This window comes from Varroa jacobsoni, unplaced genomic scaffold, assembly GCF_002532875.2.
Source record: "Varroa jacobsoni isolate VJ856 unplaced genomic scaffold, vjacob_1.0 scaffold_321, whole genome shotgun sequence".
NCBI lineage: Eukaryota > Metazoa > Arthropoda > Arachnida > Mesostigmata > Varroidae > Varroa > Varroa jacobsoni.
In genome coordinates, this window is record NW_019213223.1 from 50,368 (window position 1) to 194,546 (window position 144,179).

General features: G+C 39.5%; 4 protein-coding genes and 4 long non-coding RNA genes across 17 annotated transcripts; 5 read left to right on the forward strand and 3 right to left on the reverse strand.

Moving 5' to 3' along the window:
• Window positions 1–13,846: 13,846 nt before the first annotated feature.
• On the forward strand, window positions 13,847–34,693 carry LOC111259328 (uncharacterized). 3 transcript variants are annotated; one of them, XM_022831268.2, is made up of 27 exons: window positions 13,853–14,194; window positions 15,331–15,506; window positions 16,811–17,044; window positions 17,661–17,731; window positions 18,024–18,068; window positions 18,434–18,559; window positions 18,961–19,394; window positions 19,661–19,811; window positions 20,399–20,454; window positions 22,032–22,264; window positions 22,655–22,897; window positions 23,057–23,269; window positions 23,582–23,699; window positions 24,964–25,067; window positions 26,933–27,111; window positions 27,347–27,419; window positions 27,716–27,820; window positions 28,405–28,575; window positions 28,900–29,122; window positions 29,405–29,493; window positions 29,866–30,087; window positions 30,373–30,473; window positions 30,675–30,902; window positions 31,155–31,233; window positions 33,212–33,337; window positions 33,566–33,730; window positions 34,065–34,693. In XM_022831268.2, the coding sequence occupies exons 1-27, from the start codon at window positions 14,089–14,091 to the stop codon at window positions 34,191–34,193; spliced, it is 4,200 nt and encodes a 1,399-aa protein (XP_022687003.1). In that variant the 5' UTR covers window positions 13,853–14,088; the 3' UTR covers window positions 34,194–34,693. The 3 variants fall into 3 exon arrangements, with proteins under 3 accessions (XP_022687006.1, XP_022687003.1, XP_022687005.1); XM_022831270.2 differs by lacking the exon at window positions 23,057–23,269; XM_022831271.2 differs by lacking the exons at window positions 33,566–33,730; window positions 34,065–34,693 and having other exon boundaries at window positions 13,847–14,194; window positions 30,675–30,867; window positions 33,212–33,341.
• A 1,163-nt stretch (window positions 34,694–35,856) lies between these two features.
• Window positions 35,857–37,139, reverse strand: LOC147753651 (uncharacterized). Its single transcript, XR_015310539.1, has 2 exons — window positions 36,648–37,139; window positions 35,857–36,476 (listed from the first exon to the last, which is right to left on the reverse strand). It is a non-coding gene; the product is annotated as an uncharacterized LOC147753651 (long non-coding RNA).
• A 145-nt stretch (window positions 37,140–37,284) lies between these two features.
• Window positions 37,285–50,026, forward strand: LOC111259331 (14-3-3 protein zeta). Of its 2 annotated transcripts, none has more exons than XM_022831275.2 (4): window positions 37,285–38,065; window positions 44,432–44,666; window positions 45,032–45,243; window positions 45,932–50,026. In XM_022831275.2, the coding sequence occupies exons 1-4, from the start codon at window positions 38,010–38,012 to the stop codon at window positions 46,158–46,160; spliced, it is 732 nt and encodes a 243-aa protein (XP_022687010.1). In that variant the 5' UTR covers window positions 37,285–38,009; the 3' UTR covers window positions 46,161–50,026. The 2 variants fall into 2 exon arrangements, with proteins under 2 accessions (XP_022687010.1, XP_022687011.1); XM_022831276.2 differs by lacking the exon at window positions 37,285–38,065 and adding an exon at window positions 41,795–42,691.
• Window positions 50,027–50,150: 124 nt separating this feature from the next.
• On the forward strand, window positions 50,151–56,002 carry LOC111259330 (uncharacterized). 2 transcript variants are annotated; one of them, XM_022831274.2, is made up of 2 exons: window positions 50,151–53,538; window positions 53,755–56,002. In XM_022831274.2, exons 1-2 carry the CDS (start codon window positions 53,232–53,234, stop codon window positions 54,066–54,068), a joined length of 621 nt encoding a protein of 206 aa, XP_022687009.2. In that variant the 5' UTR covers window positions 50,151–53,231; the 3' UTR covers window positions 54,069–56,002. The 2 variants fall into 2 exon arrangements, with proteins under 2 accessions (XP_022687009.2, XP_086823983.1); XM_086967857.1 differs by having other exon boundaries at window positions 53,805–56,002.
• A 91-nt stretch (window positions 56,003–56,093) lies between these two features.
• Window positions 56,094–58,141, reverse strand: LOC111259329 (uncharacterized). Of its 2 annotated transcripts, none has more exons than XM_086967855.1 (2): window positions 56,424–58,141; window positions 56,094–56,277 (listed from the first exon to the last, which is right to left on the reverse strand). In XM_086967855.1, the coding sequence occupies exon 1, from the start codon at window positions 57,750–57,752 to the stop codon at window positions 56,628–56,630; it is 1,125 nt and encodes a 374-aa protein (XP_086823981.1). In that variant the 5' UTR covers window positions 57,753–58,141; the 3' UTR covers window positions 56,094–56,277; window positions 56,424–56,627. The 2 variants fall into 2 exon arrangements, with proteins under 2 accessions (XP_086823981.1, XP_022687008.1); XM_022831273.2 differs by having other exon boundaries at window positions 56,706–58,131.
• Window positions 58,142–59,386: 1,245 nt separating this feature from the next.
• LOC111259332 (uncharacterized) lies at window positions 59,387–65,127 on the forward strand. Its single transcript, XR_002679582.2, has 3 exons — window positions 59,387–62,107; window positions 62,575–62,684; window positions 63,247–65,127. It is a non-coding gene; the product is annotated as an uncharacterized LOC111259332 (long non-coding RNA).
• LOC147753652 (uncharacterized) lies at window positions 63,027–66,590 on the reverse strand. The gene is made up of 2 exons (XR_015310538.1): window positions 65,134–66,590; window positions 63,027–63,236 (listed from the first exon to the last, which is right to left on the reverse strand). It is a non-coding gene; the product is annotated as an uncharacterized LOC147753652 (long non-coding RNA).
• Window positions 66,591–81,179: 14,589 nt separating this feature from the next.
• Window positions 81,180–116,311, forward strand: LOC111259337 (uncharacterized). Of its 5 annotated transcripts, XR_015310540.1 has the most exons (4): window positions 111,187–111,336; window positions 113,407–113,496; window positions 114,442–114,622; window positions 115,772–116,311. It is a non-coding gene; the product is annotated as an uncharacterized LOC111259337 (long non-coding RNA). The 5 variants fall into 5 exon arrangements; XR_002679585.2 differs by lacking the exons at window positions 111,187–111,336; window positions 114,442–114,622; window positions 115,772–116,311 and adding exons at window positions 81,180–81,390; window positions 104,121–104,282 and having other exon boundaries at window positions 113,407–114,410; XR_015310543.1 differs by lacking the exon at window positions 111,187–111,336 and having other exon boundaries at window positions 111,919–113,496; window positions 115,785–116,311.
• The last annotated feature ends 27,868 nt before the right edge of the window (window positions 116,312–144,179 follow it).

The following is a 144,179-nucleotide window of genomic DNA, read 5'->3' on the forward strand; positions in this document are numbered from 1 at the left end:
AGGTGTAATACCTTCATATGATTTATGCATGTCTTTGACGGCTAGAAGCTAACGACAAAATGTACGCCAATAATTTTAAAATCGATGCAGAAGTTCGGACCCTGTCAATGAAGTTTTTAAATTCATTTAGTTTGAGTGAAGATGCGCGATTGAACCGCAGCAGACAATAATTTGACTGTTATAAAAATACCCACTTAAAAGGTCTTATCCACATAGCGGGTGTATATAAGTATTCTTCGAAATGCTCGAAACAAGTCGAGCTATATTTGCCTATACGAGTCGTTACTTAATAATGGATTACGCGCAGATACTCTTCTATCAATTAAGAAAGTTTTAATAGATAGAGTTTGCAGAGTGGAACGCAAATCTTAATATCTCTGTTTTCAACAATTACCCAACGTGATGGGAGTATACTTAACATACAACATTACGACGGCAATTCATCTACCATGTAATTATAGCTGCCCAAGTACTCAAAATCTTCATTTCGTTTTAGGCTCAAAGTTGCTGGCGAGATTTAAATGATAAGGCCCACAAATCGGACTGTGAATCTGCTTTTATCAGTTTTAAGAGCCATTAGATACTGTAATAAATTTTATCATGGCTTTCCAATGGTTAAATATAATAGCCCTACTAATAACATTTACGTTCGACGATAAAATCCGTGAAGCATTGTGCGTCTTCTGCTCTATCATCCTACTCTTCTGCAATTTATTAGAAAGGCAGAAGTAATATTTTCAAAGACTTAATGTTGGCTCATGATCATATCTCTTACGCATAACCACTTTCAAATTTATCCGAAATCATTTATTTATAATGAATCTCCAATATGCACCCTTTTATAGCCAAGAACTTCTTGGAGCGATTTTTCTATTCAGACTTTCAAGGTGATGTTGAAAAAGGCTCCTGCGTTCGGCATCTTGTCGGGTGTACCTGCAATTAAGGCCATCAGAATTATGCAACATTACTCCCCAAAAAATATAGCGCATATTTGTATTTTATGTGAAACCTTGAACATGCTGTTGAGAGGCAGGTAAATCGAAGAACTTATATCCTGTAAGAAGTACTAAAATAAGTGGAGCCTTTGCAAAGTGCACCAAATTTGACGCAGTCATCAAAAGGCCTCTCCAGAGAAAAGGACTGCCAGCCACCTTAAGGTCAGGGCATCTTATATTTCAAACGGCTCGAAATCCGACGGCACCATCACACTTTTGTGACCACAAAAGGAATATTTAGTACCAATGGCCGCTGTGCAATTCCCTTATATTTTTATCATAAACCAATAGTTTTAGGACACTCGATGAAAAGTGTGGATGTCGAAAGGGTGTTTCTGTGCTAGCTAATGCTATTTCGTCCCAGTTGCCATTGAGGCACTGCGTTTGCCCCGCAAAAAATTGTTTCGAATCGAAGCGGTTATTGCACCTGCCATAGCTGATGACGTTAAAAATCTAACTGTTGTTGTACATTGTTAATACAAGGACGAAGCCTAGGGACACGATACACATCTGTGCCAGTCAGTCAGCCAGTCAGTCGAATTAGGCTTCCAGCAGCTGAAAAAGAGTCGTTCACAGGCGACCAAGTGTTTGCGGAGCCTATTTGCTTTAGTCGTTGCCGTGTTAAAAGTTTGGGGGACCAACTCAATTACAAACGATTAGGGGGTACGTACGGGTCTGTCACGAGGGATCAATGCCTTCGCGCATGTGTCTACCTCCGTTGAAATACTTCTCCCTTTGCTTTGTCTCTAAAAATGGATTGAGTCAATGTAGCTATCATTGTAGGAAACAGTAAACAGTAGGACGAAGCAAAAGGGCATGCTTAGGCTGAGCGTACAGCTAACTGCGATTCGATAACACAATTAACGTAACTTTTGACTGCAATGGACACATTGAAAATAATAAATGCTACCCGAATCAAGCGTGACTTGTTCGAGATCAGCCACTGGTTCATTCATACATTAAAAATATAGGATTTAGCGCTGTTTCGGTAAAGCCTTTACCAGGACGTCGTGACGTGCTTTGAACTTTCATCGTGAAGCAATCTCTCTTTAGTTTATACGCCTCGATGCCTATAGATGTACCACAGTGGCTCATTTTTATTTGTACAATAATAATTCAATTTTTAGACAGTACATTTGCACTTTAGACTGTCACATATATGGCCGCCTTCTTTTGAGTCTACCTGACAAGGAAAGTAGGTCTGCGTGTCTTATCTTTTGCACCATTTATAGTTCTAATATTCGAAAGTCGTGTTTCTCCAATTGGGAGGCGCCTATTCGGTGTTGGGTCGAAATACGCTATCCCCAAAAAAACCCCATTTTAGTTTAATCGATGCTCTAGCAAAGAATAATAAGTTACCCGTCTATCGTAAACGATTGTACTCTTTAAGACCCCCGCCAGAAACTAATTTAACGACATAAACTGAAGCCGATTTCAGATGCATAAATGCCTCAAAGACGTTTTGCTTTTCCTGCAAGATCGACCACCGCTGCACGATTCGTAATGTTATTCTTTGTTGTTTAAGTTTCGCAGAAAGCGTTCCAGTATCCGTTTTTAACAATGGTAGAAAACTGCTGTAGAAAACAATAATTTAATTGGGCCTCTATAGCAATTGTTGCTCTAGCAGCAAGTGCATACTCTTAATATCTTATCCTAACATTGGTTCTCTGCTTCGTTATGCTAATGCGGGCCCCTAAGTATACCAAAAAAAGTAGGCGCAGTATTATTCTAAAGAAAAATATACATGATTAGTAGCTTATCTTTTGCCGGAATACGAGAGGGCCTAACTAATTTAAAATAATGTACGCAGCTGTTATTTAGACAGCGCATTTACTGCGAACTCATTTTACGACACCACAGTTTTAAGGTCATCAGACATAGGCTAGGTTAAACTGGCACGACGGCGCGAGAGCCATGTCGCCGGATTCACTAGCGGGTCTCGAGGTCCCGTACTCTATCTCTAGCTGTCAATGTTATTATAATCTGTCCTCATCATTTTGAAAATTGACGCTCTACATCGTAGGCTATATATCTCCAGTTGCAGGTCTGGTGCTGAAATGTTTTTTCTAATTAGCTTATTAAGAGATCTAATATCATTGTTGACATAAGCTAGTGTAGAATTATCTATAAACATAGTATATCTGCGTTTGGAATTTTTTCAGATGTGTTCTATTATTCTTTTTTTCTATTTTATTAAACGGCTCTATTATTATTAAAAATTAAAACTAAAAAACTAAAAAAAAAAAAATACCTATGGACAACTGTATTTAAGATACGGGACGACAAACAAAATTCACTCAGGCGAATCGAGCTGATGCACTTGTGTACTTTTGATAAACCTAGTTGCGATGTAAGTTGTAACAATCGGTTTGCATTTAAGCCTACGTAACTACTCAGCCTCTAAACTCAAATATTGTTATACATATTAAGCAGAACACTTGGCTAATTAATTACCCTAATATAATATTAACAGTAATATTAACAAATTAGTGTTACCCCAATATATATTGTGGGATGCAATGTGTGACCGTGCATTTGTCCGGACTGCCAATACCAGCACTGTGAATGATAAATTTATCGATCACAACAGAAATATGCCATTTTTTATATTCTCATCTCAATCTGGAAATGGGTTATGTAGGATATATGCTCGTATCGAAATGTTTTTGGGAATCTTAAAATGAAGCAAAATATTCAAAGTTAACGCAAATGGAGTAGTCCTTTCACTGATCACTTGATTGAAGTAGCCTAAATACCATTTTGCCAAACGACAACCAATTTTTTACTAAAACATTAATTGAAAGTTTTAATTTTGTTGGCGATAAACGTTTGTAGAAGATGGAGACGGTATATTATAAGCGTTTTAAGAACTGGGCTAGCTGGTTTGGGCCCTGTAGCTTTCATTAGCCGTTGGTTAATTCGTTGAAAATTTCTTAACTATTCTACATACTGCTATTGTTGTCATACATCTCTTTATTGATGTGACTTTGAACTGTGACTGTTTTCAACCGGTTAATTCAACTCGGTGCCATTCGATACGCGTATGTGTTCGTTCTATTGTAGAGGACTCACTCTCAGGACTAGCGTCGAGGCCTGGCTGCCTTCAGTTCTTACAGTGATTTCATTTTCAAGACCTACGCAAAAGACAGACGAGACTATTCGCTAGGTAGGACTCACTATAGCTAGACCATAGAACAATTAACTATGCCGTAAAAACAGCACTTACAGAGCCTTCTTCAAGATTGTACCTTGGGTGTCTCATGAAGTGCTGACAATTTGGCGGTGAATCAGTTTACAAATTTCGCACGGCTAAAACTTGTCTATCTTACTAATCTCTCTGCCCCCTTATGCCTTATCTGAAAACGGACCCGTACGCAGAGACAAGGTACGCGCAATAGCGCTGTTCATTGAAGCAAGATTACGTTTATTAAGCAGCATATCATTAGTTCATCGATAAGTACTAGAATAAGATGAGCAAAGTAGGTCTAGTTTCGAGGCAATAGGAAGCCTTGCATGGAGGCGTTGTCGACGGCCTCGTACGACATACAGTGCACGATTGCCGATGTCTTAACTGTACACGATACGAGAAACAAATATCATGCCGTGCATAACTTATCAATAATTGCCACTTGCACTCTTTTTTTATTCTTCGTTTATCTTCGTTTTATTGTAGCTGATAAGTCATGCTTAGCAGACCTTTGATAGATTATTCTTATGCGTTAGCTTGTATTGCATATACGGCATAGACGGTAGATTCTAATCACTAGATAGTGCCTATTACTATAACCAAATCTCGTACAAGGTATTGTCCATTTTGACACTTTGAAGTATGAAAATTTGTTTCTAAAGTGAGGGCTTTTTTTTCAATGAAGACGACATGTGTGGCAAAAATCGATCCTATTAACGTAAACTAGAATAATATGTTATTGAGCATCGGGTAGGCCAACAACGCTGATAATTTATATTTTGAATACTCAAATGTAGAAACAATTTGTTTTTCCGAGCACTAGCTAGAATCGAATACAGCATTTTTCAACGAAGGCGGTCAAGGAACTCTGAAAGTATCGGATCGTCGGAAAAGCTTTCACCACATAACCTAGGTACTATAGGCCGCGTTGGGTCGCCGTTGGCGCCATTTGAAAACCTAAGTTTAGCAATCGTAGGCGTACTCCTATTGTTGGGATATCTTTATTCAGACTTAAGGTAGAGCACTTTAAAGAGGAATGGAGTTTCTATAAATATTTGCTATATCTTACAATGTTTTTTCGTTATAATAGAGATACAATTGCTGTTTAGGACCGTTAAAAAACATATGCTGATTAAGATTATGTTGCACTACTGAAAAATAAAACGGCTTAATTATAGATCTATTACTTTTTTGTGGAAATTACGATGTGTAAATGGCTAATAGAGAAAGTCGGTGAATTATTGCTACAGGTAAGCAAGATCGCCAACATCGCCAAGGAATTATAAATTCACTATCAAGTAATTTTAAACCATCTGAAGAACGCTGTATAAAAAACAAAAAAAGCTTGATTTTTAGGTACTACGCGAAAGATTTAACCCGATTATAGTCCTATCTAGGAAACTCTACGGCAACGCAATGAAATCGAATGGTTTCTAAGCGGTCGACGACGGATGATGAAAAATCGTACTATACAACCATCATTTGAAAATAAAAATCAAAAAAGGTGATCCGCAATCTGTGGCTAATACTAGGCTTATCACCGATAACGGTGATATTGTGTGTCTGGTCGGATTGGAAAGGAATCGTCACGAGGAAAGGCCACCTGGCGAAACGACTGATTCAGACCTGTACTGTCATTAACTAATAGCACTGAAGAAAGTCGGCCGGACCGCTAAACACAAAAGGCGCAAATGTTCCGCACACATTTTTTCGGATGGGAAATTTCCACCCATCCGCCGTATAGTCTGCGTCCTGCAAAGCTTCTTCCATGGCGTTAAACGGGCTTCAATGGAGGGACCTAAAAATAATTTGTTATAATTTTTTGTCAAGATATTTTACAGTGATGGCATTATAGTGTTATCGGAAAAAATAGCAAAAGCTCATTCAATAAAATTTTTTCAAAAAAAGAAAGACCTTTAATTTGGTAATAAATTATTTTAAAATACATACTTTACATAAAATTGTTTTAAAATACATACTCGCTTTAATTTTGGTTTTACAATAGTTAACGGTTAATAGTAATCAGTTTGTCTTGTTTACGTCCTCAAGCGGCCTAATATTTACCTAAAATCTTAAAACTTACCACGAATTCCGTTTTGAGAGCGCCAAATAGGCACGAGAAAATAACAACAACAACTTTATTTGAATGTAAACACGGGTAACTGGCACAACGGAACCTATCGATTGGTACAGCGCCACCAAAACACGACAGTCGAATGTCAAACCAGCGTGACCAAAAAAATCGAAGAAAAGTTATTTGGACAATGTGATCGAGCCACTAAAACAGAGTGGTAAGATGAAAAATACCTTCGTTTAATCGCACAGATTGGGGACATCGTGTCGTCGGCGGAAACTGAAGTAGCAAGATAACGTGGAAAATAGAAGACAATAATTTGAATAATGCGGTAGCCTCACTGAAACCGAACGGCGGCAAAAGTGCAATGAGGTTCGAGCGACGTTTGTAGCCGAAGTTGTGTTTCTGTTCGTTTTCATACAGATCGAGTGACAAACGTAATTCAGTTCCAATAGTTTTCTTAAGCTGCCCAAATTATGGCATCTTTTATATGCCTAGTGAGATTTATTATTTCCGTAAAAAGAAAGATAAATTTTCAATAGAGGAGACGAATTTTCCGCTTGCAATAAGCGGTGACAAATGTTGCCTAGGAAGTGTCAGTGGGCCCCTGCCTTGTGAGTACGATGAAGAATCAATTGATTAATTAACAGGTATAAAATTAGGTAAGCTATTATTTTTTCAATTTATCGTGGGTTTACGTGCTGTTTTACATCTATGGCCATTGCGTATATATATTAGTGACGGATAATCATTCTTTCTTAGCATTTAGAAAAACAGCAAAGTTCTAAAGCTGCCAACTTACTATATATAATTTGGCTAGTCTTTCTAGTATTTTTTTTTTCGCCAAATATTTATATTTGTTTCTGAGTTGTAAATATTTATGTTGATATAATTGAAACAATTGCATATTAGATACTGTATAATAATGTGGATGTCGTTATGAAGAACATATTAGTCACGTCGCTGACTGCTAACGAAAAATTTGACTTGATATGTTTCTTCATTTGGACTCTAAATAAAAACTAATTCATGATTTTACTGATCGCGTAAGAGCCACAGAAGTAGAAACATTGTTTATAGAACCTGAAGTTGAAGTAGCCCCCGATCTTAAGGAGAGTCAAGTGAGCTTCATTTTGGGTTGCACCTTCGGTTTCTTCCCTCTGCTAATCTCCCATCTTGATTGACGATACCAAGCAATACCTACATCGTTCAGCGGAACCTGTCATTCCTTACATGAAATGGATCACCTCTAAAAGTATCACTGAAAACCATAAACTAATTTATTGGAAAATTAAACTAAAGTAGTTCAATAGGTATATCGGTACATAAGTTCTTTTATGTAACATCAATCATACAATATTGGCTGCTATGGCATTTTGATTTTTCTCTAGAACGCTAAATTTAACATAGGTGCTCATGCAAGAGTAAGTTTACTAAAGCAGAGATATTTACGGCAGTAAGTAATTTGGGCTCTATGACAACACGTCTTAGTGTCTGTTCTCAAAAAAATGAAGAGGAAGTGGAATTAAATGAGCCGCTACGCTATTTTATAGTAACGGAAGGCTGACTTAAAATGTTCAAACTTTGACAATGTTAGGACCCACATGGGTCACCAAGCCACTACTATTAATGTTGATGGATTTTTTCTTTGACTAAATCTCAAAGGGTAAGGTAGCTTATATAGGCAGCTGAGATTTTTCGGATTTATACTCTTTTCATTGAACAACAAGGAAGCAAGATGACTAACTCGTATCTTTACAACGGTTTCGCTTGTTCTAAAATTATATTTTCAAAGGCAAGCTGGAAGGATACTAGGTTTTATAAAAATTTGCGTAACTATATTACATGAGCGCCCCGATGGCCCGTTGTGTCAAGCTTACATGAAACCCCATACCATCAATGCCATATTTACAAAAACAGATTACAACTCAACTTATTAAAAAAACACGTACGTACATAGTTGCTCGATAAAACTAAAATTTCGTATTTTTGTACTTACTGGACCACACGTCGCGGTTGTCAACAGCGTGTCGCATGCGGTTGCCTCTAGAAGATGCTTAAACAACTTTGTTAGCATGGCGTGTCGCCCTGTCTGCTGCTATATCGCTAGGGAGGCACAAAATGATTTTCTACTGTAAACCCGACAGGATTATCAAATGTATATCCCGGCGATTCCTTCGGCGTCATAAAACTCTACGTTTGAAGACGAATGGCCCGTGTACGTTTTTCCGACGGCCAAACACCACAACAGCTTGGCGTTACGGTCGACCATCCCACCCTATGCCACACTGATGAACGGTCATCTTCTGGCAAAATAGCGGCGAATTGGTTCTGTTATTTTAACTCAGTACCATATTTAAGGAGCAGACCATGCGCCATCCCCTTGAGCCCCTGTCGGTTCTATAAATATGGTTAAAACTTAAGCCCGGTTAGGCCAATTTTTAGATTGGAATCATTCTTGTTTCGAGATCGATTTTCTTCGAAATTCAGCTTAATTCCAATCATGCATAGAGAAATACTCTTAGTTAACTGTATGCAGAAGCTGTTATCAATTCACCACGATGGCGTTACAACACGTTAACCTTCATTCGAATGGACAGGGTCTTAACTAGGGCTGCAATCCGCTATCGTGCTACTAAATAGTCTGTTGATGTTAACGATTTCTTCACATGCCTTAAAAACGAATAGAGAGTGATTGACGTCATTATTGCAAACGTTCTAATAACTATAGGCTGCATACTTTCTTTGCATATAAATACCTACTACACTTACCTATTTCCGGATCCACACCAACTGTAAAAACTGCGCTTTTTTGTACCAGCCAGACGTACGCTATATCCATAGATATATCTTTACCCACATATCGCTGGTTCAAGTCCCGCCAACGACAGGGTGGCCCGTCTAAATTGAGAGTCTTTCTTAGACATCTTTTCCCAAGGCTGCATCTAAACAAAAACAAAGGTTTCAACGAAATCGATTGGGACAGAAGTGTCATTCCTGACAGACATTTCATTCAGTATCGCTACCATCGACTGCGATTACAGATTCAAATCAAAACCTAAACCGCTAATTCGTCATTTTCGAAATCTTCTTTCTTTAATCTGCAATTAATTTTTTTTGTAGCAACCATGCGTCAAGTACCATTGGTTAATGGACTCGCTAAAGTCTCACTTACATACATTACATAAACAAAAATCCAGCAAAACTCACGGCAGGACTGAGAGGAGGCCAGAAGTGCCAAAAATGTAAAAGCTAAAAGGTGTCCTGAAATTTGGAGGGTGCGTAAAGCTTCAAAAGGACTAATCGTTCTACCGAATGACTTAGTTGGCCGTTGGTGTTGTCCTTAACAAACGTGAAAATTTAGGTATGTCGAAAATAGCTTTTCGAACCGCTTTTTTAGCCTTTCAAATATGAACATTATTTAAGATCTTTCAGGTTGCTTCGTGAAAGTCTTTCTCAAACAAGGATTTTTCAGAAACCGCATGAAAACAGGCCATAATGTAAATCGTCAAGTTCTTTTAATTTTTAACTTTTAATTTTTCTGGGAGTTCGTCTAGCTCAAAGTGTTTCGACAATCGCTGAAATTATGGAAATGACATATTGTTGTCCGTCGTAACAAATTTGCTGCTTCGATCCAAGAAAAACGACAGAAAACCAATTTCGATGAACAATCTGTCACAGTTTTCCTCATTTTAAACACTACTTTGTATACTGCATGGCAAATGTGATAACGATGAAATACTTGCATGTTTTGTAGAATCTTATTTGACTAGGCCAAGAAATACACCGACCTACATGGTCTATCGAACACGAAAAAAAAAACGAAAAAAAAGGACAATCCTCAGTTTCTCCTTCGAACAACTCTTCACAAAGTATTATTTTGTAGTTAAAACTATTGGATGATTTTGCAGAATTTACTTCATCTACAAGGAAGCCTTATATTTTGTTGCAATATTCTGAGATTTTCTATTATTTATGTAATTTTACTATTTAGAAATTAGAAGGGAACATAATAAAGAACGTTAATAAACTTTCAATTTTAAATTCAACAAACAAAAACTACCAAGCAAATCAATTACAATTTATTAATCACTCACTTAAGCTACTAAAAGTTCTAAGGTAGTTCTTATCAGACTGATTTACGGACTACAAACCTTGTAAAACGTAAGCCTAACGAAAATTTTTAGCTACGTATTTAGTTTATTTTTATTAGTTCTCTATCAACGCTAGCGTATTTTGCAAATAGAAAACAACTTCCACCGGCGTACTCCTACATTCAAATGATCTAACTAAAAAAAAGTAACGAGGACTGCCGCCTCGTACGTTTTACAACGTTCGGAAAGCGTTTCACATAAAGATACACGAATCAGGAATTGATCAAGGGTGTATTGGTTTAGGCCGTCAAAACGTCATGGATGTCGGTACTGAGTAATACTGAATTCATAAGATATGAGCAATCCATATATATTGGGATAATCGAAATCCCCATATGGAACGCGATGGTCTCGCGTAAACGTTAGGATCAATTAGAACTATTCTTGCTCAGTGGACATCGCTTGAAGGAGATTCTGAACTATAAAATAAACGTTCGTGTTTAGATCAACAGGAAGCACCGTTCAGTTGCTGACAATGCGTGGATTGATGAATCAGCAATGGCCGAGGTGCGTATCATGCCACAGTCTACTAGTATGTGTTTTGTCCAATGTCTAGAACAGTAATTAAATACATTATAGGTAGCTTCAATAGCTGTCCGAACATAAGGAAGGCGGTGGCCCGTTCGCAAGGTCTATTTATCTTCATCTCAGGTTCTGAATACTACCAAGCCCAATAGAACACTTGACAAGAGCTAGCACTATAAGTGTTTCAAGGACTTGTGCTTCGGATCAATCATGCACGACTATGCCAAGGTACAGCATACCTTCGAAATGTCTTCGGAACCTATCATGCGAGCGATCAACTTCGAAATGTCAAGCTCGTTGAAAATATAAATCTGCAGCGATAAAAAAATGCGCTCAATAAAAGCGATTATACTGGTTTTGATACAAGTAAGCAGCACACGAATAGGCTAAGTATACACCAAGTTTGATACTAATAAATAAAATGATAGAACAATAAATACGTTCTACATTATTGCCCGTATTGTAAGACGACCGAAAGCATGTACATGTAGAACATCAATGTCTAGCAACGAATACACTGGGACCTACTAAGTTTACAACAAACTACGTACATTATTACTAGTATTAAAAAAATTGCCTTTGTGAGACTGCTTTCTGTCGTCTGTGTGCATATTAAATTAGTCAGTATAAAATGCTAGAACGTTAATCTTTTGCGAAGCGGGACTATTTTATAATGGTGCAACATATTGCCTTCTATCGTCTTCTAGATACGTCTGTACCTTTTGGACCGAAGAATATACACTTGAATATCGTCACTCCGGCTTTTAGCAGACGAAATGCAGTACATTATAGAGGGTCAAAAAATTCGAGTGGTTTACAGATGAGTGAGGCCCATTTTGAAACTACATCAGCAAAGATAGCCTGCCGTATAAATCCTCTATTCGGTAAATGATGCTCTACTTAAAGTAGAGTCTGTAGAGTGGTGGTTGAAAAAATACCAGGAAGAGCCTTTTAAGCTCAAATACGAAGGCTGTGAAGGGTCCCCTGCGAACAAGAGTGACAAAGTGTCGAAAAATTGGTACAGCAGTCAGGTTTCGTGCATTTTTTTTTTTGTATTATTTTGAATGGGTTCATTTTAGTATATGCGTCTTTTAATAATCGTTCATGGCAGGGCGAAACCAGGACGCAGGTACAAATATAGGGCTTAACAGTTTAATGCACTGCATAATGTAACAGTCCCTTGACAAATATTAAACCCCGTATGTGGTTATTTTTTTAAATATCACTTGTGTATTTTCAGCATGAAACGTGACACGTTGAATTTTAACTTTTTTACTAACGTTTTTTTTGCAGTGTTATATTGCGCAATAGGAGGGGTTTCTATTGTATACCGATATTTTCTGCTAAATGCATAGCGTGTCCATCACTTCTCTAATTGTTGACAGTACATATCAGCTGTAGTCATCATAATCGATTATATAGAACTATAGCAGGACAAACCGTAAAAACGTTTAAAGCTGTACGTTACTCTAGTGGGACCTGCCGCCGATTCGACTGTTCATCGATGTAACGGTGTGCGATCACTGTAGCAAATCAATTTTTTACTACAAGTCACGATTTGAGATAAAGATGGGTCACTGTTGTAGCACGAGAGCAAAGAGAAGCAAACGTATCTACATTTGTTTTTAACTATTCAAGATATTTACTACTTATTTGTTCTCTGGTGGAAATATCATCTTTAAAGGACGGTAGAAAACACAAATTTTAGAAGTATAATTATATGAATGATATCATCATTCGCAGTTAGGGAGAACACTTTCAGAAGTTTCCAACGAGCAGTGATCAAGACGTCTCACTCACTGATTGCCATGGAAGAAATTAATCACAAAAGCAGCTTACTGCAACTTTCCAAAAAGGATATATTGATATATTTATAATGTAGGAAAATGCATAGGCTAAGGCTGTAAAATTTCTTAACAAGAAACTGACAGAAGCTAAAAACTTATGGGTTTTCAGCCCAAGTTTGCTGGATCCCGCAAGATAATTATGAGAAGGTACTTATAGGAGCAAAATAGTTCCTTAGTGGCTAATTTGCGAAACGATTTCCTTAAAACAGATGTGGCTACTCTACAAACATAAACATTTACCCTGCGTGACTTCTATTTATTCTGTTTTCGATGAAAGGCCATGGCGCATGTATGCCTGTGCCTAATTCTATTTGTTGTAAAACTTATCAGGTGTAATTACCAGTATCTTCAGCTGCTGTTGCAGAGTGTGCCGATATTCAGTGTCATCGTTCTATAGTCCGCTGTAAAAGGTGAAAGTTCTTTGATGAGTGACCATTGTCTTTATGGGTACGTTCTCAAAGTTGGCCGATTGTTGAAACAATGAGTACCTGCGGTTACACGGAAGATCATCAGCTTGATACTAACCCATGTAGGCCAGACTAAAAAAAAGATTCATTTTTCTGTACCTAAAAGCAATTTAGCATATTTCGTGACTAAATCCTTGTTTCCATCGTGTAAATATATATATATATATATATATAGAGCTACACAGAATTGGAAAAGTTGTGTCTACTTAATGAGTTTGCTATAATAAATACATTGCCAGTAATTTGGTCGCTGTATTATCGCGGGGTACAATTAATGATCGTTAGCACTATTCGGACAAAAGGACACGGGTGAACGATGCGTCCAGTGTGGAACACTATCTGAATAATAGAAGCAAATCTTATGCTGTAAATAGTTAGCTCAAGGTTACGCGAGTTTCTAGCTAATGGCAAAAAAAAAAAAAAAAAAAAAGGGTAACAGCAACGAAATTACTAAATGAGGAAGTCACTTTTGTATCGTCTAGATAGAAACTACTGGCCTTCATCTTTGCGCCCCTTCTATTCGATCAAGCCTCCTTGCAGCAGGCGTGAATGCTCGATATGTTTCGCTTTCGCCCAAAAGGAAACCGCTATTAAAGGAGGGCTTGCGATTGTCCGCGTGATCTCCATTGGTGTTTCCATAGTGACAAGAGAAAACACTTCTTCTGTTATAAGTGCATCTCTTCTACCCTTGAAAATATCAACGGCATTCTATATTATCTAACGACTTTTCAGCAATTTTACTTCAGTTTTTAACAGCAAACGTTTATCAACGTCAAAGAAGATAGGTCTTATTGACGGATAATACCATTCGCGCTACAGATACCGTCGATTTGCTCAAAATGAATGCACTCAAGATCCGAGACGTTCTAGCGAGACTCATATGTTATCTACTATTGAAGTTACTGAAACTTTTACACTGTGACTATCTCATAAAGGATGATATCCGTAAGTGTTACATTTTTGACCGCCTACCTAAGCAGCAAATTCGTCTTTTCACAATTTTCACAAAGCTTATTTCTTTCGGTCAGTAATATTAGCTACAGAGTCTATACAAACAGCGCTTAATAAAAGGAGACAAGTTATGTTCCTTCACTGTAGCCGGCAATATTGAGGTGCCGCACCAACTAGCTTTTGCAGCAAATGGACATCAAGTCTTACTGAACCTCTAAACCAATATATTGTAAGCAATAGCAATAAGATAATCTTCATTGGTTTTGGTCTTATTTATCGAGAGTACTTTATCTAACGAACGCACGAGTCACCTGTTTGCAAATGGCGTACAGGGACCGAATTTTATGGATACTCGCGAAGATACACTCGTAACTGTACGATGATATTCCGTATGTTTGCGTACTTTCGACTTTAAAGCCACTTCTTTGTTTTTGGCCAGAGAAAAATTACTCAGACTCGTTACGGGCGGTTACGTACGTTCCTTCGTTAGCCTTATCCATGTATAGTATTAATCTTAATCTGTATAGTTTTTTCCGTTAGGATAGGACGTTTTTCCGTTATTGCATTGAATGAGCCCGCCATTAGGGGAAGAGCAAACAGAATGCTTTTTTTATTGCGGCAGTTAGTCTTGCTAAAACGATAGCTTAATCAGCTGAAAACTGTTAAAGGCTATGGTCTAATCGTAAACGACATCGAACCTGCGGGTAATCATTTTTTCTTATGGATCATATTTGGCTATGGCAGTTCGTGTAATGCTAAGGAAGCATTCAAATAACATATTAGAAAGTAAGTGAGCGTAAATGTTTGCGTTCCGTCAAGCTCAGGCGACGATCAAACTACTGACTTTGGCCAAGAATACCTACTCAGAAAACCCTATATACTTGATAAACGCCGTGCAGTTAATTTGAACTTAACACGTAAACGGCCCCAGCCCCTGAAGATCAGAATAAATGAGTCATATCGACTGAAAACCCAAGAATTTTCCTTTCCAGTTCACGTCTCGCTGCAAACTGATGATCACATCTAAAAAACAATAAACAAAAAACAATATTAACATTTATTAACGTTACACTATACGGTATGCATCGACTATCACCACTGATTACCTCTTTTGCTTATTTAATAAACAGACGTATTCGAGCTCGTGCGGATCCTGCTATGCTATATATACTTCCGGTATGGCAGACAATCAGTATTCCCCACTTACAATTTCTGCTCGCCTGATCCCGTTCGCCGAGGATATGTTATGCGGGCAGAGGAACAAAAGCTCGAATATCCCGTTTCCCACAAGGATTTTGAAAATGAGGTATGAATGATAGTTGTAGAAATATCATTTTGCTAAGTTAATCGCGTGTAACATTCTATTCCGCCGCAAGACCGAACAGCTTCCAACATATTGCATGCGACCCCTAGAAATTTGACTTCGTTTTCTATTCAGTAAGGACTTCAGTATTTTATAAGCAGTGTTTTTAATAATAAAAAGTGGGGTGCAAATGAAATTAACACGTGGATCGCTTTCTAAGCAGTTAGAAGTCTATCTATCTATCTATCTATCTAGGAGGAATTCTCTATGCAGGTTGAACGTGTTTCTTGACTAAATAAGTATCCCTTTGTTTGATAGTTCCATTTATAGACGATTAGCCTTTCTGGAAGCGTAGAAATTATTGTTGTTGTACTCTTCAAATTATGAGAAATTAAATACGTCGTCAAACGTCTGTAAATATTAGCACTTTCTCGTCATCACCCCCTCAAGGCTCTGCAGTAGATGACAGTTCAAACTTAAAACAAACTGCAAGTTCCCGAGTAGCACAAGCAACTATGAGTTCTCAAGGTATGTAAGTTGGCTTATCATATGCATATTTTAAGCTGGAATACCTGTTCCATAAGTTGTCTATAAAGAATAGAAGTCGCAGTAGGCGCAACTAAGTGTCCTTGGTGATTAGCGCGGTAAGAATTGATGCAACAAAATGTCCCAGCAGCAGATTCTTCCAGTAAAATGATTTCTTCATCTAGAAGCTTTAGCCAACAGTCTCAAAGATATCTTCTAGCATTGCTATGAACACGCACTCATAAAGGTAAACGTGGTAAACCCATATTGTGATCCATATGTAATGGAAACGACCAGCTAGCTCTATTGCACCATTTTTGTTTCGTTAGTACTACCTCTGGCAGAGCATTATGTATTAGCAACGTCGACAAAATCCATCGAACCGTCGCGGTGGCCGCTGCCATGACTGGATACTTACATCGTTACCCTTAGAAGTTTTTCTCTTGAATTTTTTTCGTATTTTAATCAGTGATTTTGATCAGTTACCGGAATGAGAGCTTTTTATAGCCCATAGAAATTGTTCAGCTAGCAAAACGCCCTCTTTTTTTTTTTCATATCTCGTTGAGAGATGAACAGTTATAAACAACATTTGTGTGCGAACCTCGCTGTAAACAATTCGAAATGGCCAACCTAAATAATAAGTAAATCACTAGAGAGAAGAATATGACTAGAAGGAACGCCTGACGAAATATATCGCACGTTGAATGTGACCCAGACTGAAATGTGCTTGTAAAAAAATCAAATAATACCACCTGTGGCTGTACGCCCTGCTGCCATTTCAGGGTCCCCAAGAGCTGCTCTTAACTGGCACACAAACCTCAGGAGAGCTTCTGGTAATTCGTATGATCCGCGCAGGACAGCGACAAGCAGAGATACAAATTGTTCTAAGGGACTCCAAAGGTCGCGTATTCGTTTCGCCACATGGAGCCGCTCTGCATAGCAGCGAAAGTAGCAAAACTAGCATCAATGCTTATCAAGCTTTGCGTCTCGATATCAGCCAGGGCAACAAATATCAGGTATTATTACAGGACAATGCACGCTAACGCTTAGTCAGAGTACATGTACTCAACGTAACATTGCTATGTACGTTTTTAATGTAACGATGGTCTTGCTCCACCACACGATTACCTCGCTGAATGCTAGGCCAAGGCTAGTTCAGAATACGCTGACGACTGGCAAACTAAAATTGAAGATGACGTTCGCCTACATTTAGAAATTTGACATCCTTTTGGTTAGAAAGAAGTAGGTTTATATCGGGCGTCGCGATTCTATAAACTGTAAGCTTCTAACTAAGAATATCTTTTCGTTAATCTACAGGTCTATTTTCCCGCTATGTGCGACCAATATTTGATTACATATGGAAAATCAACGCCTTTATTATTATGCAATTGTAAAAGGTTATCTTATGTGTCGGGCAACACCTAACTTAAGGGTTACATGTGGCAAATATGCTTCCCATCGCGTAAAAATTTATTAGAGCTAATAATTGACAAAAATTTTTTAATTTTAAAAAAAAAAGCTTTTCTTACTTTTTATTTTTGCCAAACCTACACAACTACATGATACTCGTTAGCATTTAATTATCTTCCCAGTGAATCCATAACATCAGTTAGTATGATTTATCATTCACAGGCTGGCGGATTGCGTCTGATGTGTATGGAGCCAATGCGAAAATGGAGAATAGCTTACAACGGGATGATGATGTTAGTACTGTCGAAAAATGGCAACGACTACTAGCAAAAGTGCATAACAGCCATTATTATCAAAAAGGGTGGTTTTTTACTTTTACGAAAATTTAATATAAAAATGGTTATAAGCTATAAATCATTGATCGCATCTAGAAATTGGAGAGATCTCACACTGGGCTATGACCATGTACGTGATATTTTTTTTTTTTTTAATAGAAATAGCCTAAGCGATAAAACGGGACAGATTTAATAAATTTCTTATTCCGGCATGGCAAAGCCTATAAGGATAACTTTGCATTGTTTACAGCCAAGCGGAAACGGGATGTGCTGTTTACGTTAGCTTCGTGCTCCTGTAAGTACAAATAATCGACGCTAATTTAGGGATCTTAAGGCCATTTTGGAAGTGAATGGTACATAAACGGAGTTTTCCATATGCTATATGCTCTTTGTACAATTCTAGTAAATTGATGACAGTAAATAAATAATCACTACAGAGAAATGTTACTATTTACTATAAATACATAAAATAAAATGATTTTTATTTTAAGTGAGCTTTTGTTTGTAGGCATATTGACGATTTATCGTAAAGGACACAGCAGGTTGACTTAATTTTTTTCCATTGGGACTAGTAACCAAGCCTAGAACACACCCTTCAAAAACCAACATGTTCTTCGTTTGGCACAGAGGGTTTGATGTATCTATTGTTAATTATTTCAGCTGGTTTAACTTCACTCATGTAATGGACTGGACGAGCATGGTGTCAATAAACCGTTTGATGAAGTTTTGCCTTCAGAATGGAGGCCCAGATGATCGCTTGTCTGATGCCATCGCATCTATTGAACTGTAGGAACAGATCCTAATAGCAAACCTCATTCGATAGTTTCTTTTCAAGCTTGTCTCTTATTTTATTATTGTCATTATCTTTTCTTTTGAGTGAGCCTATAACACGGTATATGGAACAGGTTCCGATTTACTAAGCCCGTTTCGAATAAACACGCCTCCCTCTGTACTTATGCCCAACTGTCTTAGCCGCAGAGTTGGATGTTTGTGGAAGTGGAAACTTGTTGAGGCATAAAAAATTAAAAATCTCTGAACTTTTCAAGGCAAAGAATTTATTTCAAAGTAAGATTGTCAAAATAAGAATTTCAAGATAATTCAAAATGAGATCTATTTGTGTTCTATTGAGCTAAAAAATTTTATACAACATCAACACCAACTGCTAATTATTACCCTACGACTGACAGCTGTCGAAAGCACCTAAAAGGATATGAGCAAAGCGGCTATTATGTGGGAACGATTAAGATAAATGAAAATAGCAGTTTTCACGGTGGATCCGCGGCGACCACAGGTCAGTTCGAAGCGGGCGGCGAAAACGCGTCCTTCTGGGAAGAAAAGCTTCATCTGCGAGGCAATTTCATTCGAATACGTCACCCGCAAGGATTAGGAGTGGATCGATCTGGTCTGAAGGAAATTTCACACCAGATAGCTGTCAGTGCCAGAGGACACATTGTGCAAATCAGCACTCTAAACTTCTCTCACATCAGCCGTAATCTGGCGTTTGGAAGTTTTGTAGGAACCTCTGGATTCAAAGACTCGCTTGAACATGTGCTGAATCAGCAGAATGCGGAGGCCAAACTCGAGGACGTTCTCACATCACCAGTTCTTCAACTTCAAACGTGTGAGTGTTCATTCATTTTTTCAAAATAGAAGTTCCTAAACTAGTTACTAGTAGCCACACGAATAGCGTAGATCACGGCACTAGCGCTCATCCATTTAGGCAGTTTTTCGGCTGTATGATTTTCGGCTATCCATTATTTTCTGATACTAAGCAAGCGTCTAGCAGAACTTTGCATAATAACGTTTGCATAAAATTTTTTTCAAAATAACTTATGATAGCAAACCGCATCAGAATTAAGTTGCCTTTGACGCTTATGACATTTACAGTCGAGTTATCACACGAGTTTCTGCGTTCTGAAGGTGCATCCCTACAGTCTTTTAAGTCTGTTTTGGGATGGAATAACAATCTGGATGTGTCGGCTTTCGATGCCATGATTGACGGCATTAACGCTGTCGGCATAACGATCCGAAGCATCACGTAAGTAGTGTTACTATAGAGAACTTATGGTCATCATCTCATATCGGTGACATCTGGACATTTTGTTGACTAAATTGAGTGCACAGGTGGCCCGACCAGCACACTTTGGACGTTGTACCAGAAATGGTATTTATACTGTTCTAACGTAAAAGCTGCTATTTACCAATAATTGACTTATTATCATAGTTTTCCTTTCAGATCGAACATATTTGAGATTTTATTTGTTGTTCTACTTTGTCTTGTTTTCGAATGTGCTTTATAATCACCATATAACTATTGTTTTAGTAAATGCTTTGTGTGAAGTGTGGGAACACGAAGGCCCGTTTTCATAAAACTCACTACACGATTAACAACGATACAGATGATTTACTAACATCCGCAACAGAGAACGAAACGTCGAAAAACTTAAGCAGTTCGTAAAAAATGAAACTTTACGTTATAATATTATCCCTACTTCTCATAGGTTGCCCGAATATTTCGTAGTTATATTTTTGTGTTAAGAAATATCATTATGGGTAGAGGTGTACACATATGGCTATAAGGATACGACCAATATAAAGGCACAACCCGAACAAATTTGATTACAGAACTGGAGTTAGCAGCGTCAACCTTTCACAACCGCCACTCAATATACTCGATTTCGGTAAGTAGTACCATTAAATAGGTTAGGGTGGCATTTTTCTTAAAAGGGTTTGGGTAGTATAGTTTACGTATGACTTTTATACATTTTCGCTCCGAATCAGCCCTTCAGCTTCATTTAACAAGAGTGCAGACTGATAAAGGAGAGTGGCACCAAATCACCAGGCAGGAATCGATTTGGTCATGTTTCTTACGTCGCCAGGCGAACGGATTCTCTGCTCAACAGCATGTCCCCCTCATGTAGCTTCTGACCCTGATTCCAACACATCCGGTGAGAAATCCTTCATGTACTTTAGATGCCTCCTGACCAAGCAATTTCTTTAGGACCTCCGAGTCGAAACCTCACTCTACCGCCCGTGCGATTAAATTCTGTAAAACACGAAGCGTTTCATTCCGTCATGAGTGTGCGTCGTGCATGCCATTAACGTGTAAAAAAGACCATCCCTGTCCTATGCCAATATACCTTGGGAGACTCTATGACCTGTAAGCATCTGCGTGAGGCAGTAGGCAAGTTTCGCTCCATATCGTGTGATTCAGATCTCAACGTTAAAGATAATGTTCCTATGTGCCGCGCGCGAAGCGAATCTAGGTATAGCATCCCATTGGTCTAATCAAATGTTTATAATTCTTCTTTCGGCATCTTCTGACAGTTCGTTTCATAATACATATCTTCCTGTTAGCTTTAAGTAAGATGTGTATTATGAGACTTAAGACAGCAGATCCATGGGAGTCTTAAACAGCTTACTTGATTTTGCATCAGCCATTGAGAGGTTCTTGTTTCTCTATATTTAGCAGAATTCTTGCTACTTCCACAGGCATCTGATCACTGGCAAAGTTGACCAAGTGGAAGTCCTTTGTAGTACTGCAAAGACGCTACATATATATATATATATATATAATATTTGTATAGAATCCCCAGTGTTTACTTAAAACTTACTCTATTTTGATAGACTATACTAAAATTATACAAGTACAGTTAGATGAACAATATCTTATTGATTTTTGAAATAGACTTAAGAAAATAGTATGAGAGATGTCAATAGCTGATCTTAAAATAACTTTATGAGTAAGTATTAACAAACAGAAACATTAAGTAACAACTAAATTTGACCCTTAGTTAACAAGAGTTACTTTCTTTGAATTATATATATGCTTTTCATAGAGTACTGCCCACAGCTACTTGGTAAATTTTTATCATTTTTCACAAAATGTCGAATAAAGTTTGGCCTGACAAACTGTTATGAGAGCATTTTTTTTGTTTAATAACACTCCTACTTCCGGAAGTGTTATGCTGATTTTTTCTACCAAGTTTAAATGATATATGCTTTCCGTTTAGCTGAGCATAATCCATCGTGCTGAGCACATACATAGCTTTTAGCCTAAGGCTATCTATTGACGCTGGAAATTAATGTTTTCGTCCACAGACAACAGGGTCCGAAAATTAGGTCTTACAAAATTTTAAGGAAAATATTACAGTCTTATTACAAATACTACAAGGGTGATCAATTTATTGATGTGGTGCACTTTAATTGGTACGCGCACGGCTCTTATGATTCGTTTGTATATGTGCGTGCTCTGTAGAAACGCCATCGGCCGAAGTCCCGTACGTAGTGTCGCTCTTCGATTCAAAATGCAAAAACCGCGATCTTACCGGAGGAAAGGGGTCGTCTTTGGCGGTTTTATCCGAACTTTCACATTTAACAAGCAATGAAGCCAAATTTGTTGTACCCAATGGTGTGGTCGTCACCACCGAGGCTTTCCGCAGGTTTTTATTGTCCCCAAAGGTGTCAGCTCTTGAGAAAGACCTTCATAAGGTAATTTTGAAACTGTTCAATTCTGAACCGCTATTAGGTGTTTAAACGGTTTACTGGCGTCGGTCGGCCAAGGTGTTTCGAAAACTAAGCATAAGCTCTAATAAATCGAAATCGGGCAGAGAAGCCCAACCTTAGGTAAAAACGCCTTAGACCTTTGATGGCCGCGTCGTCGCGTTTTCAGTTATGTGAAAAGTTGCTATCGAACCTTTGCGCATTCATAGTATAGCTGTTTTTGGTTTTCAGTTGTTACCTGTCACCAATTTGATTTAGCCAATGCGAGTCTATGTCTATGTCTATGATTAACTCGTTTATTATTTGAAATTCTATTGAGCCTCCTCGAGTCGAATTCATTAATACGTTCTAAAGACAAATAAGAACTGAAATCTACAGGTGTTATCAACCTCAACGGTGGAGGAAGTCAAGCTTATCACCGATCAATGCAAACAACGGGTGCAAAACGAGCCTGTACCTTCTTGCATCTCAAAACAAATCATCGATCGCCTTAAAGAAATTTTCCCTGATCTCCCATCAAAGCGCTTTGCCATACGCAGTTCGTGCGCTGGAGAAGATTCCGAGGATATGTCAGCAGCGGGGCAAATGGATACGTTCCTTGGCGTGAGAGGCGAAAAAGAGGTGAGAACAGCCGGAGAACCTCGGGCTCTAGTACAAGCCCCACACTGATTTATTATTCTTGTTATACGAGGTTAACTTCTGAGTCGGTACTTCGTACGCTGTTTCACCACTTTTGCTTTTATAAAATGTTCTCCAACCCTATGTTTCCTGTATATTTAGATTATCGCTGCTATAGTGAAATGCTGGTCATCACAGTTCAGTCACATTGCTATAGAGTATAAACGCCGCTATGGTCAAGAGCTTTTGAGCGAAATGGCAGTGGTTGTAATGGAAATGGTAGCCGCGGATAGCGCAGGAGTGATGCTCACCTGCGATCCTCTCACCGGCGACCCGTCCACGATTTACATCACCTCGAACTTCGGACTTGGAGAGGTCAGATCTATGATGACGGAGTGTCCTAGAGAAGTCATTATTGAAAAAATAGAAAATTAAATGATGTGGTCGCGTAGTCGAGCGTACCAGTTAAGTGTTTCCTATTTAAAGGTTATTCCAAGCAGTAAGTTGAATTAAACGCAAAAGTATCACTAATGCGGGCAACCCTTTTCCTTGACATTTTCTTCAATAATAAATAAACTCATTTAAATGAATCAAACAGATAAAATGTTCCGACAGTTTTAAACTAATATGCCAATTAAAGTAGATGTTCATAACGAATTCGTGTGAGATTTGGTGCTGTTATTACAGAGTGTTGTATCGGCTCTGGCTGATCCGGATACGGTGCGCGTGCACCGCGACATTAGCGGAAAGATCACAGTGAATCAGGTCGATATCGGCAAAAAAAACGTCAAGATTATTATGGATGGTAGGCTATCAAGTATTATTTCAATTAGATAGATTGAAAATTGTTGTTATTAACAATAATTGCTACTGCAATGGAAAAGTTATACACAAAGGAACAAAAGACTTCTTAGTTGGATGCAAGATTTTTTTTTTTTTTTCATACTAAAACTGACGCTACTACGACTGCAAAAGTGGTAAACATATTTCTTATTGTTTGTTCATATGTATATGTATTAGCTCGCATTACGGCATATGTTAAGTGACCTAGGGACAGTTATTAAATGACCACTGTTTCGCACAGACTGTTTTTTTCTCGATTTGTGTTTTATAAAAGTGCAATAAGTGACTACAATTCAACATGAGCACATCTTTTTTGTTCACGGAAACCGAAGAATCTCCCATAATAACCGTAACGATACAAGAAAGTAGAAACAAATAATCACCTTTAAATTTCGGGCTGATTCGGGTTATTTTTAACGGCTTCCTGCTCACAAAATCACCTGAAACTACTGTAGTCGCAGGGTGTATTTTTCTTCTATTGTACCTCAAAGTGGTTCCCTGCATATAATGCATCCATTTTTCAAAGGGCTTACCTACGACCGGACACAACTCTATCTTATGAGGCCGAGTAAAGGGCTCAGTTTTAACGGTTGGATTTGGTTTCTCCGGGACTACTGCTCACCAATTGTCAATTTCGTTCACGGAGTTCAGTCAGAATTAGCCCAATATCGAATTTTTTAACACTACAGACTGATAGGGAAGAATGGCTAGCGCCATCGGATCAGATGGTGCGCCCATTTGACCAACAAAAAACACCAAGGACCAAGATTGCTTTAATGCGTCCTTTGACATGCACCCATACTTCAGCTTCAGGTTTTGATTGTCAGAAAATGATAATTAATAACTGACGACTATTTTAGTGCATACGACACAATTTCAGAGCGTAAGTTTGATAACTAAGCTATCTAGCAATGCATATCTAGAAAAATCCAAACAAGAAACTGCTACTTAATAAAAACTACAGCGAGTATGCTGCATAAATGTAGGACAAAGACAGCTTGGCTAATTTCCGTGTCTCATACATTAGTCTCAGACAATATCAACGAAAACTGTCAGTAAGCACTAATATGATTTCTTGCGATGCTATTGATCATATGTAACTGATGTAGTAACAACCTGTTCTGTTTATAGCTTGAATATTTGTCTCGAAATAGTTAAATTTCACGTGTTTATAACTATAAACACAGATCGTTTTTATGATTTATATCAATTCTGTCGCTGTGCAGAAGTCGGCGGAACTCGCGAAGAAAAGCTTGCGTCCTCAGAAGAAGCCACTGATGCATCTATTAGCGTCCACCAGGCTGTAGAATTAGCTCGTGTTGGTACTGAGGTGAGTTTTTTTTTCAATTTGAAATCCATTTCGCGGCTTACATTATGCCAAATGGCGCATTTAAATCTAGATAAACAAACAATTCGTATTAAGTGGCGGCTATAGGATTATCAGGACATTTAATTCAGCCACAAGGTCAAGAATAAACATCTAATGTATTTCATAAGGAAACATAGATATAAAAACTAGGCTTTTCCTAATCGAACCGGTAGCAACCGGCTGGCTAGCATAGTAGGTGTTCTTATATGATGCATTTAAGTTATATGATCTAGTTTTATAAAGTCAACCAACTAACGGTACAGTTACAATTGTATCTGCATAGATCAAGGCTTATACGAACGCGGTATACTAATTCCATGACGTTATCTAATAAACTGTTTCAAAATGTTTATCCATTCTAATTTTTTTAACCGGTAGATCTGGTTACGCGCTTTGCCCTTAACTTATGGCTCGACCGTACGTGGGTCGGTAAATACCTTTGCGGTCCACACAACTCACAGCTATTTACGCTCAAAATTAGAGAATTTTTTACCTATATTTAATTTTTTCGCTAACTTTTCCGTGAGTCGTTTTCATACTGTAACAACAAGTATAGTGATATTTTTTCCTAAAATCAACGCTTGAGTACAACATGTAGTCCCCTTTGGTCGTGCCCTACTTTATCTCTAGCGTCAACACACATGTACACAACCGGTGTACAAAATTTTAAACTTATTATAAGGCCTTTCTCATGACTGCCTTGATCCAGGTAATAAAACTAAGCGTTGTCTTCATTATTAAATTAAGCATCACGTTCATACTGAACTTTTCAGTTTTTACCGAGCCTTTCTCTATTCGGTTCTAGTCAGGCAACCTATAGTAAGCCCAACTTATAAAGTCAAAAAATTAAAACTAACTTTAGACAGTTTCTTCATGAATGAATCCGTACAACCTATGGATTAAGTTTTTGGGCCGAATATTGACCAGAAATAGCGCGATGGCCTATTCTAGGCGATGTAGTAGTGTCTCACTTGTAGTAAACAGTGATGCTGCAATAAACATTGTTCTCACGTTAGCAACAAATCCTGAAGTCCTCATCGATACTTTACCTTACATGGACGCTATGAACAATTATTGTCTATGCCTTTGCAGCTGTTTGATGAAATGAAAATCAAAATTCTCATGGTACGTAATCAAATGCCAGTTTTTCTAACCCTTTCCTTGTGACATCAGTACACCGACGAAAACCGTAACCACTCGGTCCTCTTCCACCTAACGAGTCTATGCCAGTACTAGTCAATATCTACTAACCGTTCAAGTTGTATCAAAGGTTATTTCTTTTCGAGCGAAACATTTGATTCGTCGATTCGTTCAGTGTTGGTCTTATATTGCGCAAAGGATTATTGCAGAACCCCTGCATCAATAAATTTGTCCCCAAGCATCCGAGGTAGTTTGCGCGCCGTCGAGATTTTGACCTAGTAGTACCTATTTGCCTACTACAGTACTTTCGGTTTATAAAACCTATTTTAACTATTAAGCTTGCACTGTCTGGCTGCCTAAATTTTTCTGCTTTCAACGGCCCAATCGGATTTCTCCAGGTCCTGCAAAATGGTCCACTCAAGGCGACGGTTGGCTTGATGAAAAATCGAAAATCCATGCGCTTCCGATTTTCCGTTTATAACACTATCTACGTAGTACATTAGAAAACTCAGAAGGCTTGATTACAGCTCTGGGTTTGCGTAATTGTGTAAAACGTGCCATAGCAATCATAGCAAGCAGAAGGTGAAATTTAGGCCAAACATTTTGTGATTAATACTTTGTAACATAGTTATATATGCTATATAACGCATATGACTTACCATGTTCATTGTGAGAAACAATTCTAGGTCGAGAAGTGTTACGGTGATTGGCGGGACGTAGAGTGGGCTTTTCAGGGCCATACATTATTCCTGCTTCAGGCACGCCCGATTACATTCATGGACAAGCCATCCGATGAAGAGATTTCACTGGACATGGAAATCCCCGCTCGTAACGAGAATACCACAATTTCTACGGCAAACGTCGGGTTGGTTTTTTGCTTTCATTTTCAAGTTTAATTTTGCCGTAATCATATGTTACGAAAAAATATTCTAGAGAAGTTGTCTATTAGATAGAGCTGATCATATAATTATTCATAGATTTTACCCGATTTTAGGCAATCATCGAATAGGATGATGGGCAAAGCAAGCGATGTAAAATTATCTGTCTGAGCATTATCAGAATCGAAAGACTACTTGAATACGAATTGCTTCCTTTTGCAGTGAAGTATTAAATCGAGCTATTACTCCGTTGGGTATTGATCTGGTCTGTAAGCAGTGCAGTATCTCAATGAAGGTTAGTTAGTACATGATAAATCCCATCTGAGTTCAGCTGAGGCAGTATGTGCTATATATTATATTGGAAAACTATTGGTGGGCGGTGGTGGGCTAAATTACGTTTAAAGCTTTTCTGACCAACTAGGCCATTTGTCAATTTATTTTTAACACATTTTATGCGAGTAATAGCTAATTTTTAGGACTATAGTACCAAGATTTCAACTAACCAAATAAACAACTGTTAATTAACTGTCATAAACTACGTTTGTCACGATCTGCATCTTAATATTCGCCAACTTTTCATGTCCACTTTAGCAATATAAGGCCAAGTCTAGCCGAATGCGAAGAGCTCCCTTGAGTCCGTATTTTGAGTCGATACTGAAGGTTTCGCATCATCACTACTTCATTGATTTGATTGAGGTATGTCCTAATCTGCATAATAATAATAATGATAATAATATTTTGAGCTTTTGTATCGCGTTTCCGACGAAGCGTTTGCTTTCAGCAGACACAGAGAAGAACTGACATCAACCTTGATCATTTTTTGACAATACGTTGAAATACGTTTTTCTACGATACTAAAACGCAACCCTGCCGCAAAACAGTTCGCCACAGCTAACGTGCCTTTACTAACCGTAAGCATCTAGAACTAGTAGTTCCCGCTCTGGATAACAAACAAATTTCGAATGCGATGCTGCAGGCTGCGTCCGACCTTGTGTAGTTGTGTGCTAGTACGAACATGAAGACAACCTATCGGACGCAGGCAAAATCTTCTTCATCTGCAACGATCGAAACTAGCCTATTTCATATATCAGTTGCTAAAACGAATATTGTGAGGTTTACCTATATATTACTGAAATAAACTTATACAAGGATGTCGGCGAGCTTCATTTAATACTAGTACCTATATGGGCCTACGAGTTGGTGAGTCAGTAGCTCTCTACCACTTACTACCAACTACGATTTATGAATTTAGGTAAAATAAATATCTCATTGTATTTTAGTGGATTCGCGCGTTTGCAACGAACGCCAAAGACATACAAATTATGGAGGCCCTAATGCTTAATGTGCGTGGCAGAGTCCCTGACGACCCTTTATTTTACGAAAATATAGATGACCCAAGTGACCTCCAACCTTATGTACCCTACTGGGAAAGAACAGCCGACACCATTCATGTAAGTGTAATCCTTTTTAGAAGTTATTGTTCTAAACATAATCACTAAACCTAATCTAAAATAAACACTTCATCTGGAAGAGACGCGAGGAGGAGCGAGTAAGGTCTACCTTAAAAAAAGTGGTTTTCATATGCTTCCTTAGAATACGGTTTGCTGAGGTCGGTTTATTTGTTCTAGCGAAGCATCAGACCTGCGATGAGGCTTTACGCAAAAATGAATAGTGTAAAAAATGTCAAAAACCAGTATTCCATACAGCGAGCACGAGCAGTATGACTGTTTGTTGGATAAATGTTTCTTCTTGATGCTTGGCTTTGTGATCTGTAGATGAAGTATATCGCAAAGCTTAATTGGCGCTATAACTACTATTTATGCCACAAGAGGGCCCGCTTTCCAATGGACAACATGTCCGTTGAGGAACTCCTAGACGGACTTATTATAGCCTTAACTACGTCGATTGACTGCGCAGTTCGACCGCATGTCAACGCTAGCAATGGATCATTGCTGTGGAGCAATGATATCGTGAACTACATAAAATCCATTAACGATGGTATGTGTTATACTACGCCGTACGCTCCCGTAAACTTGCTAGGAACTCCCCTTTTTAGAACTACCTTTTGCGGGTTTCTCATTAGGGGGTGCTGCTGCTGCTGCTTGACTTCACTAATGCGACACTGAAACATGCTATATATCCTTGCGGTACCCTTAAAAAACACCTTCTTTCGCGTCTGAACGCTCAGTCTATATGTAGCTATAGAATTTGTATCAAGAGTAAAGACTAGAATATCTAATATGGTCCCGTTTCATAACCCTGTTGTCTTACATTTTGCAGAATCGACCGTAACAGTCTATGGCTATCTATCTAGACTTCTCGGTTCGGCGCACGACGTTGTCAGCTGCGAAGTTCCAAAAGTACTTGAGGTAAATTTCTCTGTGAGTTAACTACAACCGTTAGAAATTGCTTTGGTTTGGATACAATGAGTAAAGATCGCGTTTACCGTAGAACTATCTAAAGCATCATTACAATCAAGCTAAGATTAGTTACAATTAGAAAAATGTCGCAAGCAGAACAAACTAACCCTAGACATCCTCCCTTCCCGAATACATAGTCATTAATAATATAATACTATATGTCTATAATAATACAATATTGTAATAACATAATATTATATTTAGGCTGCGGTAGGAATAACACAGTATCTGATAACGATAAATAGCTCGCCATTTATTGATATACCCGTGTGTTCGTAACTAACAAAAGTGTTTGCTTGTGTGCAATGATACTCGCCGAAGAAAATGTCCCAGGTGATCCAGTCGGAAATTGGCAGGGACAACTTTCTGAACGCCTCGAACGAAGAGGCTTTGACCTTGCTAAAGAATGAAATGAGCTATCCGCTTTCCAGTAAGGCCTTGAAAAAATTCCTTGAGGATCATGGACATCGAGGGTACAATGAGTTTGATCCGTATCGAAAACCATGGGCCTTAAATGCGGTACCTGTTGTCGCAACCCTGCAAGTATGACTGCTGCTTATCTAGCCAGATTTTCACAACATAAAGTGAACCATCCAAAGCCCCTTCTATAGCTAGCAGGTTACTAACTGCAAAAAATCCTTGATAGATCGTTTATAAATGGGGCTTTGCAATTAATCTGTTTTACTGCTATCCATATCTATTTAGCAGTCAGTGTAATTGCTTTGTTTTAAGCACAATTTCGAATCCAGTGTCGATATGTCAATAAGTATTTTTTTAGGGCCAATATGCGAAAAGATGATTACGTCAGACACTGATTTCATCCCACAGGCAATGTTAAAGAGTGAGTCGGTAGGCCTAAGGAACAAAAAAATAGATAGTGTGTGGGCGTCCATAAAGAATATACCCTGTAAGCTGACTTTTTGGCACAAGTAAGTATGGTTGGTTATTTTCGAACTTATGCATGGTATCACTCATTACGGTTTCATCTTTTCATTTACTTTAGTACAAATCGATTGGCTCAATGATTCGAAATGTACTCAACATATCTATATATATGTAACTGTCAGAAATGCGAATTTTTCGTAATACTCATGTTTGCTGCGCGTTCACGTTCTGACTGTTTACCTAAGGCTCCGGTTAAGCGTGCTAGTGTATTTTGCACGAAAAGGTGTTGGTATTCGCGAGAATACCAAATCCCTCTGGATATGGGCTCAGCATGTGATACGTCTATGGTGTTGGGCACTAGGGCGAAAGCTGAAAGCTGAGGGACGCTTGCCAGATGAGGAACTTTTATTTTTCTGCACACTAAGCGAATTACATAAGGTGATCAAAACTCGTGATTCTGCTATTATCTCCAGGTACAACTATAGTGACTTCCAATATCATATACAACCAATATTTTGAAGAATATTTCAATAGAGAAACGCTAGCTTACAAAACAAAATCCCAGTAAAGGGGTGGTTATTCTTTAGAGGAAAACTTCAAAGTCCTTCATGCTTCGATTTAGAAAAGGGGTCCACTGATGACCGACATTATTTTGTGGCGCACTGTTCCAATAAACGCAGTGAATTTAAACAAAATATGTTAGCGTGGTGCTATCTTTCTTTCAGGGCCTATCATCGCAAACGCCTATTCCCCGAACTTGTCAAATTGCAGTTCCCAGAGTACTTCCGCGGTGACCCAAAACCGGTAAAGTGTTCTATATTATATAATAAACTTGGAACATATTTTTTTGTGGCAATCGAGCAAATGGTGTACTAGCCAGCGACGACCGCATCACTGGAAAATGTGTCAAGGTTAGCGTTTAACAATAATCTAAATCAACATCTGACGTCTTAGCTTCACAGTTCAGTATCTGCTGGCCTCAGCCTAAATTAGTATAGGAGGTTTTCGATGAAGGAACGTGCATTGGCGCTTAGGGAAACAAGCCCGGTAGCTTAACCATCATGAAGTCCTAAACAGTTTCTCTGCAGATAGCCTTAAGCCTAATTAGGCTTATTAGAACTTCTTCCTATGAGAGACTTAGAAATTAGCTCAGTGACATAGCTGGCTATCAATTAGATATCTAGATCAAAGTGAAAGAATTGAATAGCTCTGGTAAGTAAAAAGCCGTACGTATTTTCCATTGGTTAGATTGCAATCAAAGCTTTTCTTATCGATTTTTACCTTATTTTATCTTATCGATTTGTGAAAAGCTTATGCGTTAAGTAAGCAGAATGTCTTACATAGTCGACGGTTTCACTTTGGAGAATGAACTTGCCTAAAGTGACGCAATGGCTGCCCGTCTTTACCTTTATTTTATTAAGCTTGCCAGCAATGGGTCGTATGCGATTTGTCAAAAACTAAGCGCTTAAGGAAAGCGATACGAGAGCGAAAATGGAAGGGGGTTATTGGGTACACCACAGCGTTCTCAGTATGCTACACGAATTCAATAAGGGAAACCTTGCTTGTATTGTACTTAGTCGGCTTGGCGCTAGCAGGCAAAATAGACGGAAACATAGAGGGCTTCATTGGACGACATTTGTTGTTTGTTTGAGCTATGGACGTTCCACAATTGTACCGTAGAAATGACGTAGTTATCCGATGAAAGGGATGCTTACATTTTTCGAACACGCAGCAGTACGTCGAATTGAGTCTATTTCGAAAAGGCTTTATTTCATAGGTCAAATCTAGCTTTAAAGTTTACTAGGCAAAAGGCCGCGCTGAGTTTCTTTCAGTGTTGCCCCGTCTGCTTCTTTTTGTCCAGATCCATAAAGTTATTAGAAGGATTTCTCCGTTATTATTGAGCCAACACGGTAGAGGTTTTAACATCGACCTTTATAGGAACGTCTGACCACAACAAGCAGCTACGCTGGTCGACCATCGAATAATCTTCTCGTTCAAACCCACCATTTGGCCAGAACGGTTAGACTTCGAAAGGATCTACACACAGTTCTAAATGACAATATCGGTTTATAACCTATCCGTCATATTAGCTTCAATGTACCTATTGATCAAGAACGCCTCATACCCCTTTTGTAAACACTAGCGAAGTCGTCCTGTAAGCACTGGCATTTGTCGCTATGTAGTTCCAGCTGTGGCGCAAAGATTGCTTAATTGCTGCTCATACCAACGCCGTTAAGTAGGTTATGCAAATAAAAGTATAATTTTCCTCTGAGGATTGGTCTCAGATATGTACGTACATGTATTAAGTCAACGATACATCGTAATTACATCGAACGCTTGCACAATAGAGTCGTCCTATGACAATCTCATTTGCAGATAGCTATGCCCGTCGCTGTAACACCCAGCCAGTCTACTATAACTACTTTATATAAAGTCTGTCCCTAAATAGGACAGTAAACTTAAGTTACTTTTGGTTTTATGATACAATGAGAGTCCGACTCATATTAAAAAGAATACAGATTTCAATTCGGTACGTGTTTCGATGGGGCCGAAAATCTCAGTATCGATTTAAGCCAGCTGTTTCCAATTGATGATGAGTACAATACAGTATAAGTAATACTTAGAATAAATAAAGTCTTGAAGCCTTGTCCATAGATATTCGTTGTGAGAGTGGGTTTGGTTAATGGATGTTAAAAATAATAGTTATTGTCACTAACGCTCCAATCGACTGTTTCCGTTTCACGTTTTTGTTAACGCGTATGTCCATCTTTTTACGATGTAGATTGCGCAGGAGGTTCCGACGTTCGACGGCGACGTAGTACAAATGAAGGGCTTTCCCATCAGTGTGGGCAGAGTTGAGGCCAGAGCACGCGTGATCAACAAAATTGAAGAAGCGCACACCATTCAGGTTTCTAATAGCAATTTCCATAAACATTTTGAAGCATCTATTGAGAACATTCTGCTGGCATTAAAATAGCTTAGTAATTATTCGTAAGGGCATTACGCTTGGAGCTCAGGAATGCTTCAGGGAGGAACTTCTTCACTAATAACTGACCTCCGCATAGTTGTGTCTAGTAGTAGTGAACCAAGTAGAAGTAATCCCAATATGTGTTTGGATCATGGTATATTTGAGCAGCGTGGCGAAATATTGATCACGTACGCGACAGACATCGCTTGGAGTCCCTATTTTCCGCTACTCGGAGGTATCGTGACCGAGCTCGGCGGACTCATGTCTCACGCAGCTGTGATAGCTCGTGAATACGGCTTACCTTGCGTAGTGGGGCTTTTTAATGTTACCCAGGTAAATAGGAACTGGGTTATTTCTAACGATTTTCTTGCGGTGACAAACTTTATCAAGTCTCCTTCGAGTCAACTGTTCTTAGGTTTTAATATGAGACTCAAATCTCTATGGCTCTATTATGTATTGGTGTTTCAACTTTGAATGACTAATATAGTAAGCATACCATAGGTGACCTTCTTTACCATACCATAGGTGAATTTTTGGTCGACCGTGAATACGTATTTCATGTATTGTGCTATAATGGAAAGCAGTCACTGGAACCTATATAATTATCATGCTTTGCAAATCGACTTTAGCAAGGTGTGATGTTTTTTGCATCATTGACATGTCGCAGGTTTTCCGCACGGGAGACCTTGTTCTCTTGGATGGGGCAAATGGACTTCTAGTTCGTATTGAGGAAGCTAAGGACCAACAGAACTATGCTGTGCCAGAGCCGAGCACCACAGCTACAAGGTTCCGTTAGATCATCGATAAGCTCTCTTTGGAAACGCGCTGTCTGCGGTCGTCTAAGCGGATAACTCTTTCAAAAATGGATCGTTCGCCTATTGAATATAAAAACTTGCTAAACACGTTTTGACATGTACCATATACATATATTCCACTGAAAATAGAGTGCAATACAGGCTACTTCTTCTCAATGCAAAGGAGCGCCTGATGTATCGCAGAAAAATTAAGTTTCTCCCGACGCTCTCGATAAACGTAAGAAACAATTATGGACTGGTAAACATGCATCCACGTAATCGAATGACACCGTTCATTGGTAAACATCAAAGAGCGGGCTTCTACTCGAAGATTTACTCATGCCGTTCTACTGTACCAAAGCCTCTGAGAGCGATACGTACGGAAATAGCAAAAGAAATATATTCATAACATTATAAACATATTGTATTTTCCTCAGTAGTAAAAAAAATCGTCTTTATTGCCTTATGAATAAAGCAAGCAGTTTAGTATTCGGATACAGTATACGTAATAGCCGTAGTAGCCCAGTATGGTTTTAATTTTAAACATGTATTTTTTGGCCCACACACTTCCTCTAGGCATGCTCGCCCTAGCGCAGTGGGCATTGATTGTATTTGCCATACTGATCTTAAGGACACATTGTGATCCAGGTACGAGCCCGGGCATGGACTTGGTTTTTTTGGTATTAGAAGCATACTGTCTGTTGGCCTACCTAACGGCGATACCGGACGTCAAATTACATAGAAGCATGCTAATCCAAACCCGAAACTATGAGAAATTTTCATTCCAAGTATTTAGTTACTTCCAACATGTTACATTCGAGCCTTCTCTCTAAGATACGAATTCTGGATAATTAGAAACGAGTTTCGTTAATATTGTACAGCACCGTTATATAAAAACGAAAATTGTATGCAGTAAACGTGAATGCACTTCTCTACGAACCTATGCGATGGCTTCTGTTGCCAGTTAGATCCAACAATCGTTAGTAAGAAGTTAACCATCCGGAGGATAAAACGAAGAGTTTCTTGTTTAGTCGAACTTCCCCAGAAGATGGCAGACCGTTGAAGTAATGGCTGTTAGGCAAGCTATAATACTGTTTGATTCGATGCGTTAGTTGGGGTTGATTCCGTGTCCATCGGTCTCAGCAAGTCAAAAGTAGCCTCTACGAAAAGCAACAGAGGGGAAACCTGGTGGCTGGGACGTTGTAGTAAGAGGCTTTCTTAACTAGACCTTCTGTTGTAATTTATATAAACCCTAAGATGGTAGAGCAGGATAAAGAGAGTAAAAGCACTTGATAGGAAAGGATCCGTTTCAGTGTACGTCTCTAAGGGGTACCCATAGTAACGAGTAACGGTTTCCTGGTAAAGGATTTACGATCGTGATCTATAGATGTTTCAAGTACAATTAATACTCTACAAATGCTTTCTAAAGCGAATGGCTTTTACCGACACTGGTTTAAATAACGTAAACGTAACTGAGTCAAGCAAAAGTCAGATGAAAATCCTACATATTTCGTAGTGGCTCTTTTTTTCTTAATGTAAATACGTGAATTTCAACCACAAGATGACTAAACAAACTCTAATCACCATCGAGAAGCCACCAACTACATCAGTTATTTGTATTTCTTGAAGAGTCCTTTCGTATTTACACACAATTTTACCGAACAATTAGTAATAGTGTGATTAACCCTTTTATTTATCTAACCTTGTCACGAATGCACGAATCCAACTTGACATCTCCAGGTAGACAATACACGTTTTTAAATTTGGCCTCATAAAGACGCACCTCGATTAATAGACATAATTGGTCTCTCTATCAGGCAGTGAAACGCACGTACGTGCTCTTTTCGATAGCCGAGTAATTTGTTCACATTACCGAGCGTGTTTGAGCACGCGGAAAATGGTCGTTGGCTGTGCGATGGGGGCCTTGGGGGCTGAAATCGTTTGGTTTTCTGATAGTTCCAACTGCACGTGCGCCCAAAGATCTGCACGTCCATTAATAGACGGTTAAAAGGCATCCGTTAATACACTAGTAGACACACAAAGAATTACACCTTTATGCACAGCACCCAGTATTGCTGCTAGAACTTAGTACCACAGGTCGTTCCACGTTGGTAGCGTTTCAGTGGAGGTAACCGCTAGCTGTCACATTCGCTGCCGGCCGCCACGCCGGAAAGAGCCGCCGTAACGCTGTCAGTTAGATTCTGTGACAAAATCCGCTAGTCGATAAGGAAAAATATTCGGATCCGTTGGATGGTGCTTTTAGACCGCTTTTTCGTTGTTCATCTCTTTAATAAGGGTTTGGCACGAACCCCAAACACCGAAAATAACAAAAGGTTCATTAATACTAACTATTAGAAAAGCTTGAATGACAAAAAGTGTACAGCGTTTACATAATACGATCAGTTTTGACGAATGTCGGAGCGCCATCTAGCTGAGTCTGTCGAGTCGTTCCTCACCTTACTCCTACTGCTCCAGATGAAAAACCCGCACCAAGTCTCTGGTCTCGGTTCTAGGTCGGTTGCTTCTTAGTAGCCCACCTTTAGATGCTTATGTCGCTGGTCATGCTCGTGATGGCCGCGTCATTCTTACCACGCCGTTGTAGCAACTCACGCCGTGTCTATGAATGTGTGTCTATGTGTGTGCGTGTGTATGTCTACACCTGAGATGCAGATTCTAAGAGAGGTGTCAGCATTGCATTGGAATCGAGTTTGCCTGGCCCTTTACATTCCTTCCCGGTACGGCCCTTCCGCCCTCTCGTGCTTTGGCGGTGCGAGGGCCCTAAGCGGAGCCGGTTCTGCGTTTGTCTGCACGGCCCGGCCAGTCAAACCCAGAGGGCCAAACGCTCGGGTTCTGAGCGCAGGGCACCGGTTTGCACTGGTCCTGAGCGGGGTCCTGTCTAGCGGTCGGCCGGCCTCTGGCCTAGCGGTGGCTGCAAGACGATCTGGCGTCCATTCAACACTGGGTTGCTTCTCTGCTCGCGTACGCCATCCTGTCGTCCTTTACACTCCCTCGTCAGCCTGCTACTACCATCAGCGCCGCCACAGCCACTGCCCCAGCCAGCTCTCTATCTCCAGTGGCCCCAACGAGTGACCTGCCTCGTTGGTGCTCGCCTGCCTGACTCTGGCCGACTGCATGCGTAAGCCACCGTCGCCGCTGCTGCTCTACCCTGGTCCGCTTTGGTCTGGTCGACTGGTCCTGAAGCAACAGCAGCAGCAAACTGAAACGACGAGATAGTGGTAAATTGCGAAGAACGGCAGCCGACTCAAAGAACCGAGCAGCGAGCAGCCTCATCGACGAATTATCACCCACCGACAACTGAACCGGCCAAGTCATCCCTCTCGAGCTGTGAGAGTTTTGAGAATTGCGTTATAACGATCAACTATCGCCTGCAGCAGCAGCAGCAGCAGCAGCAGCAGTGACGCTTTGTGAGGGTGAAGAAGAATTGCTGGTTGACCGAGACACGTTGCGTTGTGTGCTTTGAGCGGTGGCAGCGGCTGCGCGACGGCAGCGCAGGTGGCGGAGGCGATTCCGTCGAGAGAACAAAACCTAAAAGGATTTCCGAGCCGCTGCTGCTACGATTACTCCCTACAGGACGATCGTGAAGTTGCGTGTACAGGAGTTGCGTCGTGAGTGACCGATAAATCGGGCGGAGCACACACGGCCGTGAACAGAGGCGTAAAGTGTGGGGCGACGTTTGCGTCAGTGAGGTCGTCGTAATAGTGGAAGTTGGTACGCAAAGACTACGTTAAAACGCACAACGTTCATTCATCAGCCGTCGTTGTCGTACAGCCGACGAGTTCCAACGGCAGGAAGAAGCCATGGCCGATCGCGAGAAGCTCGTTCAGCTGGCGAAGCTAGCCGAACATGCCGAAAGGTGAGAAAAAACCCGTTCTCCTTTCACCTGTTATTGCTGTTTCGACGAAATAAAGAAGCGTTTAAACAAGATCAAAAATAATAATAATGGATAATTATTATTAATAAGCTTCATGATAGTCTTATATACGTGTGGCACTATCGGACCTATCTACCTACTTTGTAATTGATGTACGCCCTACGCAGATGCATAGACCTTGTATACGACATAGCAAGAGCTTGTTTGTAGCTAGATAATATATAAGGGTGAATTCGGAGGGAGTGACAAAAAATAGCCCCGTTAAGTTTGGATAGCGTCTGATTAAAGAGCAGGGTATGAGCCCGATGATATATAGATATCACTCGTTCACACACACATGTGTTTGCATGTGTGTAGGGAATATGTGTCATCGTTTTTTGTTAAATGTGGCAGAACAGAAGGCCGACTTGCTCGCTGAAGACAGCCACTGGTAACAATAACGAGATTACAAATTATCCTGGCTTAGGGGACCTGGTTTTTTTACGCTACTCTTTTGTTCGTTGTTTTCGCGCTAAGTAAAAGTGATTCTGCGTCGTGAGTGTGTCTGTGTGCGATACAGTCTATTATGCCCACCTCGCCCCCGCCCTTGTGAAAGATTCTTTTCCGATCTCATAACTGTTTATGCAGATTAAAGCGTTGCCGTTGGGCTAGAGTTAGCCGCAGGTCGACGTCATTCTTCGACCTACCCAGCTAGCTTGAAGCTGAAAAATAAACGTTTCTAATATTTGCCTTGTATAATATTTTTCTAGCTTTCTCTAGATCGGTATGGTTCTAGGCGGCTGGTTAGAGCTATTCACTAAGTTGCACAATTTAACAGATGCAAATACGTACCTAGCTGAGTGCACCTTACAAACTATTACCACTTTGCAATACTAAACTTCGTAAGGGTTTTGTATAAATCATATACTCAGAAAACAGTATACATATTCAGTGATACCGCAGTAATGGGAACCGGAAGCGGAAAGGCACACGAAGGCGACTTAGCGGCGTGTCTAGAACGCGATGGCAGAGTTGCTCATGTGTGATAGTAAGGGGTTGATGGTCACTGTCTGTAGATTCACGATCTACCATTGGGGCCTCTACTGCTCTTCTAAGTCAGATGGCTGCAGTTAGCCTCCGCTAGAGCCATTACCCTATTTCTCCATGAGCTCAATTTCCCCTTCTCCAGACTCCCAATACAGCCTTTACGCGGAGCAAATCGTGAAGTTGCTTTGAGACACTATAGACCAATGAACCGGCTGGCGCCGCGGTGCTCGATCTCCACTTGAGTGTAACGTAAAACTAAAACCCGGAATAACATACAGGCACAGATAACGACGTGTGCACAGATATCAAACTACACTTACAGCAGAATCAGCTGCACGAAGCAGGATAAGTGGTCAGGACGTATTTGCTGCTGCCGATGGTAGTGTTGAAATCATGCTTCTGCTCTCCCCGCCAAATCGTACCCCATACCCTTTTACTACGCCATTAAAATTTAGGTAGCCTCGACCTGTTGTTACTAGGCGACGACTCTGGCCGGCATTACGATTGAGGGTAGTTGTATCCTGCACGTAGCATCATGCCTGCAGTAAATAAGCTGCTATTTACAGTGTTCCGCTCGCAAATCATTAGAGACATACGTAAAAGAACTTGCAAGAGATTCCAAAATAGCGAAACACAGCATGCCACCTTCTCTTGCTGTTCATAGAATGATCGAACATGAAAAAAATGGATAAATGCATATAGATTAGTAGGAATATAAATGAATCTCTCGCGTAACTTTACATTTTTCGTATAAGTACGATTTTTCTAAGTAGCTATTGCGGATTGAATAAAACATTGGATTAATAGACGTCTTGAAGTTCGTATACATTGAGATGTATGAGGCAACTGCACCATTATTTGACATGAATACATATAAATATCTAAAGAAGCTAAAAGTTTTGTAATACTAGTTTTGTTACATAGTGACTAAATAGTATAGCTTTTGGGTGCACCAGTTGCCGGACGATTAAGCCATGATGCCTCTAGTCTGATGTGGTTCATCGCCAACTGACTGGTCATACAATGATCGCCGATCGCACTCACTATTTCTCCCCGTCCCGAGGGTTCCGCTTTGGTGACCTGTCGATGGCCCTTTGCACGAAGGCCACTAAATAGCGTCATTCGTTTGGTGCCTGCGACAAGAACGGGCCTGGACACATCACGCACACATACGTACCCACAGACCGACAAACATACTGTGTTTCCCGCTCGCAACAGAACTACGGTGGCTCTATGACGCCGCGTGCCGACTGCGAAATTCGTGGTAGTAACGCAAGCGAATGGACGAAGACGCACTCAACATTCGGCGGAGGACTGACCGATGCCAACGACACACATAGTCAGTCAGCACGAAAGTTCCGAAAATTTCGATACACGCTATGTAAATCCACTAACATGTCTTAGAAACGACATTTTTGTGTTTGGGGATATTTGAGGATTGTGTGAGCCTTCACAACAGATATGTACGCTCTATGGCGACGATGGGTAACTCAACATCGAACGGAGTGTGTCGGCTACCCGAAGAAAATACGCCGCGTTCAAAATATAATAGGGCAATGTGATTTTTTTTGGCAGATAACATTGCATTGTCTCAAGGGTCGGACGAGACGAACTGCCTATCAATCAGCTAGAATTTAATTCATTGGCGGATTAGCAGGTCAAGCTTTTACTGTGCTACACTTGGCAGTTTACACACAACGTTTATCACAACGTCATAGCACAATTTAAATAGGGCACTTTCTTTCAGCTATACTGCGCCTTCGAAGTCCACTCTTTTTCTTCATACAACCATCGTTGAGCTTCTTGGCCCTCTAATGTTTCAAACTTCAATTTTGCACCACATTGAACCGAACGTAGTTTGATGTGCCCTATTAATTAATAGTGACTGAATATTTCAAGATGGCGTATCTTACAAATCTTACAACTCGATTGGCATCCGTTCGCTTCTACATACAGGTATAATTTCGTATTTTTACTAACTTCATAAAGACAGTTCAATTACATTCTTCTGTATTGGATGGCAAATTTCGTAAAGTTAGCATAATGAACTTCCCTAACAGATCAGCATTCTGCAGCGGGCTGAGATGTTTCCCCGTTTAACTTCTTATCACAAGCGTGATAGGAAGCGATGCCCACACCGAAATACAGTGACGCATATTACGGATATGAGGAAAGTAGCATTTGTCTCCAAACCTCAATCTCCTCAGTTCTTCTAAATAGGTCATTTGACCGACAATCTCTATTTGACTAACCCGCTGCTCCATTCATTGTATTGCCCCAGAAGTGGCAATAGCGGTGATCGCCGCCTTGTCCATGCGCCTCCTGACCGCCTATATAGCATTGGAAGCTCGGCAGTATGCAAGACGAATCCAGGGGGGCCTCGACGTTTATAGAAATTCGAGGCACGTCGCTTCTGACGCACAGAATACCGGTCGGAGACCCGTACAATGGATTCGCTACCGAACAATCCCCTCGTGTATTAGAGGTCTATGCTAGCCAAGTTCAACCTTCTGTACCGACGTCGCAATAAAAATTAGAGATGGGTATAAGGGACGAAAGATACTTGATTTCCCTCCTTTGAAGAGCACGCCATTTCGAGCATGCACTGAGAGACACTGAGTTAAAAAAGCTTGATTGAAGACGAGGGTCGATGTTTGATTATGGCAATAGAACATTTCATATCTTTATTCGTTCTTGATTGGATATGGTATTCGCCCACTTTTCTCACGTTTTGAAACAATGGGTTCTGCTTCGGCCTGCACGAGCTCCTTACGTTTTACATTTCTATTAAAACGGATCCGCTCAAATCTTTTCAAAAACTCTCTGACCTATTTCCGCCATAGTTAAGCTGGTTGAACGCTGTACAGAGTGTACACTCTGTATTCCCATTTTCCGTGCGCATTTTCACCGAACGGCCCCACTATTACTTCCGGTCTGGCTATATTTGTGTTTTCCAGCTCCTAGGCCACGAACGAATCAGTTTTTGCGATTATCAAACCCTGCAACATGTTTGACAGCGACTACATACATGCACTCATGCTCACATGCTTAAATATGCCATTCCAGAGCTACAAGGAGGAAAACCGACTCCAAGATCTATTGACGTCAGCAGCTATTAAGTCCGTGAACACTACTCATCGAATACAAGCGCAGATGACGAGTCGGCGATCGTAAATGTTGCTTTTGTTGCTACTGTCGCTGGTGATTTAGTCCATCGAATCCGCGGGACAAATCTATATTTTGTTTATAAGAGTTTTTATGTAACAAGTACGACTTCATCGAGTTCATCTAACGACCACAGCACTTTGTTGCCAAGCGAGGATGAATAAACATGAATAGAATGAAGAAGCTTTTACAAAACTCTACCTTATGTAGTTCCAAGTAGACACTTAGTTAGAGGTGAAGTATAGGATTTTTTTGGCGAGTCATACCGTCGAACATCGAGCACTTCTAAACGTGCATCATGTACAAGTGAAAATCTCTTCAGTAACCTTCGGTGTAGTGAAGGGCTCTTTCTGAGAAGAAAGAAAAACGGCTGCTAGATATTATTCCTCATCGGAAATCTACTTATATAGCCATCACGTGAGTTGTGTTGTATACTAATGTTTATTCGTGCATTGGCATAAATGTTTTAGTAGGTTGCAGTTCATTTTGAATTTGTACAGTAAGCCTAACCTTGTACTACCCTTAACCTAAGTGGGCGAACTTGGGGTAGGGTGAATATTCAAATGTATCATTGTAACACCCGGGAATACTATGTAACTTTAAAACACGCGGTTCTTTAGACCCGAAGAGGGTCGAATCACTGGTTGACATTTACCTAGTCGCTGACAGGACGTCCACCCGCAGAACAACGTATAAAGCATGTGACATTACACATCTATTATTGTTATTATTATTATTATTATATTGACAGTCTTGTGCAAAAATGCGTCCTTTTTTATATTTTAACTCTCTTGCTCAACGTATAACGCTATCAATTTCAAATAATTGCCCGAAGCCAAATAAATATGTGGTTCTAAATAGAAATACCGTCAAAAATTTACAAGGATGTTAGACGATTATTGTTGCGCTCGGAGCTGCTGAACGTATACTTGTACATCTTTTGGAGTATTTGCAATATCTCACTCATTTAATTTGTAGCGAAAACTTGAAGCAATGAACGGACCCGCAGACAGTCCGGCACAATGAAAAAAAAAAAAGGTTGCAAAGCGTGTGAATAAGAGGTCGTGATTTTGCTTAAACTCTAACAAACGCAATCATACTTTCAGTGACGAGCGTCGCTGATAAAAAAAAAAAGGGAGGCCTATACAACTTATTTCGTTAGAAGTTAGCTGATATTACCGGCATATTTCGTCGAACCACTGCGGTGACCCTTCTTTCTAGCGTTTTGACGAAGACTTGATCATTACCAAGTTCGCTGTGTCCGTACAGGAACTCATTGCTTCCGTACTCCATTGTTATTATTCCAGCGGCTACCTTGTCTCCTAACTTCCACACTTAAGCCAATGGCAGTGAAGACGCATTCCCTTTGAAGGGAGCAGCACATTTACCTCACGTTATTTCATCGAAGGTTCCACCAACTATTTTTTTTTTGTGTCTTTATCAAGTTAGTGCGACCGGTCCGTGGCATGATATCGTAATTTAGCCTTGGAAGTTTATTAATTCGGGTGGTGGTGCTCTTAAGCTAAGGATGCAGCCAAATTAAACAATTATGTGGTTTTTAGTAAGATACATAAGATTTTCCGAAGATACATAATATATTGAATACGACTTTTTAAGCTTCGTTTTTTTTTTTTTTTTTTTTTTTTTTTGAAGCACAAAGCACAGGCCCTCGCCAGTGAAAATCTTTTATTGCAATTCGGAACGCGCGGTAACTGAGGGCTGTAGCGGAATAGCCTCCACGTAATATATAGCACAAGCTACAAACTAACTGTTCTCTCTGTATATACTGACTCTTATATATTACTATAAATATTATAATAATAATAATGGCTGATGTGTTCCCTTTAACAGACTTTTAAGATAATACTATCACATGAGGTCAGATTATCCTCATTCTAACTGATTTCTATGCTTTTCATGGATTCACATACGTTATTCAATAATATACAGGTAGTGTGCCATACTAGGCGTTAACTTAAATAAGGAACCAACTAAGTAAGGACTTCTTTATCAACGATACAATTATATCATCGTATGGTCCATATTTTCATTTTACCCCGCACGCCCTTATAGGGGATACTTAGTGTTAAATAATATATATTAAATGTATGTCGATAAAATATTTTGCTTCTTTTTGTTTAATTTATCTTTAAATAGATACGATGATATGGCTAGCGCAATGAAGGAGTTAACCGAAGGCAGTGCTACGGAGCTGTCTAATGAAGAGCGGAATCTTCTTTCGGTGGCCTATAAGAACGTAGTAGGAGCTCGACGATCCGCCTGGCGCGTAATTTCCTCGATTGAGGCAAAGACCTCACAGGCCAACCAGCAACAGATCGCCGGAGAATACAAACTCAAAGTCGAACAGGAACTGAAGGATATCTGCAATCAGGTAGTAAAGCTAAACCGTGTATTGAAGAATTGTAAACATGCCTTTCTCTACTCCTTAACCTCTACAGAAGTATATAATATATTTCCCAAAAGCTATGTATTTTGGCATATCGGCGTGCGGCCCAAGCGTTTCGCTAGCATTAGAAACTTCGTTATCGGAATACAGATGTAGGCAGCTTTCAAAAACAATAACAGATACTGTCGTACAGCATGCCAGTACAAATTATTTATTAACACAAAGGGTGTGTGTGCGTATTTTAATATGGATCACTAATAGAACAGTAGTACCCTATATGGCTTATATTTTCGTGTTCACCATATACGTGAATTCAACGTACGTCAATTTCTGTTTAATACTCTTCGCAGGTCCTTGCCCTTTTGGACGGTTTCCTCATCCCAAAGTCTAGCTCGGCTGAGTCCAAGGTCTTCTACCTAAAAATGAAAGGCGATTATTTCCGCTACCTTAGTGAGGTAGCACAACCTGCAAGCCGGGAGGAGGTGGTCAACAACTCGCAGACGGCGTATCAGGAGGCCTTCGAAATGGCCAAGAGTAAGATGCAGCCGACCCACCCAATAAGGTTTGTCCGAACATTTCAAGTATTAATGGCCTGACTGAGCCTGTTTCCAGCCGAACCCTTCAAGTACTTCTATATCAATAAAAAAAATCAACATATTTGTATAATGTAGTCGAGTAGCTCGGTAAATTGTAGTAATTAGTTTGAATGCTCCACGGTGTTAAGCGGCATCGCTCATAATAATACTCCCTGATCCACCTTTCTGATGCAGTAAAGTATTATCTGATGCTTGTGTGAAGTCAGTGAAAGCAAAATTTCAGTGAAGTTTTCCTTTACAATTATATTATTGCCTATATTTATGACCTGTTGATATTTAGCTAGTGTTCGTACCTTTGAAATTTTCCATACGGGTCAACTCAGTCATATACATATTTCAATAAAACGAATAAACTCTTGTAAATACACTGTGATCAAAACTTCAAATAACTATTGATATTAGACGCTGGATGTTACCTAGAATATGATAGACTGTGATCTAAACGCTTCGATCAAAGGAGGCTACCTCTGGGTAACAACGATTGGTCAGAGAGGCAAACGATTTCCAATGTTAACTCTTGCTAACCCTTTAGCCAAGGAAGTAGAATACGCATAGGTTAAAAAAGACTGATCATCATCATTTCATTATATAAGAACATTTATTTACACTATCACTTACTATCAGAACTTTGCATTTATTATTTTTTCACCACAGATTGGGTTTGGCGTTGAACTTCTCTGTATTCTACTATGAAATCCTGAACGCGCCGGATCGGGCTTGCCACCTGGCGAAACAGGCGTTTGATGACGCCATCGCGGAGCTGGATACGCTCAACGAGGAATCGTATAAAGACTCTACGCTTATCATGCAACTGCTTCGCGATAACCTCACGCTGTGGACCTCTGATACGCAGCAAGAAGAGGAGGCGCCTCCCGCCCAGTAGAGTACCTCAAGCACCTATTCGACTTAAGGGATAGCCAGACAGAACGACGTTACCTATACAGAGCCGAACTGATCCGTAACTTACTCCTCCTTCGATCCAAAATCTCGTCATACTGTATCAATAGAATTTTTTTTCAGATTCAGATAGAGTGTATGAAATCATCACAGCTATTCCTTCGAAAAGTTAAACTTCAACGGGTCGTCTGTTTATTTTGTTAACAGCTGTCTTGGCATTGGCGTCGTTCGCTTGCCGGGTAAGGGCCAAAAAAAAAATAATCTCTAAAACAATAACTATTTTCTATACTTAATTGTATTCAAAAACGCTGCCCATTTGAAACATTATAGGTCTCTATTTAGATAGGGCTTGTTATCTCTTTGTTTTGTTCTTTATTATCATATGTGCGCCCACTGTTTGATAACGGCATTGGAACGGTTAGAGCGAAAGGTTAATTTCTTTCAGCTCCATGTCTCGGTACTAAATATTCTAAAAAAATATTGAAGTAATGCGCTGGAGTCCAGCTGTGACTGTAAGCGGCACGGATACAAAAGCAGTCTTCTCATAGGTTGATAAAAAAAATGGCGCATAGTACGCGACCACGTACCTTTCATTACCCTATTTCTTCTTAATTTGCTCCATTTCATTCACAGTACCTAGTCCCGTTATCGTATATTAAGCACGCGCTATAGGTCCAAGGTTGTTCCAACATGTCGAAGAAGACGACGACGACGACGATGACAACAATTCAATATTTCAAAACGTAGCCACATAGAAGCCCCTGGTGAGGAATACCGTACACAACAGCTGCACCGCAATGCTCTTAGCAGATACTTACGCGCACATCAGAGTAACAATATGTGAGCATACACCATGCAGAGTGACTTGTTATTGTCTGATTTGCATTCACAACACAGTCCATTGAACCCGGTCCTGAGCATACGTGTACCCAAGCCGGAGTGGTCTTCCGCCTACAGGGTTGACGCTGATAGCACGAGTTTCCGCCCCGAATGTCAACAACGGCTATTCAACTCACTGGGTGACTCAATCGGCATGTTTTGATTGTCACAGTAATCGAGATGATGACGAGTAATTATGATATTGTACTGTAGCATACGACGACACGTAGGCCCAAAAAAAACAGCCCAATGGGCTTTTTTCAGCGGTCACTGGTTGCGTCGAGCTCATTTCCAGGCTACCGAAGTCCTATACGGACAAGCGATCTACAGGCAAAGATCATCGAAAACGACCTAGCTAAAGTAACCGGTGAAGATCAACAGCCGATAGAAAAATTCGGACATGATCTAGATCACTTTTAAAAGTGTCGCTCTATTGTAGGCATAAGTAAAAAGATTTAAATAGCTGCTACTTGTTAATAGTAGTTGAAAAAGATACATGTATGTATTTGGCTAACCAATCCTTGATCAGGGCGCAGTGATGATGTCTGTTATTCAGTTGACGATGGAGAACGTACGTACGGTCCAATTTCAGTCACTAATTTATTATTGAAATAAAAATTAACGGTTTTATTATAGTCCTGTACGTTCATAAACATGTAATTTTCACCGTTAGTAAAAACCTCTGGTGTGCCCCCAAAAATATCACCTGTTTTGAAAAAAACCCGTGATTTTATTCCGCTTTTACACACACAAACACACAGCATTTTTTAAACGACACCAATTATGAGGATGACAATGAGGGATACAATCGAAATATGCGAAACCATCTTGAACCTCTTCCATACCAGGATACATTGACAGTATACATCATTGCATGCTGCTATTATTATTATATTTAGAGAGAGAAACTAAGACATGATGCATATATTCATATGCGCATATATATTATAATGAGTATAGAGAGTTTGTTTAAGCGGGAGGCCGAACCTCTATTGAGCTCGTTTATAATAGTAATAACAGTACGAAGTAATAGCTGAGCAGAGGAATAGGATAAAAAAACGAACGGAAGAGATTACGAGCTGACTCTAGTCGCCGATCTACCAGCAAGCAATGTCTGCTTAAGCACGCTATTTAATACTTACTTTGATTACTGGTACCTAACGCTGAGATCTATGATTCACAGCATCTCTCATAAGAGCTATCACAAAACACAGCAACCAAGCGACTTAGTGATTACAAACCCCCGTACGGAATTTCGCGTTGACTTAAGCACAGGACGTTTTCCTGGCAGGCAATCCAATACCGGTTTCATAGATCGCGTGAAAAAAACTAAGCAAAGAAAAACAACGATCTTTATCGTCATGAACTACTACCGTCATTCTTCCGCAAACTAAAGCCTCCAACGTCAACTAGTACCACTATTACTACAATTTACAACCATTGATATTATTATTATTATTATTATTATAGTATAAATTAGCAGCTAGTTAGAGCGAGAGGGCGAAAGCGGGAGCGAAAGAGTGCGCGTGACAGGACGCAAGAAAGATATTCGTTCAAAAATAACGACGTCGGCTAAAGACATAAAGGTAAACAGGCAGAACGAACATGTAAACAGATTCACGGGCTAACAAGAACAGCACTGATTGATACCAATCAAGTCGAAACTAGCATGAAAAGTAACTATAGGCATATTGAAGAAGCGGTGACGAACACAAGATACAAAACTCACCGCGATCAACAATTACGGACCCCGATTTTTCTAAACAAACGGATCACCCTAACCAAGACTAATGCAATGGGCCGTTAATACACTTCAAAAGAAAAAAGAAATAGGCCAAATTTCTCAAAACACTGATATTTCAATGTAAGCCATAATCGTCTACTACCGCTGATGCGCAGGGGACAAGGAAATGTCCAAAGGATAATAAATACAAGGCCAAGATAATAGATCAGGAGCGAGATGAATAAGAATGCGGCGATCACGATCGAACGTGGGTTGCGATAATAGGCCATTTTTTTTATTCCTTTGTTGCGGTGTAAACAGTTATTGGGAAGCCACGATAGATAGTCGTCGTCGTGGTAATTACGCTTGGGACTATTAACGGTATCACCAGTCAACAATAAGCACTCCGTCAGGCTTCGAATGGCTTCTATTCCTCTATTTTCATAGTGAAAATTTTCCTATTAGCAAGGTTTCAAGATGAGCTTCAATGAGCCAACTGAACTGAATCAAGGGCCATACCCTGCCTCAATGCGCGCGTAGGGCACACGTCTAGATGAAGGAAATGATGAATAAGTAACGATGAAATGATGATTATTATTATTATAGATAATTTAGAATAGTAAAGAAAAGGCATGACCACGATAAAGGGAAAAACACAATATTTAAGGTAATTATAACGGTAACAAATGTAACACAATACATTACAGACAAGCGGTGAAAAATCACTGTTATAATACTACAAATAAGTTATAATACTACAGGTAATCATCAAACGAGAAAAACGCCAAAACGCAGTACTTTATTAAATTATTAAAAATTCGACCGGAGAAGCCATCATCTGTATACCAGCGTATGCGACGTCGAGCCGCGTGTCTTAAGCAAAATAATGTAGCCTTTATGAAGCTATTTGAGGTCCCTTCCCATGTCGAATCTTTGACGTTTCTGGGAAGTAATTATCGCGTAACGAGTTAACCGGAAAGTGCGCAAGTTCTAACAAATCGAGAAACGATGCAAAGAAAGAAATAGGCCGAATTACGTTATATTGAAAAATTAAGCTGTTTTAGACGCGCGGCCCGTCCGGCAAGACTGCCATCTTTTGCAAGACTATAAAGTAATGCATACCAGCAGATATGAGTAATAGTAATTATCATTATATACGAATAGAAATTTTGTTAATTGATCACAGACAACAGATAACAACAACAAACAACGGCAGAAATAATAAAGTATTGAAAAATTCTTAAAAAGTTTGCAGATCGTCATCGTTCTAATCAACTAGATGATTGATCTATATAATCATTTAAGCGCTTTCTTTCTTGGCGGCTTTCCCGCCAAATTTCGAATGCGTTTTCATCGATATGGGTCTCTATTGTCCGTTTTGCATTTGGCAATATTTTAAATTAGACGAGCGGCTTGCTTTATTGTTAGATGGGGTATTTGTTTTGCCCAACAGCATTCGACCTATTCAATGCTTTTTGTTTAATCAGCTCTTAATTTAGCAATGTCGTATATATATATCTAGATAGTTTCATTACGATACTATCCAGCTTATAATAGATGCGTCTAGCAGACGACGAGTTACCCCAAAGACCCTCATTACATTTACGTTCATAGTTCGAATGTCATAATAGCACTAGCGACCCTGGCTTCAAAATGTAACAAAATCGAGTAACCAAGTGTCTTAGTAATTCCTACCTATCTCACAACTGCTCGTTCGGTAAATAAATACGAATGTTTTATCGTAAAAAAACATTATTACATGTTCACAGGGCTTGAAATGATAAGTTCGTGCATCAAACGATAAGCACGTAATTTACTCGTACATATGACGTTCTGCAGCGCAAATCGATGTAGGATACAGGCAGCAATATTTAGATTACGTCTAGAACATATAAATTAGAAATAAAACACAGAATGATTCGTGTTATAGACCGGCGAAACGCTGATCCACACCGATTGGACTATCGGAGCTTTTTTAGCAAGCTGTGCCTCTGAAATGGCCAGACGAATGATCTTAGAACGTATCACCTTGGCCGTGCATCAAAGTGTCTTTCGTCATACGTGAGTTACTATAGCGGGTGTCCTGGATTGTTGGTTCCCATTCCGAAATGCCACCACTCCGCATTGCTGATGGCTATCTTGTACACTCTGGATTCCTCATATACGTCGTGTGCTTGTCGCGTCCTCGAAGTCATTGTCATGCCTTTACACATCGGGCAATGAAGTAAATCTAGTGAATATTTAGGTACACCTACACACCAGCCTATCATTGCTATCTCAGCTGGATTGTTGCGTTCGTTAATTGAAGCAAAACAAATGGCTTCAGATAATATCAACTGTGTCAATATAGCGCCAACAAAAGCAGCTTCAACGGTGGCGTTGTCTTGTATTCGTGTTTTCTGTAGCCTTCGCGACTCGTCAATGCTGGCTAGCGTATGCTATATGTGCCGAGCGACCGCTAACAACGAATGTCTGCGCGTCTCGTTGTGTGGCCACTGCCGCCATGGTCATCACGCTACAACCAGGCCTTACATATATCGATTATTGTATCTTGCTATTGGCTGCGGATTTCGTTTCATTATTCCGTCCAGATCCGACCTACAGCTATAGGCTGGTGCTACATGCATCCGTATCAATGGTACAGCAGTCGCAGGGGGAAGTTGATAAGAAGTAGCATCAGTGTTTCACGTACAGCATTGAGAAGAGGACGAGAGAACAACACGTCTGATCACTTACATGTTTATAGGTGGTAACAGGATTTATTATAAATGCCGTCTGCGCAGCGTAGACTACGCTTGACTTCGTTTTTTTCACTCATGCACGTATCGGTTATATATTTCGCATATTTCGGCTGGAGGCATTTTCAGGCGTCACGTGAAAGACGATTGTTCGGTGTAAAAATGGACTAAACTGTTTTAGACCTTTAAGCATGTGAGACATCGGAGATGCGGCAGTTGATTGCCTTTTAGGCCAAAAGGAGCTAAAGAGATTATTGGCAACCCCTATCAATATCCTCTAGCTGGACAAGGTGTGACGACTTTTGTTAAAGGACCTGTATACAAAAATCACATTAAGTCTATCTTAGCTGGAAGTGCTAGAGGCCTTTCTGAGCCGGCAATCCCCAATGCAGTCGTCAATATTTTTCGCTACGATCCCTGTCATACAGCTGCTGTTCAGAGTCCGAACAGACTACTAATTCACACTCAGACAGCCGAAATCATCGGAACCGTGTCACGCGTGAAAACTCATGTGAGCTATAGCACCATACCACCACATCCGCTCCTTTATCGACTTGCGCACCAACCTGGTATTACCGTTTCTGTGAATGGGATTAGATCTTTATATTCACAAGATCAGAGTGCAATGATCAGACAGCTTCCAACTGTTAAAAACATGGTAATTCCAGCGCCTCTCACTGTCGCAGTCCCAAGGCTGGTCGTGAATGTGCATACACCCGTTGTGAGTTAAATCATGACAACCGTGCCCTGTCATGTTACACCATCAATTGAGGTTCCTCCTGTGCATGTCAGTCAGTCTGTGACGTCCGTCTCAAACGTGCCATTGGCTGTTGACCCTATCTCGATGGTCAAATTGCCACTAGTTTCCACAAAAGTGGCTTCTGCACCGGCATTAGCTGGCTTTGCGCCTCGTGTCATAAAACCTTTGGCACGTGTGGCTGTATCAAATGCTCGAGTTGTTATACCGACTTTGCAAACTTCATATGTGGTAACCGGAATCCGAGCAAGGGCGCGCCGTTTTACCGTCAGTAGATCCCTACATAGTTCGTGCGCCCGTTGCGTCGCCCCATAGAATCACCGCGACTAACACAAGCTCTTGCTCTCAAATCTCCTTCGCTGTACCTCACCAGGTAGTACCGCACGCCCCCTCATTTATAGCATCCCCTGTAATCACGCGTATTGCAACTCCCCTCAGCCCTTCTCTTGTCAGTTCGTCATATTCTGGGGCCACTTCGATCGCTGGCTATTCTGATTCGAAAGAATCCTCCAAAATCTCAATACCTTCGACGTTTTCTACGATAGCTAATCATCCATTACCAAAAATGGCGAGAGTAGTTACTCAAGAAATTGCCCCTGTCCATTCAGTTACCAGCGTGTTTTCTTGTCAAACCATTAACCCACTTCTGACTCGAATTACTACCCCCAACAGTGACAGATCACGCTATTACGAAGCAAAGAAAAGTGCAGATTCCAGTTCCACCACCAATAGTGTCACAGGTGGCCACACCTGCCGTATCAAGAACTGTCATTACATCAAAGCTGGCAGTTGCAGCACCATCTGTTAGGGCCATTGTCACTCATGTCCCCGTTGTGGCCAATAGAGCTACGCCTATCTCTATAACGAAAGTTGCAATCCTTGCCCAGGCTGTGCCCAAAATAGCGACTCCAGGTCTTATAGTTCTACATCTCATATCACCGGCTTGCGTAGCATGGGTTAATGTTTTTGCGCCCCAACTCGGACGAGCCATCACTACTGTCCCGGCTATGGAAATCTTCGGCCACGCCCGAATTTTCAGTTTCGACCACGACAAGAATTCGTACACCAGCCCTCGCAGTTACCAAAGTTTCGGCAGTCGCTCCGGCGGCAACAAGAGTTGTTGCGACTCTGACTCGTCCGGTCTCAGAAATTTTCGCTCAGGATCCAACTGTGGCGGCCGTCCGAGGTCTGACTATCCTATCAGTATCAAAAGCTTCTGCTCCTGGTCCAAGTGTAACAGACAAGCCTGTCTTTACTGTTCTCGCAGGTACAATCATCTCTAGCAGATCAGCTAAGACATAAAGACCGCATGGCTTGAACCCGCATTTCTGTGTTCTGCGAGAAATTTTGAATCTGTTCTTGTTGAAGACCAACTGTTGTACATGCTTGTAGCATTATGGTGGCCATGTAATATCTATTTTTTTAGTTGATTTGTTGAAAACATGGAGAATCGTTTTATTTTGTTTGTTTCCTTTTGTTTAAGGTGCGGTTTCCGCATCCCCTGTGGGGATGTTTTTCCTTTTGTTTCCTCAGCTGAAATCATGGAAGTTGTTACTCAGTTCGTACCAGTTGACGTCAACGTTGGATCACCCGTTTCCACGATTTCTACAGCTTCTAGGCCTGTTCTCATTCCAACAGGAGTCGCTACCAGTGGTTCTTCTAATATTGGCATTAGAGCTATTAAGCCTGCGCAGCATAATGTTCGTACCCAGATGCTATACTAACGCGGATCGCAGAACCGACTGCCGCTCCGGCGGTGACACGCACTGCGTACTCTACTGCGCTTACGTTTGCTAGTCCTGACTCACCAGTTTTTAGTGTCCGAACGCCAGGGTCCCGCTATTGAGCACCTATCACGGGTATATCTTCTAACGGGTTCATGAAGGTTGTCGCACCTACCTATATCGAGCTCAATCGCCGGCGTACCCGCAGCTATAAAATTTTGCAGTCCCGAAATGACGCGAGTAGTCCCCCGATATGCCAGTGCTAACCCGATAGCAGTTGTTGCTCGAGCAGCGCCACCTATTCACAGCCTCGTTATTACTCGCATGTCAGTTGCAAATGCTGCTTCCGGAAGCCTGTCGGGCCAGTACAGAACACATGTTGTCAGCCCGGTTCTTGCCACTGGCATTTTGGATATGTCCTGTACCTCTGCTGCGCACTTTCCAGCGCCCTTAGGTTCGACGGTTTTCATTCCAGCTTTTACGCAAGCACGAACTTCGACAGTGCCGATATCTGTTAGCTCGGGTAGGCTGCGATATAGTCCGGGACTGAAAGTATCAACACCCTCCATAGTACCTGCTGCTTCCCGACCACCAACCCTGATTCGAACGTGCACGCCAGCCGTAAATATTGCCATTACGGGGCCACGTTATGTTTTCGCAGTTCAGCTTAGCTCACCTATTATTTCCTCTACTCTAGTTCCCGTATCAACAAATGTTCGAATTGGTGCTCCGGCAGTGACTCAAATTGCAAGTTGACCGATAGTGAACCAGGCGATCGCAGCTGTTTCTACCGTCAATAGCGTTTCTGGTGCGATGACCTTGCCCGGCATGCAATCATCAGTAGCAGTCCCAAATACAAGTAGTATCACTGGGGTATCTGGCGCAATTTGTACATCCTGTATAAATAGCATTATTTCTACAACAAACGATGCAGCTCCAGCAATCGATGTATCACTACTAACAACAGGCCATACTGTTCGAGTTGTGAGTGCAACGATTGTGGCTTGTCTTATTGCTTTAACCCAAACAAGCAACGGTATTACGCCGGACCAGATAACTGTGACAGGATCAACTAGTCCCAAAATGCATGAAATTCACACCAACTCAGAAGGCAAAATCGTCCTCGAAAAGTATAAATCTGGCGTTCAATTGATTCGCATAACCGACCTCAGTCAACGCCCAAACATGTCAACGTGAATGAGCCAGATCCCCGGATAATTCGGATCGTTTCGGAATCAGAAGAACCAGTCCATATTGAGCGTGTTGTTCATGACGGTGGCACCCAGTTGTTTGACGTACAAAAACCTATTCAACCCTCTGAAAGAATTATACAAATCGAATGCGGACCACCTACTCCTCCCTAGACCGAAATAAGACGTAACACTTTTCCTACTCAGTCATAGCAACACCCACTACTATTCGCACAGTTGTAGCAGCTGCAGCTCCAGTGAGCGAAGCTGGCACAGAGACACCTCAGGTTCTCATTTCTAAACCTGCGACAGTCGTCGCTTTCGCGTCTATGTCAGCGACTACAATTAATGCTCCTGCTCCAGCTGTTAATGCTTCTGCTGCATCAGTTATTGTAGCTCCCGCTCCGGCTGCTGGTCAAAGACTACGCGAACCGGCATTTCAACCGCAAGCCCGACCGCGGTGATTTCTCTGCCAGCAGCTTCCGTAACTGCATCGGATTCTAAGCGTGTTTTAGTGGGACGAATCATATCCCCAGGAGATTATGGCCAGAATAAAGTTGGTTCACCTAAACAAGCTTTTTCAAGATCGTTCTTGTCATCTTCATAGCAATTAAACCTATGTCCTTAATGACCATGGTCAGCTTGAAAGCACTGATTAGCAAATACGAATGAGCGAGAGAGACAGCCGACAAAATTTCTACAGCAGTATAGTAAGATGGAACGGGTTAAAGGACATCTGTAATGCCGTGTTACTTACTATTACTACATGTACGATTACGGGATACACCTAAATTATTCTACGAGGCTCCATGTATAGGAAGAAACTTTTATGAATGGGGGTTCAACTAAGAGCCCTCTAACTTTAGCATGATCATAAATTGTTTCAATGCGAGAAAAGACAAATTAAATTCTGTTATATCTAATTTTATAGAAATAGCGTGTTTTGCTTTTATTTCGTATTTTCACAAGCGCACTGTATACCAAGTTTGCCTCTAGAGTTAGAGACTTCCGGCCGGTATATTTGCTGCATTCGCTGGTATATTACAAGAGTATCAATGAGGACGGATGTTAGAGACCGTCTAAGAAGGCAACCTGAAAGTTTCCGCCGATTAGAGAGGCTGCTTGTACTTTAAGTATTATAATGGCATGACTATGGATACATGCGGGTTATGCAATAGTTTAGCGATAATAGAATAAGTCACTGCATCGTTCAAGAAAAAAATGAGAAATGGGTTCACCGTGGTAACTGAATGCAAACTGATTGGAACCACGCAGGTTGCTGAGAGTCGGCAAAGAGGAAGCCCGCCACCAAAGCCTTTGCTGGGGATCTGGGTCGATGATGAAGCCCAATCGGCAAGAGGTGGTTCTATAATGACGCCGTATAATCTATGCGGAATGATTGTTAAATGCTGATCTGGTAACGTCGTTGTAATGAAGCTGGTTTATGAAATGCTGATTTGTCGACGTGTAATTGAAGGAATACGGGGTTCGGTGTCGCGTGTCCCCGAATAGAAACGCACCTTAGAACGGTCCGGAGTCGTACAGCCGACCTCGTGAATGATGGCCAACGCCGCCATGCAGCCGTTCTTTACGCACACTTCAACAGAGCAGCTTTTGATCAGAGAGGCCAAGAAACCGCCTACGAACGCATCACCCGCTCCATTAGTGTCCACCGTACCAGGAGAATCAACGTCGATCACTTTTTCGTCGACGGTATAACTATCAAGTTTACTGCCTTTAGCCACGAGGACGGTGTTTTCAGCTTGCGTGATTACCGCGAGACGAGGTGATCCAGGCGGCGCCATAAATGTTGAAAGGAAACGAGCTGCTTCTTCGCGAGTGAGTTTTTGATCAGGTTCATAGTGAGCCTCAATGAAGGCTTCTAATTCGCTATCATTTCCGAACACAATATCCACGTAGGGCAAGATAGAACAGATCTTTTCGCGATGAAGGGCCATTAGGAAGGACGCTGAAAGATTGAGACATAGCACCTTGCCCCTCCGATGGGAGTGATGGGCCACCTCTAAAACCACTTCAGCATTGCCCGATAAAAAGTAGCACGTGACGTAAAAAAATCGAGCACGTTCAACAACGGGCTCCCAAATGCGCTGCAAATGCTGAATCGAATAGCGGGCCGAGGCCCCTTTCGTTGTAATGAGCGAACGACGGATGCCGTTCTGGCTAAGAAGAACGCAACACGTTCCTGTCGACTCCTGCTCTACGTAATGATAGCGAATATCAACCCCGCATTCACGAGCATTTTGTTCTAAGTACCGGCCATACTGGTCATAACCAATAGCACCTACCATGGTTGAGATTCTGGGCTGTCGGAGGATCCACTGCATCACCCGAAGGGTATTCTGTGTTGATCCGCCGGAAGAGAAGCGAGGCGTGTACCTTTCACACAGCTCCTTCGGGAGGCCACGCTGGCTATCTCCTGCGAGGATAGAATCATCTTGCTTCAAGCCGAACCTTTTCAGAAAGTCCAGATCCACATCGGCTGTGATGTCCAACAAGGGATCGCCGAAGCCGACGATTGTGCCCTCAGCAAGTGTACCGGTGTTCATTGCTGTTTTGTTCCTCTTTCAAAGTGAATTGTCACAGCACTTAAGGTAGTTCGTGTTCCGCAGTTCGTCTTCTCTGAGAACCTGTCCCGCTATATAAGGACACACGTCCCACTCTCTACAGCATCGGTAATGGCGACGGTGGTGGCTAAATCGTAAAATCGTTTTGATCAGATAAGCGTGCCGCCAAAGCTACGAGAGGATGCGTGGTTTTTCACCTACTATACTGGTCATTTACTGGGCAGAATAGTGATTTTCTCGTATACCGGTTCGCAACCCTCGTACGTCCTCGCGCATCTCATGATGTTAGACGAGTTGTTCTCGAAAAAAATTATACAGTCTACAGATAAACCACGCCACCCTTTTGTCAGCACGACGTCAATGGCTAACAGCCAACTAATAGGTGAGCATCCAAATCTTGCGCCCTTCCAACGATAGCTCTTAGGCAGACGAACTGGTGCCAACCACAATGATACGTAAGCGACGAGGAGAAGCACGCATGCAGGCCGTCGTAGACGTTCTGTAGACAGAGTTGATAGCGGGCCATCTTGTTCTCATACCAGCCCTTTTGGAGCAGTGCAATTGTAACACGCCATACCGTAAAAGACTGTGAAAACCACAGCAAACACATGCCTATACTACATTAACACACACACACACACACATCCATACACTTTTAAACATGCACAGTTATAAACATAGATTGTCGATAGCGGTCATCGACGCTGCACATCTACCAACGCATACGGAGCTTCGAAGACAAACAACTACAATAACAACAAAAGACTCAGCGGTTCTACAGATGTTTGACTGCCAACATGTCTCTGTCGCATGCGCCATGTCAACATGTTTACCTGTAGCTACGTCATAAATGCGTAGGGCTAAGTAATACGGCAGTTTATTTACAAGCGATCGGTAGCACCAGTATCAACAGTAACTATCCCAGCAGCAGTGATTCGAACAGGGGACTAAGGGAAACGCGATACTCTTCTACTGAGCGATAAAACATCGTTGTTAGACAGCCAGATGCAGACCGTATTGGGGGAGGTTGGCTATGCAAGCAAGGAGGTGGGGTGAAAGAAAAGTAATGCAGAATGACGCCAGGTATCTTGCATTAGTCGCACGAGCTCATTAACACGGCGATACTGTGTATCTAAAGAGTGGCAAACGAATTTCTCGACTTTTACTCACCTAGAAACTCTTAAAAACCAGAAACAGCAGAAATAGGTATAATCACAAAATAGCTTGGGGGGGGGGGGGGTTTCGTCGACTGACTAGATTCCAAAAGTTGCGAGAAATGGTTTCAATTTCGATTCGATGGTAATTTCTTGAGGCAAGATTTATGTTCCTAGAATAAAAATGTATGTACGACGCGTGGCGCGTATTCGAAAGCTCAAAGATGTAAGAAGAGTTGTGCTGAAGCTTAATGTGGACATCTGCCCGCTGTAAAGCACGAGATTGATATCGTTTGCTATACCGAAGTACTCACCTAGTCACTTAACTTCATTAAATTCCAGATATTCAACCTCACGAGATCTTATAGCACTAATGTAGTGGCCTCCGGTAATGGCCCGAAAACAGCAAGCGAACTTCATTCTATAGCAGAGCAGCTACTTTAGATCAAAGAGAAAGAATTATTCCTGTGTCATGCGAACTGGCCTATAAAGAATATCAGAATGAGCGGGATTTGCAATCGAAATGTAGTGAGGCCTACCGCTGGTGCATGGACACTGGCGATGGCGAATATTCTAACTGGCAAAATAATTTCCCCTGAAAGATCCCCGTAAGAACATGTCGTTGATTGGTGCGCATTTTTTTTACCCTATGACCCAGTTTCCTGTGTAATGTTATGACGTTACATTGACCGGACGTCCACGCAGCGATTTCTTGCCATTTACATTGCAAATGATACTCGCAGTATAGTAAGTGGGCCATAATAGATTTAGAGCTTAGAAATAGTTATATATACATATTTAAGCAGGCGAAGGTCATTATCCAGGTAAAAAAAATTAGTCCGTCATCTCTCCTTCGTGCAGGCATTGCTACGCACCACCATCCTACCTGCGTACGCTAGTTGCATATGCCTCCCGCTATAAAAAAATGACGCTGCGAATTTTTTAAATCCGTTCTAGGTCTCGTTACATCTTGTTTTACTATCGGCAGAACTACCTTTGTTAACTAGCACATTTAGTGGGTAATTCCGATGGCCGGATAATGAGGAACTTTCGTTTCTGGCTAAGACGATCTATTTACCGTAGTCTCCCTTAAACTGTGACTTCAGCCAAATGAACCTCATTTGCATAAAAAAAAACTAGTTAATCGTAAACGATACAGGTGCCTTTTCTTCTTTAAGCTCATTATTTCTTCTAAGCGGTTTGGGCCCATTCCCTGACCCTGATTTGGTCGAAATGGTAAATTGCCTAGTTGACCAAACACTGGAGTTCACTGGAGCCAAAAGCGTGCATATGCTAATCTCGTTAATTATCTAGCGAAACGACAGCAGGATCCCATAAGTCTTCATGACGACCCAATCAAAATTATCCACATCGAAAGCCAAGCTTGAAAAACACAGCTAGATAAATACACGGTAGCTATGTAAGTTAAGTTGAACGTGTGCTGAGTTACGTTAAAGATTCAAGATGATAGATACTGCGATTTTTTTTACGAAGACCAGCATGCCCAACAGCGATCCTTGGTGGCACAAAAACATTTATAGTTACTGGCTGTCATACATATTTATTGTGCTACAATACATTATTACTACCGCGGTCTTTTCTTTTTTTTGTTGGAAACGACAAATCGATTTCGACCATTGATTTGTCATACAGTTAAAAGATGTTCGAGCTATTATCCGACGGAATATGTACATAACACTCTGTTATCTGAATAAATTGCTTAAAGCACCTAGCTTACAATCGCAAGTCGCAGATTGTACGCACGCAATTTTGCCGAATAATCTCTTATCCTGCCAGCAGTATTTGTTGGTTCGACAGTAAATCAGATATTTCGGAAAAGTCGATTAAACTAGTAATGGTATATTGCATCGTATAGCCAATATATGTGGCTGTTAGGTTCCCTTGGGACAATAAGAATTACTTCTAAAACTCCGTGAAAATTATTAAAGCTGCTTAGAATTAGAATAGAAATAGAAAATACTCCACAAGGTCACTTTAGCGTGCTTACGACGATACGAGAAGTTGGACTTTAATTGTAACTACGTAAAGCCTTTCCAAACTATAATCAAGCTTTTGTTATGGCTAGTGTTACTTAAGCTAAACTTGAACTAACCTATACGAACAAGTCCAGCGAAGCTTTTCTATCCGTGATATCCAAAAATATGAACGAGTCTACTGCGCATTCTGTTATGGATTTCTGAATCTATTTTTCCGAAGAGAATCGTCATGACTGCTAGGTTTTCCATAAACAGAGCTATTGTTGTTCTGCTGCCGGCCAAGCGTCATGTTGTATAATCGATATATGTTCTCGGGTCAAGACGGGTTCTCAAGATGACTCCTATGGCCAGCCTTCACTCGATCAAATAGTTACATCTATTAAGATCCGCAACGAAACAGAACGTGCCATCAGCCCCCCTGATTAGTTGACTTTGTCCAGCGTAAGCAACAGTAAACACTTGCCTTTCATATACTGATAGAAATAATAGAGAGAACACGTGACGATGGGCGAATGTTGCCTATGAAATGCTTGAAAAAAAAACTTGCTAAAGTTATAGCCATGATAAGATGTGAATGTGAATAACTTCATAGGAAAGTTACCATACGTATCACTTTCTAGTTATTCTAATTGTATAGTACGTTAGTCGAGGCTACATTATATCTCGTATGTTGAAAAATTTTAAGTATACATATATGCAGTACTTCCCGTGGTTACGGTACGCAGTTATCTCCACTATATTGAAGGTACATTTTTCTGAATACGCTGGTACACAAGTAATCGTCCGAAACTTCCGTTAAGTCGAAAACCGCTTTAGATTTTCATTACATCCATTATACTTGCTTGTACCCTCAATTCAATATTGCGTAGAGCGACACCCAGCTACGTAGAGTAGCCGCGGCTTACAACACGTCGACCAATGAAATATCTTTCAGTAGCCATAACGTAGTTGAGCCGTTACTTTCTCCATGTTTCAGTTACGTTAAGTGGAAGATTTAATTAAATAGAAAAATTGTGCGTACGTCTGTACGTTTGCATATTGGCATTTATTTGAATTTACATGTATTTATTAGCGCGAATAATCAACTAACAATAGTCCTGAATGAGCTGTCGTCGAACGTGACACGGATCCCAAAGGAACAGATCAAAAACGTTCAGAAGTGTCGTATTCTACCGTATTTGGCCCGGTACGTACAGATTTAAGAACATCTATGTAGCACAGATCAACGAACTATTCATGCCAATTTCACTGATACAAAGCTAATTCTATGCTGGAAAAGATGTAGACATAGGTCACTCTTTTGATCAGACAGAAAGCTGTACTGGTACAATTGTTTTTGGTACTGACATGAACAAATGATAGACTAGGTAACGGGCACTTGAGTGCTATGTTTATGGAAAATGTATCGCTATATTCATCGAAGGCATCTAAACACATCCTAAACTTTTATTGGCGCCTTTAAGTTACATCTTTATGTAGATTCTATGCAGCATGATAATGAAGTGCTACGTTATTGGCGGTGTTCTGTTATATACGGTGCATTCAATACACATTCTCATCGTATCTCACACCGCGGTTGACGTCTGTATTAAAAGATTCCAAAATCGACGGATGTTCCCACGAAAAGTGACTCATTTATATTGTATTTTCTAGGCGGCCGTGTAACATCGTTTGAAATATGGACGTTTTGAGGTCGACAATGTCGCGTCGGGCGATATTGAAAAATAAAAATCTGAAAATATAAACTTGGGTTTGACTGGAGGGTATGATCGAAAGGCGATTTTTCGACCACATAAAAAAAAAAATAGGAATGATCTGTCTTGACACAATTGAACGGTTACGCAAAAGCAGTAACCTGCAATAGTTGTAGAAAACTTTATCCACACAAACCTAGAAGTATATTCATTTTTTGTTCAATTATTACTACTAATATATACTAAACTACGACTATATCTATTGATTTTTATTTTGTGACAAATCGAGGTATCGCTACGCCCTAAATAGTCAACACATGAATAGGTATATATATATATATAATATTATATGTGGCCTTGCGTAACACGTTACTCTATGAATTCATACATACAAGTATGAAAAAGTCAACGTTAGATACGACGAATAAACAGTAATCAATTTTATTTTCAGTAAATTTTTTGCCAGTACAATTTGGCTCAGTCGGTCTCGTCTATGAGAGACAGAAAAACCATCTGTCGCTTACCCAGAAGGAATGATCTGTTTTACTGAATGAACAATACTCACATGTACTACTAAAGGAAATCAGTGGCTTTGCATTAGTCTAATATATGCCTTAATAACTATTTATAGTGTCGCGAATGGAAGTCCACCGTTCCACGTGACGACCCGTGAGCGTCCGACGCGCAGCGAATTAAGTGCCGACGATAGAAGCCAAAGTTGAAATCGGTCGTGGAACCGATCGTGCGTAATTGGCGGCGCAAAAGTTGTTTCGCAATTTAAAAACGTTCCTTAGCATATATATATATATATATATATAAGACTGCATTTATTAAAAAATTATGCTGGAACAAATTTTTTACATGTGCTAGATAGGGTTGTCATTCCATAACAACTTCCCACAAAATAATCCCTCTTTAACCCGCAAACAACTTTTAGTCGTAAGCTTGCGTCAGAGTATATTAGTACACACATAAATCTGTCTACCTAGGCTACATGTAAAAATTACTAACGGAGCTCAATCTTGGCCTTATTACAGGTAAAATGCAAGAATTAGAAACGACCAATGGGTGCAAAAAGTCTCAAAAAGGCTAACCGCTTCGGATTTCGAAAACAACGCATTGCTTTCCTAGTTGTGCTCTAGCTAGAGTAGAATTCTTTCTAGTGGCAAATGATCGCATATCCATTATGACAAATAGTGCGTTGAAGCCTGTTTTCATATAGGAAACGCACTCTATATTTATATATATATATATATATATATATATATATACATATATGTATATACATATATACATACATAGATACATATGTATGTAATTATCTCCTCTTTTCGTATATTAGTTGTTGCTTTTTGAATGATATATATTTCTTTGTTGGAATGACCGAATTTTAAAGGAACAAGCTGGACCTGAAACAAACTATTTTATTTTATTTTATAATGGATTCCTCTTTAAGCTTAGTAAAATTTGCTGGAAAACAAAGTAAAGATCAGAAAATATTTCTGATCTCTCATCGTTACTATTACATTCAGTTTGTCCGAATTTTTAGGTTCGACTTAGGATATAGAGATTAATTATGCGAGTATGATTAGTTTGATTAGATTACTAGCTATTATTAGTAGGTTAATAGTTAAGAACAGATTGGTGAAAAGATAAGAAATGTGAAACAAAATTGTTCGGGAAGCACCCATCTTACTTTTCGTGGCGGAGTTCACGTCACCGTATACGGAATTGCGTGATCGCTTAAACGCGCTGTATATACACGTATACTCCAAGGACAAATTGCTATATATTTTGAATTAGACGTACGAGGAACTGATCACCCAACCAAAAATGAATTATCGTGACTGACTGACTGACTAGTAGGTATAGTTGGTCTGTGCTACAAAAAAAAGATTTGAAAAAAGCTAAATCGTGGGCCAACATATGAATAGAAAATAGTTAAGGACAAAAAATTGGGCCTCTGGATATTCCTAGAAGGACTAAATAATAGTGCTTGCGCAGCTATAACGGGATTTAACAAATCAGATCACATCTGACGTTAAAAATATGCCCCGTCACTCTTCTCACGTTACGTTTCGAGCGGAAGATTAGACTGTGGGCACAAAATATATCTGGATCAATCATTATCTCGAAAAAGATGTCCTCTACCAATACACTTGTTAGCTCCGTAAACAACGGATACCGCTCTTTCTTCGTTTAGCGTTTACTCAAGGTACTGTAAGATCGAAGAGTGACTTCTAGTGCTTATCCAAAGGGGGACCCAACTAGTCCCGTTTAGCTCATGCATTTATCTTCCAAGTAGGCGTCTAGCTAATAAACTGCTAACTTTTACAAAATTCATTTTTCATTTACTCTTCGGGTACTCCGTGTAGTAAAATTTAAAATAAACTGTATACAGTTTTTATGGCCAACTTGTTTTGTAGCTAAAAATTAATCTCAACATAATTATTTCTTAGCAGTTTTAAAGCTATGTTTTTATAAGTAGGATAGTTTTCTTGCGAAACGTTGTATTTACCGCAGCAGACTCGTTGCTAATAGAAGTACGTTCCTGGTCGATAATTATCAGCATTTTTAAGTCATGTAAGCTACGGCGGGCGTAATTGCCATCAGATAACAAGGTCGTGTAGCGCATTCCGGTCAGTTATCCAAAAAAGACCGACGTTTATCACTGGCCTAATGATAGCTATATCTGGTATATTGTTTGTAAGCAATATACCTGTATCTTTTTTTCGAAGCAAAGTCGAACATTCTGCTCTGTCAATGAAAACGCGCGATTTTTGAAATTTCATACCTACTCTAGCGATCGTCTATTTTAATCCTGGTTGAAGATAAATTTTGTCGCTTCTGCTCCTTTACGATTACAATAATCGTTGCTACGATTTTGCGTATATCTGATGAACGTAAAGTTCTTATGTATTGCCAGTGCCGAACGCGTGGAAAAGAGCTCTTCTCTCTAACCGCCACAGCTTCCCGGCTATCTAATACTATATGGCGCTTAATTGTGCAATGCTTTTCCAGTTTCAGCTTTGAACGATAAAGAACGGATGGGGATATTTGATCGACATGACTTTTTGTCTGATTCGGTCAGAATTGATGTAAAAAAAAAAAAAAAAAAAAAAAGAGTTTATTTATATAGCCTTACTACTATTCAAGGGTGTCTCTGCACAACTTCAAACTATATATGAAAAAACTGTGTTAAGGCGTCCGTAGGGAGTTCCAATGGATTATAGTTATTCGAAAAACAAAACCCATGGAGACCTTCCTGTCTCTGGACGAGTGAAACGGTAATCATGTTCGATTATCCCGAGCCTGGTAGTGGCATCATCTGATGATTATCTATTGAATAGATTACCGCAAGACTGTGCACTGCACCTTTATTCTCCGTCTTAGGAAATGCTTGTAACTGACACCTTCCGGTAAAGGTGTAGTATCACCAAAATGTATATTTATCCGTAAAAACGCTTTGTTAAAAATAGGTATTATTCAAAAAACAGCTGTCTCGAAATAAATGCGACCTTCATTTTCACGCAAAGCATTACGAAAACGACATTTATTATCTGGCTATAAATAGTAAACTTTATCATATACAAGCTGCAGTGTGTTAACGGTCAATCACTGATACTAAAAACATAATTATGCCACTCGTGTTGCTAACTTAAAAGAAAATGCATGCATATGTGAATCAGCTGTGCTTATTAGTATAATGATTGCATGCGCAACATATAGTCAGTTCAGTATAAAAACGTATCCATGCATGACTAGGAGCTATATGAAACAATTCTGATATATCCAGCCTCAAGCTTATTCACGCAAGGAACTCGCTATTACAGACACATAACATACGAGGAAACAATGTCAAGGATACGAGAAGGTATACTATTAGTTTCCTTAAGTTAAATTTGCATTTATTTATATTTGCAACTTAGAGCAAGTTCTAAACAAAAAGCTAACCTGGTCGGACAGGCGTCCTTGCATAAGCAGCTATCAGCACGAATTTGCCAGCTGATCAGCTACTTCTTCAGATAAGATTTTTTGCGTCCCCCTGATAACGCTGTACTTCTAGAGACATAATGAAACACATGAGTCCTCATCAAGAAAAGCAATAGGACACGCATTGCACTGAAACCATGTGGTCACGCTGACACGCTATGAACTTTACGAATTTGTTGCACCAGCGGTGGAACGTTCCATCGAATCGAGCTAACATCGTAGCGTTCCACGTGTCCCATTTATCTATATTCGTTACTTTTGTGCTCGTGCCTTATCCGTGCATAGTCTCTATTGGACCCATATAAATAATTAACGCTAAGTGAACATCTCCTCGCGCTCGTCAGGTTCAAGCTTGTCTTTTGTTACCTATTTTATATTATGAAATATAAATAAAAACAAGTAGTTTTACAATTTGGGTAATGCTTATTTAAGCCTGATCAATTTATGTACCATGTTCCGTTTTCCGAGTCGCCTGCGGAAACCTTATTCGTGACGTGGCTAATCGTTTAGTTTAGAACTATATGCTTCAAAATAACCAATATAATCATTAGCCTATCTTCTGCATGCAATGACCCTGCCATTCGTCGGCTCGCATCATTATCTAAAGTTTATTTTTTATTAAGCAGTTCGTAACTGGACGACCATTACACGATGGTTATGTGCAGTTAACTGCGTTTATGTGTGCACCATATATAATGTAATAGTTTGGCTAGAAACAAATACTGAATGATTTAAAATACCACTAAGCTCAGCGGAAGGCCTCAGGAGATTCTTGATACCATTTGCTACGAATTTAGGCATACTGTGGTCGGGTTAGACGAGTCACTGTTTCCAGTTAACGCTTTGTCCGCCCAGATAAATAAAATAATTTCACGAAATAAGAAGGCCAAGCAGGAGGTTGCACTGTCTCGGGCAACTTCCTTGTAACGGGACGTTGCCAGTGTTCATCGGGATACAAGGCACCAATCTGGACAACATTTGATTTAACACAAAAACGAGACACGAGAAAGATTGTCGGGAAGAAGCATATGGGAAAAATTTTACCACGAATTATGACTATTTATTTCATTTTCGGAGAAACAACGTTCGCTCTAGTTAATTTAGAATTAGATCAGCTGGCGTATGCAGCTGACGAAATCCGTTATTAGATATAGTCTGAGTTAGACCACAAGTGTCAAATGGAGGCAATACGGGGAAACACAATCAAATGCTACGGGATGCCAAGCCTAAGAAGACTTTAAGAAAGAAAAAATCCCACATGTTATATGTTCCTTTTGCTGAAACAGAAGTGGAAGTGCTTTCGCTATCAAACTGAAGTTAACAACGACGAGCATACACACATAGAGATAAGAATGCCCATATTGAAATAACCACATGCCTTGGAGGCGGTGAATCTAGGTCCAACAGTACGGTCGATATCAAATTATAAAATGCCTTATAGTCGCCATCACGTGAGTCACACGAATGTATTGAATTAAACAGCAGTAGGCAGGAAAGCACGTGCACTTCTCTAGTGCTGCACGAAGCGGATTCTAGCGGACTTTGCCTTCAAATGCTAGCTACATATTCACAGGAACAGTTTTGTACAGGGAAAAGCGTTCGACAATTTTCCTAATGATCATATAACAATTTCAAAATAGTTATGTTTCAACGGACGTGCCTGCAAGTGTATCAGTGCCGCCATTGGAAGACTTGATAATTATGTTTTCGTAGGCAAGATTATGAAGATGCAGACGATTTGCAGCAATAAAGTAATCCTGCCATCTAATTCTGTCCCAACTGTACAAACATTGTTAACCAAAGACCCCCTCCTACCACCCCTCTATTACCACCTAGTCTGAAAAGCGCATTTTAGGCTCGTTCATGGATACGCAATCGCAAGGCCGGTATATAAACTAGAAAAACATACACCAAAATAATTCCTTTTCAACTTACAATTGTCCATAATCGCTTAACAAGTGATCGCGTTAACATCGGTTCTTATGTTTAGGTACCATACAAACACCCTAATACACACCCGAGACCTTTCGTGAGCTGCACGCGTCACGTGTTAAATAAACGTACATTGCTATCTTAAATATGTATGTTTATTTGCTTAGTTTCAACAACATGTTAGACAATAAATACTGCTAGTGGGGCAATTATTTTTCTAGTGATTTCATAGCTGTTATTCCATACTGATTAGTAAAATACCGTCCGAAATCTTAATTAATCACCACCGTTCGCAAAAATGCTCTCGCTATTGATGAGTAGCGTTTCTTTAATTTGCCTTTCTTGAGTACAATGTAGCTTGATTTTTGTTTACCAATTCAGGTTTGACATAGTTAGTGAGTACCGAAGCCACTGAACAGAGCCGGAATTTCCAAAAGGCAATGGGTGCAAACATAATTCAAAAGCACTGCTGTTTAAGAACAGCCTTTTGGGGCTATATTAGTTGCTAACTGAGCTTGGTCTATTCAACATGAGATCGAGCTTTAAAATAATGAAAATAGGAGCAGGCATTCGAAGGTTAGCAGGTTTCTTCAGTAGTCGATTTTAGAATAGTGTATGAGATATCCTTAGCAGAGTGTTCCCTTCGACAGCCGTCCACGGCGATAGATGTGAAGCGAGAAATGATAGCGTTATAACGTTGCCATACTATTATACGAAGTAACACTGGACAGATTCTTTACCTTTGACGAGTTACAAGTTGAAAGTACTTATAAAAACGACGGTATGTTAATAGGCCGCCGAAATACCATGAGCACTTGTAATAAGTTTTGATTGATTTCTAACATCTTTTACCTACAAGCAATGTTGTTAGCTATAGCGCAGCATTTTGGTTTAGGACCGTCACTAGGTAGGTCATTTACGAGATGCGGTGTATTTGCAACTAAAGCAACATAAATGCTATTATATCTACGCGAGGGCTGGCTCCAAATCCTTTCGCAGAATACCTTTGCTTGAAAAATTTTCATTACGTAGACGGTGTTACGTACACGGTAGACCCGCCAAATTCTAAATAAGATTTGAATTTGCGACAGTTCCATTCTGGAAACGAAAATCATCTGGACTTTTTCTTCGTATAAGTAAGAGGACATCTTTATTTTAAAAAGCGCATCAAAGGGTCAATGCGTATTGAGTATCATTGATAACAAATAAATATTTAACAGAGTTGATTTTGACTACTCTCAATATTTAGTTATTTGTTCACGGTCGTACGTACGTACTCGGTTGTTAACGGTGCAGTGTTTGTAGCAGGAAGGTGTCTTAAAGCACCGCTAATAACTCTACTTTAAAATAATATGGGCGCACGATTTAACCACTCATCAGGTAAACAGGACCTAGAATGCAACGTATAAACTTTCTAAAAAATGTGTTTTGCTTATTACGGCAAAAACGGCTGGAGATTCACATTTCTAAAAGCACCATAATGTCAGCAAATCAGAACGTAATCCATCATGTACCAAACCTTTTACATGCTCGTATGATGATATCTATTTTCGGTTAGTTAAACCCGAATAGTAGCTAATTCAAGAAGATGTACCCATGGCTTGTTACATTTGCCCTTCTAACTTAGCGTTCTTTTATGAAGTACATTTAAGCACTGCAGTATTCATTTAAAAATGTATCAAACATAAACTGCAATGCCGTATTAAATGTATGGAGATTATTTTGTTCCTGTCAGTCAATTTATTATTCGTCAAGGACTACTCAGCGGCTTGAAAATTTGAATAGAATATAAACTTTTTCACCTGACTCTTCTCTGCCGGCCAGAATAGACTGACTGATGCTTCGCAGTATAGTTGTACAAAGCCTCTCTAGAGTACGTCAGGCGTATTTCTATTGCGAGTAAATATTGTTTGCTTTTTCTCATCAGGAATATTTTCGTTCTAGCTTCATAACACGTGTTTCGGAACTTTTATTTTGAACTTACAGAGATTATGTTGTCCGTGCTCGGTGTTGCCCAAAAGTTTCCCGTGATCACGGTAACTTGTTCTTTCGTTTCACTTTCTAGTTTGTAGTGTCCTTTACTGTGATCTTTAGTTTCCCAATTTGCACTATTAGAATGGTTTTATTACTAACGAAATTTATAGTTGCCATCAACCTAACATTGTCACCAATCTCCGATAGATTTTAACTGTGCCTTCACCTTCGAGAAGTCGAAATTTAGTAATTGTATTTCGACGTTCAGCATTAAACTGTATCTCATAGTATCCTTAAGTGATACTCGGTTATTTATGACAGGTAGATGACCAAAGAGTTGACGTAAGCATTAATTAGCTTCTTGTGCTAATAGTGCGTAGTTTAAAGGTTGTTAAAATGTTTTTCCCTGCTTCGGACGGGCCATAGTGTTATCGTGATAATTTGAACCCAAACAGGGTTCAAATATTATTATTTTTCATTGAACTATTTTCTATAAGGCGTTTAAAAATACCGTTCAATTCAATTTGTTACGGCGGTTTAAAATGAACGGTAGATAGCGAAAGTGTAGTCGGCATAAGTCTTTTCTGCTTAAAGGTGTGTTTGATTACGAAAATGTTAAATAGGTATCCTTAAATGATCTGCCGCACATATGCAGAGTTCAATTACTTCGCTGAGTAATAGAAAATCGTGGAAATAATAACTGTATCGTCGATATCTGACATTACACCAGATAAGTTTAAACGGTGCGGGGACAGATATGCAGATGCAGGGATGCAAGAGATGGGTATGATTTCACTAGCAACGCATGTGCTACAATTTACGGATAGTGAGAGGTAACCTCACATGTGTACTACTTCGAACGCAATGCAATACAGGATTTAATTCGAAAATTCTTGCACTGATTTGCACAAGGCTATTTTATCTTGGCTTGCCATATCTTTATGCTTAGGTAATTTCGATTCGTTCAGAATGATTTGGCTTTCATTAATTCAAGTCAGATGCCCCCCCCCCCCCCGCATGACGTATGCCATATAGTTTTTGAAAACCCGCCAATGAATCTATCGAAAAAGCATCTACATGATCTACACAATTATTTATCTCTATAGAATATTTTTCATGCACCTTATGTGTTTGATTGTTGTGTTGAAGGGCATCGTATCAGAAATGCACCCTTTGGAATTCTTAATACATTCATGGTTCATTTGTTGCATATACATGGAGCACTTTTGCGCAGCTCAACAGTCAACAGTCACTATCAGCAGTTGATGAGATGGCAATATTAATAACATCCCACTTGCAACTCTACCAACTCTAAACTTTGTCGTCCCTTTTAAAAAATGGTCGTATTTTGTAATGGGTATTTATTTTATGCTCCAACTTAATAAGTATATCATCTTAAATATGATTGTTGTTTGCAATAGTTTACTCCATAAAGGGCAGATATTGGTTTAATTTCGCAACGTTATAAATGTCCTGCTAAGAAGCCGAAAGATCTTATATTAATGAGTTGACTCAACAAACTTCTCTCCTTGAGTATAAATTGTATTTCAGTTCAGTGAAATACTTCATCTCTATTTTATTTAAATTTTGAACTATTTACATCTTTAAAACACTAGACATTAAGAAATTCTACCATGCAGTGCACACTGAAAATCACTAAGAAAAAAAAACAAGCGACAGTTAAAGAAGAAAACTTTATTTAGAGTTTAGGAAAACCAAGGTTTCTCGTTTCGAAATAACTGGTCTCGAACACATACCAGACTGACAGATCGCTAAAGACACAAAAAGACCGATAGTGATAGTATAAGGTCGTTACAAACGAATCTGGCAAAAATATTATATTGAATAGCTTTTCAATTAGCTGGATTATAATGATGATCTTCTAACATATTTATTATAATATCCTTTGATTAAGCCAGGAAGTAATTAAGGTGCGGCGATGAGGTCTGGCCTTGTCATCAAGTAATCAGACTGCCGTGCCAACGGTCCGCGAATATGCTGAGATATTCGAGATAGCGGGATGCGTTCACTGTTTTATTTTCGGCGAGTATTTAATTGTAGCAGATATGGTTGGTGTCCATTGTGAGTACTACCGGCAACTTTCGTTCGAACCTACTAGGTACTGCTACCGAACTCGATTTCGTTCTAAGGCTACGTCGTGTTTTCATTTGGTCGCCGTCCAGCTAGCGGTAAAGATTGAACCATGCCTCGTATATGGAGATCATATACTCTAGGCGGATTTTTTCTTCTTCCATTTCTTACTTAATTTCCGCATTTCCAGTATCTGGCTTACAATTCTATAACACATTATATGTGAAGTGTTTTGTAGCTTGTGAAATGTAGTTTAAGCTTACCGAACTCTTAGGCTTCCCGCTCTACTTCCCTTAAAATCCTTTTCAATAGTGGCGATGCGTTTCTGACCCTTAGCTCCAACATCAGATCAGGCCTCCCCTTCTTTTTTAACACGCCAGCCACCGTTCTTAAAACGTTTGTATCATTCTCACTTTAGCTAGTGACTTTATTAATATTCTATGAATTTTGCGGCGCTGTGGTTTTCGAGAAATGAAAACTTCACCATTGAATGTTGACTGTTGGATGTAAAAGATGTCTTTCCTTCTGAACTTATTCGTCCTAGAATAAACTCACCCGGTTGTCACTCAGTAGGTTCTACAATGCCGCACAATTTTCGTCTGCTAATAGCGCTTAGTTCGAAGGCGAGTCCATTTTAAAGTACGGAGTTAATAGTTTCTAACTGGTAGTTCAAACGCAATGCCTTTCTTTTTTCGAACCGATTTCGGTGTGTCTAATCCATATTCTACTTGGTGGTTGAAACAGACTCGCAGTCGGCGCTGCAGACCTTGCCAACGACAAGTACTACATAATTTCTATAGATAACTAAAAGTTGCCAGAGTTGGCAATAGAAATCACTTAAATCCGTTCAGGATGAAAAATTCGATCGACTGATTTTAAATCAATGATACTGAGATTTTATTGACGCTTTATTGATGCAACTGTGTGGAAATGATCATGCCTCTTGTGGCTCTTTGATTCTATCGACTCGAAAATTACTTATGTCAAAATTGTACAGACTCGACCCATAGATGCAAAGTGCTTCAATGGTCCTTTCATTTTTTATTTTGTAATGTTGCGTTGTTCACTTGTATATATGAAATGTCTGGTTACTATTAGCCAGGGTGAATCAAACAGAAATTTAAGTATTAACGAATATAAATCAACATATATCAAGTAGTTGTTATGATTTAATGAGACTGAAGAATGAGAACTAACTAAACGTAATATTACGGAAGCTATAAAATGTTTGTTCAGTAACAGATGACGGTTCATGGTGGAAATGCGGGAGGATGGTGATGATAGATAAGAGCGGTTTCCACGCAAATTAATCTGTGTCTACACTGGTTAGAATTGACCTTTCTCTCATTATTTACCTTATGACGTGAATTGCATTTTTGGCCTGACCGTGGCTATATATTAAAATAGCTTTATGCCCTTTTGTGCGAAAACTTGACATATATATATATATATATGTATATATATCCACTAATGATAATAACGAAAAATAGTTTTCTTAAAAGTACAGTCAGACTAATGATGTTATTATTCTTTTGTCTAAGTGGTTTAGAAAGGTATTACGAAGTTTGATCATGACACAGAATTTCACTAAAAAGTTAACTCTGGTCTGCTTGTTATCAGCAGTAACTAGTATCCGCCCCCTTCAATTCCCATGTTAGCTTTCCGCGCGTGCTATCTCATTTAACCTTCTGGACACCGACATTACGTACAAGGAGGCTAATGGTATACGTTCGTAAGTGATTTTGAAGCTACCAATATATGTTTAGCCTCGATCTTTGTCATTTCATTGTTCGATTTTTATGTTCATCCCGTTATTTTGAATTTGATCCATTGTTAAGCTATATTAATTATTTCCAAAAAATCGATATAAATATACTTTTGTCATCACATAGCTGGGTTGTAATAACATGTTGTTGCAGGAGTTACTGCGGCTGATTAACTAATTACTAAGTGAAATATGTCATGGGGCGTACTGTTGGCCCAATCACACTACGTTATATGTATAATTGGTATAGTGCTCCATTATTGCCAACGCAAAGCCTATCTGTCACAGAAAAGAGAAACGAGGCAATTTCGTGAATTGGGGGGTAGCCATTGATTGCCGGTTAAGACCCTAATTTGTGAGGTGCAAGCAACAAGTTCATTTGCCATATTGACTTTTGCCTTATCGATTACGGACGAACTAGTTGGCGTAGTTTACCAACCCATTAGTTTATACTAATTAACCACAACTCGCATGAGATTTAGATTTGATATCTGCAGAAAAACATACCCGCTCGATATTGGCCAGCGTTTATATGCTACAAGTCACCGTAACTTATGAGTGACTCCGCAGCGATCAATGATAATAACTAATACATTATAGCAATTATCTGCCCGTTATCATGTATTGCATGAGGTGAGCGTACCCACGAAACGACGAAGTAGACTCAAATTGTTATCGATTTGTCTTGAGAACGTTTTCTTGCGACGGCTACAGTGGATAAACTATTGAACGATAGACGAAATTCAATTCTTATCTAGTTCAAACAGCTAAACCAATATACGACGTATAGAACAGTTTCCTTGCTTAGAAAAAATTTGTAATTATGTCGGCATTCAGTAGATTGGATGCATGCATGTATTATAGAATAGGATACAGCTAAACAGATACGTACATAGAATTAGAGTTAATTTAGTATGGAAGGCCTGCCACTGATAATGATAATGCCTGCCATATAATTGAGATTCGCAGATAAGAACTAGTGGAATAGGTCTAGCAGTGGATGGTAGTATTCCGTGCGGTTAAGGCTACCAGAACAACGAACGTTTGCTTCAATTCACAGTCAGCGAAGTCATATGTTTTATTTCAAACGGACCGTCCATAAGGGCTGTTATAGCCGGTTATCAATCAAATCTAATAAATCTAAATGGACCCTCTTTAAAAGCTAGATAATTATCCTAAGCAGCATTTTAGCTTGACGACTTTCTTACCACCGCTAACTATTTTTCTATTCGAAAACTAACAGCTATTAATTAAAGGCTAAAAGGGCTAGCTATCAGTTCATCGCCTACTATACTTTGTCGTCTGATGATGCTTTTTCTAATCGGTTTTTTGTTTTTTTTTTATTCATTACGAAATTCTACTGATGCAATTCGCTGCAGTGTAACCTGTGCAATGAGACAAAAACTGTCATTCTTAGACGTTGTTTGCCCTCTGTGCTCTTAAGGCGTGCTCGTAACGGGTATTCCTCAATAGCTTTTGATTCCACTGCTGACCGTTAACTTTCGGCGCACCGTTTCGGCTTATTTAGTGGAGTTCCATAGTAAAATTGAGGCAGAATGGTCATTAAGGAATTAACAAGGAAGACAATGGGCGAACGTGGGTCGTCCGAGGAGCATGCGTTTTTCCGCGCTGCCTCTAAAACACTACCACCGTTTCCGCGTCCATGCTTCATCCACTAGTCTCTCGTTAAATGTTTCATCGTCCCCTATGCGCGTTTGTGGTTGACCTCTTTAAAGTTACATGGCCAAAAGAAGATTGTTAAGTGACTAGGAATAAGTTATACACTGTTATAGGTTGTGATTTCGGCGTCATGCATTCATTCTTCTGGTAACAATACTGTTGCAAGCAAGTATTTTTCTGTAAGAAATCTACGTCGATAACAATAAATTTCTTGATTCTAGCCAGTGAGACAGAAGACGAAAATAAGCTTATCCTTCGAAACCAGAGTGAGAAATAGCATAGTGTATCAGGTGAGACACAGTTGGAAAGAAGCAGCTATTTATGCATGAAAGAAAGAAGCAGGTAACCTTCCTTTTGAATGTGTTTAGTATTCCTGAATATATTGTAAGCGGTTCTAACATTCTTATCACAGTTGACTGATTGTCAGAATACAGTGCCATTGAATCACTTTTGTAGCATTTAGTTGATGTCTATGTAAAAGCGTACTGAAAATTTGTGAAGAAAAGGCAACCCCTCATTCTAATTGTTTATTAAATCCGTCAATGAAATAGCTGTGCATCGTTATACGCCAAGGAACAGCTCCTGCACACGTACCTGTTTATACTTCCATTCAGTTTAACTGATGTACATAGGGTGGGACATTCGGGCAATGTTTGGTAGGACGTTTGTTGTGGTGGGTTAGTGTTCGTCTGCTACTCGTGGTGCCTAAAGAAGGACAATCCTTTCTATGACAAAACAATTCGACATCGCGAAGAACCGCGCGTGGTTTTCGCAGATTTCGCGAATGCCGATATTAAAAACTTCTTTTCGTAAAATTGACGGTCTGTGTTACCGCCAGTTTTCACGTAGTTTCTGAAATATCCGAGGACGACTCATACAGGGTAAATCGAAAGATTCTTAATAGAGTTTAGTTTTAGAGGACTTGAAAAGCCATTTTTGATATACCTGAATTTCTTCTACGAGCGTACATTGTTAACTAAGTTCCAACGGTGCCTCTTCTTAAGAGTTCCTGTGCCATTTCCGACCTTTAGGGCTTTTTAGCGGTTTTGAGATTTTCGGCCTGCTAGCAGTCCGAAATTAAATTCCGCTAAGAATCTTTACATATAGCCCATTCGAGTGATACTTGTAGAAGTGTGTCCCTATTAATATAACACAATGTATTAAAAGGTTATTGAATATAAAATATTTCGAAAATTATTAACAAGTAGTTCAATCCTCGAATCGGAGCTCTAATCACTGTGAAGGGTGGTTATATTAAATAAACATAACCGTCAAGAATTATATTTATAGGACATGCAAGAAAATTTTCGGAAACATTTGTTGTCGTACATAATTTTGGCAACAGTTCATAGGAAAAAAAAAATTGGATTTGATTGTTTCTTTTTATACTTTGCTATGCGGCCAATCAACTACTACCGAAACTGAAAGCTTCACTAGGAAAACTAAAACATATGATATCTATATATGAGTATATGTGAAACACTGAGAATCCGCCACTTCGTAGCATTTAGTTCAAATTGGGTTATTTTATGCTCCTAAATATTTCACCCTGTTGAGATCGTCTGCTCGTCATTTATATGGCAAAAATGAATCCTCATTCCTTCTAAAAAAAAACAGCCGACTCACAGGGAATGTATTGCGTTGATAACGTCACGAGTACATTCTATGCGACATGCCGTAGAATCCAGGCGTTCCTTGTTAAAGGTTGCAATGGTTAGAAACGAAAGAAATAATATATAATTGCTCTATCCCCATATGCTTTGCATATTTCGAACACTAACTTCTTCCCCTTTCTCTAGAAGCGTAAGCCTATTTTTTTCCAACTATGCATATCTGGTATATGGTATTGTAGTATGACGAATCTTCAATTAATTATAGCAACAACCTATAAACGGAAAATCGTTGTTAACAACTTTCGAGATTTTCTTGCTACATTCTCCAGCAGCTATATTAGAAAATTGAAGGGGCATAGCTTGAATTATTTAGATCTCGTATCTATAGAAATACACGTTCGATCTAAAGGGACGTCTCGTTTATAAAGAATGGGTACCTTTCGACCCACCAGAAAAAAAATATATAAACATGATAGAAATGGTTAGCTAGCTCGTTTTCAAAGACAAATTCCCGGGCTGTATCTACAGCTAAACTGCTCAAGTGTTACATGCTAAATATACACTATGATAAAAGAACATTATCTGAATACGTTGAAATGACCCATATTTTTGACAGTTCATCATATTTTTATTTGTTTCAAGTCATCTCTTCTAGTACTAATCCAAAACGAACTCAGGGATAAGGCCCACTACCTATATATACGGTTAACATAGACCTCCTCGGTGGTTCATTAGGTTGGTCTCGTGCGGATGTAATTTTAGAAACTGTCTCAGCTACCTTACGAACCTGCCCGTGGTCATTAGTATCAAGGGAATTCTAGAGGAAAGCAAGGCAACGTGAGCGGATCGTCCAATAGGTCGAACAGTCCGCCCTTTTGGCGTTAGGCTGCAATTGGCAAGTGACTTTTTAACAGTACGATCAATGTAGAGCTTCGTTTCTTGAGCCGAGTTAACAAATATTTTATGGGATACAACCAAAGTAATTATAGTTATTGTTTTAGTATATGACATTACGATGCTCGTGCCATTTTGCATGAACAGCATAATATGCTATTTCATATCATGTTTTAAAATATTAATCCATTATAATAGGACACTTCAGACCTATTTCAGGGTATATCTGTAATACAAAAGAATCTCAAAGAGAAAGTCTACCAACGAGATGATCTCTTTTATTATTAGCTCTTGAGCGATAGTTGACAAATAGGTTGGTACTCGCCCTAATATGTACCTGACTACCCCTTTTAAACTTACCTGCTAAACTTTAAAAGAGCCATTAAACAAAGTCATAACGACCACAACTGTACGAGATTAAATTTCAATAATCGCCAACATTTCTTGGAACATATTAATAAATACACTATTTAACGATGGTTGCTGTTTCACGATAATTGTCAAATCAACTTTAACGTCTGGAAAAGTTAAATCAAATTGGCATTTTATTAAGCTTTATAAAAACAGGCATTTTCAAAAAGCAGAATAGCAGAAGAGTACGTCAACAGTAGTAGCACGTTTACCCTTCGTGTTGTTTCGTGAAGAAAGCCAAGTACGTATCTTTAGCCAGCAAGCTGGATACACGCCATTGACGAGCATACGAACCCGCGTTCAGCAGATCGTGCTGAAGGAAGAAGACCGTCTTAATATTAGCCGTGGTTACTCGACTCCATTTAGATGAGTCGTTGCCCATTGAAAACAACCTTATTCAGTTTGCATAATAGAACATCAGTGTATAGTTTCGCACGAACAAAATGAATTTGCGCATTAAGGAGACAACAAAGATAAAGGCAGACGGTGGGCTCGTTAGTGGAGAGGTGAGATGGGGGCATGTTTTTTAATAATTTTTCAGCGTATTCATCTCTATATGTGTATATATATTTTACTCATTTGTCATTCTCTATAAAAAAAAAAAAAAAAAAAAAAAAAAAAATTTACATAGGGCAAATTAATTACGAGATACAGAAAACGGTGGCTCATGTCTCGCCAAGTATCACAGATTCAAACAGCTGTGACAAAATACATTATACATTTCGAAAAAAAAAATATTTTGCATTTCCGCTTTGTCCTGATCATCGGCCAAGCTGAACTAATCTAGGAGAAAACTCACTGTGGGGGTACGTAGATGTATGTGAGTACATCGGCTGGCTTCTAACTCAAAGTGCACTTTCATCAGTATATACAAGGTAAAGTGACTCAAGTATGTTGCCATTCATACTGATGATTGAGATCTATGATTACTTACAAAATTACTCAGAGAAATTGCTTCTTATAGAAAGCCTTCGTCAAGTTCAGAATAAACCAGTAGTGAAATAAACAAAAGGGTTTTTGCCCCAGGAAACCTCCTACTTCTTACCCAAATAACGCGGACAGCCGAACTTATAGCCCAACTAGAACATCTCACAGCTTTATATTATATAGTTTCTGTGTGGACCGCTAATCAGCTGTAGTTCACGAGATATCGTTACAAAACTTAAATTTGAATTAAACTTCATTTGTAACTTTCTTGGCTATTTGAGCGTAGGCATGGAATGAATCTTTTTAATCGTGAAGTGATTTTGGTAGTTTTTACAAGCTATTAAGTATGATATGAATTTTTGCTCTCCAGATGTTTTTGTTTAGTAAATAATTTCGGTCCAATTATTTATGAAACAAAAAGTTTGTATCGTTATCTCAGCTATCAGGCTATCGGCGACGACGAAAACCCAACAATGGCGATTACTTAAAAAGCGTAAAAATAAGCATTTCCCAACCTTTAAGTTAATCTATCGATAATAGTTATTAGTAAACGTCGCGAAACGTAACATGTGAGACGGGTGCAAATCAGCATGGCCATATTGTCATGGCCAAGTCTTTAGTTAGAACAATTCGTCTGCTTTACGCGCTACCCATTTTTGGCACTATATAACGTGTACAACTATCTTTTTGCCACAGTCTCATCGAATAGAATGAATTATTCTGTAAAATTACATTAATGAGCTAACTCTTATAATGGACAGGATTCTATAAGCATAGGAAAAGCATATTGATATTAGAGGCGTCATTTGATCATGCGAAAAAAGCACGGGTCGTCGTTGTTTCTGTTCAACGATTTTACGTACGATTTATGTTGCATGCACGCCAGTAGTAGCATGGCTACATGAAGAAAACCCGCTTAGCACCATTTGTTTCGTAGAGAAACTAAGCCAACTTTTGTTTACAAATCCAGTTTTTCCTCAGCTTCATTGTAGCTCACCGGCACCCGTACGCTTTATAGCATTAGCTACACGCTCGCATTATGTGCAAAGTGTACGTTTCCGAACTCACGTCTTCTGCCAGCCAGCGATTATGCTCCATTGCACGCCATACATCTACTCGTTTTCTTACCTTCGTCGCCCATCGGTTCGTGTATATATTAGCTTGCACTACACGGCGAGTCAGACCAACGGATGCCCCGTCATTCAAGCGCAGGAACATATTCATATACAACCAGCTACATGCATATCCATACACCAACGACATATATATTTCCCTCGTTTTAGCGCACTTCCATATGCTCTGCATTCTCACTCAACCATCTAGCAGCTTCCTATAAAACTATTCCAGCTCGACTTTGAAGCTGTTGACGTTGCTCCGGACTGTGAAACGGCACCAAAAATAAGCCGCAGGCAGCCACAAGGCTAAAAGGTAAAACGGGACCTGCGCCGTGGCCTGCCACCGAAATGAATGTGTGGAAAAATAATACTAGAACTCGGTAAGTGTCGACCTGTATGTGTGCAGTTGTCTAAGTGTGTGCTTGTATGCATGACTTCAGAAAATAGCCAAAAACACTACTTGAAGAAGGGCACTTCTTCGAATCACGCAGAGTTGTTCCAACTCTAGTCACGTCAAAAGCGTAACTCCTGTGACTTAGCAAATTTACACCCTAACGAAAACTATGTCGAGCTAGTAACTGTGCCGTAGACTACAGGGAACGTAAAAACGCATTTTCTAGATACGCCAACAATAAATTCGCTTGAAGGTTCTGCTTTAATGTTCGAATTCTTTTTGTCCAATATAGTAATATTAGGAATGCATGTTTAAACTCTGTTGTTCTAGTTTTCTCCAAGTTGGCTATTGCAGTACGTACCTGACCCCTCATGATTACGTGTCAGCTAGTTGAATGCCTATACCGGCTGTTTTTGCATGTTTACTCTATACAGACGTCGTGTAACGCTCCGTGAACCCGAGTGAGCCTCATACACCTTCGAAGGTGGTCGTCAAAAATTTAGCACCGCCGTTTCGGCCCATGTTTATCGAGTTGCCTACCTCTGGTAGTTAGCCATGCACGAACTGTTTGTCCTTCGCTAGGCGTTCGTGTAGCCGTATTCGGATCAGTACCTGGCTGTGCGTTTCTTTCCAAATGAGGCAATCGCTGCTTTCTCCGACTTGATGCTGCCTTTCTAAAGATTTGGCGAATATGGGTAGGGTACAAAATATATCTAATATAAAAAGTGCGTATCTACTAAAAGCTTGAGCGTTCCGTAATAGATCTTCCCTGTAGTATTTTTTGCATAAATACATATTTAGAAAGCACTCATAACATTTGATTAAAAAAAATATCGGGATTTGTTTAAATTTGTTTAAAACTTATAAGATTGTAAGTAAGGTATGAAACCCTGTGCGGGATTTCCCATTCTTATTTTATTTTAAAGTAGACAATGCTGTTTAGATATATATTTACAGAAAACAATAAGCAAAATCACGCGCAAGATTATTATTTTTAGTGAATCTAGGTAGAATACATGTCCACATATGTAAATATGACGTATAATTATATGCATATTCTAATGTTTTATATTTGTTCTGCAATGATGAAAGTCGGACCGCGTCTTACTAGATAAAAGTATTTGGTAAGAACAAATTACGCAATAAACGAGTCCACCACTTTATCAGGTCACCTTGACCCATAATTGTTAGTCAGCTCGGATACTGCAAGCGGACCATGCTAATAACTGTAGCGTTCATGTATTCTTTATAATAGTTGTTAGGATGGCAGCATAAACAACTAAATAAATATCTCTGCGTATTGCGGAGTAACGAATTAGCCAAAGCATCGAGATCCTTTCAATTGACAATCTTGATTTGGCAGTTTTTCGAACAGTCATGCCTGCATAACATAATGAACTTCGAAAAGCCTGACGATATTGCCATCTCTCCTTCCTGCAGGCAACGTTGTGCGCTTTTTCTCACGCTGTGGCCTTACGTTTGGTTCTAGTCCTCAGTTCTAATTTATGAGCCTTTTCTGTGTATATTGTCGATCCACTTAATACTTCAATGTCGATTCCTCTTCCTGGAGGAATTCGCAGCGGCTCTAACACTTCCGCAAATCGGGTTCATCAAGATATGTTCCAATTGATTCTATGTTCGGTGTAGATTCGACCATGGTCGTTAAGCTTAGCTCTGTTACTACGAGAACGCCAGCCCTTCTACCACAAGACTGCTTAAAAAATTAAAAGGTCACGTTATATCTGTATTATACGTCAGGCTTAGAAACCTACCGTAATATATTTGGTATTTGCTGATAATCCGTTGAGATTTATCCCAAATCGTTCATTGGTGCGCTGCACCAATATGCAAGGCGATTGAACCGCTTATATCGTGCCTACGTATCCTTCTGAGATGTTTTTGTTTTGTAATAGTGCCGCTTTATCATTTAAATCTTTTCTGCTTGTTACAGCGACTTGTTTACATATAATCTGTGTAGTAACATCTTATGCCCGATTAGATATAGCAGAGATCGCCGACCAAAGTATTGGGCTAGTGACAAAAGGCACAGTGCCATCATACGAGATCTCACCTTTTTTTAACCCGTTATTTCGCTAGATAACATAATTTTCATACCGTTAGACAACGACGATTAGCGCAGTCGAACAAACAAATCTCTACTACCACATATAAGCATATTGCATAGAGGTGCTCTATCCAGTTTCAACTGGTCTATATATATATAAAGGCCAGGGTAGATCTAAGATACTTCGACAGATATCTGTGTGTATAACGCTGATTACTCTCAAATTGTCACGGGACTTCCGCCTCATCATGTGTGTACGGTTTGAAATGTAACTGTTGTTATTACGTAAATTATCTTGCATCAGTTATCTCAAGCTCGTCAATGTCTTTATAGTTACACGGCCCAATCCCTAAAGGAACCTTATGCTTAACCTGAAGGTACGGGTTTCCTATCAGTCTGAGAGTTTCAGAGCTAATTTTACCTATATTATTTTAATTAATATACTACCTATATAATTTTAATATATTTAAATAGCACTCATAACATTTGACTCAGAAGACGTTAGAGTTTGGCTAGAACCCTGAAGTTGAAGAGGTCGTGAGATTCTTAGTGGCGTTATAAAACCTATACTATTCTTATGGTCAACTTTATAGAGGAGCTAAATATATTAGCTACCTGCTCATAGTATTCATCTACTTAGCACTAACAATCCTGTCATCCAAATATTTTGAAAAAAAAAAAAAGAGGGAAATGTCCGCTTTGTGGACCACGCAAAAAGTATCCAATAATGGAGAGAAAGGAACCGACAAAGTGAAATGTGACAATATTTGGCAGTAATGCTCAGAGGTAATATATAGTCGAAGCACCGATGCATACAGCTTTTGTTTGTCGTGTTAAAATAGAACTTGTTTATACTGAATATTCCGAACGTTTGTAGTGAATATGTATATTATGGATATTCCGATCAGGAAAATAAGGCTTTACAATAAACCGTAAGTCTGCGTTTAACGGCAATTGATACTATCATATAATAGGGTCACGATATAACAGGATTTGATCTTTCTCTCCTGTCGTTATAATTGTCCTAGCATTCAAATGTTACTTTTATGTTGACTATTATGATCCAGCAACGATTCTCAACGTCTATTCTTTCGTAGGAAAACGAACGCAGCGTCCACTTCGTATATGTTTTTACCAATACTCAGGTAGATCAAAGTTTGATCGAGAAAAACTAAAATTGCCCGTCTGATTTAATACGTTACTCTAATCGTATAGATAGATTGTTAAAGTAAATAGCTAGTAGCTCGTGCGGATACAACTACGTGCGCAGACTAATGTGAGCCTTTAAGGCATATACACAACCCCAGTAGGATTCACATGTTTAGGACTTTTTACGATTTTCTAACAAAATCGAATCTGTTTTTTACCTACCTCTCGGCCTGAGTTTATCAGAAAATACCATTTAGTTGGAAGTACCACTTCGAAAATACCATAGTCTGTCTTTAGAGGGTTTAACTGGGTAGATCGATATGTGTCTCATCAGCGAAAAAATGTATTGGATAAGTTGTTGAACTATATTTCGCGGGTTATAGGTAAAATTAATTATGGGATATGATTTCAATCAAATCAAAGTGCTTCATACGAAATATCTTGCTAACACGCTAATTACACAGCCTACAACACCGACGCATACTGCACGATCGAAGCATGACTTTAGTGAAAAGCCTTTTCGGAGCCTTGATTAAATAAGCTAGTTTCAGTACCAGATATAACGATTCGTTCCCGATGCATTCGGTGTTAATATTTTTCAATTTCAGCAAAACACCGATCTTAAACACACAAAAATTTTGTAAATAATTTCGATTAATCAAGTGGGTTAATTGCGCGACATCTACCCATCTTACTGATATAGCTAAACCGAAGGCTGCGTCCATTTAAACGATCCATTCCACTAACTGCTTTCCTAATTTACAGTGCTACCTGGGCGTACCTTTAACTATAAACAGTTTTATACTGTGTAAGTGTGAATTTATTGTATATTAGTAAACACAGTAACTATATCTAGGCCTGACGGCGAAGATATGCCTGTTGTAAAATCTTTGAAAAAACATTGTTATCAGCTTGAAGCCGCCCTGAATTTTACCACGCCACGTTATCGAGAAATTCAGCTAAAATCATTTTGCTTTGCAGAAAGACAAGCATTTCATTCACTCACAAATTATGTACCGCACTATATCGCATAGCGATAGTGATCAGCGAAAGAAGACATAACTTCATAGCTGGGAAATCTTGAAATGTTCGAGATTTCAGATTTGACAACTAGTAAAAAACGATATTTATGGAAGAACAACAAAGTGGCCTGCCGCAGGAAACTCTAACTGCAGAATTATTAAAAACATAACACCTGGAAGCTAAGCTTGTGCAAACTAGGTTTATTGGGCTAGGTTTATTATAGATCAAACATACAGTCGAAATAGGGATAGAATAAATCTAGTCTACCGCAGACCTGCAGGTTCCTGCGTAACTTAAAATGTGGGCATCGGGCGAAACCGTTGCCTGGTAGAAAAATATCCTTATCCTCTAGTGTAATGACTGAAGATAAATTATAATTTCTTTAAACGGTTAGTAGGTCCGAGTCAACATTTATTTAACACTGTTTTATGAAATAATTATAAATTTACTTTTCAATTATAATACCTATGTTAAAGGATTAGCTGGTAGGTTTGCAAATTTTAACTACGCTCTTACGTAGTTCTCACAATGCGGATGCGAACTTGCCGCTTCCTTATCACAGAGTTGAGGCTAGTTTTCTAGTAGTTATATAGATGGAGTACCGCAATAACCCTTCTGTCAATTAAAAGCAGCGTTTTCTGGGCACTTTTATTTATACGGAATACCCGTGAACATGGAATAGGTCAACGTAATGCCGGCCACCGGCAGCATTTGTTGGACCGACTCCAAAGGCTGGTAACGATCACCAAAACAATACTTTGTTTCTTGCCATGAGCGAAGCTGACGATTGGTTAGCTGATTGGAGGAGTGGTGGCGTAATGGAAGGTAATAGAATCTACATATAATAACATTCTTTATTTTGAACCAGCAAGAAAGGGTACACCGATTAATAAATAAAATACCTAGAATATAATTCGTCGAAAGGTCGAAACGTCCGATGATATTATTGCTCGCTGCGCAGGATGATTAAATAGACTGTGTATTATATGCCGAAATAATAACAAATACAAATGAGCAACTCGATTCGTCAGTGTGAAGCCGAAGCTGACAGAAGATGCTGTATCTTGCTCAGGTTGACATAAAGCGCCCTGAAAAAACGTTGAGGGAAAAAACACACGAATGGATCATACACATTGAGCACTCAATAGTTTAACTTGTGTTCCCTAATTCACACTATGAATGTACGCACCACAAAGGACGATCTGATAAACACGAATATTGATCGTGCACGTGCGTGCCTTGCTGTTGACAGTGAAGTAGCAAAACGGGCCGACCTATAAACGTTAAAAAGCAATCAGGATCTGCTTCTTCTACTAATACCAATAATTTAGTATCCGGCTTCACGCAAGTTCGCTTGTTTAGACAATCAGACACAACTCTGAAAGAAAGACGTACCCACATCTGTGCTACTTCGAAGCGTGCCTGAGAGTTGATTTTTTAATTCAATCCATTTATTGAGAGCTAGAACTACACGTATTTGTGGTGCGAGAAGATCGCTAGATCTGACTCTAATGGATTTATTGCCTTAGAACATTTTTGCGTAGACACTGAACGTAAGCGAGGCATTCAAATATGGCTGAACGTCACAGGCAAATTATCAGAACGTCTTTCTGTCTCACTTCATCATTGTAGAATGGTCAATCAAGCAGTAACTACTATTTTTTAATATTTTTTTTATCTATAACTACTACCGACATCGGTATGGTCACCTCCGGCTTAACTTGCTAGTCAACCTTCTTAACTTTAAGACTAACCTAGCTTCCACCTTTAAATATAAGCTTTCGTTTGTCATGATAGCAAAGCGTCTGAAGCGATACTTAACCGCAATGTTTTCGACAAATTTTCGCAACATTTATTTAAGGACAACTAGGACAATAAAGGGGACGCGTTTTTGTCAATACGCTGAGTAATTTAATTTCGAGGTTAAATAATATTGAGCTTTTCGGCAATAAAAATATTTGTGAAAATTGGCTAACTAACAAAGTCAATTTTCAGCTCGTATTTTCCCGTCCTTCGCCGAGGTTCTAATGTGCGACAGACGTATGGTATCTACGCTACTAAAAATCGAAGGGAGCGGAGCGCCAATCTTCGATGCCATACGGACTGCTTACAAAAGTTGAAATCAGGCATTTAAACGCCTCTATAAATTAGCAATGACGCCGTTCATTCTGGTCGCGCACGGTAACTTTATGAGCAAAAGGCTCAACACGAGCCTGATGACGAGATTCACTGCAGGCATGAGAAGAATATTCCGCACAGTAACTGGAATAAGCAGAAGAGTATCGAGGCCGTGGGCAAGTGGTATAAAACTGACTGCTAGAAAAGTGATAACTATAAGCAGAAAAATTCTAAGTAGACCAAGGCCAAATTCGGCGGAGAAAGGAACCAAAGACTGATACGAAGACGCTGGCCAAATACGTTGCTTAGAAATACAAAATTTCGAGAAAAAGGACGTACACGCGGAATAACATAAAATTTAGGAATAGAGCTCTAGTCCGATCTCCGTCGAAATTTGCTGCAGTCGGTTCTAAAAGTTTGTCAGTATTCAATGGAGTACTTAGCACCTTGAGTAGTAAATACTGCACCTGACAAAAGACACGTTACGCACGTATATATGAATTGATTTAGGAGTAACCTGGTTCCCGTCTAGCAACATTTTTTCAAAATTAAAAAAAAAAAAAACATATTCTTCTAAGTGTCTTATTTGCTATTTCTTGTACATCTATATCATGCTAAGCAGATCCCGAGTCCCCAATTGACTGTTTCTAGTACTTTTGGCACTGCAGCATCAACATGTCACGATATAAAAGATGCACATATATGTACAGTTTAGTACTTGTAAAACATGTTTTAAAAGACACACACATAAATGTGCTTGCCCAAAACACGTTGTATCTATAATTATAGGAAAAAAACATTAATTTTGCGTAAGTGAATAGACTCTAGGCGAGAGAACTGAATAGAAGTTATTCAGTTCTCTAGCCTATTCTATTCTATGAAAAGTTAAATAACTTGATATTGCAGAAAAAACAAAGATGCCACTTTTTATTTGATTTTGCCATGGATCGTAGCATGACCATGTTGTCGTTGAAAATCATTTGTGCTAATCTAAGCGGGACACTGATAAAGCTTTGAAGAGCTACAAATTAATTTTTATACTCCAAGGAGTGCCGTTGGTTTTCGATATGTGGGGGGTAAAAAAAAACAAATTATATACGTTTGATCTCTTGGTGTATATATATATAAGATTGTTTCGGCTGACGACAAACTTTTTAGTCGATAGCGCGGCTAAACAGGGTTAAAGGCTCAGACGCATATAGAACTTTTTAGTTCACACCCTTTGATAGGTCAATTCGGGCCCATGCAAGAGTGCGTTCACGAAACGCAAGCTAAACTATAATGCCAAAATATATTGTACTACTGTATAGCTTACGCCGTAAATAGATTTATTATTAAACTACATACGGCTCACCTTTAACTTCCTATTGACAAGGTGTAAATTGAACCACGCTCTGACAAAATAACAGGCAACAGAACCTTTATGTGACATTGCTATACTAATTGAATTTACTTAATATATTAAGAGTATATTTAATTTACTATAATGTTTACGTTCGTCATCGTTAGACTTAGTACTCGTTCGAAAATGTTCTGCAATGCAGCAAAATGGAGAAAAGGTCACATGAAAATCATAAATGAATATTATCATTGTGTATTAAAGAGCGTCGTATACCGATAGCTCAGACACTGTTCGTGTATACTCTCGACTGGAGAAACCAATATTTTCCGATAATGTCTTGCCAAATTCAGACGAAAGTCTAGCTCTAGAACTATCCAACGATACATCAGTATCTTGGAGAAGGCCACAACGTGCAAACAAGATGGATTTGCTATAAGAACTTACGTTTGCTTACGTCTGAATTTGTACATATGCGGATATTTTTACAAACGTCGCAACCAATGCATTGCTGACAAAACAAACGTTGTGTAGTTCGAACACTTATATATCTGTTCATAGGGATATCTATCAACAGCTATCCTATTGTACCACCCTTTCAGTGACAATAGGGGAGTTTCCGTCAAAGGAGATCCCTGCTGTACCTTAGGGAGAACTAGTCTATTTATACAGACGAGCGTCTCAATTCAGACGGGTGTTACGCTGATTTTTTAGTTTTATGTATTGATCCGTGACTCTATGAGTCACACATCAGGAGTATAGAATAAAGCAGTTCAGAAATATAATAATGATCATAACAACAATAATCGATTTCAATGTAGACATTTAAATGCAATTCGTGAACAGAATGAATGTCTGAGTGTATGTTAAAATCTAAGTCGTAGTAATAACAAATCTGTATATAGATAAGTATGACAATAAACGTGGCCAGTGCTTTCCCGTTCAATGGCTAGGCTGTGCCGAACTAGCTATAAATTAACTAGTGCCACATTTTCCAAGTAGAGCTTGGACATCGGCGATTGTAATTCAATAATGTTCTTTACATTTTCCTACCGCAATCGGGAAAAGTGACTCTTATGGGATGGTAATAATTAACGGGTAGAAAAACATAGTGCTCCCTAACAGGGTCCCTTGGCGGTACCTAGTCGTTAAAAAATCCTGCGCGGAAAATTATATCGTACATTTTCATATTGGATGTCCTTTTGCAGAGGAAATCAAACAGGCAGTTCAATTCAATCAGGGACCAAACATATCTAAAAACATGAGAGAGAAGGAGACAGATAGATAGATAGACACACTCACTCACACACACACAGACGCGCACGCGCGCGCACACACACACACATACACAAAAACACACACAAGAGAGAGAGAGAGTATGCCTTTGCTTTCCCCCTTCAAGAACAAAAAAAAAAATAGACATCTCGTGTATCACAGCTTCAAAAGCACTTCTGAAATCTGTCGCATCAGTCAAAGTCAGTAATATTATGGCGCCCTAACAAGGAGTCAGCTGTATAATCCTTTAGTAATCGACTGCGTTTAGCGGGAATGGGATGTTTCTTGGTTTACTGTGGAAAACAGTGGCGTTTGAAAATTGTCTATATTGTCTTATCATATTTTAGCTTTTGTTTTCCTGTCAACAAAAATACTCTTCGGTTTATTTAAGTAGGAGCAAACATTTTCAGTGACAATTTTCCCGCAAGTTGATTTATTGGGTAAAATATAATGGCTGAATACAATGCACTTGAAATACACCCTACAATAATCCTATAAAGTTGTTATCTAATATCGTTCTATCCAGCACTCGAGATAAGTTTAACGTTGAGTTAACGTTAACGTTGAGGTAACGTAAGTTAACCTTGAGAAATGCTACAAACGGTGGTAAAAAATAAATGTAAATAATTCATATATTTATAAAAATTAAAAAACAAAGATCTGCATTAACTGCAAGAGATTGGGTTGATCCTGTTATTGATGAATGTTTGATAGGAGAAGTTTAGGATGGGCCATTACTAACAGGAAGTGTGCTTACTGCTGCGCCGAATATTAGGATACGGAAAACTTTCGTAATAGAAATTAACAGTGATTCCCAACAGAAATTATTGGGATCTTTTAATATTTTTACAATTTTCCTTTAATTCTGATGTTCGGAAATGAGCAAAACGGTAAGTTTCTTTACGATATGCTTTTTGTATTGAGTAAAAAATTGAGCAGTTAGCTCTCTAAGTGCACACATTTTTACTGTGGTTAAAAATGGGCGGGGCAAATGATAAATGAGCTCTGTTAGTCACCCTCATCTTGGTCGAATTACTCTGTAAAGTCTCGGTTGAAACAAGTGGGCCCGTAACGCAGTAAGGCGACGAAAGCACGGACGAGAAAAACTAACTTTATATTGCAAACAGTCTGTATTAAGCGTACCTTATTGGTACGCTAGTATTTGTAATGTACTTCCGTGAATTACTTTACAACCAGTCACGAGCAAGGAACGCCACTTGGCACCATTGAAATTCAGTTAGGCTAGCTGTTTTTTTTCTACAGGGAATGCGAGCAGAATGCAGATATGACATAATTGGACCGGATTTAATTAATGAACGTATTTTGCACCACTGGTAGTTTAGGCTCAGATGTGGGCCTAAATACGCTTCGCTTCGATCTTAGATACAATGCTTTACTGCTATATCGAATTTGTGGCTCGAAACATTTATTAGGCCTTTCAAACCTCGAGCCAGTAATTAATCTAGAGATCCAAAACTGTAAATTTTTAATTCATTATCAGTTGATCTCCTTTAAACATAATAAAGCATCTCATCCCGCTTATCCTTCACCAGAACATTCTGACTTTTCATTTTTGTTATCGGTCTATTTGAGGTACTACCTTGACACCTCTACGCCACAAACGCAGTCGTTAATTTAATTGAAGGCCTGCTTTTCTTTAAACGGAAAGCTACATTGTCTCTTGTAGTTGTTTTCTTTTCTTTTTTTTTTTTAGTAAGGATAATAGCATCGAATTAAACTCTCCAGAGAGAATTACGCATTTGCATATATATAGAGATTTTGTATGTGTCAAAGTGACTACATGCCATGCATGATACCTGTTTGTATCTCCAATGTGATTTACTATATCATGTCTGAAGGCATCACACATTGATCTGTGACGGCATATCAGCCATTTGAATGAGTAAAAGCATGCCCCAAACACGAACCGAAAGATCTGTCGATACTACTGTCATTTGCGCAGTCTAGCAAAAGTCATGCTTTTGGGTATCCTTAAATATGGACGCAGCATATACGGATCGCCCCCATGTGTGCCTTTTAGAACGAAACAGATCATTGAATCAAATATTCGATCAGCTACACCATCTTGCTTTTGTCGTTCTGAAAGTGTCATACGTTTCTTGCGTCTCCGTTGCTTTTTCCAAGGCTACTTTTTTTTTTTATATGAACACAAGTAAGTTTATCTTATAGGGGTATATTATTTAATATGGGTGCATTTTAGACAGAATTGAGGAATTGTATCTGATCGCTTACGCTCGAATAAACTGGAGTAAAATAAACATTTACCGCAGATTAGATCGAATTTGAAGCGTCAAACGCGTCTGATACTGCTCGGAAACCCACCTGAGTAATATAGTTGCTAGGTTACTCGTTTTTTATTTAGTAGTATATTCAATATACCTGTCATGCGTATACGGAGCGTTTTTTTCAATATACTATACGTAATTAAGTGTATATGATATAACAGTTATTTGTTGTCTGGAGGTAATTTCTACAATTTGTTCAATCTAATTGATCTCTAGCATTGTTCTAGTTCCCATCTACATATATGGCCCATGGGATGCATCTTTACATTTGGTGAAATTTTATTACACAGTTCTACGGCCACGTCAGCTTTGGCTCGTATATGAATGTGATAGGACAAATTTTACGAGAGAACCCGTTTGACTCTCTCCATTCGTATTTCAAAAATTTACGGTAGTCACCTGAGATCATAAGCCTACAAGCTTTTAACGGTGCGGGCATTTTATTGTGCGGACTTGAGCTATTGTTTGGCCTGCTGCAAGGCTTCATACATCTATAAGTTGTCAGAAGTAGCAATTTATAGTGTTTTAAATTGAGACATTTGGCCTTATTAGGTTTTTTTTCGATGAAACGTGGATATTGTTTTTGTCATGGATGCCCTATTGATATTGGTTTAAAAAGATTATTTCCCCTACTTATACTTAACGTCTTGGATGGTCAATTCGACCTTGCCATGGTTTGCTGTGCTACAAATTATATATACCAACACCTTAACCATTTACCAGTAATGATTTAGTGTACGGTTCCTTAAAAATTCCTTCTTATACTTTTTATATGAATCAATTGTTTTTACTTATATTTGGTCTATTTCGTACCACATAAAGCGTGCATATTTTTCAAATAAAGACATTTCGCTGTTCAAACATGTACTAATAAAGATGGAAACATATACAGTAGGTAAGACACCTAATCACCAAGGTATTTTCAATAACCGGTCCTTACAAAGACGGCATCGGTATTCGAGATCGGATTTATGAAATTCAGGCCTAATATAGAACGCATGTTCGTATCCATACCTAATTCAAACCTGTGATATATTAGGTTGTTATACTTGACCTTAACTTGGAATAAGGTGTTTTGCTTTCATATTCTGTGTTCGGATATGCTATCGAGCTAAGCAACTACCTAATGGCTAGTTGCTTGTTAAAGAGAAAAATCAAGTTATTCAATATAGGCAAAAGGAAAGCTCAAATGCATTTTAATAAGGTTATAAGAACATATGCATTCAAGAAGTAATGCTCGTAAATGTCTTCATAACTTGTTCCATTTTAAGCTACACGAGGGATATATCCCTTGAAATCTATCGAGCTCATTTCAAACAACGCAACCGCTTGCGTATTTACCTATAGCTTCTATATTCAATATATATTCTATATAGAATATATATTCTATATATTCTAAAGCGCTATATACTTCATTGAAATTGAATAAAATTAAACATATATCAAACTTGTTTTCTTTAAATACTGCAATTTCAGTAAGTCTTCTATTGTTTTTTTTAGGTAGCTCTTACATGATGTTTTCGATACTGTGCACAAATTGAGCTAAATCTGTAGAGAAGCCTGCAAACGCTGTTCCTCTTTAGCAGATTGAATTTACGATTTTGTCCTGCTAATAGGTGTCATTTCAAGTCTAGCACAGGAATACAAAAGAGTAGGGGTCATACGCAGGCGTTTAGATCATAGTCTCACTATATTTGGCATTATACCGTGTCCTGTTAGACGAGATACTCAAACTGACAAACTCAGCTACAGGTAAATAGAGTCGGCAGAAATATACCCCTATGCCTCGATAGTGCCCTCCACTGCCTCCTGATTCGCTAATGGCTTTTTAATATGTAAATAAGATTTAGGACATGTTTGTAAAATCCTCTTACATGAGTTGAATGGTTAGTTTAGCCTTAAATTCACTCTGCCTACATCATTAGCCTATGTCTATCGTAAGTTGTATCTTCGTAAGGATTTTAGTTCCACATGTTTTAAAATTCCTTCATGATTTCCTCGATTATGGCTAATTAAATTAATTATCGTTAATTGTTCTACCTGCAGTACTGAATTGGTAGGAATGATTCTGGTCTAAATCAAATGTTTGAATTCCCATGGACTTTTTTCTTATTTACTGGGCTTAATTTTCTAAGAAAAGGTGATCTTGATCGTTATCCGCTGCTACAAGAAATGCAGGCCTAGCTATCTAGCTAGCCTTACTGATTGATCCTTGTTGGTCGGGAATCGAAGAAACAACTTAGTAAATCTAATTTGTTGCTTGCTAAAATGAACATTGCTAAAGATACACAAAATGACCAAGTTATATTAACTTTTAGCCAAATAAAAAAAGAAAATGTCACACCAAGCCTGCACTATTCCTGTGCCGTGTCGAAGATCGCTCTACAAAGCTGGGGTCGAAGTGGGACCACCCGCCATTTTGCACAAACACGAACAGCTAGAACCCACATCTCATACTATACTACTATATAGGCCCAAGAAATGTCAGGTAACGCGTCTGAATTAAAGCAGTTATGTTAATAACTGCTTATTTTGCCTGATGTTAATAAGGGCCTATGGTATTAATCATTTATCTTGAAATCGATATACACAGCTGAGAGAATATAGTCAAATTCTGCAATCTACACAGAATAAACTATATCGTTTGGGTGATGAGAATAAGATGCTGTGGTCAAATAAATGTTATATATGGTTTTGTTTTAATCATTACATGCATAGCGGTAAGTAGGTAAAGATGTACGGCTTGCGAGTTCGAATTTGGCTTTTTGATGGACGATAAAAAATCCCTCTAGTCATTTTGTTTTGTACACGTCTCACTGACACTATTGAATCTTACTGTATCTGTTAAATGGGTAAATTGTCCACTGTTTATTGTGTTAAGGAGTACAATATAATTAACTAGAGGACAAACAAAGTATCGTAAAGGGTAACGTTAACAGAATAATATCTCATAGCGTACAAAAAATCGTTCCTTCCTGGAGCTATGTGACGATGGCGACAATTTATAGCGACCGTGATACTTCGTAAAGGTTCATAACTATCAACCCAGGTCATGTTTGCAGTAGCTTATGCAATGATAGAAAATCGACAAATTTTTGACCACAGAACTAGGCAGAGTCGCCGAAGCCGTACAACTTTCAGAAAAGAGATTGGGTAACACATTTATAAGGTGTGTTGTACTGGTAAAATGATTACTCTTATACCTTATTACTGCTACTATCATTGTCAGCGCCCCTGGCATATTCTGTAGGATAAAAAAAAATGTTACAGATATTAATTAACATTGAACTAACGTGTAATTACGTTAGATATCTGCATACAAGACATGCAGCATTTGTCCATCGCAAGCGCGGTTATCAAGTATCCTGTAGTTTGACGTTCCGTGAGCCAATCGTCTGCGGTTCAGTGAAAAATTTCTAAAAAAATACGATGGAAGTTGAAAATAGAAGCCTTCATAATCTAACTTTGCCCAGTTGCTAAATATCGCAAAACTAATACCTCGTGTTGCGATATCAATACTCTAAAGGGATTGAGCCGGCTTGAGCGCCTAAAGCTTAACAACGGCTCTTATTGATGTTAGGGTAATTTTTAATTTTTGCAAAACTTGAGGCGCTTATTACGCATGCTGAGAGTCGACTCAAACCTCTTTATACTTCGAGTTTTACGTCCAAACGGCTGGCTCTGAGCACGAAACGAAGTGTATCTATGCCCGAGTTCATACTAATACCATACCGTGTTCCTAAGATTAGCGGGCGAATACGTTGCTCACCAATTTATCAGGGCGACCAGGCGACCCAAGTCCATCCTGAGTGCAGTGAAAGATTTTAGGTCGAATCTATTAGATACTGAATAGCCCCGAAGCAGCCAGATAGTATAGCACGACTTATACTAAAAAATAAGATGCGATAATAATGTCCGACTAGGTCATTTAGCCCTTGAAATTAATCCATGTTCTGATAAGCTTGTGTATGACGGACGTTTACGGGCAAATAAAGTCCAAACATTTGGGCGAAATAGTTCGAGAAGCCTACTGAATAGGAAAAAGCGAATGATGGATGTTCTTTGCAAATTGGCAATTGCTTCCAGACGGAAAACTAGTTGTAGTTATGACATAAACAACTAAACAGGCCGTCTTAAATCATTCTTATTCAACATTTGGCTAAAGAGGGCAAATTCATTGCAATCATTATATATATATATTTCACCAGTAAATGTGTAAGCGGCACAATAGACGGCAGGAAAGCCGATGGTCTTTAACTGTCCATTCCTACCTAGCTATTTGTGTTTTACTACATGCGTAGATACCCCACAATGTTTTTATGTTAGGTTATTGTTATTAATCGAAAAATATTGCTCTTACAGAGCAAAAACAAATCATGCCAAGTAGTAGCAACAATGTCTGTCCGCTAAACTGAAAAAGTTACAATAGTAAACATTTCATGTCACAATACGAGAGGATAGAAAAGACGCCCAAAACTTTGGCGTATTTACGCTAAGGACAAAAGCCGGTTTTTGTGCTGATGCTGAAATGCACAGGTGTACTAGGCGACCAGACCCAGCCATTATTGATTAACTAGTTCAATATTTTGCTTGGTCATACAAGTTGAGAAGCCTCAAGTGTGACCTAAACCGTTCCACATCAAAACTATTTCGCCAGAAGCCTAAGCAAGCAGACTGCTTTTTGCAGAAGTGCAAACTACTATAAATACATGATAAAAATCTAGATCTAGAGACAAGGTTTTTAGATGCTGTTTTGCAATACAATACGAATACCCTATTTGTTTTTAGATCATTATACAAATTAATGGGCGCATGGTTACGACCGCTAGCCTATACACAGCTTGAACAGCTCGATTGCACGGATTTACCCGTTGCGCAGATGAATCCGTGCACAAGTATATACGTGCACTCGTTTGTGCCGCGTATTGGCCAACCTTAATCTCAAACCAGAATGCCAGATCTGTACCTTTCCGAACCGGCATCACTAGTGTCAGTTCTAAGGAAGGAAAGTTTATCTACTTAGTCTTATTACACTTCATTGGCTTCACTTCACTTCACTTCACTCCACTTCACTGGAGCGAGTTTTAATACATTAACACATTACACATCATTGTTTCTCTTGAAATAACTGAAGCAAAGTAAATTGTAAAATAAAATAAAAAAATTTAACATACAGCGCAAAATGGATTTAATATCAGATACTAGACTAGTACCGATGACGCTTGACCACTCCGCAAAGGCTTCACCTGCTGTGAACTAGACCCACATAAAGTGAACTATAGTTACTAATGTTCGAAGTTTAAGTTGTGAAGACTAAGTTAACGCGGTTTACATTGTGGCCCTATTAATAAAACTGATTATTTTTTTTGTTGTACATGTAAGTATACTGTAGAATTTGCTGTTTACTTTTTTTAAAAAAGCAATTTTAAGGCCCCAACGGAAGCTGCGTTACTTTTATATTAAATATTTTTCAGTTTATTATTTAAAAAAAAATCTGGGTCCTTTTAATTTTTCTAAGATTATATTGCGATGCTTTTGTCGGCTATACAAAGGATTAGGCAAAGCTGAGCGCTTGATTAGATGACGTTTACGATTAAGGCGTCAAGCAGCGTTTAGTATATTATGATACATTAAAAATAATATATAGGGTATTCGTGATCTTATAGAAAATCGTTTAGGAAACGGCGGAACTTTATAGAGCAAACAATTTGACTAGGGACTTCGGGTCATAATTTGTCATTAAACGTCGAAATTTGGGTAGAAAATATATCATTGTGAAATTCATTCGTCCATAGGCTGCACAACAAGCGAACTCATTAAAAACAGATAGTAATAATTTAAATAAGAGCGGTAATAGATTCTTCATGGTTGATTCTTTAGCTCGAAGATAGGCTCACTCAAAAGCTTCACATTATACCTAGTTGTTTAGTAGTGTCTGCATAAAACCAGGACTGCGTTCTTTTATCTGGTCTATAATATCTGGAAATTGGACTAGATGAATATTGTAATAAGCGTCAGCTGTAAGATGTTAGAGCGTACCTTTTTTTTTTTATTTTTTGTTAATTAAAATTAAATGGTGAACAGACTATGGTTAGTGGATCCTCTAGCTGAGCTGTATCGTAACAGCACAAAAGGACATAAAATAAAAAGCGTTAACTATTAAATACATTTTATGACAAAAAATATATGCGGTATAGATTCTTTAAAGTTCCTAACGTTATGAAATTTCCACGTTGTTAAACATGTCCAGTTAAACGCGATATTTGACAGCGGCTGGCTATCAAGTCCGTGATCGCTCGGCCTATTAAATTGAATATTCTTCATCCTTTGACATTTCTAGGTATCTGGTCGTAAAAATCCCTACAGGTAACTAATAACTTTAGCAACAATCCGGCTTTCTTTCATCAGCATCAAGCGTGCGTTATACATCGCTATTTCAGACATTATTACCAGACAGACTACATAAAAGATAGACTAGCTTTTGGACGGAATATTTACTAAATACTTGATTTTATCGACAAACGAAAAGGTTGCAGCTCTTCAAAACTGGGGCCAGCTTTAATCATTTATTAAATAAATGGGCCTTTAGATTATACCAAATGCGCTTGACCGAAATACTGTTTGATACAGGGGTATAGTATGGCCAAAATGGTAACTATGGCTATTTGAAACGCTTAAACATAGTTGCGGGTAACAAGTTTTTAATATGAAAAAATTCGGCATTAACTTCTCCAAGGAAGTTCGGCTTATATCACGGCTTTCGATTCTTAAAAGGTCTAGAAGTTGATAATAATATAGACAATAAAACTCCGCGCTTTATGATCCTATGGGAGAAAAAGATGGGTCTATCAGAACCTGTTGTTCATTAAACAACCATATAATGCGGTTTAGTTTAACAGAATTAGCAAAATATAGGGCAACCTCTTCTATTCTTCTATTCTTTTCAATTCGATGCATGATTAAACGTTTTTGATTTCGTATTTTTGAGGGGTGTATTCTCTCAACACCAAGAACAATGGGCAGTGGGCAATCTTTGTTGTTGCGCATTAGGGACCAATTACGGCCATATGGCGGGTATATGTTAGCGGACAGTAAAATCCCGTTCTGGGTTCAGTACATAATGTTTGCTTGGCGTACCACACTTAAAATGGGATAATGTTGGATAATAACTAACTGAGCATTAAACAGCCCTTATAATGACATTTTAGGGGGAATAATTTCCCCAGCAGAAACACTTTTTCAATTGTAGATATTTGGAACTTTAGTCTCGAACTTCGAAATGGACGGATTAAGATGCGACTAGTTAATTAACCCATTAGACCCTCCTATAGGCAGGCAATGGCTCTTAGAATAAATTCGAAACTAACGTTCAAGGTTTATTAAGCAAAAAACCTTAGAACACCGAGCTAGCACAAGCAGAAACGGGATAGCGTTGTTTCCATCCGCTACTTCTAAAAAAAGGCTGACCCATATTTCGTTTGCGACCCAGTTACTTTAAAAGCGACGTGGCAATACAAACTTTCGCCGTTGTAAACCTTCCTCATTAGATGTTCCTGCCCAGCAAAATATTAGTCGAATAGCCCGTAACATAAAAATAGCATTGGTTGAACATAAATAGCAAGCATGTGTCGAGGTCCAAAACGAGTTTTCTTCCTGCAGCTCGGTATTAGAACTATGTTTGGTGACAACAACACAATGATGAAAGTTGCCTCTGGACTTTTGGGAAAAATGCGTTGAAACCGTAGATACGCCATTCTTTACGAAGTCTAATATCGAACTCAGCTGAACGACGCCGAACTCTAAAAATAATTTATTTTTCGATAAATTTTACAATGACATAATAAGTTCTGGAACGTAAGTTAGACGTCCCGAGTAACGTTACTACTCGTAAAAGTCTAATATTTTCCATAGTTGATCGGATGGTTTGTCATCGACATTACGATCGTGCTAGGTGTATCGGGAACTAGCTGGAATATAATACACTGATCCAGTATCTGACGAACACAGCTGATTATTTTAAACAGTTTTGCATTAACGAGCTATGCTTACATAATTATTATTACTACTACTACTATTTCTATGAATTAGAAAAAAAGTTACTTGAAGTCAGGCATACCTATATAGATCCGTTTTTCATTATTTTCAGATAACTTAAATTTTAGTCATTTTAATTGACTACTGTGAGGATCAATGACTTGATATAGCAAACAGTGAAAATGGTGAGGTTGCTGAAGTTCAAAAGTTGCAATTAAACGAATATAAGAAACGTGCTAAAAGTTCTCTTCATCAGTATGAAGAGTACTGAACTTTTGAAATTCTAAAAGAATAAACCACGCCCCTTATTGCTTTGCTGATAAAGGCTATGCGTGATCCTTGCTTAAACAATAAACTGGATTACGTAGGGATTACAGATCCATTTTATTCTATGTAAATGTACATTGTACTTAACAGGTAACTTCTATCATTCGCTTAGAACTATTGAAGTGTCGTTATATCTTATGTGACTTATCAACTATCCAAAGGGTATCCACTGCTGTAGCCATGAACCGCCTTTAAATTGTTTGATATATGCACGAATCCAAATTCTATTACCGCTTATCAACCCTTACATGTCTATAACAAAGACGTTGTCAGCTATTTAAGCAGTCCTTAAATTTCACTATGGTTACTGTTCTTTCGATCTTTCCTTGGGGGGTGAGGGGTCGCAATTCCGCCTCATCTCAAAATAGACTCGAGTCGGATTGTTATTGAACTACACCAGCTATCCCTAGTTTGTTTGCACAAATCCTTCCCAATTATTTCACGCCTAATGATCGTTGCGGAAAGCACGTTTTGTGATGGAACTTGTGCTCTTCCAAAGTGGTACTTCAAGATACTCGTGCGTAACGGTCGTGTAAGATACTCGTCGGGCTTTTGTCATCGGACTTAATTTCTAGCTACTTGCTACGATAAAGTGGGATTTCTAACTGCAATGCGCGCCCAGTTCACCTATTGTTCTGGTGTTTGGTAGGTGCCCGCTAATCTGTATGTATCAGATCACTGAGAAGCCTAAAACCACCTGTCTATGCGGATGTACACCTTGAAAGGCCTATTCAATAGCTCTATGTAATAGTATTATTTTCTTGCCTTGTAGCCAGATAGCCTTGGCGTTGCGGACACGATTATATGTGTAAGACATTAATGCGTCTGCAAAGAATAGTCAACCTAGATAGGAGAGAACATGAAAAAATTCTAATTTGGCAAATAGTCCTATTAACAAACAATTAATAACTAAATTTCAATTTGACGCTAAGGACATTTAACTATTAAATATACTACCCGATCAAGTTGATAGATTCTGCTCTGTAAACAGAAGTAATCAATTCGGCTTATTACAGTTTAACCTTTGACCGAGAAAATTTTTACTAGCTTACTTTGAATTCGGCTATCTGTTAAAAAAAAAAAAGGGATTTGATGATAGAATACTTTGATTCTAATCTACTACTCGCAGTACGTTTCAAACTAACGTACGAGAATTTTCCAATAACGAGGATAAGGGCAGGACCCCCTTGCCAATTGTATAAACTTTCACACAACTTACGCTTGTTAAAAAGACAAAATTATTGTTTGGTCGTGATGCACCTATTTCATTGTGAGCTACGAGTAAAATTTGTGTCGTATAGGTTAAAACGGCGAGCGTTTTAAAACGGGATCCATGATTCGCAGATATCGGCCACTTAGCCCTGTAGGTAGAGGCTCATTGTATCGCCAGCAGTGAAAAAAGCTGTATTTCACAGCAAGTAATTTACCCCCATTTCGAAATGAAGAAGTTCAAAAAAACGTTCATTGTACATTGTATGTCAGCTTCGAACTGAGATAAATTTCAACCCTCTACGCATAATACGTTGTTACTGCCTTTACGCACGATATGGTAGAATTTCTGCTAATAATCGCGCATATGGTGCCAGATAAAGTACTATAGGATAACTTCGGTAATTCAACGTAAGCAGCGGACTGAAGCTGAACGCGACTGAGACCAATACCTCAAAAGGCATCGTAGAACGTAGCAATACTATACGTTAATACTTTGCGTCTTTCGTAACACTTGACAGTTCATTGCTTGAATGAATACCTTCAACTTTTAACTATTTGTCACTTAACTTTAATTTTTATCTGGAAATATAAAAATGAAAGAGAAATAAGATTTAATAAGTCTAGCGATGATGGCATTTACGGAAAAGGGTTAGGTTTGGTCAATATCATGTATACGGTGCTCTTGGTAGCGTATACGTTTTTAAAATTGTTTTTTTAAACGCATTTTTCATCGATTTTAAATGATCAAACGCTTCAAGCTGTTCACTATTAAATTTCGATCTTTTTGAGGCCATTTGCCGTTGGTTATCTTGTAAGCTCATTTAATTAAAAGCCAATCTGTATAATCTGGTGACTGGCACAACACACATGGAAAATTTCACCTACCTCAATTAATTAGATTGATATTTATCATTAAATACTTAGATTAGAAAAATATATCTATTAGGGTTGTAGCTCGGTGTTTTTTTTTAATTAGGCAAACGCTGTGTGGTAATAGGGAGCGTTAAGCTTAGCCACCTCCTAGCATTCATCTAAACCTTTGATACAATGACATATGGATACATGCATTTTTTTATCTTTAAATACATAAAGGTAAAAAAGATAAAAATATACATAAATTTACTTCAAATCGATGGAAGTCTAAGACTTATATTCAGTTTGTAAAACTTTTTTCATAATTGCCCGATTATATGCATGTGTTTCGTTTCTAAGATCATACAAAAGGCATGGCATCAAAGCATTGCACGCACGTACATAATTTTGGCATTTTCTATATTGCCATTTACGTTAGTTATAAAATCTATAGCAGTATAAGCTATCAGATAGACGTTTTCTAGAGCCTTCGTTCAGAATGCTATTATACCTGTAGATTGCTGAAACGATGTTACTTAAAGGTATTTTTTTAGTCCTTCAAGAAGTTTACAGCATCATCGGTCCTAAGAAATTTATACATGCTACTGCTTGAAATTAGCGTGCTTGCACCTGTAAAACAAACGGTACGTTAAGTAAAATAAAAACATAAAAAATAAAAAGTTCACACCAGATAAATACATGCTTGTCACCATAGCCTTGCAGTAGCCCCTCTAATGTCCTGTCATAAAGCAATAGAGTTCAAAGTTGTTTGCGAATTGCAAAACTGTCTAAGTTAAACTGCCAACACTTCCTTTAGTGTAGGCTAGGATCTGGGATCCATAATGTCGCGTCAAGTAGACCTCTGTACGGATGCCGACGCTGGCGCCTGTCTGAGGTTTAAAACACTTCTAAGCAAGTTCTGGCCAACTTTAGTAATGAATATTTAAAAAGGAAAAAAGACGATCTTAGTTGTGGGACCCATGCGCATTTTACCGAAATTACTTACTAATTTACAGGTTATCCGGCTGTGAAGGGTACACTCGATAGGCCAAGAGTTAAATCTACGAATGAGATTCCTGAATACGGACGAATCATTGAAGTGAATTAATCCCACCAACGACTAGGGCTTCGTTGTGTTTTTCCATTAAAAATAAAATGCCACTCCGCGCAAAAAATACGTGAGTATCATTTTTTGCTATCTTTGATTGTGTCAAAACTAGTCATCTTTTTTTTTTTTTTTCCTGTTAGACCTTATAAAAATAAGCAAAGTAAACTTAAAGTAAGCAGGAAATCAGGTGCGAGCTGTTCTGTCCGTAATTTTTTATAGTCACGTAACATTTTCGAGAAAGGTTGCATGTATTTCTTAGAACCTTGTTTATCAAATCCAAGCTAGCAAGTTATGGGGCAAAGTGTGATAATGGAAACTTTTTATTGTTCATTTTTTTTGCCCATGTTTGACTAAGTAAATTTTTTGTGAAAAACTTCTTTATGGAGCCGAAGAGAAATATTTAAATTAGTATCTTCATTGTGTCTGAATCTATGCGGTTTCCTGTGCAATTTACGGTACTCGAATAAGTTTTATTAATGAGTAATTATTCATACTGGTGCTTTTTCTCTACCTAGACGCCGTCGAGTAATTCGATTTTAAAAAGGAGAATAATAAAACAATCCAGATCCGAGATCTTATCGCTTTATCTCTTCATAGCAAAAGTCGTCATAACTACACTAACTTGGTCCTAAAAGTGCAAATGACGCTTTCTGACTTCCTGAAAGGCACTGAACCCAGTTCCGACGCTTCCTATTATTTCTAGCTCGTCGTACCTCTTTTTTACACCAGTACTTTTACACCAGTACAGAACCAGACTTTTACACCAGATCATTGTCAAAGTTTCTTCATACCGGTTCCTTATTGAGCGGCACCACTCCGTCGAGCAGCTTGCAACCGTTAGCGAGTGGGCCTGCTAGCCGAGGTTAGAGATTTCTTTTTCAGCGACCGAGATGCGCCGCCATATTAGCTCAGGTCTGGCTTAAAGCAAATTGAACATAGCTGTAGCATTAAGCTGTCGGCAATCTCAGTCCGTGAACGGCATACAACGCTATGAAATCTTCGGCCGCATTTTTCCTCACTGTCATGGTAAGTATAATAGTTTTCAGTGACCGAGCGCCGTATGTCGCACTGTGTCCGTAACTTGGTCAGTGTAAGTTCAAGACAGTGACATAGCGTATTCGCACATCGGTTCTTTTAACAATTTGATTTCGCTGCTACAACCCGGTGATTACTGTGAAGTTATTGTTGCAAATGGACCGAAGCAAACACTTTTCGTATTCTTACGCGCCATTTCGACCACTTTCGATCTTGTGCTAGTTTTCTGCGAATACCATAGTTCCATTACTGTAGAACTTCTAAGGTTTATGATTTATGGTCATCTAGGCAGAATAACCAACCGATGGACAAGCCAATACGTCATAGAGCCAGCTATACGGAGGCGGAAAATAAACTACCCCTCGTAGTTCTCATATGTTAAAAGCAGACCCGCTGGCAGAGCAATAAAAGTTTGGGAAGCGATTAAACGCAATACTATATTTTGTTGAATCTACAAAGCCTCGAAACGGATCGATATTGAATCAAGTGTGCACTATAACGGCCTTCGGAAGGACTCTGCTCGGCGTGCGGGCTATTTATGATTTTGTTTCGTCACCAACACCTCTATCGATTCCTTCCAATCAATGTTACTCTATCAAATAGAGCCCTTATGAATTTTCCTATGCAAACAGAGATTTTATTTCGTGTGAATTTTTCCTATAGAGACATAGAATCTGAATATATCTATAGCGACATGAATTGCATCCAATTTGCTCAACGCCAACTTTACGACAGATTCTTTTAGAGCGTCAAAATCGTAACAAAGTTACATACGTCACTAGAACTTAATGAACAACGGTCCACGTAATTACGTATAGGTATGATAACAACAAATCCTCTCCAAGTTTCCTATTATCGTTTCGAAAAGGTACGCTGTCAGCGGTAACTACCTTTGAGACAAGCGAGAAATGTATGTTATCATATCATATTAAAAGACAGGTATAGTTTGTACTGCCACGCTGCTTTGTACGCTGTCGAAAGCCTATTTTTTTTTTTGCTTAAATACGTACATGTACTATCTCCATCGACCGATTTCTTTCTTTCTCTCTATGCCGATTGAACCTAACTTACCAACGAAATCGGCCGATTCGTATGCGCTTGTTCTGCGGGAAACGATTGCTTCTAGCTATGAAATATGTTTTGTGGTATATTCGAACAGTGTTACGTCTGTTTTCAAACAAAAAAAAACAGTGTGCCTATTCTATAGCCATTATCATTTTGTGATGATTATTATTAGCTAGAAATACGACTAACTACAAAGTGTTTCAAAGTCCCTTATCGATTTTCTATTTTATGTTCTGTTTTTTCATCCTGTGTAGTTTCGCTGCGTTTTTTCTGTTTTTGTTTTGTCAGGTGGAACGTAATCGTCATTTTACGACACAAGCGACCTCTATTGTTCTGATCTTACGTTTTCTTTTATACGTCTCTATATATGGCGACTCGACATTTCATACTGCCACTTACTTTTTATGCTTCATGTCAACTGCTTTTGTGTACACCAACAAACAGTCATCTTATTCGACGTACCTGTGTCTACTGCTGCTGCCATTCGTGATTATATTTTACCCTCTACTGCCTTCGCATTTTTCAATACTCTGTCTATTCCAGTTAACTATATATATATACGAGAGAGAGAGAGAGAGAAGAAGGAGAGAGAAAGCACACAGTGTGAGATCAAACATTACAAAATGTCAAATTTTATTATTTACTATTACTACCTTCAGAAATCTTGTTAGATTCTTTGGGCTACATCTTTTAATCGCCTTCGGTTTTTCATAAGGGTGCTAGAAAAGCGTTAGTCATTTATCTTATCATGCGTGATATCGATAGCAGGAAAATGCCGGTATCTATATACCGTAGATATCCTGATTCACCTTTGAGGATTTAAAGAACACTGACATATGATGTATTTTATTATAGACTAACCTTGACCTGAAAAGCCTGCTGCCTCATCTACATTGAAGTACTCAACAGTTAACTTTTGCGTGCTATAAGCCCTGTGTTATAGCAGTACTGAGTCGCAACGGGCAGCGTCCCCCCGTGCCCGTTTAACTTGTAGACGACCTGTCATTCTCCATATACAATAATCCTAAGAAGAACGCAGGCTCTCCGTAAACCTTCCATGCTCTTCCCATTCACGGATCGCTCAGTATGCTGATTTCCCCACTTAATTGGACAATGTATTTACTTATCATTCCTGTTATAAATACTCTATGCTACGTGGGAGCGATTTTATTGACCGCACGTGTTGGTAGCTTTGCATTTGAATTACGTAAACAAAGCTAAAGTTCATTATAACGCGTGCCAATCGGACAGATCAGAACCGCAGGCTTCCATCGTTGTGTGCAACCTAAGGCAGTCGGCGTTCTGCGATTCCCTTTGCCAGCTCTAATTTTCTATTTAAGTACTGCATATAAAAACGATGCGTTTCCAGTTTCACGTCTGAGACTTCACTTACATTGATTCGGACGGCTACTTTCTGGCACGAGGTATGTACGTCTATTCCCAGACTAGACCCATCAGTATTTCACAAATGCCTCCTTTAAGCTAGCATCAATATAGGCCATCACTACGAGAATGGAGTCTTCCTTCAGGTATATCATTTACAACTCATGGACACACGTTTAGAAATGCACCATTGTCATTCGCGAAACAAAGAAGAACTTGAGCGGATGAGATCGAACTAGTCTGTATGTGTAACCACTGGATAGAAGTTATTATCACCTATGACAAATATATCAGTACATAGTTATTATCTCCTATAATAACATTATTCATTATATGTTATAACCACAATATGGCGCGCAGAATTGTCATTTACGTTTCCGCAAAACTTAACAAACAAATTTGGATATATTCATGCTTTTTACTGTCAATCTCGCGTCTTTGAGAGACTTTAGCAATATTCCAAGCACTCCAAGTATGATAATCTGTTAGTGTTGTGGGGTGTATTGTGGGGAGTGCAGTTTGTGGGGTTATTTGTCCGGGTTTTTGTTGTCACTGATTGAAGTCGCTGAAAGGCTCACTTGGCGTCAAAAATATTCGTCAATTTATTTTGACTGGTCGGATTTACCCCAATCCTAGAGTCACATTATCAACCTTTTAAAGATTAGCCAACTTTCCTATTTTGCCAACCAATAAGCCACTGCAACTCTTCCTAGTAAGCAAGAATGAAAATGCTTGACAGACATGAAGATCGATTCGATACCCGCGAAAATTAATGTCTAGAGCTGTTTTGTTGTCTGATACATATTAGTCATTTATAGATGTATGCGTAATGGTATCTTAGATATTGCCTTGATTATCTTTTGTTACCATTCAAGCGGTTATGTGTACCTGTTGCAGCGTGTCTGAGATACTATTGTCACATATTAATGTTATAGGAATGAGTGTAGGAACAAAAATCATTTCTTTGGACTGAACCACTGACAACAAGTTGTTCCTGTGCTCTTTCAAAACGTTAGGTGTCATTCTCATTCGACGCCATGGGTAAGGTCAGGAACAAGCGCCCAGCTGCTCAACTCGTCCATTATAAAACCACCACATAGTTACCTTCAAAGTGGGGGGCGAGGAGCTTACCTTCTCAAACAAGGCTATTGCAGATTCAACGAGCATGCAAACCAGCCGACGTCGTTCTCCTAGCTTTGTACGCTGGTTAGCGTGATCTCTAGGTTGGGCCCAGATCTTTGGCCTAGAAGAAAATGTTTCTTAAAGGACCGAACAGCCTCAGGCGTAGCTAAACGGCCTTAGCGACCCGCTAAGGACATTACGAATCTGTCCAGTATTAGGAGAATTGAACACAATCAGAAGTCGGACCAAAACGACAAAAAGCCTATTCTTAAAATACAAACTATTTCAATAGCTTCGCAACATTTTTATAGACAATGATAGAGGAGGACCTCCTCGTTCGTCCGCTGACCTTGACGTTAATGAAATTGCCATTAAGAATTAAAAAGCCGAAATTCAAAAAGCGTTGCAGGTGACGTGTTGCCGCTGGACCTTGCCAATGCAACACGGAGCAAAGATCTGAAAAAACTTCAGATCTGCTTGAAACTAGTGAACCCAGCCGCCCAGACAGTGCTAACAAGAGCTTCTCAGATGAAGTTAAGTTGCCGTTCCAACTCGAAAAAGTGCAGAACCTTTTTTTGTGCTTCATCATAAATCTAGCATTAATACGTATGAAATATACTTCTATCGCCTGCCCTGTACACAAAAAAAAACATTTTCCAATTTCGCCTACAAGAAATTCAGCGATTCACGTTTAACAAAACTGTTCATATAAATGTAACTTGGGCTGTATGTTTACTTTCCACAAACAGCTTTTCGTTATCAGATATTAACATTTTTTTACTCCTAAGCTGAACTTTAAACAGCAACCATGTAAGAAAATGCTTCGAGGACCAAGACACTTACAATTTACTTATGCTTGCGTTGCTCTTACGGAATATCACCATTCGAAAAATGGATAAATTAGTCAAATTGTTAAAAAATGCATGCCATAAAAATCCAGAAAATCTAACGGAATTTCATCAGTCTACCTATTAGCCGTCGCGAGATATTCGATCGTGCCGCTTGCCATCTTATCATTCGTAAGTATCGATAGAGCGCCCGTAGTCTTATCGTCGAATGGTGTCCAAACACATGGTATACATACACCCAGTACTGTCGGAAACCTGGAGTGCAAAAATGAGTTTCACTGAACTTCAGAGTCCATTTTTCCCTCCTTGTCTCGTATTCAATTTGCTCTTGTCTATGTATGTGTGCTATACAAACCTAACCCCGAAATAGAAACACACTCGTAGTCTGGCAACAACACAGACATTTCGTTCAATGAGACCTGAACGTATCCGCCTCACTACCACTCTTATAGCTGCAACGAATAAAACAGCATTATGACTTGTCAATGACAGCAGCGTTGACAGCGAGAAAAATTGAACCCTTGACGTCGAATGACGGGCAGCCTCATCTTTACATCAGGTCGGTATTTGATAAAGGCGCACAGACTTTCACACATACAAAGACAGCTGACACTCGGTCCCACATATACGGACGAATACTAGATGCATTCAAACGAACAAATATTGCAGAGCAAATAGGCACTCTTTATGAAGACCCAGTGAGGTTTCTCTACTCGCCAATGGACACTGTAGAACCAACCTATCAAGCGTCGCATATCTGTGTCTCTTCGCGTTCGTTGCATTGCTTCATTCGTGCAAGCCGAATGTCGCGTGCGTCATCTCTTTGATTCCATCCGAAGATGCAGAAAAGGTACGTCCGCCACCGTAAATGAAGACGAGACGAGGAAAAACGAAGGAAGAAAAGAGCGACCAAACTGTCTCTCAGTTGATCGTTAGGGTATCCCACCTCTTCTGCATTGCCCGACTAGCATGCCTGCCTACTAACCCTCGCAACAACACAATACTCCGACCTCGTCCTTTGACCCGAATGAAAAAGATATGTATGCATTATTTGTATAACAACACTCCTACTCCTTTAGCCAGTATATATGTATATATATATATATATATATGTATGTAAGTTCGTTATAGCTTAAATATAAATGTAATATGCTGTATAATCATACACTCCGTGGCGTGTCGTTCTTCGTCACGCTATCCACGTTGCTATTATCATCGCTACTGGTACCGAACTGTGTTTGATATCTACAAATATATATTCTGATAGCTGCGGGCATCAGTTCTAAATTGCGCGAAACTACACTGTGTTTGACTAAAACATACGCGGAAAGGCGGATAAGAAGCGTCTGTCCGCCCAAGACAAAATAGAAAATTTAACCTTGCGGATGGATGGCCACACATCCGCATCTAAGGACGTTGGCATTCAGCCTCCTTGTGGGCCACGTGTTGCCAAGCTGGCTGCTAGCGTAACACGAATCTTCTTGAAGGCGACGCTACTACGTGGTAGCAGCAGACAAACATTTCGACCGTTTGCCTTTCCCTCTGTAAAGGCCTCGTTCACTACCCAGAAATTTTCTATACACACAGTCGACTCTCGGCTGTGGAACAGAGCTTATATACCTATTCAAAGTGGCAATGGCGTTTCAAGTTTGGAACTTCCGACAAAAATGGGTAGGGGCAGGAGGAGGTGGTGGTAAATTGAATCAATTTTGCTTCACTTAAAACTGCTAGGTGCGACAATGGAGCAATGATTTTAAAGCAGTTTATGTTTGTAACGGCCATGTAGAAATACGCAAAGGAAAAATAATGATGTTGCATTAGGCCAAATGGAAACTTTCCAATGGGACGTATTGCTTTCCTACGTGAGTAAATAACAAGATAGCGATAAAGCGTGATTTGTAAAGAGAAAACGAACGTCGATAATGCTTAGCGTTTCCACTCAGCTGAAAGGTTTAGTGAGTAGCGGCAGTATTGCGCAATGATCAAACAGCACAAGGTAGGCGGACGCGTGTTTATCTAGCGTGTTATACAATAGTTTCCTTTCGCACCGGATGGAACCTGTCTGTAATAAGGCTGCTCCAGAGAATTGACGACCTAATTTAATATGTTACAGTTAAAAAATGTAAATTTAGGACTTCACAAGTAGAAGTTGTAAAATTATCTGTACAGTTACCTGGACAAAAAATCCAACTCGGAATATATATATATATATGCGCAGACGTATATTATTATGGGTAAACCGTTAGGCGTAAAAAAAGTAGGGCACCTCGTGACTCAGGGCACTCAGACAGTTATCTGAGTAATTTCAAGTTTTAGAAGAAGTTCTAGAAAAAAAAATTAGTACTTATTTGATGTCTCGTTGATTACTGTCGTATAATATAGACATCAAAACGTTTTTTGAGGAATCCGACAAATCGTGACCGGCAAGATGAGAGTAATACACGTTCTTTTTGTCAGAAATAGATTCGGTTGCTATATACCGGATTTCAATCAATTTTTTAGTATAGTTAAAAATTTGAAGCATCAGTATCTTCGCCTAATAGTGCAAGACGTGATGCTCGGGCTATTCATTTTGCGTACTTGCGTCATATAACACAGCCTGGCAGTGACATACAAGTATTACGAGTAGAGCACTTATCGATACTTAGCTTACTCAAATGTAACTTAGCAATAAGGTATAATATATAGATGTTAACCATTTGAAAAAGTTACGTGCTTAAAAATGTACAAAAAGTATGGGTCGTACAATTCGAACTTATGCATCGTTAGCCCTTTTATTTAGCAATTTATTTATTTAGCAAATATGGGCAGCAATTCGAGATGGTCTAGATCACTGTCAAACATAGTAAGATGACGTGATAAAAACGAAAGAAAATTCATTCTTCCCGAGCTGACCATTGCAGTCAGGTTCCCTAAGGTACACTATACGCCTCGAATAGATATGAAAATGCCAGACTAACCCCTATTCCTGGTTTGCTGCTCGCAAATATTTATGCATCGAATAGTCATACAAAGAGAAACATAGATTCAGTTAATAGATTCAGAAGCATAAATTCAGCGTTAAATTTAGCGAATTTAGAAAGATATAGCCTTGGACCTACGTTCGTTTTTATGTCAAGAATATTTATGAACATATAAGATTTATCGATACATTTTATAACCGATAATAAATATGCCCTACTAAGAGGCCTGGACAAGCTGCAACGGCGAAACCCCGGCAAGGAAAAACTGCCGATCTACGGAAATTTGATTTCGGCCAGTTTCGTGAAGAGGGAGACTGAAAGAAGGAAGTTTTGAGAAAAGAGTCTATTTCTTCTTTAATGTGTACGCAGGCTTAAATAAATGCACATCCGATTTTATTAATTAACGATAACAGCAAGCGTAACTGAATGATAATAGAGGTAAGTTCAAATATGAGAGCGAACTTTTTCTGCTTGAATTCCTAGCTTCTCGTACGCTTTTACTTCGTCCAATGTGTCAGCAAAAACACGAAGACTCACGAACTCGAGTATTCCAAACGTTTACCCAACGTCTGTCCTTCGATCTCTGCACGCGAACATTGGCTACTTAGCGATAAAGAGGTAAGCGTCTTCGTGGAGCCAAGCTGAAGCTCGGCTGGCGCTCGAATGGCACCTCATGCAATTTCGATGCGCACGTCCATTCGGCTATAATAGATGCGTGCTCACAGAGAGCTTGAGTCACGTCGGTTCTACTTAAGCCTCTTCTTTCGTCTTATTTCAGATAAGTCGCAAGTTTGCTGGTGTTCGTTTCTGCCGGAACAGGCGCTCGACGGCAGACAAGAGCGTTTGAAGAAGGCGTGCCATTTAGAATGTGAGTGTTCAGCAGGTCGTACTATCCCGGACCCCCAATTTGTTACCCTGCCCTTCTCTCTCTCTCGATGTACATGTAGCAGCAGGACGCGCGACGCTCAGATGAATTCGATCTCGTAGGGTGTGTCGCCGGGAAGGTCTGTGCTCAATGGTGATTGTATGTTTGGCTTAATTTGCTAACATTTTCCCTTTCACATAACCGCTACTGCGAGCCGGCTTCGCTGCAAGCTCGATTCTCCTATCGTCTGGCCTCTCTGCGGCACTGAAACGGGATATATTTTCCACTCGTATCTTTTTACAATTCGTATCTTGCACTCAATAAATGTGAGAGAACCGAAGTTAAACAGCTGAATGAATTCGATTCCCTAAATCCACGCCGTTGCAGAGTGTGCCGAAGAGCGCTATCTAAGAGACGTGCGGAAGGCATAATGGCTGCTTTCCTATTAACGGTTGTAAGTTACTGTATTTATGTAGGATTGATAAAGATATTCTACATATGTGTATCACACAAATGTGAGCTCAACGAACTATCAACCAAATAGAAAAGCTATTGGTCTCAAACACTGATCTTAATAGGATAAACTATTTTGTTTAAATATTAGCGATTAGATGTCAATGTATAGACCGTTATATATGTGTAGGCCAAGCCTAGGATTTCGCTAAAAATAGCCAGTTAAGTACGACGACGGGATGAGGAACACTTTACAGGATGGACAACACGATATAGTAGATGAAAATGTCTTTTATAATAGATCATAACTGTTTTGTGTATGCGAAAAAAACACACACAGCCTGAAATATTTATTGTGATTCATCATTGTTTTCAATTGTAATAATAAAGTATTATGATGCATGATAAATGGTACAACTATTAAGTTTTCCTGAATGTTTTGAGCTCCGTGATACTTTAGCAAGTAGCGTATCCACGTGGTAATGTCAATGACAGGTGGTGGCCTGAGATCGAATCCGGAGATAGACACTCTTTGTTTCGTGCTAAGAGCGATGGGATGTTTAACGGTGGTACCAGACGTAAACCTTGAAACACCGGCGACCTTGCTCCGCTGCCCTCAAAAAGTGACAAAAAGCTCGACAAATGCAATCTAATAGTCTATCACGTTGAGGAAATTGTAAGTAACTTGAAAAAGATTAAAGAACGCCCCACTTCTACGAAAAGTGTTGTTTAAGTTTCTATGGTTTTTGCTATATGGAGTCAATTTAAGTTTGCTTCATACGGTTTTCAAGGACCGAAACTAAAATATGGAATTAATTTAAAACGGTTTGCACCTCTACGTTCGATTCTGATTTGGAACAGTATTAAACTACGAAATTACCAATTAGTAGCATTAAAACGAAATATAATTTGCATTGCCTGTGAAATTCTATGACGTTTATCATTTTAGGCCAGCCCTATTATTAGGCTACTAACGGAATTAGAAGAAGTAAGGTCTATGTATCAACCGTCGGCATACGCTTCTTTATACGATTCCTCCGTCACGCAGCCGAAAACAATCCCTTGAATAAAACTTAGTATCATCTTGGCATCGGCAAAATTATTCCTCGAAAAATTAGTGGCTAATTTTTCTCTGGTGGCATGGAAGAAACATCATGTTTTATATAGTCCTACACTGCAAACATTCGGGCAACAATTATTGAGTTTACTTTCAAGATCAACGTGTACGATGCACGCAAGCAACATCAAGAGCGCGCAAAAGCTTACCAGACTCATATGTTTAATTTGCACGCAGTTCAGATAAACTTTCTTTAGAAAAAAAAAAAAAACGCATATATTGACATTCACTGGTACCACGGCTATGTCCGTTTAACGAAGCTTGCCTTCCCTCATGTCGCTTACCCAATAGACAGTCATAGCATTACGTCTGATACTCCAGTTAAGCATTGCTTCAGACGACTGGCTTCTAGAATGAAACGAAGCATGTCTACAGCCGATTTCGGTTTATGTTTTCAACTATTTACACCTCTTATTCAGTCGAAATTATTGATCCATGTCGCCAGAAGAAATTATCATCCATTCGTGGCCTGCCGTACGGTCACACGAGGCGTAACCAGCAAATGGCCTTTTCGGAAGCTTCCGAGCCTGTACCAACGGATTGATAAGCAGTTTCCTACCTTTTCATTGAAATTGAATAGCTTGCTATCACTTTTAACTCTAGTCGTCTCACTTTGTGGACGATGTATTAGGTAGCTATGATCATCAACTGATAAGGACATATACGAAAACGATATTTATTGCTGAGTCATAAATTGACCTCTTTTAGAAATCTATTACAGCGTCCACGAATTACTTCCAAAACGGATCGCGTAGCCGTTAAGACATACCCGTATTAATATTGACGCTATGTACCACGGGTGAGGAGTTTCAGTAAATTCAGCTGGATTCTGAACTAGGCTCGCGCGCCTAGGAAGAATCAATATTTCCTCAACAGGAAAAATTAAAGACATGGTCTGACCATCGACGCTGTTATTTATTATATCATCGGGATGAGGATCAGGTGGAAACAAGGACGATGGCATTATGCAAGCCGATGATTCGGAGGACAAAAGTGGCACTTCCAAGTCTCTCTAATACAAAATCGCGAATTACTAGCAAACTACAAAAAATCAAATCAAATGCTAGAGTATGTTGAACATAGTATTTTACGTGCATAAATGTCTGTTGGCCGCTACGTTGACGTGAGATGGCAGAAGGATAAGGACGTAAAAAGCGGTATTGTCATAAATGAAAAAGTCGTATATCAATAGACGATTTCCCTGACACAATATTGTAAGCTCCGGCATGTAGAGCATGAATAAATCAATTTACCCCATACCGGTATTATTTTGAGCGTTATCAAGTGCGACACCTGTTAAAAAGCCGTATTTAAATCAAAAGGACCCTTCGTTATCGTAGAGTATATATTGATGGCTACGTACATATTTTTATCATAACTGTATGAAATGTTTTTTATTTGGACCTGTGTATTTTGCTGGAAGCGTCCAACGTCGGTTCCAGCTTCGGCTTGACCCCATAGTAACGTGTGCGCGATATTATATCCTTTGTTGTTGCCAACGTGGTCCTCGCGGCTTCCTTCAAGGGCGCTTCACTTTTGTGTTTCCATAATATAACTACTATGAATCCGGATGTCGAATGTGAGAGCTACATATATTTCTGCATGTTTCTTGTTTTCCCAACTGCACCACTATGCGCATGTAATCGACTATTTTTCCTGGTAAGTACATAGCGTAGTGATCTGTCGAATTTTTCAAACATTCAACATGTTGTAATATGTGTTTGAATATAATCTAGTGCTAAGTGTAATGCGTTAAAGTTAATATAACGTGGGCACATTTTCGAATAGTTAACGAGTTTAAACTAGCCCTATATGGCACCTAGGTAAACCTTAGTCAACAACCTATTGCTTTCGAACGAAGCGGGGTGACCTCAGCCTCAGAAAACCTTAAACATGAACGTGTTGTACAGCATTGTTATTTTGGGCAATTGGTTATCGGATAACGATTTTTCATAGGGGAACAACTGATTCGAAAAATGGAATCGGAGTGATGCTATCGCGCAGTAAACGTCACTTTCGAAAGTTGCATTTTCTTAGTCTCGTACGAACCGTAGCATAGTTAAACAAACAATTTAATTGCTCTATACACATTAGTATCGCGTACGATACATAACATAAAGCCTTAATCGTATCCTGAAAAAGTACTTGATTAGTATAGTTGTTTTTGTGTCATGAAGTTTTTACAGGCACGGCTGTCTTGGCGTCCTCACACCAAATCGCTATAACCTTCCTTTGCCCGTGCTTTTTTACCTTCGAATGAATTATGATTATCGGCTATAGGTCAGTTGAACCTCGTATATCGATGGACATTTTCTTGAAATTATCATTGCTTCAACACAATAAGGAAATTTTGTTGGTCGTCCGGGATCATTTCGTTATAGAGTCATTCTTCTCTAACAGACACCCACATGCACCAAGGCCAAGAAGAGGCAGGTCGGCAAGCGCAAGAGAAAGACCACTCCTGAAATCGCCTCTACCTCATACCGGCCTGTTCAATGGACCGAACTGACCGCGCGTAGAGGCGGATCCTGCTGAGCCATACGCAACGATCTTCAGTACAACGTACACAACGATCTAGCAACCTTCAGCAACGCCTCACGCCTAGCCAAGCCCATTACCCGTTCCCATGGTTACAAAACCGACGAGAACCTTCCAGCGGATGTCTGTTTAGAGCTTTCAGCTAGCACTGATCCTAGTGTCTTTATCGGCGGTTAGCGTTTCGATATCTCACCCCTTTTCTTTTAATTAGGGGATATATTTCCTACCACATGACGCTTTCAGTCTGTTGCGGTGAGAGTGCGCAGCTGAGTGGCTACGATGCCTGCCCCTGGTCCAGTGGGGCAACAGGGTCTTTTGCAGTTGACACAGAGGCCGGTGTCCAGCTAGTACTCAAAATGGTTCAACAGCTCAGTAGCGTCACCAGGCCAGACAGATTTGGATAGCGGTAGAGACAGACAGATGTTTGTGGGTAGAGAGGATAGTTGGTGGGTTGGGATTGGCTTATATTACTCCATCATCATCTCTGTAACGGGAGGGTGGTATTAACAAAAATAGCGGACCAGTATCAACTGTGAATCTATCAATGGAATTGGTAGTTCGATATACTTCTGCGAAGCACCCCAACTACAGCGCTTTATGTAATCTCCAAGTCGTTCACTAGGGACGAACTGGTTCCCGGAGGTTGAATAAGAGTCTGTCGGCTCATTTTGGGAAACGTCGCCGAACGGTCTTTACAGAACCCCCGGAGGAGATTGCAGCTTCCGTTCCAATGGGGTAGTGCCGCAGCGCTAGGCAATAGTTGTGCTGCTCTATGGACGCTTGGTCAGTTGGTGACAGCGTGCACAGGAAATTGATCAATTTTTATTGCAATAGCCGGAACGGCGACGGCCACAGAAACAGCTACGCAATTGAAGCACTTGCTACGGTAGAAGCCGCAATGACGCCTGACTGCCGTTATGGTCAGTTTAGTGGCCGCTACTACTTTCGTAGCTGCGCAATCCAATGCTGAGATCCCAAGTACCCCCTGCACATACCGTGAAGCTGCGGTCTCCGAATAGCGATCTGTTTCTTTACTTCCGCCAAAAAACGTCATGGACTCAAGCGAATGATGATCCGGAGAGTCCGATAAGGTATGTATTACGATGGAGGAGCAGATTGCCATATATAATGGCAGATGGTTTGTCTACTCTTCGTTGACTGCGTGAAGATGGGAGATGTCATTGGTAAAATAAAGCCGAAGAAGAATGCTTTAAAACGCAGCAAGCAGATTCCGGCCGTATGCATTGGCGCAGCAATAACACACATGTGGACGCAGATTGAGTTTCTTTTACTTTTGTGTTTTGTGTATACACTTACGATATTTAAATAACGTTACTTTGCTAGGCCCGAAGCTTGTTTGAATGATAGTTGTATTTTTTTTTTTTTATTAATATCCTATTTTTGAGACGAATTATATGATGCTGTTTTTAGTCGTGCTTGAAGAAATACTGATTTGTCAAATTAATTCATAACATGTATAGTTTTTCAGTAGTCTGGTGTGTTCTGTCTTCAAAAAATTCTCATTATCCTTAATTACGTTATGATTCTAGTGGTTTACTGTTGCATTTTTACGTTTATGACGGACATGAATGGACGTCGCAGGATATTTATGTCGTAAGGTTAATTAGCGATAAATAAAACGTTGTTATTTTTGAGAAATCCTTCAAGTATCCAAATAAGGACTTCGTGATCCACAACTATTTTAAAATTCTCTCTTGCTTACGAAGGGCCATATAAATGTCTACGATAAAGGCAATACGCTTGGAGCTCCTGAGCACCAGACACTCAGTAGCAAATGATGGAATCATTTGAACAGCTGAAGAATTTTTTTTCGGGATCCGTTTCCTAGCCTCAGCGAGGAAGAACTACCTCTGCGTCCCTTCGCGCTCGAACAAATAAAAAGCTGTCTGTGAGCACCAAATGTTTAAGCTTCGTCAGTTGTGGTGTCTGTCTTATAGCACATATGCTTAGACACTGAGATAACTTTTGAAGGTCCCCGTACTTAGTTTCGTGGCCATCGTAATTTGTAGCGACGTAGTCGTCTACCTATATAGATCCAAGCATTAAACGTATCTAGATGAGAAATATAAGGGTTGGTGAGAAGAACAGTAAGATATATATTCAGCTCAAGGTACCTGAAATAAAGCTTTATTTTCTTATGCTTTGTTTGTTTTGCTTATTTTGTTAAGTGTTTATGTTGTGTTTACCCCATATAAGCACGATTTACGGCGTGTTTTGGGTCGTAAACCGCCCATAGACTCGTTCTAAATGTTCACTTTGCAATACTGCAAGCGCTCTTTTGATAATACAAGTGAGCAACGTTACGTTGTCATATCCAAGTTTGTTAGATACGCCCCATATACAATAATTGAACGGACTCAAATCCGACTTGTTCGGTGGCAATATGTGCTCAAATAATTGCATTCCCAGCTGGCTGATCGGCTTACATAAGGCAGTGCACCATCTCGTCGAAAGATGTATCGTCCCTTTTGATAGCCCTATCGCTCCCTTTTGATAGCTCAGCTACCTACAGTTACACCGCAGTCCATAGATCATACAGATAAATTTCTTCAGTGATACGATCATCTTGGTTAAAAACATATGTGGCAGCATGACGCCGCCCTCACGGGATAGCACACACAGACTACGAGCTTTAGCAAAAAAAATTTACATTTACCAATACTAGGAATAACCTCTATCGTGAGCAAGTGAGCAATCGCTTTTCCAATATATTTTTCCATTGTGGGTTAAATATCTCTCCTCGAAAGAAGTTAAACACGAGCTACTTTTTAATTCTTAAAGGAATTAGGTGATAAACACCCCCCTGTCATTTATTGTTTTCACAGAGCATCTGGTTGTCGTAAGCCATGCCTGGCATCGTACGCTCACTTACATCAAATTTCTTTATAAAAGCTCAAATCGAAGCAGAAAGACTACTAGAAACGTCTCTTTAGATGACAAACGTAAACATTAGCAGTCCGCTCTTTGTCCTTTCTATTGTCAATTTTTTTTGGTCCTACGCTGTAATGGACAGAAGCAGTTTCTATCCTATAGCTGCGTACTCATTAATGACGCGGGGCGCATTGTAGATTTGGATTGATCTAGGAAGCTTATCATCTCGATGGGTGTTCGATCTTTAATCGAGTTCCGAGCTGACGTCTGTTTGGTATTAAGGTTAGTGGATTAACGCATGTCTGTTACGACGAACAGTTCGTGAAATTTTGGTCCAATTTAGATCCCGAAACCTATATAAATATATATATGTATATATATATATATATATAAAGAGCTGCCAAAAAGTCGCTCGCTGATATGTCTGTCGGGCTACGGTTTCTTGATACCAACTCAAGTACATCTAACTAACAAGGCTAGAAATCTTGTCTATTCATGATCTTTGCTTCTAAACGTCCGCGTGAACTTATCAGGCCTTTCGCTTCTAGTTTATTCTAGCTATTATTCGTTGGAAGTGGTCGCGATAAACTCTAGGCGTTTGCCTCTACACGGGTCACTCATATGGATTCGCCCAATCGATAAGTACGTTAACGGTTTGTGCATGGCTTTCTCCGGACTCTTTACATTATAAGATGGCCAAAGAACAAAAAGAAGAAGGTACCGGTTTCCAACACAATTTTATTGAAGAAAAAAAAAAAAAAGGTAAGAAGAATCAAGTAAGTAGAGCGGCTCATGGGTCTATTCAAGTTTACGTGCGTTCGCACACGTACAAGCCAATGTATGCACATCCCAACTACGCACTGTCTACGTATAGTCAAAGGTTGGCAAGATTTTTACCGAAGCTTCGTTTCGGTGAACCCTTAACTGTACAGTGAATTAACATTAATTTTGTTTGACAATCAAGATGAGGACTCTTGTTTTTTTGTACTTACCAAGAGTTAAGTGGACTATCCCTCAGTGGTGGTCATCTAAAGCGTCTGATGGACACTTACGTTGTTTTCGTCATATTCACTAGCTATTCATTAAGGATCGGTCATAAAAAAACTTATCAAGTTCTGTGAAGCTGATCGGTATGAGACAAACAATGCACAAGCAAAACGGTTAATTCATTTATCTTCAACGGCAAAACTAAAATCACATGGCCTTTGAGAGAGTAACTGAAACAGGTAAACTTAACCTAACTTAAAGCAATTTCGTGCTCAGTCTCCCTTTAGCTAAACAAACTGCTGGAATTGTGCTAACTGTCCCTAAATAGATTTCCATACATCTTCTATACACGAGTGTTTTACTTAGCATCATGCCTATTCGGTATATGAATGATAGTGGACCTGCTGGCAAAGAAGCTTCTTCTTTTTATTTAGGTGCTTCCATAGCCAGTAAAAGCACCAATATATTCGGGCTCTCTGGACTGTTTCTCTGTGTACTCGGTCCGATTTTGTCAGGCAAACCCCGACCGTTCTCGAGTGCCTCGATAGAAGTCGCGACTGCACAAGAAAGATCACATGTAGCACAACAAAGATATCAACGGCGAACTCATGCGAAAAATCGAAGGTCATTAGTACGACCCGGAACTACGACGGCAACAATGATATAGACGGGTCGGAAGGTCTGGCCGCACTGGCGTTTTGGGCTGGCGGAGGAGGGAATGCTACTCTGAAGACGGGTGTGCGTGGGAACGGAACTTGGGCATCGCCGAAAATGAAAAGTTGTCGCAAAGGCGCACAAAGTAAATGGCGAAACAATAACAACAGCAACTAAAGAGAGCAGTAGAGATGGCTATGGCATTCGACAAGAGTGCAATATGTCGCGTGTAGGCTCCGCGGCACGACAAGCAAAACACAAAGGGGAAAAAAGCAACACTTATAAAGGTGTTCTATATTAGAACGAACATCTACGGCGACATGTTCCTTCTACGGTTACCATCAGTATCTGTTTATTCCGTTCGCAATCTTTAAAAGAAACATTTTTCAAATCGGCTTTGCTACAAAGCTGTGAGCTTGAATTGCGCATAGCTAACTAAGCGGCTGGTTCTGTAAATGAATAAATCCTGCGTCGATCGAAAAATCCTTTTTGGTTTGACATAGCTAGCTATGACATGAGATTCTCCCGGGAACAGATTAGGAACAAACACAAACTATAATCAGAGGATCCTTAAATTCCTGAATTCAAATTTGCGACCCATCGGTTGTGTGTGTCTGATGAATTTAACAAATTATGATAAAAAAAAATGGCGAAATAGCCAAATATGTTAGCTTGGTACCATAGGTCACGAACAAACGTCTCTTTGTTTATTGTTTCACTAATTACGAAGACGAGGCTTAAAAGAGCTAAAAGAAAGTAATTATATTCAGAAGACTATATACGACTGACAGGAAGATCTAGAATCCTTGAATAGAAGATGATTCATACCTTTCGAGAGCAGATATGTTCCTTACACTCGAATTTACCGCCGGAACACTGCGACTGATTGTAGGATATATTGTAAAGGAAAATTTAGACTACTCTCGTCTGATTTAGTCGTGCGAACAGTTGTCTATGGTTTTGCGATGAAAGATTGGCCCGTTGCGCCAACGTATTCCTCCTTTACTTTCAATGCAATCTATGAGCAGTCATCATCTGTTTGTTGATAATAAGTCTTTGGATATATATATAGCAATATTTGTTAGAGAGTGCTAAATAATCTTCTTACCAAGTGTTTCATTATGCATTAATTATTGACACATCGTCCTTGTGATCAACTTGAATTCGTTTTATCTATCAAAGGGTAATGTAGCAAAAAATAGATACCGGACCTCCCTTCTGGATGCCGTGACCTTTGGCTTCACTTGATTGTTTACGCTAGATTTTTTAATTTGGCAGACGGCAAGTTTTGACAGCTAAAACGTTATGATGAACTATTTAGCCCGTGAGTCTTAAATGCAGGACGTTCAATTAAGGACTTCGGGTTTTACCTATCGAACACAAATCGATTATCTCGCTTCGAGATTATTTATCCTGTGAAATTTTTCACAGAGGCAATAATGGAATCACTATCGGTGCTACATACGATCAGAGTCGTTGGTTACGAAGTATCGGGCGACATTTCGAGGTCTCATCGTTATCAAAGAATCCATTTGACTATGGTTTATCATCTTCTCAACGATCGAACAGGCTGTTTGTATTCCACTGAAAATAAAATTATATAGGTTAACAGATATTGGGCATTCGTTTTTGGTGCTGCGTAGTGATTTGTTTCTGCATGCAATAACGTTCCATCCTAGCTCTTCCTCTGTGTGCGACTTCATTTCGTCGTCACTGATGTCCTATAAAGCCGTCCTAAAATGTGCTGCGTGCTGCATTCGGCGTAGCCATAATCCGCACGATGTCCTACGACTCTCGCAGAGCTCAGAACGCGCCTGAGCAATGTAATAGCTCAGCTTCCACATCCAACATCCTCATATGAGAAGACTTGGCTTGTTATAACGGGGATGTCGCCAGTTGTTGACACCTATAATTGACCTGCTTTTGTTACTGACGCCATTGATTATTCTATAGGTATTATACAGATAGTAGGTTGCGTGCCGGCCGAATGATGCCGAAGCGTTGATAGTAAACAGTTTTGTTGGCGGACATTTTCATTATGTTAAACAATCATACATCATTTGTTAATCCGTATTGCCTTTGGTGCTGGCGTCTGCACAGTTGTTCATCATACTGGGACTTGGGCGGGAAGTTTATCTCTACTCTCGAAATGCGATAGTAAACTAAGATAGCGAACTAAGTAAATGGCAGTTATACAGGATTCGATTAGTTGGTCGAAGGTAATTACCTGCAGGCACAAGTGCTCGCACTGCAGGCCGATAATAAACCGACTGAATGTTAATCTACCTGACTTATGTCAAACTATAACTTATTAGGTTTCGCTGTTAAGGGTTACAAAGTCACGGAACTTAGCTTTGCAGCGTAGTGATGTCAGTACAGGAAAGTTGATGGCGGTTTGAATCAGGAAGTGTGATAGATCAGTGCTTTTCTAGCACAGAGTAAGGATTCACTAGATTATCCAGTCGGGGCACTGATATCGGAGCGATGGCTTGGCACCAGATTATGATCCGATGTAAACACCACTTTGATCGTACACTTGTTCAGAGTTTCATGTATATTGAGCCTGTTGGAGCCTGAAAGGCGGACAGGCCTACAAAGGGAGCAAGGACACTAAGGAATATTAACCGAGGCTACTAGGCAAGCTCTAATTCTCTTCGCGGTTGACTGTAGATGTTGCATGGTAATCCTGTCTTGTTAAAACAAATCACGGATACTGGCCATTTTGAATGTAATATAACACATAAATGCGAATCTTGCTGAAGTTTTCATAACTTGAATTCGCTGAAATTGACTTTTATATATTCGAGCCATACCACAAATGCTATAGCATATTGCAAGATGCATGTTACATATTTATGAAGTTGAAGTGAAATTAAATCATCTGACAAGTTCTCCCCACCGCTTGCCTGTCTCCATTACTGGGGAAGTGGCCCACCGCAATAACACGATGAGGGAATCGTCGAAGAAATTACTTTCATAGCATCAGTGTGTACTCGTTGTCGGATCTGCCCCATGATGTGAGCATGATTTATATTTAGTCTTCAGCACCGAAGTGGTTAAGGCTTGTGAGGATGATGTTTACTCATCGATCCTGATTTCGTTTCGTTTCTTTTCTGTCTGATATTGATCGTTCACAAATTAGTAAATACAGCAATCTTACGATTGTTTTAAATTTATATTCTGTTAAAAGAAAACAATTGTATGCTCTCGTTGATATTAGAAATCTGATTAACACTTGTTTCATAAAACAATACAACAACTAACCAGGTAAGAACCCTTCTTCCTATAAATTAATCTCCATAGCAATAGATTTTTTTTTATTTCAAAAATTTTCTAAATAACGTAATGCATCGGAAAAAGCGCCATAAATTCTCCCTGTTACCCTACTTGTTGTAAAGATCCGCCGATTCATTTTGCTCAGTTGTAGCATTTAGATAATAACGACAACGGTGCGAACCAGTATGTGGCGTCTATTCGAACGACGTATATATATATATATATATATATATTATATATATATATATATATATAGCTATCATCAGGCTATTATAAAAATGGTGGATTTTGAGGTTTAATAGCTTTTCAACTAGCTGGGCTAAAATAATGTTTACTCTTTTTTAATTTTTACACAGTTGTCTCTGCGATCTGACAGCTTCCCTAAAGTAAATTGATAGTGAAATATGCTAGTCCGCCAAATGCCGTTTTGACATGGAATGCCCCGTAATCGCGTGTACTTAGACTCAAAGAATAAGCGGGTTGAAGCCGACGTTGGACACGCCTTTGCTCAATCTGGAAAGTAATTTAGGAAGGGCTATGAAATCTGGCGTTCTCATCGAGCAACCACACTGAGTATTTTCGATTGTCATGCAGCGGTCAACGAGTCTCTTTAGGAACTCGAGGTAGCCGACTGCATTCATTGTGTCACTTCCGCTAAGTGTCCCGTAGAAGGAGATACCCCGATGTTCATTGCAAGTACTATCGTTATCTTATGTCCAAACCTACCCGATACGATACAGCCGTTGAACTGAATTTCTTTCCACGGGTCACCATTCTCTCGCCTCGTATCTCTCCGGCTGGTGGTAGAGATTAAACAAACCTTGTCTATGGTGACTGTATATTCCAGGCGGGTTTTTGTCTATTGAAGTTCCGCAAACCGCTCGTGAGATACCCCACACACATTTCAAACCTGCTTGGAGCCAATTTACGGGGGCCTATTTTTGACTTGGGTTCTGCGTGTTCCATGTTTGGCTTAAAACTCGCTTACATGTCACACGTGAAATGTCGAGTTTTGCTGACAAGGCCCTCAGGCGCAAAGTTCTGCTTCTGTAGAAAGCATTTTAACACTTCGATCACTGTTCCTAGAACGCTTGCACTATTCACGCTCAGAACCTCCTTCTTTAATGCCTTCACCAATCTTCGATGAATCTTTGCAGCGCTGCCATTTTCGAAAAATAAAAGTTCGATAAGTGAGCTTTAAGTTTTGAGAAAAAAAATAGATGTTTCCAACTTCTCACTTTTCTGGAGTCAACTCAGTCGGCTTTCACTTACAAGTTTCAATAGAATCACGATATCGATGAGCTAAATTTCGCTCATCTATCAAAGTGTGTGACCTTGAAAAATAACTAAAACTAACAGTACATTATAATGTTTACGGTTATGAGTGTTTGTCAGAGTTCATGCCTTGTATCATCTATTGCCCACAGCATCCGATTCAAATATAAATGTCGACAAATAGAGATTTCTAATAATATTTAATGTCCGATGGCTGGGTGCAGATAAATATTGATCGCTATGGACACAACCATTGTAGCTTTGCGGTTGGGGTTTCGTTGGCTAACATGTAGAATAATGTGCACTACTCACTAACGGGAAAGTGCTTTTCCATCTTTTCCCAACTGCGGTAAAAGCCAACTGCTGGAATAATTTTCTAGTCACTCTCCCGTTCTCGCGGTGGATCCACTTAAGCTCAAAAGCTCTTCAGTGAGGCCACATCGACCACTGGCAAAACGGCTCTACTTCGCAATCTGTATGAATGTGTTTCTAAGATGTGGTTTTATTTACGAAATGTTAGAAAAGCATTGGTCCCGTTGCCGATTCAAATTTATCAGGCATTTCTAGAGCATATGCTTATCGCACATTTATGGACATATGTAATATATAGTAGTAGTAAACTTAGTTCCGCAGCTCCTCGAGGCAACAGAATGCCCATAAACTAATTTTATACTGTTTGAATACAGATAATTTTGGGCGGGCGGCTTGTATGTTCTGTTCTTATGTATGTATGCTCTGATCTATCCTTTGCTGAACTTTCTCCTTTTATATTGTCCTCCTTGGAGTTCTGTTGGCGACCTTCGTTGTGGGTTTTTATTTTGCCGATAATCGGAGCGGGCCGAGCTGCTGGTGTTGCTGGTTACCCACAAACACTCGTACTATATTCCCCCTCCGTCAAACCCTGTATGCGTCCTCCGGACACCCCCTGTAGCTCCGAAATCCCTACTAGAGTACGCATCCTTCGAGAAGATGAAAATCCTGCCACGTTGAGTGCTAATAGAAGTAGCAGTAGAGGCCGAAATTAAGGGGCAAGCTTTGAGCCGTTGCTACCGGCTAGCTTTTTCGCGTGATCGGGCAGGAACTCAATTAACTACTGCTTCTGGTGAAAGACTACTGAAAGTTCGGCGAACGCTCGCTCGGTCGCCGCTGCAGTATAACGGTATGGGGATGGCGAAGCAAGCGTTTCGCTAAAACAAGTCGTTTCACGTCATACGTCCCACCTGGGTTGGATCCGCTCGAGCTGTCTTTTTTATTCGTAGGTGACAAACAAAGAGAGGGACACGTTTGTTATTAGCCCTATTAATAATCTATTTTATCGCTCTCACCTCTACCGTGTAGAGACCGGTGAAAGCAGGAGAACGCCACGGACGACATTATTATTAGAATCATTAACACTTACCAACATTCTCTTCCGTACAGATTATTATTATTATAAGCGTCATTATCTGCAGTTTGGAGTAAGCAGAGCTAATGGGAATTGGGGGTTTGGTGTAAAGGTATGGGATGAAAGCTATAGGGGTTGACTAAATCAACGGCGTTTGGCAGCGTTATCAGCAGCTTTTCTGATGCCGCCGTTCTCCCCAAACGGGGGATGAACCCACTATTATACTACCCCCTCCGAGTGACTCGACTATGTGTGCTAGATAGCGATCGTAGCGGTCGTCAGGCTGACGGGCTTTTGCTCTTGCCAGTGAATTATGCCTACAGCGATGATTGTGAAGCATGGACATTAAGTTTTACAGAGTTGCCGTTAATCGTTTTGGCCTGACAAGCACCTTGTCCCCTCAAGACAACTTTAGTAAGGAATGGTTTGCAATTATTTAATTTGTCTTTTTATCAACAGAAATTTAAGCTAGAAGTGAGCGCTCAAACAGGTGGTTTTATTGGTGCTTTCTTTTGAATTGTCAGATAGATTAAATACAAACGTCAACTTACACTTACAAGTACCGAAAAGTTACTGTTTCAGATAACGCAACCAGTTCCAATTAGGTCTATCTATCAGGTGATGTCGGTCGCGAAGGCGAGCGGATCGCACCTATTGGGTCAAACATTCGGTATTATTTTCTAGCTATTGTTAAGCCTTCTAGCTTCTTTTTAAGGTCTAGCTTCTTTTTTCTCTTTTTCAGTAGTATTTTTACGTACCCGTCCTTATCAAACTTGTTAATTGGCTAGCGGCCACTACGACACATTTGGTTACTCTATTTAATTGAGATCTAATACAAAATCGTACCGGAACTATCTATATCTGTACGGCGCATTATTATTAAACATAGTACTATAGAAAGATGAATAAAAAATAATTAAAATTTCCTCTTCAAGTGATCGTAGAGTGACTTTTCATGAAATTCCGATGAAAAACTGTGCAGCTTACGTACACTCTCATTCCAGGAATTATGTCTAGCTGATTTAGGCACTTAATCATCTACCGCGCAAAAGAGCAAATTTACTATTCACGTCTTCTTCTCCCCTCTCTCCAGGACCTCGGATACCCCTCCCCCCCCCCTGCCCCCGGAGGTTCGTATTAAAGAAACGTATCTACCAGAGCTTTAAGCACTTTTAAACACATCTTCACCATTTCATTACTGAATCAATTACGAGCAAGAACAGCATGAAGGAAAAAATTTAAAGTAGTACGATGCTTTCACAAAACGGCTCAATATCGATCTCATTTGTCTGGCAACGAAGACGCATTGTTTACAAGATATTTGTATATTCAAACGTGCACGTTTAGTTGCCCTGCTAGATTTTATCTCAAGGAACCGTTGTCTTTCTAATTCTAAAAAAAAAAAAAAAAAAAAAAAAAGCTAGGAACAGGCTTAGCTAATCGACGTTGTCCTCGGGGCTAATATTAACAAAGTCATAAATTGCATCAGTGCGAGTTATCGGCTTCGAGAAGGAGAAAGCGTAACGGCGTTTATCGACCAAAAGCTTCATAGACTGCGTCAAGCAGATTTACCCAGGTATTAGCGACTGAAGTTGAGGGCCTGCTCTGTGATAGACTTGAAGGTTCTAACCTCAAACTACGAGACGACACTTGGAGGGCGAGTTAGCCTACAGCTAACGTTGCACGTTGATAGGCGTGTGTCTCGGTCAATAATTGACAAGCCTATACGCCTATCAAGCCTATCACGGTTCTTAACCGTCCAGTGTGTGACCATCCTATAACATACGCCGCAACGCTGCAGACTTTTCCTTTAATGCCTTAGATAAATGAGAAGGCGATTGGATGGCGTTAAAGAAGGGGGTGGGGGGTAGGGGGCGAGGATACTCTTCGAATGGGTATCGACAAACTTGCTTCAAATGCTGTTCTTCATGCGACATGTATTTGCAATACAATTCTGTCAAAAAGGATCTTTTCTCTTTATTATGTAAGGGACTCTTACATGTGGACCCTCAATTGTTACTTCAATGGTTACGTATGATGAATAACTGAGGTGATACTGTCGTATGAGCCTAATTAAAATGTTTTTAATAATCAGCTCAACGCTTGGCAGAATTTGTATGTAACTTTGAAAGACTGAGTTGTGTATAGAAACCAGAATGTATTTATAAAGAGGTGTTTTTTTAAATAATGGTGATTAATTTTTTTTACCTTCATACGTTTTATTCAAAAACGTATTTTCTTAAAGGGCGCTCCGTCTACCCCTCATCATAAGGTCAGTGTTCATATTCGAATTAAATAATACCACTTTGTCCCCATATATTGTGGTAAAAACCAACCAAAAAAAATCGTAATTTTAACAAAATAATCAACTGAGAGAAAATGTATAATTGTTTTAGCAAAAGAGTCCAAAAATACACTTAATTCTTAGTTACACACAACATTTTACTGGGCGCTCGAGACCGCCTTCCAAAAACCAACGCACGCGTTCAACAAGCAAACACAATACAGGTTAGGCCTTGATGTCCTATAACTATTGAATCAAAAACGAAAATAAACGATATATTGCTTAACTAATTCACTAAACTAAATTACCTACATTAACAATTTTGCTAAACAAAATTATAATTATTAGCTATTAATCAACTTTATTTATTAACTATATATATTAACTAACAAATTATACATGCGAAACGGTGAGGATATAATCATTGCAATATGACTTTTCGGCTTTCGAAAATCGGTGTCTCCAAACCTGAAGAAGTTGCTGAGGCCTCAGAGTACCTTCTGGTCACAAAGTTCTAACTAGTCAAATGCTCTTCAGGCTTTTCTACGCTAACGAAACAAAGTCAAGCAGCCTCGGCCTTCGGCTAATGTGGCTACCGTTGCAGATGTTGCACTCATCTGGTTGAAACCTAACGGCTGTTATCGGTCGACAGCCTGTGTAGTTTTCTACCGGTCCAGCTTGTTAGCTCTCTACACTGTTGCTGTGTGTTAACAAAACTTTTCCATTTTTCCAGCAAGCCTTAAATTTACGTTACGTTACGACCGAATCTGCAAACTTCTACATATGGCGCCTAGAACTTGTGCCGCCTTACCTTCAGCAAGCTACCAGTGTTACGAATAGGAGAACCATGGCAACTTGAAGCAACCGGACATTGGCGTACATACAGCCATGACAGCATTGACCTCAATAGTTGACAGTTTCATCTTTAAGCGGAACGTTACGAAAGTCGACTTCGTACACTGGGTATTGCTTGACGTCGTTACATACATCGTTACATACGTCGTTAAACATACGTCTGCAACGTATTATCAACAGTCGATGGTTTCCTAGACTTAGGTCCTCGTATATCTGTATCAATCAAACAAAAACGGGGGGGGGGGGGGGCGCGCGTTTCGTGATCGCAAGTATCCATACGAGCAGAGTAGGATGGGGGGTTGTTTTTTGCCGTACAGCTTTATATTTGTAATGCATTGAAGCAATATAATTAAGTAGTATAAGTATTCAAATATGTCCCACCGTATACTGTTATATGTGGAAGTTCGCCTATGTGGAGCTCGTGAGGTTGTTCGAAGAAGTGCATAATGAATGCCTTCGAGTCGCAGTCTCGAACGGAATTGGACGTTTAATCATTTACATTGCATTGCAGCGCGAGCATATTGCAACCAGCTAGCCATAATATGAGAAAAAAAAAAGCTTGTAGTAATAGTAAGTGTTATTTATTGTTTCCTAGTGGCTTCTTGAGTGGAGAAGATAATGCTTTTATACCCTGCGCTGTCGATAAAGCCTGCATGTCCTAACGTGTATACAAAGCCAGTTTTGTGTCGTGCTAATTTTCAACCTAACGGTAGATAATCGGAGATAGCTTATGTCTTATGTCCGGTTCACTCAAAATACCACTGCACGTATGTCGGCAGATTTTATAGCTGACCCTGAAATATCCATTGACCATTCTTTGTTTAATTATAAAAATAAATACATTGTAATTAAAAAAAAATGACTATAATTGCGGGCGATACGTATTTATATAGCATTTAGGAAAATATGTGCCAATGGAACAATGTGAACCCGGTTTACGTAAAATGCGACGCTGCTATCGAGTACACATAACAAAGCGATCGTACGCTTTGTTAGGGGAAACGCACCTCTATGAATATGCACTGGAATAACTAAATATACATAAAGGATGTTGTGCGGAACCTGGTCAGCAGCTTCCAAATAATTTGATTTTATTCTTAGACTACATAAGCTAAGCGGGTCTATGTTTTTTTTTCTAATAGAGGTGACATTTCTTGACGTCATACTGACAGAATTTCAACTCAAGCTAACCATATTTTTAACAGTGAAAAAAATAGTTTTTCAATTTCCGATAGGTACGTGCGGCAGATCAGCCATTTCTGATTTCCGTTTGTCTGAAAAGCGAAGCTAAATATGCGCAGATCAGTGTTCAGAAATGTGGTCGCACCTGAAGCCTAGCCAGCGAAAACATTGAAAAAAACATAATATTATGCTTTTGGCTATTGAATACAAAAATGTATGGCAAAACACCTTCTTCGGATAGAAACAAAATGTATTTTATTTAAGGAGTCATATTGGGCTTCCTCATATTATTGGGTGATTTTAATGTAGACTATTCTGCAAACGCCATGCTTTCTAGGTCGACTGCATAATAATGGCTTTATTAGCTTTTTAAAGGTATCTATTAAAAAGCTGTTGGCTTAGTCTGTGGGATAGTTAATATCTTCATATATAAAAAATTCAGATATAGGTGTTTACTCTTGTATCTAATTTTCTATATATACATATGTATATTTTATGTAAAAAGGACAATTTCTCAATGGCTTTCGATTAACTGGAACACATATCAATTAGTATGCGTATATCTAAAATTAACACTTCAGCTAATAACACTGAATAAAGGGCGACGTCTGCGCACAAACAGTAGGAACCGATCGGACTGGGTCACTGTTGTCAGTCACATAATAATATCACGATCTGGCTCGTCAATTGTGGAAAGCTGAAATTCATGAGGGAATGGAAAGACATTAGTCTGAGAGTAGACAATAAACTGTCAACTAAGCTACCTATGCAACCGAAGCTGGAACTATTGCGAGGACCAAGGTGTTCTTTTGCCGTACTTTAAAACGATACATCTGGAACAATAAAGAGCAACTAAAAATTGTTCTCCGTCCAGCTATTGGCTTACGCTGCGTCGCTAGGGGATCGGTTTGTATTTGTTACGCACGCTTCGATATACTGAAGTAAGGGGGAGGCATTATTAAGAGTGATATGAGGATGTCTCACACTGACTTCTGATATTCAATCAATTTAGTTTTCGGGATCAGCTTGAGTTTTAAAATAGTTATGAGACGTAGAAGAAGGACGACTTGACAGTCTAGAAAACCTAAGACGAAACGCAAAAAATGGCGTCATATCATCATAACAAAATTTGATTTTCAAAAGTTATTTACCGAGTAATGAGAGTAAATTTGCTGTATCCCCGAAGTGTTTTCATAAGACAAGATGAAAAATTATTTGAACAGTTAAATATAGGTATTTTCTAACAAAATATCCATTAGGGGAATTTTATATGTAACGGCTAATAATATAGTTTCAATTCTATGATACTTCCGATCACTGACGGCTATTGTTCCTTTCCTTTGTTTCTTAATTTTTACTTGCAAAGTGCAATTTTTTTTCTTTGATGACGCGAACGTTGTGCGACTAAATCATTTTAACGGAGTGCACCATCAAACGGCAACGATCACTATGGCAATTCTGCATGCCTTATAAGATCTCGCCAATTCTATGTATCTGAATTTTAGTTGAACAGAAAGGCAAGTAATGCTCCGCATTCCTTATATCGGCGATACAAATGAAAGGTCTGACAATTCTGATTGATGATTATGGTAAATTTATAAGTAACACGCTTTGCTATTAGTCGGAGGCATGTAGAACTAGGGATTTATGTCTACGGACTCTTGGACCTCTGATAGCGTATATGATGCACACTTTTACATAATCAATATCGCCCAAACACAAATTTGCGGAGATTTTCGAATTTTTTTTATTACCTACAAGAATTTTATAGAAAAAGGTACTTCGATAGAGACCTTGACATGAATGTGACGTACGAAGCAAATATTAGAGTTGTCACAAATGATTTTTGCATCCCTCCATTAAAACCACATGGATACCATTAAGGAAGTTCCGTAAAGGATAGGAATTACACAGCGGATTTCTGAGAAGACTTCTCATCTAAGTTCTTGCCAAATTTGTGCCAGATATCTAAAGATGCCTGTGGCTTGGCACTATCGTTAATAGAAGACACTACATTGCCTCTAATTGTGGCTGATTTTTTCATTTAATGATCTACTGTTAGTCGGCAATAGTTGACGACCGAATCGATCGCTTTACGAGGCGGTAGTCACTCATAATGCGCTGTTTTTCTTCAGTCCTACCAAACACATCGCATCATCTTCTCTAACGTCGGTTTTCGTAGATTGTATAGGAAATTTTTTATATTCTTCATTTGTATATTGTCATCACCCGCTTTAAAAGCAACTCGAGTTCGTAGCGTTCCTGTGTAATCGGCTAAATTCTCTGACGCCAGTCTATGTAGCAACCGAACCCTATAACCAGTTCTTCAAATGGTTCTAAATTGTTTGCTGATAGAGTATTTAGCTTCTGGAAAATATCATACTTTGTCCGCGTATTGGTCCAGCTAAGCTTGATCGACAATTTCTTCCATAATTGATCAATCCGTAATTGGTCGATCGTTATGAAAAAGCATCCTTAACGTGGAAATTTCTAGAAGCAAGTTGACACGACCATCTTTGGAACCTTGGAAGATATTTGCGTCTTTGTTACATGAAAACTGTAAAATGTAGTGAATGTTTACAAACGCTCACTTCACTCATCATCATCATCATCATCATCAAGACGCTATATTTTAAGTTTGAATAAGAAAAGCACTTCAATAATCTTAGCACCGCCGCTTCTATCAGGTCTTAGTTGTCAAATGACGCCAACGCCAACGCAACGCGACCCGACGTTGTCTACCTTTAAAGCCATTTAGCTAGATAAACGCCCAATAGTTTTTCGACCACCCAATATGACACAAAGGAAAAGAGTTACCTTGGCGGCATCGTTTCAAATATGTTCCATAAGCTGCTCAAAGCAATTTTTGTCAGCGTCTCCTAGTTACCCGGTGTCTCGAATGATAAATGCCCTCAAATACTTCTATGAACGAGTTAGCGAATACTATAATAGATACCTTATCACAAGTCCTAGCGAACACGAGCTCGCTGACGTACATGTGCGGTGGCACCTTTTAGCGCCCGTCTTAACTAAACCTAAGCTTCGAGATCTTCTCACATTCTCTGGTTACTGGTAATGTTATTCCCTGACACTGAATGAAGGCCTAAAGAAAGGATCTTTTCTTTATCTCTGTTTAGTGGCCGCTATAACCAGTCCTGACTCCGAGTCGTACTTTGACTTTCCTTCTTCGGCCGCCTTTACCAGCTCAGTTCTTCCTCCACTCTCAGATTGCTTTCTCTCCTCATCTTCGTCTCGTTCGTTACTTTGCGACGATGTCTTCACCCGACAAGCCGCTGCCGCACGCCGCAAGTCTCCCTCGACAAGGCCTCAGCGGCAATGCTAACTCGTCAGCTACAATGGAGAAAATGCTTACGGCGTAGGTACAACACTGCCGGCTGTTCAGCGGCCGCATGCAATGGTAGTACAGTGGCAAAGCAAGTAATGAAGCAGCAATGGCAGAAGCTACTTTATTAAGGAACAACAAATGGCAGTATTATCTCTGCTACTCTGTATTCTTAGTCCCACCTATCCAGCCACGAACGCCTTCGCAGAGCTACGACCTCTTGTAGTAACCTTTTCCTGCGACAAGGGCAAACTCTGGCTGGATGCCACCATCTCGGAGGCAGTTAGTGTTGCTAAAGGAGCGCGTTTGCACACTGCCGTTGTGGGGTGGAATCGGGAGCGTCTTGTGCATAGAACCATTGTTAACGTCCGCGCATGTGGAAAAATGTGGATATACAGTCGGTGTTGGTTAGCTACGTGGTGACGTAGTGACGCTGCTCGAGATGAAATAAAGTAGCCTACTAGTGCTGCCCGTACGTAAATGCACACAGAGCCGATACAGTCCTAAACAGGCCTTCATACTCGTAACTTAGGCACGCCAATGGGCCAGGCTGAAGCGGCTGATAAGGGGACATAATAATAGGAAGTGACTGCGCCTTTTAAAGAGGTCTCGCTCTGAAGGACAAAACACTGGCCGTGGATGCAAGACAGCTATCCGAGCCGAGATACGCTAACAGTGATAACACTGACGAACGATGACGCTAATTGAGAAAAAATCAAATCCTTCAGTCTGCGCTACCTCAATTCGCAACAAAAGCCCTTGAAGTGTAACATCTCACGCTATGTACCAACCTACGTATCTCGTGAATAGTACAAACCAGTTATGGCTGTATCTTTTCTGTAGCCAATCATCTAGTAGAACATACGCGATCGAATACAGAAAGCATACTTTTGTGAAGTCTAATCATCCAAACGGCAAATTACTACCTGTCAGCAGCGAACATTATAGTCGTTCTTCGAATAGATGAAAATACGACCTTTCATGCTCTTCCCGTACATGGCAACATACTTTCTGAAAGGGCCAACATATACGCAAAGGAACACCAATCTGTTATTGCCGATGCAAGCTCTATGCCAGCCTGGGCCTAATCGTACGTTTATGCGCGACAAAGTGAAGATATGTGTCACAGATTTGATCAACTTCATCTAATAAAGACGGGACACTGAAAAGCTTTTCGCTTTCACACCAAAAGCTTACTACGTGTGTTTACGATCTTTTCTTTTTTTTCGAGTAGCTCGAAGGAGCATACAGAATACATCCTTAAAATGGCCGACCATTAAATTACTGCCCTGTGCAGGAACTGGATACTAAATTTAATGGTTGATTTGCCTCTCGCCCGTAAAACATTGCGCACACAACGAAGTCATAAAATTATTCTTATTGTAGATCTCGTGTGCCGCGTTTACGTCAGCCATAAAACGAAAGCCGAATGGAAACGACCCAGTGATTCCAGCGACATATAATTTCCCTTTCAATCTGCATCGCAAAGCTTGAATGAAAACACTTACTAACCGGCTAGAAAAACACTGACGGTCTTAAATATGAACATGTGGCAAATTGTTAGCTCACCCTTTTAAAGAACTGGAACTCGATTTCTGGCTTATCCTATGAGCACCGAAGATTACTCCTTAGCAGTTCATCCTTTGTCCATCTCAGAGATGCAGGCAGTGTCTTTCCATATGCATGTCCTCATTTTTCTTGTTCATTACTAATACGAACGCCAAAAATACAACAGTGCATACGGGCGTATGTAATCAATACGCCATAAAGGTGCCTTGGGGGTATACTAGATTTTGCTAAGGCGCTAGATAACTTTGTTGTGGCTCATTTTAGACACGCTCTAAGATTAAGGCCAGTAGGATACCCGCTGCTATTCGAAGCTAACTATTCTACAAACTGAATTCAGGCCATAATTGTCATTGACGCTCTAATTTGAATCCACTCTGTGGACATGGTATACCATCTACTGCTAACTATTAGAAATGTTTAAAAATGTCACGAATATTTCGTCGTGGTCTTTCCTTACATCATGTACTGAAAATTTTCTCCTTCGGCCTACTCCTGCACGCAGCTAATAGGCGAATATCGACACGCTTCTCAGGACAGCAAATTACTTCTTTTGTGTAGTTATAGACTTTATTTTGTACACATATTTAGTCAATTAACCTTTTATTAAGCACGTAGATGGGACACGTATACCAGTTCATGTCTCCGAAGTTGAACGTGAGTCTATTTCCTCACCGAACATCCTAGGTTGCACAATCCGCAATAGAGTCGGAAGCTTCATCGTCCCTCACAATCTCTGCTTCTATGTTCTGTTACAGTCTTGATAAAAATTCCGTCTAACTGATTGTGAGACTCACTCGAACAGCAATATTCAACTCCGTGTTTATGTCCGACACACAAATATGGGCGAGTAAATCATGAAAAAAATAAAAAGAAAAGAGCTTTATCTCATGCAAACTCAACACTTTTAACGAAACCCGTCCTTTTTTGGGAATGATTGCGGTACAGATGAACCTTTTGAGACCTAGTTTTGACTAAGAAAGGCGTCTAAAGCGGCCAGGCGTACAGGCAGTACAAGTTATTCAAATTTGCGTTTGGTAGGAAAAAATACACGTACGGTATGCTTCATAGTGACCTGCGAATCTGTTTAAAGTGCTTTTACATCGTCGAACGTGCGAATCGGTTGCAGTAAAAATAGGACGTGCAAAAGAGTTGTCTAGTTCAACCCGTCGAAAAACCATAGCACTTAGAGTGCTTTGCTCGGCCTGCTCGAATTTTAACGTCGAACTACAAGGCCCATTGCATTTTCATTTTTTGATTTTTTCCCGATAGAAAACTTATTGTGTGCATAAAATTTATTTGTTAGATCTTGGCAAGTCCATTGAATATTCTTGAAATTTTGACCGCTGTATAAAAATGGTCAATACAATTTTCTTAGATACATCTATATAACGTCATTTTCACCTTTTCGTTTGCTCATACTAGCCGTCCACATATCAAATACACTATTACAGAGCACATTATATAATATAAAAAAAATGTGTTTAAAAAACAAGGTTAAACGATGCTGGCTATTGACGTAGTTCTCGCGAACATCTAAGGCTCACTCCGTGACCTTCAGCTGCAATACAAATAACTGTAACTAAACGAATGAAATTCAGCATATTATATAGTGCCGAGTCACCGTGTATTAATTAGGCTGTATATCTGACAAGGACATCGTTGACAATGGCTAGTGTTACGACTACATAATGATAAATTTACCGGCGGTAGCACAAATTGTAAATCTGTGCCTGTGATAGGTTAGTGAGTAACCTGTTTGCCTACTAATTTTAGGGACACGTTGTGATCTAAGTTTGAACCTGGGCATAGATACACTTCGTATCGTGCTGGGAGCCAGCCGTCTGTTTGCTAGATTATCGAAAGGCGCTACCGGACGTCAAGCCCGAAACTTGGAGTACCGCCTCCAAGTTTCGGGCAAGAGCATCATCGTCTAACGCAAGTTTGATAAAGCGTTTCGGCCTTTTTCGTCGCAGACTGACATTTCGCTTGAGAAAGGACGATTGTACGTAGAAGCAGACCCTACGATGGTAACCTGTTTGCCCACTAATCGGGGGCAGAGAGGTGATCGAAGTTCGAACTTGAGCGTAGACATATCTCATTCCATGCTGGAAAGCATCACGCGTCTGAAGCATTGCTTTCTGACAGTGTTGGACCTGTAACTAAAAATGGTTATTTATTTATTATACATACGAAAACAGTAGCTTACTCTTAGGTTTTTTGAAGGCGTTGCGTAGTGGAAGCAACGCATAAGTCAAAATCCAAAAGCCATATGACTATATAGCATGCTCATGGAGCCGTTTCGGCTGTCAAAGTCATATGTCATTGTTTCGTTGAACTCAGACTCAACGCAAAATATGCATAATACCGAAGTTTTTACGGAACGAAGGCCCTAGAGTCGGTCCGTAACTTAGGGAATATAGCCTGCGTCATTCAGAAACGTCTGTATATTAGCATATTTTGATAGAGATAGTAGCATTCTGTTTGTACTGACAAAACGACCTAATTACTAATTGCAGTATTCCCCTTCTTTTTGATTCCACAATAGATTTTTAGATTATCTGCCTAGTCCTTAAATTTGAGCAAAAAGTATGGACAAGATATGACCTTGCTGGAATATACATAAAACATACAGGCTGGAAATTCAAAAATAGAATTTGAAAGAAGTCTAACAGTATCAAGTTCATGAAAAGCTCACCTAAACTATGGTCTCCAAAAATGAAATATTTTAATATTTCCCCTATCGAAACGTCTTAATTTTTTTGTTGAGCTGAACTTTATAGTTCGGTATATGGGGATCATGGTGTCGTCGAAGCAGTTCTTAAAGATTCTTCTCGGAGAAAGTAGAACTGAGAAAGGGCCAAACGATATCAATGGACACCGTAAATGACCGAGGATAGGCGAGGCGGAAGGCCGCCATTGTCGTCTGTCTATTGATAGCCGATGCTGACACAGAAACGACGAGTGACCAAAGCGTTTGCGTCGACAACTAAGCGAATTAGAGTATATATAATGTGGTTACTTTGTTAAACAGTATTACCGGATCAATCGATACTGCAGGAGTACACAGAAATAGCAGTCACAACTGTACCGTACATATACGATATAGATGCAGATCTAACTGATAAATCTAAATAATACCATTAATCATAACGTTTGCCTACGTAGCCACGTCTAGCCCTTGCAGACGATACAAGGCGAAATGAGGGCGACTAGCAGGTGTTAAAATCTCACAATGCGCCGTAAATCGATTAACAATCTGTGGTATGTAGTACGACTTCGTAAACATATCGTACAATGAATGACATAAACATCGACGTACGGTAAAGATGCTACAGCGTCAACCGGACAATATCAGAGTAGATTCTTGAGCGGGTTTTTGGCTTAGCCTAGGCGATGACAAAAAGCGATGTATCGCTTGTTTTTACTGGCCATAACCGAAGAAAAGCGAGAGTCTTCTAGCTCGAATGCGAGAATGGCTGACGGTCATAGACTGCGTCGTTAATTTATCCAATTTGGTCTTTTCCAGCAGGCACACTTAAAGGTCAACTTGAAAAGATTTCGAATTAAACATCAACCAAGGTACGAATCCAACTATGCACTACCTACAAGTTATGTTATGTTATTACATTTATGTTATTCACTCAGATTAGGCCGTTGTCTCAGGCTACAAGTCAGCCGTGAGGTCTTTCTTAAGGTGTTGGATTCTTTCTCGAAGTACGACGAAGTCGCGCCGTGTCATCCGAGCGCAGCAGGTCAAATTCAGACGAGAGATACGCAGATCGTATGTGGAAAGGCAGAAGGCAGTAGGCGCAGGGAGCTTGACTTTGGGAGCCCATCCCATATCACGTAAAATTTAAAAGACGAAGAGAACGTAAGCTAACCTTCGTTTGCATTTTAACTTCTCAGGCGAAACGCACACTTACCTTCTCCCTTTCTGACATACAACGACGTTTTTCGGTACCATATATGACAGGACGTCATGGCCGACGGCAGGGTTATGGCCCCTGCAGACTTCTCCGCTTGCATGACACTGACCGAGCAGGCGTTAAATACTGCGCAACTCTGGTCGTTTTGGAACATGCGCGCCATAAGTGTCCGTTTACCACGCTGGTAACTTTCGTCTATTCTTGTTTTTAGAGAGAATATAGAATGTGTAGCTTTCTTTTGATTGTCACTTATGCAATATACTGTCTGAAATTTTCTTGCAAACTAAAAATCAAAACTATTATAGATGTTAATTGATTAGACAGCTCCTCTAAGGCCAAACCCATCGATTTTGCGCAAAAGGACTTTCAATATTTGGTCGACAATGTAGGATCATGTAAAGAGCAACATAACAAGTTCCTGTCCACACACAAATAATTCCACCAGAAACACGTTTTTTTTGTTACTAGCTAAACGTATCTAATAGACGCTCGATTTACTTTAAACAAATTTACTTAAAATACGTTATGGCACCCCGATGTGAATTGGATAGACAAAATTGAAATCGTATTGCTATTATTATCATAATAAAAAAAAAAAAAAAAAAAAAAACTAAAGTTGCGAACGCATTTTTTATCAATATCAGTAGGTATCTAAGGTTCACGCTTTTAGGTATAACTATCACTCTGTATTTTTGCACGATTAGCCGGTTTACGTTCTTAACATATCTTGGGAATGTCTTAATTGATTATATAACTGAAGCAGAAACCTAACAATACGGAGCATTTAACGGTTATATTGGGTGAGGCAGCGGCAGAACTTAAATGGATAAGTTTTTAATGTTTGTTTTGCTTTAACCATTAACCCTACAGTTTGGAAATTTTTGAAATGCTATCTCCGAGATTCGTCCTAATCTCAATTAATACAGCCTAGCTCGGCCGGTTTCCGCCATTTTGCTTCTCCATTAAGACAGACAGCTGCATGCAAAGTTGTCCCACCGTGTGCAATTAAAATAGCCCCCTTTCATCGCAGGGGCATGCTTCTGAACACAGATTGAATTTTGCTAATGGGGGAACTTTGGAATCTCTTATCATTGCCAGTTCAGGGAGTTGGATGAAAAGCACGAAATTTTCGTCAATAGCTTGTGTGCAACTGAAACTGCTTACTAAAGTCGATGCTTTTATATTCAATAGAGAAAGACCATCCAATTTAGTTAACAAGTGTTGATACTTGCACGGTACTCGTCAGAATTTTCGATTATTATTTCAATTAATCTTCAGTATCTACAACGCTGAGATTAGACTTACGATACGTTAAAGCCCTTTCGACTTTTTTATTTTCGCTAAGAAAGTAAATTATACGTATTACACCTACGGCCGTTTCTGCGAGAGTGTCTCCTGAATTTAAAGCAGATTCACTAAATGCACGTAGTTTTGTATTACAACATTACTTTGTGCCAGTATTGTTATAGGAACAAAGTAACGGGACATGACATGGTCCAGGTAACTTGTAGGTGTATATTATATTTGATATTACTGGGCATTATAAAGCATGTTTATTTTTATTAACAGAACGTATCCCACTAAGGGAGTCCCGATTTAATTTTACTGAAAAGTTTCCGACACGTTCGAGCCGATTTCTCCTGTATAGTATGTCTTTAAAACTATCTGTTGCAACGATTGCTGTTTATGTTTGCTCTTGGTCTCTGTGTCAACTATAAAGTTTATGTGGTGTTGCACAACGGTGACACTTATGCGCGCCCATACATTTTCCGTACTAAGCGCGTACTAAACATGCACCTGTACGAAGGGCAAACACGGCATTTGAGCGTTTAGAAATGAACGCACGAGGTAGAAATAACGTACGTCCTTCCGAACGTCAGCCGATATCAACTTGGTGGTTCCGTCTTGTTCATATTAATTGCTTGCTGCGCTACGTGCCATCTCAGATCGTTTATCTGCAGCATGGACCGCTGTCGCCTTCAGCACAGAACTACCTCTACTGGTTAGTCCGCCCTCAGGAAGGGCCTCACCATCCTAGGGGGTAGCCTGCGGGTGGCCGTGGTAGCCCGCTTACAAAGTCAGAAGATGTACGATTATTGGAAAATCGGCAAATTATGCACGGATCGCAGAAGATAATTAGAACAGGGCTAGTCGACGGGCAGGCCGACGGATGCAGCCAGGATATTTGGAAATTGATGCGAACTTCGTTGCCGGTATTATGGGGTTTCGAGATCAACGACGACGGCCCATCTCCCTGCAAAATGGAATGCAGAGAGCGCACGGTAAGGTCATACGCAGGAACGTAATCAGTACCAGCAGCGGTGGCTAGACAAGGTCGATGATACTGTTCTAAATATAATATTGCAATTAGCTTTTAAATAGCTCGTTTGCATAGTACAATTGCTAAGTAATTTCAGAGTAAGCCAATAAATAAATGGACATTAGCTACCATGACTTTAATGTAGGCGTACCGGGCAAACTTTCACAGTGGAGATAGCTTTTACCAAAAGATGCTAATGCCTGTAATAGAAGACGAAAAGGTCGAAAGATCGCTGCTTGAAAATAAAATCTTCTACTTAACTCAATGGGAAGATGGTATGCCCATTTCAAAATGTAATACTGATCATTAGTAGAGTTTAGAAAGTTGTCAAGATATCATAGGGCTGCTGCACAAGCGCTCAAACCTAGTTGTAGGACAACTATTGAAGTTGACGCTAGCTAAAATAGGACGTTCAACCGCCAGCCGGTAGTAAAACATTTTATAAGCCTTTTTTTTCAGCTCTCTCACCCTTCTGTACAATGCATTTTGTTTGATAAATGCCCAATATCTAGTCCCGCAGGTGAAAGCTTAGTATGGACAATGCAGCGTGAATCTTTGACGGGCGCATAAATTTGCTCTGAAAACATCAGGGCGTTAATGAGCTTAATTTATGAAAAGAAGAACCATTGCG

What these genes read in the sequence shown, in the direction of transcription:
- LOC111259328 (XM_022831268.2), top strand. Translation starts at nt 14,089, where the DNA reads ATGAATGCACTCAAGATCCGAGACGTTCTAGCGAGACTCATATGTTAT. An exon ending in GCTTACAACGGGATGATGAT is followed by an intron (nt 17,732 to 18,023) that starts GTTAGTACTGTC and finishes CATTGTTTACAG; the next exon opens with CCAAGCGGAAACGGGATGTG. An exon ending in AGTGCAGTATCTCAATGAAG is followed by an intron (nt 27,420 to 27,715) that starts GTTAGTTAGTAC and finishes TGTCCACTTTAG; the next exon opens with CAATATAAGGCCAAGTCTAG.
- LOC111259331 (XM_022831275.2), top strand. Translation starts at nt 38,010, where the DNA reads ATGGCCGATCGCGAGAAGCTCGTTCAGCTGGCGAAGCTAGCCGAACAT. An exon ending in CTAGCCGAACATGCCGAAAG is followed by an intron (nt 38,066 to 44,431) that starts GTGAGAAAAAAC and finishes ATCTTTAAATAG; the next exon opens with ATACGATGATATGGCTAGCG. An exon ending in TGAAGGATATCTGCAATCAG is followed by an intron (nt 44,667 to 45,031) that starts GTAGTAAAGCTA and finishes TACTCTTCGCAG; the next exon opens with GTCCTTGCCCTTTTGGACGG.
- LOC111259330 (XM_022831274.2), top strand. Translation starts at nt 53,232, where the DNA reads ATGTTTTTGCGCCCCAACTCGGACGAGCCATCACTACTGTCCCGGCTA. An exon ending in TGTCTTTACTGTTCTCGCAG is followed by an intron (nt 53,539 to 53,754) that starts GTACAATCATCT and finishes CTTTTGTTTAAG; the next exon opens with GTGCGGTTTCCGCATCCCCT.
- LOC111259329 (XM_086967855.1), bottom strand. Translation starts at nt 57,752, where the DNA reads ATGAACACCGGTACACTTGCTGAGGGCACAATCGTCGGCTTCGGCGAT.